The sequence below is a fragment of the Zingiber officinale genome, chromosome 10B (genome assembly GCF_018446385.1).
Source record: "Zingiber officinale cultivar Zhangliang chromosome 10B, Zo_v1.1, whole genome shotgun sequence".
NCBI classification, from domain to species: Eukaryota; Viridiplantae; Streptophyta; class Magnoliopsida; order Zingiberales; family Zingiberaceae; genus Zingiber; species Zingiber officinale.
In genome coordinates, this window is record NC_056005.1 from 3,445,888 (window position 1) to 3,585,223 (window position 139,336).

Genomic DNA, 139,336 nt, shown 5'->3' on the forward strand with positions numbered 1-139,336 from the left:
GCGGCTCTCGATCTTTAACGACGGTGCTCGTCGGCGCGGATGTTTATAGCCGATCGGCGCGGCTCTCGATCTTTAACGACGGTGCTCGTCGGCGCGGATGTTTATAGCCGATCGGCGTGGCTCTCGATCTTTAACGACGGTGCTCGTCGGCGCGGATGTTTATAGCCGATCGGCGCGGCTCTCGATCTTTAACGACGGTGCTCGTCGGCGCGGATGTTTATAGCCGATCGGCGCGGCTCTCGATCTTTAACGACGGTGCTCGTCGGCGCGGATGTTTATAGTCGATCGGCGCGGCTCTACGGTTTAACGTCTGGGCTAGACGGCCGTTAAGGCTAATTTTAACGCTTCCGTTCGGCGGAGCTTTTTGCCATCCTTTTTATCACTTGATTCCTTCCACCCAGCTTGGATAACGTACTCCTGTCCGAACGGCTCAGGGTCTACTTCGTCGAGCCTTTTGGCTCGGATAATATACCTCCGTCCGAATGGTACGGGGCCTTCGATCCTCGAGCGCTTGGCTCGACCCATTTACCTTCGGCCGAGCGGCGCGGGGCCTTCGTTCCTTGTTGACAATGCCTTATATTTGTTCTTTAGACTTTTCATTTCTGCATTTCAAGTATTCAGTCGAAAAATATACACAGGATGATTTACATAGGCACACCTTTCACCCCGCCCGGTAAGGCTGGAGGTGGTTCGCTCCACGGCCTATCTAGCTGCCGACCGTTCTCATCCTCCAAATAATACGCGCCCGAGCGGAGCTTTTCAATGATTTTGAAGGGACCTGCCCACGGAGCTTCAAGCTTGCCGACGTCGCCGACCGGCTTGACTTTCTTCCAGACCAGGTCGCCGACCTGGAATGATCTGGGAATGACGCGCCGGTTGTAGTTTTGCTTCATCCGTTGACGGTAGGCCATCAGCCGAACGGATGCTCTGGCTCGTTCCTCGTCGACCAAATCCAGCTCCATGTTCCTCCGCTCGGCGTTGCCTTCATCATAACATTGGACCCGGACGGACTCGACGCCGACTTCAACCGGAATGACCGCTTCGCCGCCGTACACCAGATGAAAAAGTGTAACGCCCGTTCCTTCCTTAAGAGTTGTTCGGATGGCCCATAAAACGCCCGGCACTTCATCCGGCCAACTTCCTCCCAAGTGGTCGAGCCGAGCGCGCAGAATACGGAGAATTTCCCGATTGGCTACTTTGGCTTGACCGTTGCTTTGGGGGTAAGCCACGGATGTGAAGTGTTGCTCGATGCCGTAGCTTTTGCACCAATCTTCTAGCACCTTCCCTGTGAACTGCCGCCCGTTGTCGGAAACCAGTCGGCGAGGGATACCGAACCTACAGATGATGTGTTGCCATATGAATTTTTTGACCATCTGTTCGGTGATCCTGGCTAGTGGCTCGGCCTCCACCCACTTGGAAAAATAATCGACCGCCACCAGCAAAAATTTCCTCTGCCCGGTCGCCATAGGAAATGGACCCACAATATTCATTCCCCATTGATCAAACGGACACGAAACGGTTGATGTCTTCATCTCCTCTGCCGGTCGGTGGGAGAAGTTGTGAGACTTCTGGCACGAAAGGCACGTAGATACTGTCCGAGTGGCGTCTATTTGCAAGGTCGGCCAAAAGTACCCAGCTAGCAGGATCTTCTTAGCTAGTGATCGTCCGCCCGGATGTCCGCCGCACGATCCTTGATGTACCTCTTGGAGGATGTAAGCCGAGTCTTCCGAGCTCACGCATTTTAATAACGGGCGAGAGAAAGCCTTCTTGTAGAGCTGATCGCCGATGAGTGTGAACCGACCGGCCCTCCTCCTGAGCAGATGGGCTTCATCCCGATCGGCTGGTGTGGCTCCCGAGCGGAGGAACTCTATGATGGGTGCCCTCCAGTCGCTTGGAAATGTGAGGCCTCCCATCCGGTCGACGTGCGCCACCAGCAGTACTTTTTCAATTGGTTGCTGAATGGCGACTGGCGTTATAGAACTTGCTAGTTTGGCCAACTCATCGGCTGCCTGGTTCTCCGTTCGGGGAATCTTCTGAATAAGAACCTCTCGGAAAGTAGCTTTAAGTTTTTCAAAGGCCTCAACGTAGAGTTTAAGCCGAACGCTGTTGATTTCAAAGGTGCCAGAAAGTTGCTGAGCGGCCAACTGTGAATCCGAATAGAGAGTCACCCGACCGGCTCCCACATGCCGTGCTGCCTGCAATCCGGCTATGAGGGCCTCATACTCTGCTTCATTGTTGGTGGCTTTGTTGTCCAGCCGGACGGATAGGTGCATCTTTTTTTCTTGAGGTGAGAGCAGCAATATTCCAATCCCACTTCCGAGTCGAGTGGAAGACCCATTCACATATATTCTCCACATAGCTTCCGGCTCTGGCCTTTGCACTTCCGTCACAAAATCAGCCAAGGACTGCGCTTTGATCGCCGAGCGGGGCTGATATTGGATGTCGAATTCACTTAGTTCTGTCGTCCACTTGATGAGCCGTCCGGACGCTTCTGGATTCAACAGTACTCTTCCTAGTGGACTGTTCGTCCGGACAATGATGGTGTGAGCCAAGAAATATGGTCGGAGGCGCCGAGCGGCTAGAAACAAAGCAAAGGCTAACTTCTTGAGCCCGGTGTAACGAGATTCGGCATTTTTTAAAATGTGGCTCAGAAAATACACCGGCTGTTCCTCGCCGCTGGACCTTACAAGTGCCGAGCCTACAGCATGCTCGGTTGAAGACAGGTAAATATAAAGTGACTCACCCTCGATCGGCTTGGCTAGTATAGGCAGAGAATTAAGATATGTCTTCAATTCTCCGAACGCTCGGTCACATTCTTCATCCCACTAGAACTTAGTAGCTTTGCGCAGGATCTTGAAGAATGGTAGGCTCCGGTCGGCAGTTTTGGAGATGAACCGGGACAATGCGGTTATCCGACCGGTCAAACGCTGCACTTCCCTTGTATTTCTTGGAGGCGGCATGTCTTGTAGAGCTTTCACCTTGCTGGGATTGGCTTCAATTCCCCGCTCGGTCACTATATACCCCAAGAAACGCCCTCCTTTTGCTCCGAACAGGCACTTCTGGGGATTTAGCTTGACTCCATATTTGCGCAGCGTTCGGAAGGTTTCTTCCATGTCCTTGAAGAGATCGGCCGCTCGAGCGGATTTGATAAGAATGTCGTCCACATAGACTTCCAGATTCCGCCCGATCTGCTCCCTGAACACTTTGTTCATCAAGCGTTGATAGGTGGCCCCGGCATTCTTCAATCCGAACGGCATCACATTATAGCAATATGTGCCGTCGGCCGTTACGAAGCTTACTTTTTCTTGATCTTCCCGGGCGAGCGGCACTTGATGATAGCCTTGGTAGGCGTCGAGCATACAAATTAATTCGCAGCCGGCCGTAGAGTCCACCAGCTGATCTATCCGGGGCAGAGGATAAAAGTCCTTGGGGCATGCTTTGTTCAAGTCCCGAAAATCAATGCAGACCCTCCACTTGCCGCCCGGCTTGGAGACTAATACTACGTTAGCCAACCAACTCGGGAACTGTACTTCTCGTATATGGCCAGCCTCCAGAAGCTTCTCGACTTCCGCCCGGATGATAGAGTTCTGCTCGGCACTGAAATATCTTTTTCTCTGCTTTATCGGCCGAGCGTCCGGTCGGACATGCAACTCATGCTGCGCTATGCTCGGCGAAATTCCGGGAAACTCATGTGTCGACCAGACGAATACATCATGATTTCGTCGGAGGCATTGGATCAGCTCCTCCTTTTGCTTCTCCTCCAGATCAGAGGCAATAAAAGTTGTAGCCTCCGATCGGGTCGGGTGAATCTGCACTTCCTCCTTTTCTTCATAAATCAGAGAGGGTGGCTTTTCAGTGATGGCATTTACCTCGATTCGAGGCACCTTCCGAGCGGAGTTGGATTCTGCTCGGACCATCTCGATGTAGCATCGCCGAGCTGCTAACTGGTCTCCCCGTACTTCTCCCACCTTGTCTTCGACGGGGAACTTCATCTTCTGGTGGAAGGTTGAGACGACCGCCCGGAATTCGCTGAGCGCCGGTCGTCCCAAAATGACGTTGTAGGATGAGGGAGAGTCGATCACCACAAAGTTTATTGTCCTGGTCCTCCTGAGCGGCTCCTCTCCCAGCGAGGTAGCCAGCCGGATCTGTCCGACCGGCTGAACTTCGTTGCCCGTAAACCCGTAGAGCGGGGTCGTCATGGGCAGCAGCTCGGCTCGATCAATTTGCAGCTGATCAAACGCCTTCTTAAATATGATGTTGACCGAGCTCCCTGTGTCAACAAACACGCGGTGAATAGTGTAATTGGCTATTACCGCTTTAATGAGCAGAGCATCATCGTGGGGCACTTCAACTCCTTCTAAGTCCCCGGGCCCGAAAGTGATTTCCGGTCCACTTGCCCGCTCTTGGCTGCAACCGACTGCGTGGATCTGGAGCTGCCGGACGCCCGCCTTTCTGGCTCGGTTGGAGTCTCCTCCGGTCGGCCCACCAGCAATAACATTGCTCTCGCCCCGGGAAGTATTGCTCCTATTTTCCTCTTCTCGAGTGGACGGTCGGGACCGTTCTCTGGACGCCCGGCGATTCTCCTGTCTCAGAGATCGGTGCCGATCGGGCGTTTGTTGATGTCGCCTCTCGGTGCGGGTCCGGTCGGCCTCATGGGTCCTTTGTCTCCTGTCGATGGGAGGAGACCGTCATTCGGCATTCCTGGGAACGAGATTAGCCACGAAGGGAAGACTTCGACAATCCCTCGTGTTGTGCGTATCCGTCCGGTGGAAGGAGCAGAACATAGGGGTCCATCTCTTCTTTGGCTTGGGTCGAGCGACAGCTACCTCTTGTACTTGGGACCTCACACGAGGGGAGTGGATTGCTTCGGCCCTTGGTCCTCTCGGCGGTTGATGAGCGGCCAAGGGTCTCCGCTCGGCTGGAGGAGCCCGTTCGGTTGGTGTTTCTTTTTTCCTGGCTGCCTGCGCTTCCTCCACGTTGATATATTCATTGGCCCGGTGTAGCATATGATCATAATCTCGGGGCGGCTTTCGGATGAGCGACCAGAAGAAGTCCCCATCCACAAGGCCTTGCGTGAAGGCATTCATCATCGTCTCCGATGTGGCCGTTGGAATATCCATCGCCACTTGGTTGAATCGCTGGATGTAAGGTCGAAGAGATTCTCTCGGCTCTTGCTTGATGGCGAACAAGCTGACACTTGTCTTCTGATAACGCCGACTGCTGGCGAAGTGGTGGAGGAAGGCCGTTCGGAAGTCCTTGAAGCTAGTGATGGATCCGTCCGGCAACCTCCGAAACCACCGTTGAGCCGATCCCGAGAGAGTGGTAAGAAAGACTCGGCACTTTATTCCATCTGTATATTGATGGAGCGTAGCTGTGTTATCGAACTTACCCAGATGATCATCCGGGTCTGTTGTTCCATTATACTCGCCGATCGTCGGAGGCACGTAGTGCTTGGGCAGGGGGTCTCGCAGAATAGCCTCCGAAAATTGGCGATTGATCCGCTCGGGAGATGAGTCCGCTCGGGGAGCTTTCCCCTTTCGGTCGTCTCGCCTAGGTATTTCGTCCGAAGAAGATCCTCTATCTCTCCGAGCTGGTACGGCTTCAGGGGTGCGAAATAAGGCCCGATGGAATGCGACGGTGGCTTGAGGTGCCTCCGCTCGGCCACCCGACGCCGATGTTGCTTGTTGCTCCGGCCGCTCGGCTGATGCTTTTTGTTTTTGCTCCATAAGTTTGGCGGCCCTCATCTCGACCAGAGCGTCGAGTTCTTCTGTTGAAAGCGCCACCGTGTGTTGTCGTCCAGCCTCGTCCATTGTTCTCGTTCGGATGCAGGTGCGTTCCCACAGACGACGCCAATTTGATCCTGTCCGAACCAGGGGTCAACGAATGCTGGGGATGTGGCGCTCCCTGCTGGATCCTCGAGGGCTCCGGCGAACCTGCACAGAAATCGGGCCGGGGAGATCCCGGCGGCGACCCTCCGACGCTCAAGTCAGGCGAGGAATAGATGAAGAAGGTGGCTGCAGAATGAAGACTCGCGTACCTTCGGTTGAATAAGTGGAGGCCTTATATAGACTTCTGAGGAGGCTGATGCACATACACCGAGGCACACACACGTGTCCTCAGCCCATACCAAGTATGGGCTTGTCAGAGGAGCTTGCCTGACTCCTTACTGCTACAGTACGAGCACGTCTTTGATGGGACAGTGAGCCCATGTCCTAAGATCCTGCGTATCATCTGCTGTCAGAAGATGTTTCTATCCTTGCCTTTTCTTACTCCCCGTCGAGCGTCCGACCGGTCGGCGGTTTCCTCGCGTCCTGCCGGTCGGATGTGATGGTCCGCTCGGGAGCTTCCTGGTCATGCTCTGGACTGTTCGCAGTGTTGATGTTTTATTCCTTCGGCCGAGCAGGCCCTCCGCTCGGCCTTACCTACTGTTCATCATGCGCGTCAGAACCCCGACTCCGGCGGGGTGTATTGCTTCCGCTCGGAAGCTTCAGCCGGTCGTCGCCCTCCTTATCCGCTCGGCCAAGCTTATGGTTGGCCTTTTGCCTTTGGACCTCCTCGCGGCGTTGACTCTGCTAAATGGGGTCCCCCATTCTTACTGCCGGATCAATAGTTGTTGCCCACCGAAAGCGGTCAAGGACCGCGGGCCTTCGAGTAGGAGTCGTCATAGGCTCCGAACGAAGTAAAACATCTGCGTCGTTCTGTGCTTGCTTTACTTTTTCCGCTGCGTTACTTAATTTTACGATTCCGATATTTCGAAAAATGAAATAGCCACGAGCGCTATTCACCCCCCCCCCTCTAGCGCTTTCGATCCATCAATTGGTATCAGAGCGGGGTCATTTTGAATCGGTGCAACCACCATTCAAAATACTTTTCGTGGTATTTTCAGATTTTTCGGAGTTGATTAGAATTTAGCTTCATAGCTAGATTCTAATTTTTTTTTCGAATCGACTTTTCTGCTCGGAGTTGGTGCAGCACCACCAGAGTTCGTGATCCATTTTCTTCCTTCCACACTACTAAGCCAGGACCAAGTCCTAGAACATTTTTTTCAGTTATTTCCATTTTTAGGTTGATCTGAAATGGCCCTTCAAGAAGGCTCCAGTACAACCCGCCCTCCGCTATTCACCAGAGATGACTTCGGGTACTGGAAGGGTCGGATGGAGGCATATCTCCAGACTCACTTTGAAGTCTAGATGATTGTCAAAACCGGACTCCAACTACCAACTGATAATGACGGCAAACCACTACCATACGAGGACTGGGACGCATCTCTGATTAAAAAGGTGGAAGCTAATGCCAAGGCAACCTGCACCCTCCAGTGCGGCCTATCAAAAGAAGAACTCAACCGCGTCGGCCCCTTCAACAGTGCCAAAGAGTTGTGGGAGAAGCTCATTGAACTTCACGAAGGGACATCCGACACCAAAGTAAGTAAAAGAGACTTAATTTTCAATAAATTATTTAACATCAAATTGCAGGAAGGTGAATCAGCTGCCCAACTCCATGCTCGGATTCAAGATCTGCTCAATGGTCTTCATGCAATTGGACAGAAGGTAGACAATCGAGACATCATAAGGTATTCTTTAAATGCTTTTCCAAGGAACTCCTTGTGGGCATCCATGGTAGATGCCTACAAGGTCTCCAAAGACTTGTCTACCATTAAGTTAGATGAACTTTTTGCAGAATTTGAACTTCACGAACAGACTAATGCACGCCCGACCGAGAAAGGGAGGGCTTTGGCTGTAGGAACAGGGGGAACGGGCGAATCAAAAAACAAGCGCAGTCAGAAGAAGAACCAGAATCGGAAGACGATGATGAACTTACAACCGAAATAGTCAACTTGGTAAAGAAGCTCTGCAAAAAGAAGGGCTTCAACAAAAAGGATGTCAGAAAGGCCATCCAGTCTAAAGAAGCCCAACCAAGCTCGAAGGTTAAATTCAAAGTGACCTGCTACGGGTGCAATCAGAAAGGGCACATCAAGGCTAACTGCCCGAACCAGAAGGATCCAAAGAAACCAAAGAGAAAGAAGGCATTGAAGGCAACATGGGACGAGTCTTCCTCCGAGGAATCCGACGACGAAGAACTAGAGCAGACTAACTTTCTTGCATTGACAGCCCGGGACTACACCAATGAATCCGGAAGCGAGGACGAATCGGAAGCCGAGTCCAAGAGAAGTCACGGATCCGCATCCGTTTCCGAAGGGTCAAACCCCTCTGTAAGTCAAAATAGGTTATATTGCATAATCAATTATTTAATGCATAAAGTAGCTAAATCCAAAATTCGAATCAAGTCGCTTCTAAAGGAGGTAACACTCCTTAAAGAGACGACTAATAACGAATCCTTGACTGATCCAGTTCAGACTAGAACCTCAACTCAAGTTCAAAAACTTGAGGAAGAGAATTCCAACCTGAAAAGTCAAGTCAAGGATTTGAAGACAACCGTAGAACGATTTTCCTTGGGATCCAAGAATCTTAACTTGATTCTTGGAACACAAAGGGCAATTTACAATCGAACTGGACTAGGATACAAAACGAAAAATAAATATAGGTCATACCTATCTCTCATACAAAGAACAAATAGAAAAATGGTCCAAGCATGGGTTGCCAAGTCCAACCTGATCAATCAAGTTGGACTTGGACAGTATTGGGTCCCTAAGGATCAAATACATTACCTCAATAGACCTTATCGAGGCTATGATCCAGGGGGAGCTAAAACAATTCAAATTCGAAATTAATTATTATTCAAAATTCAAATTCGAAATTAATTATTAAAATTTAAAATTCAAAATTCAAATTCGAAATTAATTATTATTCAAAATTCAAATTCGAAATTAATTATTAAAATTCAAAATTCAAATTCGAAATTAATTATTAATTATTCAAAATTCAAATTCGAAATTTATTATTAATTATTCAAAATTCAAATTCAAAATTAATTATTAAAATTCATAATTCAAATTCGAAATTAATTATTAAAATTCACAATTCAAATTCGAAATTAATTATTAATTATTCAAAATTCAAATTTAAAATTAATTATTAAAATTCAAAATTCAAATTCGAAATTAATTATTAAAATTCAAAATAAAAATTCGAAATTAATTATTAAACTTAAAATTTAAAATTATTAAAAATTCGAAATTAATTATTAAACTTAAAATTCAAAATTATTAAAATTCGAAATTAATTATTAAACTTAAAATTCAAAATTCAAAATTAATTATTAAAATTCAAAATTCGAAATTAATCATTCAAAATTCAACATTTGAAATCAATTATTAAAATTCAATTTCAAAAATTCGAAATTAATTCAAAAATCCAAAAATCAAAATAGAAGGAGGGTCCAGAATAGCTGGCAACTCCGAAATCTATTTACCCGACTGGGTAACCGAACTTAATCTACCCGAAATGGGTAAACAAGAGTAGATTACCCGACAGGGTAAGTAAGGATAGATTAAAAGGGTTAGATTTAACTTGAAACACAGTACTAGTGAAGTTTTTGGATGATAGTACGTTGGGGAAGCTTGGGCATCGCATGTCTAGGAAGATATGGCTTCGACCTGGTGCATTTGGCCAAGTGGAACTAACCGAAGCTACCCTTAAATGGATCCTAACTAGTTAGACCAAAGGTTCAGTATTAAGTTCAATGGATAGAACTATTTGGAAAACCTCAAAGACATGATTACTTTAATGAGTTCCTTGTAACTCACCATAGCCCAGAAGTTTATCCAAAGAATGCTTACTTGTTGAACCCAAAGCTAAACCTGAATCTAACACAAAGTTAAACCAGACCCTTAAATTGAACCTCAATTCATCTCACAAAAATTATAGGATTCCTTGATTGAAAATTCAGATTGGGTGAGATGACTAATTAATTAAAAACAAACTGATAATTAATTCAAATTCAAATTAATTTCAAAATTACTTCAAAACTTAATTTTAAAATTCTTTTAAAAGTCCTTTAAAAATTATTTTGAAAACCATTTTAAAAATTATTTTAAAAGTCCTTTAAAAATATTATTTAATTAATTTCATAATGTTATTCAATTAATTTAAAAGGGTTTAAAAATCTTTAATTCTCAAAATTATGATTGCAAATGTTAACTCCATCTCACGCTCACTCATATGCTAAACATGCTTGTTTATCTAGAATGAGTGAGATGGAAAGATAGGAAAATTATTTTTTAACCTTTCATGCTTGGACTCCTGAACTCAAAGAATTTATTAAGGCATTTATTAAGGGGAAGTGATTTTAAATTAGTTTTAAAATTAGTTTTTCGTTAAAATAAAATTTTAACTTGACCTCAAAATTAAAAACTATTTTTTACTTATCTTCAAAAATTCAGGTTATTCTTATCTTAACTTTAAAATTGAAATTATTTATGACCTGGCTTTTAAATTATAACTCTTCTAGAATGTTTTCAAAGCTAAGCCTTTATGTAAAACCTCTTTAAGCTAAGTACTTAATCAATTCTTCTTTAACTAAGCTTAGTTAGACTATACTCTAAACTTAGCTATTTGGCAAGAAGTTTTCTCAAGGCAATCATTTTAAGCTGAATATATAGCTAAGTATTTTCAAATTTAGCTAAGTATTTTTTAAAGCTTTTTAAAAAAAAAAAGCTAAGTGTCTCTCAAAGCAATTGTTTTCAAATGCTAAGTTTTGCTGAAAATGCTAAGTATTTTCCAAAGCATTCTCAAAATTTCATCAAAACAATTTTTTTTTAAAAAACTAAGTCTTTTTAAGGTTAAATACTTAACAAAACTATTATCTTCATAAATTTAGCTAAGTCTTTGATAAAAGTATTTTAAATTTACAAATCTTAGCTAAACTGAGTCTTGATCAATTTTTTTTTGCTAAACTCCTTTTTTTTAAAGTGTTTAGTTACTTGTTAAAGACAAAAATAACCTTATCTTAGCTAAAAGTATCTCTCAAACTAAAGGAAATGGAAATAATAACTTTAAGCATGCTTGTACTTAAGGGATCTGATACCTGATCAAAACAAATCTTAACTCATGTTTGGACCTTAGGGCTCTGATACCTTACTAAAATAAAATTGGTAAACTATTAAGCACTAAGGCTAACGCTTCTCCTGTGCCTTCGGTATCTTTGAAATTCAAAAAGTTTTTCAAATTTAAAACTTTCAAGTCTCTTCTATTTAAATTTTTTTTTCTGTTAGAAAATTCACTAAGCTAAAAAGAGCTGAATATATCACAACGAAAAATCTCCTCTAGCAAAATCAATGCTTTGTCTTGAAACGTTAAGTTTTTCAAAACTAGCTTATTTTTTATATATGGCAAAGGGGGAGAGTAGAGAAATTCAAAGGGAAAAATTCAAAGGGAACAAAAATCCAAAGGGGAGGTCAAATTAAGGGGGAGTTTGTAATGCTATTTTTTTCCTTGTACTTATACCTTACTGCATATTATTACTTAACTTTGAATTTCGATTGCCATAATCAAAAAGGAGGAGATTGTTGGTGCGGGAAGCATCCGACGATCGAACCTAAGTTTTGATAATGGCAAAGGATTCAAAGTTAAGGTTTGTGGTGATCTAACATGTTGAATAAGTGTTTCAGGAAAGTCCTAGCTGCGGTTAGGCAAATGGAAAATCCTAAGGGGTGGTAATCTTAGATCCTAGGGGCGGTAACCCTAGGTGAAGGAAAACCCTAAGGGGCGGCAACCTTAGATCCTAGGGGGCGGTAACCCTAAGTGAAGGAAAACCCTAAGGGGCGGCAACCTTAGGTCCTAGGGGGCGGTAACCCTAGGTGAAGGAAAACCCTAAGGGTGCGTTTGGTTCGGGGTTATTCTTGATAACCTTGGTTATCCATCCAAAGTTATCAACAAAAACCTTGTTTGGTTTAGGTATTCGATGATTCCCAAGTAATGTTCCATGCCCGACACGTCAGCAAAAGGGTCATGCAGCCCGGAATCGGAAAACCTCAGAAAACTAAGGTTTTTGTTGATTCCGGGGTTAACGAATTTTTTTTACCAAAAATACCCTCCGATAAGAAAAAACATGAAAAAAAGAGAAAAAATGTAAAAAAAATAAAAAAATGTTTTAAAAAATTTTAAAAAATATATTTTTTTAAAAAAAAAAAATTTAAAAAAAAAAATTTAAAAATAAAAAATAAAAACTTTTAAAATAAAAAATTTAAAAATTTTAAAAAATTTAAAAATTTAAAAATTTTAAAAAATTTAAAAATTTTAAAAAATTTAAAAATTTTAAAAAATTTAAAAATTTTAAAATTTTAAAAAATTTAAAAATTTAAAAATTTAAAAATTTTTAAAAATTTAAAAAAAATTTAAAAATTTAAAAATTTTTTAAAAATTTTAAAAATAAAAATAAAATAAATAAATAAAAATTAAAATGTAAAAAAATAAAAAAAATATAAATATAAATAATATAAAAATATAAAAACATTAAAAAATAAAAAAAACACATAAAAAAGTAAAAAAATATACAAGGAAAAAGAAAAGTAAAAAAACATTAAAAAATAAATAAATAATAATAATAATAATATTATGTATAGTTGGTTTTGTAACTGAGGGTAATACGGTAAAATATTAAACTAGGGTATTCATTAAAACATTCAAACAAATAAGCTTTTGTTGCATTACCTAAGTTGAACCAAACAACATTTGGTTATGTTTTATTCCCTATAACCTTGGTTATGTGATTACCTGGTAATCATATAACTAAGGTTATATATGATGACTTGAACCAAACGCACCCTAAGGGGCGGCAACCTTAGGTCCTAGGGGGTGGCAACCCTAGGTGGAGAAAAACCCTAGAGGGCGGTAACCCTAGGTCCTAGGGGGTGGTAACCCTAGGCAGAAAGTCCAGTTGGTCTGGAGGACCGGACTGGCATCAGGTAATCTCTCCTGAGGGGAGTAGGTGAGGACGCGTTCCCCGTAGAGGGAACAGTAGGCGTCGGGTCGACCTAGGGTTTCCGGTTGGGAATCCGAAGTCAGACTCGGACAGTCCGAAGACTGTCAGTTCTTCTTTACTATATTTTATCAGATTCTAACACTGTCTTGCAGGGTATTTGCTCGGACTAACCTTGTTTTGCAGGAGAGGAACCTGTTGGAAAAAGGTGGTCCGGGCGCCCGGGATGGATCCGGGCGCCCGGAGGTCCAGGCGCCCGGGACCAAGTTTTATCCCTGCCGCGACTTCGCCACGTGGAGCATCCTGGTTGGTTGGCCACGTCACACTCCAGGCGCCCGGAAGGGATTCAGGCGCCCGGAATGTCATATAAAAAGAGGGTCGTGGGAGCAGCTAAACAACAACAAATTCTAAGCTTTCTTCTGTGAAGTGCTGCCAACGAGACGACCTTGAAGTGCTACTACTTGACGTCGACGACCCGAAGCTCGGACTCTTCGATCTTTTGTTGTCAATATCAGTTTACTTATTGCATTAATTGTAATTCAAATTGTAATCTTTCCGATATTATAGTTGTTGCCTACTGAAAGCGGTTAAGGACCGCGGGCTTTCGAGTAGGAGTCGCCATAGGCTCCGAACGAAGTAAAACATCTGCGTCGTTCTGTGCTTGCTTTACTTTTTCCGCTGCGTTACTTAATTTTACGATTCCGATATTTCGAAAAATGAAATAGCCACGAGCGCTATTCACCCCCCCTCTAGCGCTTTCGATCCATCAGGCGGAACATATCCGTTATCCAGAAAACATCCAATCTCCAAGTCACACACAACCATTATCTTGAGATTTCCATGTCTTGCTATTTACCCAGATTACATAATCATCATTTACATCAATATGAAAATTTCTAATCCCTTACAATGACCAATATGTCAAGAGCATATTCCATATTCAATATTCACATTCATTTCTATACATAACAGAAATGGGTCGACCAATGAATAACATCAAAAGATGTTAATTAAATATATTTAATCTTCCTTTTAAGCTAGAATCCATTCATTTCAATCAGTCATTTTCCTAATTTTGTTCTATAGATTGAATCATCTATAGTCATAGGATACATGCTAAAGTAGCAGACTCTAATTAAAACTTCAAGTAAACAGTTAAATAGTCACTAAGGGCAAAAACTGAGATTAACTTATAATCTCAAAGGTCTCACATAGTAGAGAAACAGGGATCCATTCTCCTACTACCCTTCTTGTCGCCATAGCACATGTAGTATGAATCATATGCTACGATGTTATTCTCTTTACTAAAAAGAGCGCATGTTTTTTTTTTCAAATTTTAACATCGTACAAATTTTGATCTAGACATACCTAATGTCTAATCCTGAATTCAACATATGAATTTCAATCTGACTTTCAACAGGTTTAGTAAATGGTGGGTTCATTTTCTTTGATCATTACATAAATGATCTGATTTTGACACAATTATCAAGGTGACCTTAACTTATAGGTATGTCTCTATTCACAGCTACATAAGATGTCTCATAAGTAACAATCTTACCTCTATTTATACTTAACAAATAAGTATGATTGTCCATGTGAGTGGATCAATCTCAACTTGCCAACATGCTCATCGAGACTTTAATCCAAAATGTAACAACTTATACACTGAATAGATCATGACATTTTACAACGTGTTACATTTTACGAAGTCACAAAGACTTCCCATTCTTTGAAATAATTCTTTAGTCAATGGCTTAGTATAAGGATCTGTAAGCATAATATGTGTAAGGATATACTCAACAATTATCATTTTCTTGTCCACAATATCCCTTACAAAATTATACTTAATTCTATATGTTTGCCTTTGCTGTGATTTTGGGATCCTCAGCTTGGTCATTACAGTACACTGTAACAGGACTTCCACTGTCCTCAGCAATCTTCAAATGCTTTAGGAACCTTTTTCAACTAGACAGATTGTTGCACAACTGATGCGCAAGCCACACAGCTTCTAATGTCGACAAGGTTACATAAGCCTACTTCTTGCTATTCCATGAGATGACACTACCATTTAGCAAGAAGGTATAGAGTGATGTGAATTTTCTGTCATCAATGTCTCCTTCCCAATCTGCATTTGTGTAGCCACTCAGGCTCATCTTAGATCCTTGAAAAACAAATACATAATCTGTTATCCTTTTAAGGCATTTAATTATCCTCTTCATCACTTTCCAGTGTCTTGATTCTGAGTTTAACTAGAAACGACTAACTAAGTCAACATCATAGCTTATATCAAGATAAGTACACAACATAGTGTACATTAAACTACCAATAAAACTGACATATGATTTTTTTATTCATTTCAACTATTTCCTTAAGAGTCTTGGGATACATACTTTTGCTTAAAATAGTATCTCTCGCTATAGGCGCCTGTTCGATATTACAATCTAACATATTGAAGTATTGTAGCATCTTAGTGATATAAGCTTCTTGAGACAAACCCAAAAGCTTTTTTGATCGATCTCTAATGATCTTCACTCCTAAGATGTACTCTGCTTCTCCCATATCTATTATGTCAAATTGTGATGAAAGCTAAGATTTGACTTCTATCACACACTTTATGTCACTTTCAGCTATTAGCATATCATCAATATATAATGATAAAATGACAAACTTTCCTTTTTCCTTTCTAAGGTAAACACAATTATTCTCATTGATCATTTCGAAACTATAAGACAAAATGACTTCATTAAATCTCATGTTCCATTGTCTTGACGCTTGCTTTAGCCCATATATAGACTTCCTAAGTCTACATACTCTATTCTCTTAGCCTTCAACAACATAACTTTCTAGATGTACCATATAGATTTATTCGTCAAGATTACCATTAAGGAAAACCATTTTTACATCCATCTGATGTAATTCTATGTCAAATTGTGCTACTATAGCTAGGATGACACATATTGACACAAACTTCACAATTGGGGAGAATGTCTCTTCAAAGTCAATACCCTTCATTTGGGTATATCCTTTTGCAACTAATCGAGCTTTGTATCAATTAATCGCTCCATCTTCTTTCCTCTTTATTTTGAGAATCCACTTATTCTCAGTAGCCCTTCGTCCCAGAGGAAGATCGACTAAATCTCAAACTTGATTCTTTCTCATTGACTCATTTTCTTCATCCATTGCAACTTTCCATTCTTTTCTAACTTAGCATCTCAAAGCTTCCTCAACTGTTCGAGGTTCCTCATCATCAACCGGGAGAATCATCAATGCCTCATTCTCAATATCAAACCTTCTCCAAGGAATAATCTGATGACTACTTTTTCGTAGGTTAGATTGTTGAGAATCTGACTCATTTAGTGGAAAATTACTCCCACTAGGTTGACTAGATTCAGGTATCTCCTGATTTGTTAATAAAAGAATATTATCCTCCTCCTCTATCTCATATAGAGGAATTGTCTTATTAACTTTACCTCGTGTTGGGAACTTAGTTTCAAGAAAAATAACATTTCTTGACTCTATTTTAGAGATGGTTCCAACCCTTAGAAGTCTCAGAATACCTTCATAAATATATACTTCTTACCTCTGGGTCCTAGTTTTCTATGTTCGTGAGTCTTATTATTAACGAAGGTAGCTGACCCCGAAGGTCTCAGATTACTTAAATTCGATTTTCTATCTGTCCAACGTTCATGTGGGGGTAGATGAAACTTACTTTGAAGACACTTTATTAAGTATATTGGTCGTAACTAATAATATATCTTCCCAATAGGAGATTGGCAAATTAGCTTGCATCATCATAGATCTAACCATTTCAAGAAGAGTCATATTTCTTCTTTCAGAACCTCATTTTGCTGTGGAGTTCCAGGGATAGTTAGCTGTCTAATAATCCCTTTCTCATTACATATTGTCTTGAACTGATCAGACAAATATTCACCTCCACGGTCAGTGCGCAAGGTTTTAACCTTACTTTCTAATTGATTCTCAACTTCGTTCAAGTAATGAATAAAGCAATCTAATGTTTCATATTTGTGAGAAATCAAATACATATGACCAAAACGTGTGAAGTCATCAATAAATGTAATGAAATAAGAACTCCCATTTCTAGTCTTCATATTCATTGGACCACAAATATCCAAATGAATTAATTACAATGGTGATTGGGAATCTAGATCCTAAGCTCTGTCCAATGTCCTCATTAGAACTAATCTAACTATACTGGGATTTCTTACCTATGTTTTGTTAATTTAAGCATATTTAATTTAATTTTAAACTTATTGATCAAACTCAGGTCTATTTGATCAAACCAATGTCTATTGGATTAAGTCTAACCCATTAGAACAAATCTAATCTTTTTGATCAAATCTGACACAATAGAACTAATTTGGTCATATTCAATTGATCCGGCGGTTAGAACAGGGGACCCCCATTCTAAGGGGTCAATGCCACGTGGAAGTCAAAGGGCCAGGTGGCCGACCGGAGAAGGATGGGCCGACCTCCCGGTCGGCCGACCAGTGAATAACCGATGGCAAAAGGCGCCCTGACAGAAGTCGGGATTCCGGCGCTCGATTGAACAGTAGCGAAGGGCCGAGCGGAAGGCCGAAGATAAGGTGACATACTGCTAGTAGTCCCCACAACACCTTACCGAGGATCTCCCCAGCTTACCGAGGCATACGAAGAGCCGAACGAGATGTAAGTGCCGTCCGGCCGAGTGTAAAATGATTGCCGGCCGGACGCCCCGTCCAGCCGGCCGGACGGACACCTCGTCATGGGGTAGGGAAAGAAGGACTATTTATATCTTATGACAGCTGTCAAGTCCTATAACTAGGTCATACTCCTAATCTGGCGACGAGGTGTTCTGCTGTCCCATCGAGAGCGTGCTTGGACTGTAGCAGTATGGTGTCAGGTAAGCTCTCTGACAAACACATACCGAGATATGGGCTAAGAACACGTGTTTGCCTCGGTATGTGTGCATGAGCTCTTTCACTGCTCTATATAAAGAGCCTTATACTTCGCCGAAGGTACGCGTTCTACAACTTTGGGAGCCACTTCTTCATTATTCGCTTGCCTGATTTGAGCGTCGGAGGGTCGCCGCCGGGAACCCCGTCCCGGCTCGACTTCTGTGCAGGTTCGCCGGAGCTTCGTACGACCAATCAGAGATTTACGCCAGCGACTTGGAGAGCGCCACGTGCCCAGCGTCCGTTGATTCAGCTTTCGGACAGGATCATCGATCATCCCAACTTACGTAATTAAAAATCATCCCAATTAATTCAATAATAAACTGAATTGGTTAAACCAACAAATGATTTGAACTAGATCTAGGTATCATTGAATCAAACTGGTCTGCTTAAATCAACTAATGATTTAAAAATAGACCTAGATTTGATTGGACAAGTTGGTATAGTTTAATTTTCAATTAATCGAACTTTGATTAATCAATTTTAATTGATTAAATAGTGAGCAATCGGTTCACGCATGATTAACATAATATACTATTCATGCATGAAATATTAATCGATTAAAACAATCGTTTTCAAACAGTGTTGACGGATGAACAGTAATTAATATTGTTCATCTTCGTTTAATTAATTATCTCAATCGATAAAAAAAAACTATTTGAATCGATTACTCCAATCGATTACATAGATTCACTGTACTTCGTTAGTTTAATCGATTGCACAGCTTCTTCTCTTCTCTGTCGCGATCACGACACTCTCTTCTTTTGCTGCGACGAACGTGATTATCGTTACATTCGATTATCAGCTTCCCGACATGGTCGCCGACACTCTCCGACCACGGATGCCGATAGCCAATAACTTCTTGGGGCTCAACAACTACGACAGATCGCAACTCAGTCGCGATCTTGCCTAGCGACAGCGGCAGAGAGATTTTCATTTCGACAAAGAGATTATTTCATGCTTAGGCATCGCTCTGATACCATTGTTGATAGTTCTAAGCATGAAAAATACAGAAATATGAAAACTGTAAACATTTACAGCAATCTCCCATAGATCTGCAATCGATGACAGAATATAATCTTCGGACTTGCTGTCGGAAGAGCGATCATGAACAAATCGAAAAGCTCTTCACGGTTCACAAACCAAATCCCTCTTTCAAGATTAGACAAACCAATCTTGAATGTTCTTCGTGTCCTTTTCAATCTTGTGCATATGGACGAATCTTGCACAGAGACATTTCATATGGGACGAACCCATTCTCTTTGAGTTTGCCCCAAAACTCGCACATTGCAAGTCCCCTCTTCCTTTCTCTTTTGTGCTCATCTCATTTTTTTTCACCTCTCATCAATTGCCTTGGATGCCTATTTTATAGAGGAAGATGAAGAGTTACTTAATCAGACAAAATATAATAAATGAGCTAGTTCCTTGGAGTTTATGGAGTGATGTTCAAGTATTTCAAGATAGAATAATGTTTTAAAGTTATTTTATTTTTAATGATATTTTTGAGTGTAGAAGTAGAATCACTGAAGTATTTTTGGAATTTTTAGGTGCAGAATCGCTGAATCGCTACCGAAGCATTTTGTTTATCAGGGGGTGATTCATAATGTAATTACAATTAGATTATATATGTAGTTTGGTCGTAATTAGTTACGATTTTTTTTTAGGTTTATCTTCCTTTTTAGGTTATAGTTTGAGTTGGGATAGACGGTCGGAGGCCACCTCTTGCTTGGCGTTCGATAGCTCATCCATCCATCCACTGTCGACGGTTTCCGACTACCCATCTCGATCCAAATTATAACCTACATAAAAAGATAAATTTTTAAAAAAATCATAATCAATTACAACTGAATTCACGACCATGATCTAATTATAATTATACTATAGACCATCCTCTAAAAAAAAAAAAAAAAAAAAAAAAAAAATCCAGAGAAGCTTTGGCCATTCATTTCGATGACCAACACTAGCTTATTCATATGACATGTTTTATCGCTGGCTTATTCATGATTAAGAAGGATCATAATTAGGAAATAGTATTTTTATAAAAATAATATATAAACGAATTTTCTTTTTAAAAATCTAGAATAAAATTATTTAGTAGTGAGAATTGATTCCCAAGCTCACTCGAATAGAAACCCAGCTAATTTGGAATAAAAGACGCCATCATATCTTATCCAAGATCAGCCGTAGATTTGCCCCAGCGCGCGCGTAGTGGAGCAGCCTTTCTCCGACGCTGCGCCGTGCATCACAGCAGACGGGGGCTACGACGCCTGAGAGCGCAGCGTCCATGATTTTAGTGGCTGCCATTTTTTTCTTGCCTTAATAGCGGCCAAAAAGATTTGACGTGGACGACCTAGGCCTTGATCTCTCCTCCTTTCTCACTCTATTTTTGTCCGAGGCCCGAGGGTGCGACCTTGGCGTCGGCGGTGGCGTTGTGGGCGATGGCTAAGAGAGCGAACAAGCAGGTAAATCTCTTCTACTGCGCCGAGTGCGAGGAGCTCGCCAGGAAAGTGGCCCATCACTCCGACGCCATCCAGCTCCGGACTATCTCTTGGAGGTAAATCTCCACCTCCTCTTTCTTGGATTCTTTGCACGGAAGATAGACTACTCGGCGAACTGGATCTTGTGGCTTCTGAGTTCAATGATTCGATCTTTATCCTCGTAGTTTGTATTTTTTTTTTCCTTTTTTGAGTGTAAATAGCGGAGCTAGGGTTTTGAATAGGCCTAATCCATTCTTTTTATCCTAAAGTTAGGTTTCGTTCTTCCTCCTTAGCGTTAGAGTTTTGTTGTTGTTGTTGTTGTTGTTGATAACTCCAAGCAAAATGGATTAGAAGGATCTGCTCTTCTGTTGCTATATATCATCGATAAACGTTTTTCATTTTCGTATCCTCTTCCGGAAGTTTGTCTAGGTTTAATGATGCATTGTAACAAAGCATGAGTGTGTCAATCTGTTATACCTTTCTTCTTCAGAAGAAGAATTTAACTTCTCATCCATTGTCGCAACTCGAACTAATAGGACGTATCCATTAACCATATAAGAAACCTAAACCATGTGTGGAAATGCTTAAGCAAAATCTATGGAAGTATTTGACCTATCTAGACATTCTCTGTTGGTTTCAATTTCCACGAAGGTTTGACATCCTCAAGGATCAAAGTCTATGGTATAGAAAATTGTCCCTTGTCAGCAGAGCAAAAGTCCAATAGCATACTCATTGTATTGAGCCCGCCAGTGAGAAAATGGACCCAATTGCAGTTCCATTTACAGGTACATATTGTTGCATCCCGACCAGCAAAGAGAATTGACCAATTATGTTTAATGTAAATTACCTGGTTGAAATGTTCATGGCCTAATTCCTGACTATAGACTTATTATATAATAAGTAGCCCACCAATGATGAAGGACAACAATCACGATCACATGTGAGAGGTCTTAGAACTCGGTAGAAGGCTACTAGTATAAATTCAATAACCAAAAACTTCATCAGGCTGTTGTTTATATGCTAACTATCCTAGAAATAGATGCTTTGCTAACTCAAGGTCATTTCCATGATTATGAAGAGGTTGTTTTGAAGTTGAGATGATTAGCCACTCTTAGTTATCTTTTGCTTTTTCTAAGAGAGTCAGGATTAAACACTCACATGTGAACCATAACCCATTGACATGTATGTTTTATCCATTTTTCTTCTTTTAAAATCCTCAATTATGTTTAAGTGCTACATCTTATAATATAAACTGTGCAATGTAGTGTAGCAACTCTATTCATTGGAAGTTGCGACAAATTTTCCATCTTGAGCTTCAACTGCCTGAGCTTTATTTTCTATACATACAACTAAGTGTTTTGTTCCTGTTCTTAAAAAATGTTAAAAGTTCATCTTGCTCAAATGTAATCTCAATTCAGACAATACTGATTTTTTTTTGTGATATTACTAGAAACTTTGATGATGGATTCCCAAATCTCTTCATCAACAATGCACATGACATTAGAGGACAACATGTTGCTTTCCTAGCCTCTTTCAGCTCGCCAGGAGTCATTTTTGAGCAGATATCTGCAATTTTCGCTTTACCTAAACTATTTATTGCTTCTTTCACCTTGGTATTACCATTCTTTCCAACTGGCTCTTTTGAACGGGTGGAAGAAGAAGGTGATGTTGCTACTGCATTTACAATGGCAAGAATATTATCAATGATTCCAAAATCCAGAGGTGGTCCAACAAGTGTTGTCATCTATGATATACATGCTTTGCAGGTTTGTCAAAGTTGTATCCTACTCATGTGACACTTTTGTAGGAATCTGGCATCATAACTAGTACCTCTGCGCGCTATATTTTTTTCAATATCACCAACAGCATGAACCTAATGTGAATGGAACAAATGGATGCTGTTAGTAGGTGCTCCATGTTTTTATTATAGCATTCATTTCTTAGTTCATGTATTGTTTTCTTTCCTCAGCTGGTTTGATAGGAAAGAAACAAATTTGTACTTGGAGAATGCTTATGTTTCTTGGAAAAAGAAATCAAATCTTAATAGACTTTCTTGGTTGAAGTATTTGCAATTTATGATTTAGCTTCTTTCCATTTATATTCTTGAACAGACATGTTATTTATTCAGTATTTTATATTCTTGAACACTGAATATGATGCATTAAAATAAAGTTTTAAACCTACTGTTCAGAAATCAACATATGTTACTGTTCAGAAATCAACATATGTTCCAGTGTTTGATATTTAAAATACAAGTGATCATGTTCTTCTACACTCTGAGGATATACTAAAACATGTTTTGCTACCTAATTACTTTGTCAAGCATTTGATCACTTCATACATTTCTTGTGTATGCAAGTACTTTTAAAATTGGATGTGTATCGGAGTACTTTTAAAATTGGATTGCATTCTTTTAGCTGGTTGACCTGTTACCCAGCAATGCTGTCTGAAACCTTGATAAACAATTTCTTTTACAGAAACCGAAATAATAATAACCCAAAAAGGGTTACCAAGATGCTTCTGGTTTTATAAATTTCTGTGTTTTAACCGTTTGTATTTATCAGTTCTGCTGCAAAATGACTGGCCTTTTTTGTTTGGTTCCACTTAGGTTTTGACAAATTAGTTGACACTGAAAATTTTGCCGAGAGGTTAACCCTTTCATAGCATTGAGTGATTGTTAACAAATTACTTTAAGCTGCATATGATGTGTAATTTTTTGTTGGAAAATTATTTCTTGTCAAATCTTTCTTATATCATCGCTTTCATTTTTCTCAGGAAAGATTTTACTTCGGTGATGATGTCTTGCCCTGCTTTGAAACTGGTATTCCTTTGTTGTTGCAGCGCCTACACAAACTTCCAGATGCAGAGAATGTATATAACTTTGAAATTTGTTGTTTTACAATTAAAAGATCTAATATAATAATTCTTCTTATATATACCCATAATTGGTCCACTGATTCATCAATAACCTTCATTCACATAGATCACTATAGCATTCCCAGATGATGGTGCATGGAAGAGATTTCACAAGCTATTGTTGCATTTCCCAATGGTTAGTGTTGGTCAGAAACAGTGCTATTGTTAAAATTATTGGCTGTTTTCTAATTGGGAATTCAATTTTGGAATAACAGGTGGTCTGTGCAAAGGTTCGCGAGGGTGACAAAAGAATAGTTCGAATTAAAGAAGGAAACCCTGAAGGCCGGCATGTTGTTATTGTTGATGATTTGGTACAATCTGGTGGGACACTTATTGAATGCCAGGTATTAATAGTGATCCTGCCCATGGATAGATAATGACTTTCAATTCTATATTTCCTGATTGACTGGATCATGTCATCGAGAAAAGAGAATGTTAAGCTTATTATCACACAAAATACTAATACCGCAGGTTTACTATATTACTGTGTTTTTATCTTATTTGGTAAACTAGTATAACTCAGCAGTGACTGGAGTTTGTGCACAAATCAACTCAGAGAAATTATATATGATCACCCTCTTTTGTTATACGGGTTTAGTTTTACTTCATTGTTCTTTGTGTCATATGATTACTAGATCATGTACTATATGCTATTTCTTTCCAAAAGCTGATCTAGTTTTCATGCAATAGTGAAACGATGACCTTATTTGTCATCTGCCACTGTCTAATATCCATGAACTTCGAAGCTCAATTTGGTTTACTGACTAACAGAAGGTCTTGGCTGCACATGGTGCTGGGAAGGTCAGTGCGTATGTCACTCATGGCGTGTTCCCAAACAAATCGTGGGAGCGATTTCTGCACAGTAATGCTACTATGTGCTCATTTTCATTGCTGTATTTTTTGTTCATCCTTAATGATTTCATGGTTCTAATCTACTACTGTTTATCTTTTACAGAGGGATCAGAATACCAATTTGCTCACTTTTGGATAACTGACTCATGCCCACTGACAGTGAAGGCCATTACTGATAAGCCTCCTTTTGAGGTCCTCAGCCTTGCTGGCTCGATTGCTGATGCCCTTCAGATCTAAAGTTCAATCAAAACCCTGCTAGATTGTAGTTGCAGGCTTGTGATCTTCCAAGTGTTCAAATGAACTGACTTTATTTTCATGGAATGATCCTCAATAAATGATTCTCAGATCAGTGGATCTCTGTATACGAATGTTCAAGTTCTGTCACTGTTTGCACTCTTTAGTAGGGTGAAAAAAATGGTTTCGCCAGTTCGTCCGAGTTGATTTGATCTTTTTTTCCCTTCGGATCGACTAATGTTGTTGTTGTTGTTGTTGTTCAGAATTAATTGAGAGAATTTCTGGCTGTTGTGACTTTTATCTGCTAATCTAGAACAAAGTTGCTTGTCTGCGCAGTGTGATAAAATAATAAGCCATCATTTGTTTATATCATGTATTTATATCTTACAATTTGATTAATTTTGAAATAGAAGATACGGTCTCATATTTTGTCACCAAATAAATTATCGAAGTGCGGCAACTTCTGACCTAGCACTCTTGCGTCACTAGAAATTCGATTGTCGCAGGTGCGTTTTGTGTGAGAATTGAATGTTCATTGTTTGGGAAAATAATAAGTCGTCATGTTTTTTATATGAGGTATTCAGATTTTACAGGATTAATCTTGGATAGATAGATTCGGCTTCACAACCGTTCCCCCAAATAAATCCGTCGGCTTGTAGCCTAACAGCTCAGAGCACACTATAGGCGTCCGATAAATGCGCTACTGCCTATTGGACCTCTAAGCATTTCACCGCACTCTATGGGAAAAAAGTAAATAGTATAATACTAGATGATTAAAATTGGTCATGAACTCTTTCCTAATTTTTAAAAATAATATCTAATTTTTAAAAATAATAATTATATTGTTTCCATCTATTTTCACATTTATTTTTTAAAAATTATCTATTTCTATATTAATAATTAATTATATTTTTAAAATAACATATATTATATTGATTAAGCATTTTATATTTATTTTCTAGTCGGTCAGATTCAACATTAAGATTTATCAAAAATTAATAATCATTGAAATCATCATCATCATCATCATCATCATCATCATCATCTTCTTCTTCTTCTTCTTCTCGATGTTTGACCATCTAGTGTACCTTGGGACAAAAAATAATAATCATTAGAGTAATAATAATCATTATGGGAGCAAAATGTGAATCCTATTATCTTAGTAATCCTTCTAGGACGATCCTAGATTTCCTAAAAGGGGTTAAATCACCTGAGGCATTTACTCCTGGTACAGTGACCTTTTACATTAGAGAAATCAGACATCCAATAAAATATTTATATCCATTAAAAATTGACTCTAAAATCTATTAAAATATTTATTCATGTAAATATTAACTACACCAATTTACTATGATTGATAGTAATAATAATAATCATGGTCTTAAGATCATTATATTTTAATGAAAAAATAATAAACAAATTAAACCCACGGCGGTATTAATAATAATAATCATAATTATATTTTTTTTCAATATTTTCTCTTTTTTAAAAAAAACGAACATTTTTTATTTTTTATTTTGCTGAAGTTTATTTATTTTCAATGTTTTACTACATACCATGGGTTCTTATCCAATTTTAATATGTCATTAAATTTATTGTTAACTTAGAAATTCAGTTGAGTTGTTTGATCAATATTTCCCTAATTTAAAAGGTACTTGCATGCTTTCATGATATCTGAAAAGCTTGATATTAATTTTGCAATTTGAATTTAAAGAACAATTTAACTATAAATTGATTTCCTAATTTCCTTTTATTAATATTCTCTTGACAATAATGATATGAATACACATGGACACCGAGGATGTAGATGTAATATAGTCAATTTTTATTTTTAAAAAAAATTAGTCAGGTTGATAAATTGAGAAATACTCGCAACGAACAGTTCATGAGTCCAGTATTTTTTAGTTACGTATCCTATTTAAAAAAAATTCTTATAAATTTATCATAATTGAGGTTCGAACCGTGGATACTTGGATGATAAATATTTTTAGTTAAAAGATCAACTAAATTTGTTACAAAGAACTTTGACTCAGTCATTAAAACACATACCTATTCCACTTTTTATTTTCAAGATCAAAATTTAAATATATTCTCAAGATATATTTTTTTAAAAAAAAAATCAGATAACTGATAGCATATTTTTAGGAGAAAATTAATAACTTTTTATTGGTCGAACATTTTCAAATGAGATGCCCAATAATAATTTTTTATTATTATTTTGTCAAATTAATTACGTGGAATTAACAAGTTTTTTGGATCGCTTGCAAACTGTTGTAGATTCGCGGAGGTGGCCACGTCACGGATAGGGTTCCCATCATCAGATCCTATGCCGTCCTATTAGATCTCAACGGTACGCCTTGACTGCGCGGCCACCAAGTCGCCCCTGCTCTCTATAAATCGTTCTCGCATTGCAACCTTCCAATTACAACGGCAACTTCTTCTCCTCCTAATTCGGCTTTCTCCATCATCTTCCTCTTCTTCATATCCTTTTCCTGATATTTGCTTCCTCTCTTCCTTCCTCAAAGTCATGGAGAATTCTGGGTCATCCTCCAGGAAGAGATCGTCAAACCACATCCGGTTCTTCCCGCAGGAGCAGAAGCGTGGCCGCATCGAGTACCAAGATCACGAGGAACCGAACCTTGACCTGTCACTTCAGGTCAGTTAAGATCTTAAATTTCTTCAGTCATCGCCTTACCTGTTTTTTTTATAGAGTTAAAACGGATACGCTTATCCTTTATATGAATCACTCTGCAACAGCTCGGTTCGTCAAGAACAGTACAAAACCAGAGGGCACAAATTCAAGCGCCGCCAGCAGCGGAGGATAAAATTGCTAAGGTACGACGACCAGTTAATTGATCTTCTCTGCAAATCAATGATTCTTACTCGGGAACTTGACATTCTTCGTGACGAATATAATCCAGTGGGAAGCGGTTCGAGCAGAACTTGAAAGAGCGGAGGACGAGAATCGACTTCTGAAAGAAAAGCTTAGCGAAGCAAACATGGAGAACAAGGCCTTGCAAGATAGGCACTCGGAGCTGTTGCTCGAACACAATCCAGATGAGCAAGGAGGAGCCGTTGTATCGCCTTCATCGTCCGATCGAACCCTCTCTGATCACGACCGGTCCTCTCCCTCCAATCCAGATCGAACCCAGCCGATCATGAAGGACACCCAAGTTTCGCTTCGGATCCGGCCCGAACAAAAGTTGGTACGTATATATATATATATATATATATATATACTCGCGCACGCATTTTGTAGCAATTTCTAAATTAATCCTCCTAACTGATTCATTGAATAGTTTCACGATGGCTGTCATTGGAGAAAATACGGAGAGAAGTTGTCGAAGGGGAACCCTTTTCCTCGGGCTTACTTTCGTTGTTCTTGTTCTCTTAATGTCAAAAGATGCTCTGTTCATAAGAAGGTACGTAGTGGATTCAGACGGTACACATGAAGTAAATCTATATCTTTTTTTTCCTCAAATTAATGAAGGAATTTCTTTCTATATATGTATAGGTTCAACGTTGTGCAGAGGATCCGACGGCATGGACAATAACCTACAAAGGATCGCATAACCACCAACTTCCTCCTGCCGCCCTCGCGACGGCCAACGCCACGTCGGCGGCCATGTCCATGTTGATGTCTGGTTCCTTGTCCTCCGCATCAGTAATCTCCGACAACAGTGTTTTGGCCGGAGCGACGATCTCGGTAGCCGACCCTTTCCCCACAGTCATGGTTGACTACACTCGCCCTCCGCCCGCCTTTGCAAGGATGAGCGAGCTGACCGAGGTCATTTTCACTGATCCCAGAGTCAAGGCTGCGCTCGCTTCCGCGATCACTGCTTCCTTCTCGGTTCCCAAAGGCAAAGGCGACGGCGACAGCCAGGAGAACGGCAAGAAAGAGTGAATTAAGCGACCTATCACCAATAATGCTCGGGGTTGTTTAAATTATGTATTTCGTGAATTGATTAGAGATACTGGAACTCATTTAAAGTCTCTGAACGTTTCTAATCGCCATAAGATGATCGATATCCAGGAAAACATACGTCAAAAAGATCAAGAATCAAATGAAAACTGATTTTCTTTAGTTACTAAATACAATCATCTGCACGTATCAGTTTTTTTCATTACCATTTAAACTGTGCCATGGTTGAATATCCTCTAGAATACTGGCCATATACAAACAAAACCATCCATCAAATTGCTGCACCTTTAATTTCTTAGTCTGATCAACACTCGAGTTTCCAGCACCATTTGATCTGATGGTCCGAAAGTAAGCCTCCATAAGGCCTCCTTTGTCTTCTCATTATCTTGGGCATCTCCAGAATTATATATGTATACTTTCCTAGAAGAAACTATAGTGGTTGAACATAAGACTTCCAGTTGCGTAAGTACTAAGAATCTCATTATGTGCAGACCAGAAATCTGCTCTCAACCCCACTCTCCTCAGTGCCTTGAGTATCCTATTCCGGTTTGCATATCCTGTGATTGTAACTTTCTGAACGCTCGCCTCCACTTCAACCTTCTCAATCCCTGATCAACAATGGCATCGTGATTAATCTCTTGTTACTATCTTAGAAATTCACTACAAGAAAACAGGGGAAATTAAGTAACTATTTACCTTTCACTTTGGACAAACATTTCCTCAATCTCTTCTCATGTAATGCTACCATGTCCACCTTTAGCTCAATAGTCTGTGCCATCGAAACATACATTAGCATGAGTTCTGTGAATAAGAATATGATTCTATATCCTCAAAGTCCTGAAAACTTTAGGAAATCATATCTTACACACTAGTATTAATTACCTCCATACAAACTCCAAGGTTGCAATAAGCAGAGGATGATTCTGTGTGCGAGAAGCAATAGTCACATGAAAACAAAGGGAACCAGTAAAACTATTATGAGATTAGTGTTGGTTATATAGTGTGCAGGCAAAGTTGTTCCCATTGATTCCAGGAGTTCAGCAAGGGAATGAGAGCATCTTTGTTTGTTGCTTTTCTAAAGGAAAGCATAACCTAGGAACAAGGCAACGAGAGGATCGAGGAGGAGGGGATTGTGCCGAGCTCAAGGATCAACGTTTGCTCTGAGGAAAAGAGAGAGGGGGGCGTGGTGGGCATCTGAGATGTGGAGGTGGCCATTGACGAGTCCAAGCTGGCTTTTGGGATCTTTGAGCCACAAACATGGCCAGGAATGTCTGAAATTTGCAGCAGGCAGTGACGGTAAAAAAGAAAGGGAAAGATAAAGCGGCAAAAGGAAAAGAAGAGAGATCATCTCTGGCATGCAATTAGACCACGATGCAAGTTTGGTATTGATTTCGCCTGGAGATTGCTTGAGTTGGACAAGGATGATTGTGCACTAGCACTCCAAGTTGAGAATCAGCTTGATTGATCAAGGCATTTGGAGATCTGAAAAAGAATGGCTTCTCACTGACAAGAAAATCATCATGCTGTCTTCGTTGCTAAAAGGGAATAAAAGATCTGAGAGGGACCAGTAGGATCTCCTTCAGAGCATTCTTGAGCAAGATTCAATCAAATACTGAACATGTCAATGTCGTCTTATATCTACTTTTCTGAGACAGTGATGGGACTCGCGATGAAGTATTCTGCTCTGCGTTATCCTCTATCAATCATTGACAAAGCTAAATGAGAGCAACGTTGTCCTTGTATTTTTGTGGTTCAGTAAACCTCAATTAACAGGAGATTAACAATCGTAATTTCATTTTGACTCCTACGATTTATAATTTTTGTATGTATTTCCCACATTGGACCTTTAAGTTTGTATGTATAAGATTGGGAGCCCTTTGAGATAAATAAAATAATGTTACCAACTAGAGAGGAAATTTGAAAGTACGGGGGGCAAAGTGAGATGGAAAATTGAAATTAATTTTAAGGGCTGATAAAAATGAAATAAGGATGAAATTGCAGGGCAAAAATGTGATACGGATAAATATTTGTGATTGACTCCGGCGCATTTTTACGATGTAGTTTTAGGCTTTACAAATTGCCCTAGATTCCGACTGGAAATCTAAGGATTCCGCCGAGTTGTAGGAGGTGTTCGAGAAGGAAGGTGGAAGATCGAGGTCCCTTAAAAGTCTGGCTTCCGCTGTGGCAACGAGATCAGTACGGCGGGAAGCGCTGATGTCGCTTCGGATAAAGACAGTGGTCGATAAGTTCGTGATGGAGCTGAAGGAGGCGTTGGATGCGGACATTCAAGATCGGATCATGAAGGAGAGGGAGATGCAGAGCTACATCGAGGAGCGGGAGCGCGAGGTGGCTGAGAGGGAGGCCGCTTGGAAAGCCGAGCTCTCCCGAAGAGAGGTAATACAACTTGCTTACTGCCGTTTATGAAACGTCCTGTTATTTTTTTTCTTCGTCTTTTAACCTTTTTTTTGTTATTCTGTAAAAATCCAAGAACTGTTCTTGATAATTCTTGTGTTTACTCTGGTTAACGGTTTAATTGCGATGATGTGATGGCACTGGTATGTATTCACTTTACGAACTGCATCTACGAAGAAAATTGTTCAGTATGTCATCTTCAGGAATACTGATAGCTGAGGAGATCGATGTCCTTGCTGCGTCAATGTATTAAAGCGTTACTTTTTATAATCTTTTATTCGGATTAATATAGTTAGCATACTTGGAATCATAAGATCTAATGGAATAGGAATCATAATTTCACATGATTTTTATGTTAGGAAAGTGAAAAATTGTGGTAGTTGGAATCCAAACATCACCAAACCTCAGGATTTGGAAATCCGTTCTGTTTGATAAATTCCTCAAAGTCATGATACAAAATAATAGTATCATCAGGATATCCATTTTTACCACCAACGTCAAATAATAGTTTTCACTTTACCAAACATAATGATTATGTTATGATTCTCAAGAATTCTTTTCCAAAGGAAATAAGAATTTTTTTGACTCATTTCCAAACAAGCTAATCAACAAATTAAACCAAACAGAGCAGACAATGTGGATTTTATCATCGTATTCAAATTTTTGGCTTAGTTTGATTTTTCATGGAAGATTTCAAGAGAAGTTCCTAGTAGTTTAGAAACAGCTGCTTTTTGTGGATGGCCAATGATTTTGTTTCTTGCCTGAGCAACACTCAATCGGTTCGATTATGCCATATTGAGTATCAACCTCATGACATCTACCATTATAAATGTCACACGCGTTCTAGCAAAAGCAACAAATATAAATTAGGGAATAAAGAGTGGGAGGTCAGACAAGCTAACTGAATACAAGACAACATTAACTGTTGTTTCTGGATTTGCTTAATACTTCAACCATTGACTGTTGTTTAGTGAGGTCAGGTTGGTTACAACTTTCTTTAAGACTTGGTTATTTGGGTGGAGATAAGAAAGGAAGGGAGGGAGAGGGAAAGAGACACAAGATTGCCCATGCATTGTGGATCAGTCGTATACATTTTTGTATTGCAATCCCTCACACTCTTCTCTTGTGATTTTCCATCCAAGTAAACCAAGCTTGAAAGTCACAGGAAGGATTTATATGGAAATGGGAATGGATGGGAGAATGTTTCTTCCTAATTATTAAGGAAGTTTGAATTTTTGGTATTGTGGAAAAAAGGAAGACATATTGTTCTGAATAGTTTCACATGCTGTCAGTGCTCTCTAAAATGCTGTTTCTTTAAGCATATGTGCTTTCTTTGGACTGAACAGTGAAGCACTCAAGTGTTAGATACAGTGAATCTCAACCCTCTTAAGACCTGCAACCTAGCATATCCAGTATATATCTGCGTATTAATAGGCTGAACAAAAATTTGCTATGTTTATGCTTCTAATTTGATTTGATTCAATCAAGCTTCCTATAAGGGAGAGCAAGTGTTGCTTCCTAATTTTTAAGGAAATTGAAAATTTTGGTATTGTGGATAAAAGGAAGATATATTGTTCTAGAATAGTTTCACATCCTATAAGTGCTCTCTATAAATGATGTTTCTTTAAGCATGTATACTTTCTCTGGACTGAATAGTCAAACACTGAGAATGTTAGATACAGTGAATCTCAACCCTCTTAAGAACTGCAACCTATCACATCCAATAGATGTCTGTGTACTAATAGATTAACAAAAATTTGCTATGTTTATGCGTCTAATATAATAGAAGATTGATATATATCCCGTTCATTTGATTCAATCAAGTTAATTTGCCATCCCAATTAAATTGGCTCCATGCTGTGGGATTTTTGTGAAGAATCAAAGTATCAATCATGTGCTTACAAGTTCATCTAAGGCTTATTTTATTTAAGAAAAAAATAACTGCAAGGTCAAAAGGCATCCAACAAGTTGTTGCTATCATGGTCCTCTCATAAAGCTTCTTGTGAAACTCTCACTTGCAGGCAGAGATTGCACGTCAAGAGGCAAGGCTAAAGATAGAGAGGGAGAACCTAGAAAAGGAGAAGAGTGTTCTAATGGGCACAGCATCTCAAGACAACCAAGATGGTGCTCTTGAGATAACTGTTGGTGGGGAGAAGTACAGGTGCCTCAGGTTTTCAAAGGCAAAGAAGTGAAACATCAGCAGCAACTTCGACAGATGCTGAATGATGAGCCATGCCCTTGTTCAATTCCACTATATCAAGTATTAGCCAAGACATTACCGCAAGCAGATGATGTGATCTCAGCTGAATTATACTATGTCCTGTAGCATTCAGATGAATATTCTTGGCATCAATGTTTCAATAAGAATCCAAATTTGCTGCACTTACATTTGTTAAGAGTTGCTGTTAAGATTGTTGTTGAGCGATGGCAACGTTCAACGAAGTATATCACCAAAATTATTTGATTAATTTCAATACTGTAAATGGGGATCTTGTATCGGAGTTTGATTGACAGATAATTGATATAGCCATCCTCAAATGTTCAAGATAATAAAATTAGATGACGGCGACTGTGAAACAAGATGATTCATCGTTTGAGTACTTTGATTAGTAAACAGTGTACTATTAAATTCAACGTTTGAATTTTGCATGTCTTATTGATGGGTTTATTGATGTCGGGGTATTTTGTCAGTGTGATGTCGTCAAGAGGTCAATAACTTAGTCAGGAGAGTATATAGGGTCAATAAAAGATTACTCCTGATTTTTGACTCTTGGTTATCTTGTCAATTTCTAGCTACTCCCGACTCTTAACTCTCACCTATGCTTGGGACCCAACTCGATTCCCGACTCTTGGTTATCCTGGGTTGACGACTTCCAGCTATCGTCGGTGGTCAACTATCTTCTACTCCCAACTCCTAACTTTGAGTTACACCCAGCTATCCTCAGTGGCTAACTCCTAGCTACTCCCGACTCTCAACAACGCTCGGTGCCGGACTCGATTCCCTACTCCCGGCTATCCTTGGTGGTCAATTCTCAACTACTCTCGACTCCGAACTACTCCCAACTTTGGGTTACCCTAGGGTACTATTTACCGAGAGTCTCTCAACTCACGTTTTAGGCTCCCTCAAACTAAACTGAAACAGTCTCAACTATCAAGAATTAGAACAACAAAGTGTTATGTTATTCTTGGAGGATATTAAATCATGCAGTTGTTATCACGAGAATGGTGGAAAACACAGCTATTAACTCCGACATAAATGAGTCGTAATGGACACTTGTTTTGGGGAATGTTGACACGATAAAGAGAAACGAGGAGGACATAGGGAGATGTGTTGGAGAGGGCTGGTCTTATAAAAAATAGTCAATTCTCATAAACAAGGTATGCACACACATACTTTCAAAATCCTAATTTCCAACAACTACTTTTTTCTTCTTAAAAAATTGACTTGAGCATCGGAATGATTTTACCGGCGATTTCTCTAACCATCATTCTAACTTATTTTCCGTGAGTCTTCCTCTTTGTAGAACGGAAGCTACACTACCTTCTTAATCAACAATAATAGCAGCGTATTATTAACGAGTCAAATATCTCTCTTCTCAGGTAGGATAAAATGCTGAACCATTTTTTAGCCTGGGGTAACTGAAGATTAGACCATGGTTTATAAGGTTAAATGAACACTGATGTTTGAAAATAGCTTCAATCTTCCTTTATCATATATACCCAGGAGGTTGGAAGGCAAGTAACGAGGTTTCATTCTTGGATTTAGATCTTCAACGGTAATACTCGTCTCAATTATTTGTGTTAGATTTTTCATCAATTTTAGGTGAGAGGTGATGAACTCTTTAAGATTTAATTAAATCATTTAACGAGAATAAAAGTTAAGAATTTTATTTGTTTGTGGGAAGGTTTTATTATAAGTTCAAATAGCTTATTTGGATTAAAGGGCAAACATTAAAATCAAGATGATGACCCAAATTAATGGAATCGTTTAAAGTGTACTCGAGCTGAACGTCCATCCGCTCGGCAGACATCAGTCTGACTGGACGTGGGTATCGGTCCGACCGGGTGCTCGGCTGAGACTGTTCCTTCACAGTCTTGATGCTTTACGCCTCGGCCGAGCGGACTTCCCGCTCGGCCCGGCGACCCTGTTCACCATGAGCGTCGAAAACCCGACTCCTCGTCGGGTTGTCTTTGATTCCGCCTGGACTCGCTAGGCCGGTAGGCCGATCGGGCAGACCTTAGGTTGACCACTTCGCCCTTTGACCTCCACGTGACGTTGACTCCCCTCAAAGGGGGTCTTCCGTCCTTACCGCCGGATCAATTAACATCAGATCAGTCAAACTCTTGTCCATGCTGTTCATGTTGAAGTTCAACACAAACTGAGAAAATGATAGAGGTAGTGATGACAGGATTAGGTCAACAGTCAAGTCCTGGTCTAACTTGGAACCTAAGCTCTCGAGCCTCTCTATATACCCGATCATCTTGAGTACATGAGGCCCAACTTGGTTTCCTTCCTCCAGCATGGTACAAAATAGTGTTCGAGAGGTTTCATACCTCTCTACTCTCGCACTTTCTTGGAAGAGCTCACGCAAGTGCTGATCAATCTCCCTAGCACTCATGTTCTCATGCTATCTCTGTAACTCGGGAGATATAGAAGACAACATGATACATTGCACATCTAGTGCATCTTCCATATACTGAGAATAATATGACTAATCTTCCTCTGAAGCATTGGGTGTAGGCTCCTTCAGTGGTTCATCTTCAAAGACGTAAATTTTTCTCTCGTGTATTAAGACGATTTTCAATTAACTATACCAATCCAGGTAGTTGGAACCGAGGAGGATATTCTCTTTCTCGATAATACTTCGCAGTGATAAGGTACTTGTGTTTGCCATCTAAAATTTAAAGCAGAGTTTTAGTATTTGTGGAATATATTTAATAAAGGTCTTTTATAACTCCTATTATTTTATTCAAGTCCAACAACCCTCACTGTTAGAATCGGGAATTGATTGGTAACAATTCCTAATAGGACCAAAACCCTGAATCATATAGAATGCACATAGCTGAGTTGTACCTACATGCTACATTCATCAAGTAGGCCTTAACTTGTCAATCACAAATCTATGCGACTTTCGGTATGTTCTTGTTGAGCCTTATATTCTCAACACTTGCCCCTCAAATCAGTTAACCTTAGCTGAGCTAAATAAGTCAACGAATTTGAGTTAAGTCGACTCACTAATATTTATGATAAATTATAGATGTTTTGACACAAGCCTACAGCTGAGTTGTACCGACTTATGTAAAAACTCTAACTATCATCATAGTTATTAGTGGAGGGCTTTTAACAAATCTTGACTTTAATATATTTAAGGGATTTTATAATTATTAAAGTGTCTCACCATAATTAACTTCTTGTGCATTTGCACAATCTCATTATGAGACTTATCTCCACTAATCCTCTTAGTCTTTTAAGACAAATAGGTCTCAGAGATTTTAACATGTTAATCTACTTATGTCACAAGGAATTTATATCTAAATTACAACATGTATTACTTCACATGTTTTTAGATAAAATTAATTTCTATCATGAAATGTTACGGCATATAACTTGAAATAAAGAAATTAAGATTTCTTTGAAATCTATCGAAACACTGATTATATTTCTCAAATAAATTTTGAAGAATCGACTTCGTATTATATGATCCAACCATGAACCTCTCTCTGATACCACTGTTGGGTTCGGAGCGCAGCGGAAGATATATATTGAATCATGGATCTTTCGTGGTACATATAGTTTTACACAAAATAATATAAAAAACATACCTCGAGTCCTTGATAGGTGTGAATAATATCACAGACAGATAAGACAGATAAGAGCCCCACGTGTGACTCCTCTAGTGGTATCCACGCGCACTAGATCACGAACTTGACACGATCTGTTAGGTGCTAGCCTCTTGGATCGACAAAGCCTTGGAAGTACTACAATCTCTTTCGAACGAAGAAGAAGTTGACGAAGGAAACTCGGAGAGAATGAATTCTACGCTTGAATCTTTCCGAGGATGGCTACTTATAACCACCAAGGAATACGAAGAGTTAAGGTCTCAATAAATGCATCATTTGCGATCTTCATTAATTAGGAAGATGAAGAGTTATATACTGCATAAATTCTTCATTTATAACCTTCATTATGATAACTCTTCAAATTCTTCATTAATTATCATTATGATGACTCTTCGAATTCTCCATTAATCATCATGATTATGGCTATTCGAATTCTTTCTTCTTTGTATCAAATAAATCTATATTTGATCTTAATCTCGACTAGCTTTCGATACCATTGTTGATATCTACGTGCTATGCGTGCGACCCTCTAGGTTTTATACACGAAGGCAGTGTAAATTCATACACAGACTAAGGTAACCGTCTAGCAATAGTTTTAGCCACCCAACGCGATAAAATTAATATCAGTCATAAATTGTAAACCACTATGAACCGATTACTGTGTAATTCAATTTCTTCATCTAAGCCTACATTCTAATTAATTCGGTACATTATGCATCATTACCAAATTAATTTTTTTACTTGATTTCCAAGATATAATAGACTCCTCTTGAATGATAAATCATTCCTCCCATGGCCATGGATTTTGAGTCACTAATATCTCTATCACGCGGCCAGGATGTTAACTCCTAATCCAAGAGAGCGATGAATCCTCTATTGACTCAACACTATTCTCTCTATGCTTTGTCATACACCCAACTTCCGTATTAATCACAATCCGATTAAAGACTGCTTTTAACGATGTCAAAGCACATAACTTCACGGATAGAATAAATGAAGGTCTCGAGTCAAAAGATCAGTTACCATCATTAATAAGAGAAATAACCAATGATGCTTAATATGTGGTCTCCTCTTGAGCGGGTCGTGTCCAGTGTACCTCTAAACTCAAGGTACCCCCAAGTACAACTTGGATATTCATCCCTCCGGTCTATCTCGACCTAGTCATACTCATCGTTGATCTAGATATCCATGTCCCCTCTAGATATCTATCCGATTAAGGACTATTTTCATATTAATATACTCATTAATCTGTGGGGCTTTATCATTAATTATATACGCACAGAAAAGTAAATAATTAATGATAAATATTTGCCTTTATTAAATAATTATATACAAAATACATAAGGAGTGTCTTGGCACATAAGTGCACACACTAACATGGTGTTGCCATAATGAGGTCTGGGGTTCGAATCTCGGTAAAGTCGAAGTAAATACCTCCCTTATGTGCTAGTCATTATTCCAAAGGCTAGTAGTCGTCCGTGATTTACCTCCTCCGTGTTGTCCCTGAGACGGGTTGGCGGGGGCACTGGGGGCGAGTGTATTCGCCATTTGCCACAATATTATTATCCTAATCATGAAAACAAACTCATCTATACTTTTGACCCAATAAATTGAGTGTAGTATTTTTTAAAACACAAATTAGGCATTATACAAATAAAAAGTTACCACACTTAATTTATTGGGTAAAAATTATGGATGAGGTCATTTTCATGATTAGGAGAATAATACGAATTCATAGAAACTTGTTTCATTAAATTCTGATATCTTTATGTCCATATTTAAGCCTTCTATTTTTTATTTTATTTTATTTGAATCTGGGATGAATCCTAGATTCGTCCCATATTCTGGGGCAAATCCTAGATTCGTCCCAAAGTCTCTTGATCATGAGAACGACCTCATCCATAAATTTTACCCAATAAATTGAGTGTTATAATTTTTTAAAATAAAAATTAGGTCATATACAAATAAAAAATTATCAAACTCAATTTATTATGTCAAAATTATGGTTGAGGTCGTTTTTATGATCAAGAGAATAATACGAACCCATAGAAACTTATTTCATGAAATTTCTATTTCTCTAGGTCCATATTTAGGCATTCTGATTTTTGTTCAACTCGTAATGTATCCTTAGGCTTAACGAGCAATCACTTAGAGTTTTGCCCAACTCATAATGTATATCCAAAATCCTAAATATGGATATAGAGATATCAAAATTTTATAAAATAAGTTTCTATGGATTTGTATTATTCTCTTGATCATAAAAATGACCTCATCAATTTTGACCCAATCAATTGAGTGTGGTAATTTTTTAACACAAATTAGGTCGAATACAAATAAAAAATTATCACAATCAATTTTTTGTATCAAAATTATGAATGATGTTATTTTTATGATCAGAAGAATAATACAAACACATAGAAACTTGTTTCATGAAATTTCAATATCTCTATGTCCATATTTAGGCCTTCTAATTTTTTAATTTTTTTTTTATTTTATTTGAATCTGGGACGAATCCAGGATTCATCCCAAAATTTGTGACGAATCGAGAATTCATCCCAGACTGGAAAAAGATTTTAAAAAAATTTAAAAAATTAGAAGGCCTAAATAGGGACATAGAGATGTCAGAATTTCCTAAAATAAGTTCCTATGGATTTGTATTATTCTCCTAATCATGAAAATGAACTCATCCATAATTTTGACCTAATAAATTAAGTGTAGTATTTTTTTAACAAAAATTAGGTCTTATACAAATAAAAAATTACCACACTCAATTTATTAGGTAAAAATTATGGATGAGATTGTTTTCATTATCAGGAGAATAATATGAACTCTTAGAAATTTGTTTTATGAAATTATGATATCTCTAGATCCATATTTAGGCCTCCTATTTTTTTAAAAAAAAATTGTTTGAATTTAGGATGAATCCTAGATTTGTCCTAGATTCTGGGACAAATCCTCGATTCATTTCAAAATCTAGGATGAATCTAGGATGAATCCCATATTCAAATAAAATTTAAAAAATTATAAAAATTAGAAGGTCTAAATATGGACCTAGAGATATTAGAATTTCATGAAATAAGTTTCTATGAGTTTGTATTATTCTCTTGATTATGAAAAGCAACCTTGTCTATAGTTTTTATGCAATAAATTGAGTATGATAATTTGTTTAACACAAATTAGGTCATATACAAATTAGGTCTCAATTTCTTGTTATCGGTATAGTTTTTTTTAGTACAGTTTTATTGTAATAATCTCTTGTAATATTTGTGAGCTTATAGTTGTTGCCCAAAGTAAACGCTCAATGAGCGTGAGTCTTGGAGTAGGAGTCGCCACAGAATCCGAACCAAGTAAATCCCTGTGTTGCTTGTGTCTCCGTGTTTTGATTTTCGCTGCGTTTATTCTAAGATTTCTGAAACGAAAAGTGAAAGCCACGAGCGCTATTCACCCCCCCTCTAGCGCTTTTCGATCCAACAATTGGTATTAGAGCGGGGTCACTTCGATTTGTTGCAACCACCAATCAAGTATTTTTTTTGTTGTGATTTTCAGTTTTTCGGAGTCGATCGGAATCGGTATTGTTGCCGCCTTCTAATCTAATTTTTTTTCGTAATCGAATTTTTCCTCGAAGTTGGTGCAACACCACTCGAGTTCGCGTGTTTATTATTTTCAACCCGCACTACTAAATCCAAGACCTAGTCTTGGAATCTTTGTTGTTTTTTTTTTCTGTGTGCGAGATTCATTTTTCAAATGGCCCGTCAAGAAGGCTATAGCACAGTCCGACCATCGCTCTTCTCCGGGGAAGACTTCAGCTACTAGAAGGGTTGAATGAAGTCCTACCTCTAAACTCAGTTTGAGGTATGGATGATCATCAAGACCGGCATCTCGCTCCCACTTGAGGGCGCAGGAAAACCCGTATCATGCGAAAACTGAGACCCTAGCATAATAAAGAAGGTAGAAGCTAATGCAAAAGCAGCGTGTATCCTTTAATGTGACCTTATAAAGAAGGAGCTAAACCACGTCAGCCCGTTCTCGAGCGCCAAAGAATTGTGGGAAAAGCTGATCGAGTTGCACGAGGGCACATCCAACACAAAGGTAACTAAGTGTGACTTATTGTTTAATAAATTATATAGCATTAAAATGCAAGAAGGTGAGATGGCTAGCCAGCTTCATGCCCGTATATAAGATCTACTCAACGAACTCCACGCAATCAGGCAAAAGTGGAGAACCGCGACGTCCTAAGGTAGCCCTAAATGTCTTTCCGAGGAATATCTTGTGGGCATCTATGGTAGATGCTTACAGGGTATCCAAGGATTTATCTTTAATTAAACTTGACGAATTATTTTTTGAATTTGAATTACATGAACAAATTAATACACGTCTGGCCGAGAAGGGTATAACTTTGATTGCAGGTACAAGCAGAACCCGGGAACCTAAAACAAAGCATAGAACCCAATCCGAGTCCAAAGATGAATCAGATTCAGATGACGATGAGATTACTGTCGAGCTCGTAAAGCTCGTACGAAAGATGTACAAAAAGAAAAAGGTGACTCAAACAAACACGAAGGTCAAGACTGGAGTTACATGTTACGACTACAACCAGAAGGGACACTACAAGTCGGATTGTCCAAACCAGAAGTAATGAAGAAGGAAGGTGTTGAAGGCAACTTGATCCGAGTCATCAGATGAATTTGAGTCCGACGAAGAAGAACAAGCAAGCCTCTTTGCTCTACCAGTACAAGCACATATTGCTGAAACTGAGTCTGATTCAGAAACCGAGAACGATTTAGAAACTGAGTCCGAGCGAAGCCATAGATCCGTATCCATTTTCTAAGGGCCTAACCCCGATGTAAGTATTTCTCGGTTGCATAATCTAGTCAATTATCTTATGTGTAAATTATCTAGATCTAACGTTCAGATTAAATCACTTCTAAAGGAGGTAACAACCCTTAAGAAAGTGACTAACTCGAGTCCTTTGATTGAGCCAGTTCAAATTGGAAGCTCAACTCAAGTCCAACAACTTGAGGAAGAAAATTCCAATTTGAAAACTCAAGTTAAAGAACTTAAAGACACATTGGAACGGTTCACGTTGAGTTCCAAGAATCTTAATCTGATTCTTGGAAAACAAAGAGTCGTTTACAATAAATCCGGACTTGGGTTTAAGCGTAAACAAAAATTCAAATCATATCTGTCAATTATAAATAGATCAAATGGAAACATAGTCCAAGCATGGGTCCCCAAATCGAACTTGGTTAATCAAGCTGGACTTGGACTATATTGGGTCCCCAAGGATCAAATCCACTATCTTAATAGACCCTATCGAGGCTACGATCCAGGGGGAGCCAATAAAAGACTATTTTTATCAATAGTGATCCGGTGGGAAGAGCCCGGGACCCCCTAACGAGGGGTCAAGGCCACGTGAAGGTCAAAGGGCCAGGTGGTCCGTCGAAGAAGGGTGAGCCGACCGGACGCATGGAAAAAGGGCAGGCCGATCGGCCTGCCCGTAAACGTTTGATAAGGAAAGATGCCCTGACAGGAGTCAGGGTTCCGACGCTCAATGAAACAGTAAATAATGACCGAGCGGAAGGCCTAGGAGAAGGCAGGACATAATGGGCGCGTCGGCCGGCTGGCGCGGGGAGTTAGGGCCATCCGGACGACGCTCTTCGCGCCGGTCGGCCGGACGGACGTCCTGGCCGGGCGGTGAGTGAAGGATAGGAACATCTTTTGACAGCCGACAAGTCCTATGGCCAGACCATACTCTAAGTCTGACAACAAGGTATTCTGTTGTCCCATCGGAGACATGATTGAACTGTAGCAGTATGGTGTCAGGTAAGCTCTCTGACAGGTACATACCAAGGTATGGGCTGCGGACACGTATGCGCCCCGGGGGACGTGCATTAGTTCTTTCATCGCTCTATATAAAGAGTCTCTTCCTTTGCCGGAGGTAAGCAATTTTTGGACAAACTTGGGAGCTCTTTTTTCCACTACTTACCTGACTTGAGCGTCGGAGGGTCGCCGTCGGGAACCCCTTCCCGGCCCGACTTCTGTGCAGGATAGCCGGAGCTTCGGAGGCCTGCGTCATCGACTAGGAGAGCGCCACGTGCCCAGCGTCCTTTGGTTCGGCGATTTGGACAGGATCAAATAGATAGATTTGTTTGATGCCTGCTTTACTGTTTACATGATACATGCTTAGATTAGGCTAGTTAAGGATCTAGGTATGATTTACATTTGACTAGTTAGACCTAGAAGTTAAAATAAGGAAATTAAATATTCAATTTCTTTGAAAGGTTTTGTCTAGAAGTGGTGGATGATCCCATACCCAAGAAGGCCTAGTGCCTCGCCATAGTCTGGAAGCCGACCTTTGAAATAAATATTTAATTAACTTATTTTAAAACCTGAGTCTAACCCAAATGTAAATCAATCATTAGATGAAATTTAATTGAAGATTAAAGTTAACCATCTCACAAAAATTATTAAGGTTCCCTGATTAATAACTTAGAAAAGGGTGAGATGGACCTATGTTTAAAGTAGTTCCAAATTAATTCAATTAAATTAACTTAATTAAATTTGAAAAATTAATTTCAAAATGTTTAAATCATAATGAAATTATATTTATTTTCAAAAAGTTAATTATTATTAAGGTTCAAATCATAATTAATTTCAAAAGGCAATTAATTTCAATCAAAGTATTATTTTTTTAATTTTCAAATCATAATTAAATTTCAAATTATTAATTATTAATTATTAATCTTAATTAATTTTTAATTCATTTTATCATTAATTTTCAAATTATATTTGATTCAAAATCTTAATGATAATTATTTTTTAAATCATATTTTCAAGTTATAACTTCAAACTGAATTAATTTTTATTATATTTTCAAAATCTTCAAAAGTTTAAATGTTTACTCATTTGAAATTCAAACTTATTTAAAATTTAAATTTATATTCTAATTCTCAATATTTTTTAAATAAAGATAACTCCATCTCACACTCACTCATAAGTTGAACATGTTTGATAACCTAGAATGGGTGAGATGGAAAATTAGAAAAATATAAAATAACTATTAATTACTTGGACTCTAGGACCCTAAGGATTTACTTTGGCATTAATTAAGGGGGAGTGCCAAAAATTTAACACATTAATTTTTTTGTTAAAACATTATTTCAAAAAAGGTGCAAAATAATTCTAAAAGAATTTTCTAAAATGTTTATCAAAATAGTTGTAAAATTAAGCTTTTATCAAAAAAAAAATTTAATACTTCTAACTAGGTTTTTTTAAAAAAATTATGACAGTTTCAAAACTTAAGTTTATCTAAGTTTTCGTTGAAAAGCTAAATATTTTTGCAAGAAAATCTTTGTCAAACCTAAGTGTTTATTAAACTCCCTTTCAGTTAAGTTTTTAACTAAGATTTAGCTAAGTAATTTTCAAAACTAAAAACTAAACTTAGTTAAAGTATTTTCTAAACTTAGCTATTTAGCAAGGTGTTTTCTCAACACAATCATTTTAAAACTAAATTCAAACTTTTTTTCAACAAAGGACTTTCAACTAAGTTTTTTTTTTTAAAAAAAAAGGATAAATCCTTAACTATGTGTGTTTATCAAAATTCTTTTTCAAAAATCTAGGGAAGCTACCCTTTAAGGGGAGCTTAAGGTTAAACATAATTTTTTATTATTAAACAATCTTCTCCCTACATATTTTCTTTTTGATTTATGTCAAAGGGGGAGAGAAAAGTCAAAGTTAAGTAAGAGACGGGGGAGTATAGGATTCTGTTAAGGGGGAGTATAGGAAATTGTTTTTGCATTTCTACTTATGCTTAAAATTCCTTATATTAGTGTTATGTTTTTACTTAACTTTGAACTGTGTTGCCATAATAAAAAAGGAGGAGATTGTTGGTGCGGGAAGCATCCGACGATCGAACCTATGTTTTGATTGTTAGAGTGTATACTAAAAGTCTAGCCTTTTGTAAATATTTTATTTTGAAATAAAGAATCACATTGGTCAAATGTCTATATTTATATGCTAAGTGTAGTTGTTCAATTAATTTATATTGTAGATAACATGGTGTGTGGTGTCATACACAGAAGATCATGTTATCAATTCTTTATAAATTATAAACAGTAGCTCACGACTAAGATGGAAAGGAACAAACCATTGGAATAGTCGTAGTGTAATTTGATATTAGTTTATTTTAACTATAAAATTACACTAGTACACTTAGAGTGTATTGAGCTGGACCATTTAAGGTAAGTTTTTTTTATACTGACTAAATAAAAGAACAAGACCTTTGTTATTATGGAAGTGTGTGCTCTTAATCCTTATATAATAACAAACACATATATCTAGTATTTATTTCTTTGACTTATCAATGGGTGAGATTTAGTTCGATAAATCAAGAGGCCCGATAATTTGGGAAATGATATTATTTATAGTGTGTGTTGTTGATTATAGAAGGAAACTGTGTCCTAGTAATCTATGTTGATAATGTCCCCAAGAGAAGCTCATAAGGATTGTCATGTAAACCCTGCAGGTGGACTTAGTCCGATATGATAATGAAGTTGAGTGGTACTACTCTTGGAGTTAGATATTAATTAAGTGAGTTGTCAGTAACTCATTTAATTAGTGAACATTTTATATCTTAAACACAGGGAGATTAATACACTCATAATAAGAAGGAACCCAAAATATAATTTGAGATTGGTGCGGTAGTTCAATAATAATTCTTTAATGGTATGAATTATTATTGATGAAATTAAGTTGGGTGTTCGGGGCGAACATGGGAAGCTTAATTTCATTAAGAAACCAAAACCAATTTCTCCTCTCGGTCCCTATCGTAGCCTCTTATATATAAAATATTATACTCACCTATACCCACCTTCTTACCCATCCTTATGTGGCTGACCAAGCCAAGCTTGGAGCCCAAGCAAGGGTCGGCCAAGACATGGCTTGTATGTGATGAAGTGTAGCCGACCCTAGCTTGAGTCCAAGCTTAGGTGGCCGACCACAATAAAATTAAAAGGATTTTATTTTAAAATTTTTTTCTTATGTGGATTTCATGGTTTTAAAAGAGAGTTTTAAAATTTAAATCTTTCCTTTTATAGTTTTCTACAACTTTCCTTTTTGGAAATCACCCACATGTTTTAATAGAGAGATTTTGATTTATAAAATTTCCTTTTATAAACAAATATGAAGGGAAAATTAATAGAGAAAATTTTATTTTAAAAATTTCCGGAAACAAATAAGGAAGTTTTAATTTTATGTTTAAAACTTTCCTTGCTTGGATGATTGAGAGGTGGCTGACCACATTAAAGTTGAAAAGGAATTTTTTTATTAAACTTTCTTTTCATTGGCTAAGAGAATAAGGAAGTTTTTATAAAACTTTCCTTGTTTGCCATGACCAAGGAATATAAAAGAAAGGGTAGAGGTGTCTCACCTCATAACTTATGTTCTAGTTTTCCTCTCTTCTATTTCTTTGGTTGGTGGCCGACCCTTCTCATCCTCTTCCTCTCCTCCTTTTCTTCTTTATTGGTGGCCATGGCATCAACTCTCAAGGAGCTTGTTGGTGGCCAGATTTTGCTTGGAGAAGGAGAGAAAGAAGGTTTTGTTTTTAGCATCCCTTGGAGCTTGGTGGTGTGGTCGAACCTCATCTATTCTTGGAATTCTTGTGGTGGTCGAAACTCACAAGAAGAAGAAGGAAGCTGTTAGAGTGTATACTAAAAGCCTAGCTTTTGATATAAATATTTATCTAAAAATAAGAATCACATTGGTCAAATGTCTACATTTATGATAAATGTAGTTGTTCAATTAATTTATATTGTAGATAACATGGTGTGTGGTGTCACACACAGAGGATCATGTTATCAGCACCTTATAAATTATAAACAGTAGCTCACGACCAAGATGGAAAGGAACAAATCATTGGAAGGTCGTAGTGTAATTAGATATTAGTTTATTTTAACTATATAATTACACTAGTACACTTAGAGTGTATTGAGTATAACCATTAGAGGTCGTTTCTTTTTATACTGACTTTATAAAGGAACAAAGACCTTAGTTATTATGGAAGGGTGTGCTCTTAATCCTAATATAATAACAAGCACATATATTTGATATTTATTTATTTAATTTATCAATGGGTGATATTTAGTTCGATAAATCAATAAGCCTGATAAGTTGGGAAATGATATCACTTATAGTGTGTGTTATTGATTATAGAAGGAAACTGTGTCCTAGTGATCTAGGTTGATAATGTCCCTAAGAGGAGCTCATAAGGATTGTCATGTTAAACCCTGCAAGTGGACTTAGTCCGACATGACGATAAGGTTGAGTGGTACTATTCTTGGACTAAGATATTAATTAAGTGAGTTGTCAGTAACTCATTTAATTAGTGGGCATTCGACATCTTAAACACAGGGAGACTAACACACTCATAATAAGAAGGAGCCCAAAATATAATTTGGGATTGGTGCGGTAGTTCAATAATAGTTCTTTAGTGGAATGAATTATTATTGATGGAATTAAGTTGTGTGTTCTGGGCGAACACGGGAAGCTTATTTTCATCGGGAGACCAAAACCAATTCCCCTCTCGGTCCCTATCGTAGCCTCTTGTATATAGAGATTTATACCCCACCTATACCCATCTTTCTACCCACCTAAAGGTGGCCGGCCAAGCTAGCTTGGAGCCCAAGCTAGGGTCGGCCAAAGCTATTGGTGGAGCCAATTATAGGTGGCCGACCAAAGCTTGGGTCCCAAGCTTAGGTGGTCGGCCACTAAAATATTAAAAAGAATTTTTATTAAAATTATTTCTTATGTGGATATCATGTTTTTAAAAGAGAGTTTAAAATTTAAATCTTTCCTTTTATAGCTTTCTACAAAAGATTAAGAAAAGATTTGAAATCTTTCCTTATTTGTAGATTGAAAAGAGATTTTAATTTTGAGAAAACTTTCCTTTTTAACCATGATCATAATTTAAAAGAGAGTTTTAAAATTAAATATTCTCTTTTATTAATTTTTACAAAAGATTAAGAAAAGATTTGATATCTTTCCTTATTTGTAGATTGAAAGGAGATTTTAATTTTTAGAGATAACTTTCCTTTTTGGAAATCATTCACATGTTTAAAAGAAAGATTTTAATTTATAAAATTTCCTTTTTATAATCCACCATGAAGGGAAAAATTATTGGAGAAATTTTTATAAATTTTCGGAAACAAATTAGGAAGTTTTAATTTTTGTTTTAATTAAAACTCTCCTTGTTTTGGGGAAATAAGTGGTCGACCATATAATAATGAAAAGGAAAATTGTTTTTAATTAAATAAATTTTTCCTTTTCATGACAAAAGAATTAAGGAAGTTTTTAATTAAATTTCCTTATTTGCCAAGACCAAGGATTATAAAAGAGGGGGTAGAGGTGCCTTCATGAGGAACGACTCTATTATTTTTCTCCTCTCTTTTTCTCCTTGGGTGTGGCCGGCCCCTCCTCTTTCTCTCTTCTCCATCTTGTGGCCGAACCTCATCTCATCCTTGGAGTCCTTGTGGTGGCCGGATCTTGCTTGGAGAAGAAGGAGAGAAAAGGAGGTGATATTTCTAGCATCCCTTGGAGCTTGGTGGTGGCGGAACCTCTTCATCTTTGGAGGAGCTCTTGGTGGCCGAAACCTAGAAGGAAGAAGAAGGTGCTTGGTGGTTCTCATCTCGGAAGAAGATCGTTGCCCACACAACGTCCGAGGTTAGAAGAGGAATACGGTAGAAGATCAAGAGGTTATTTTTGCTTACAAAGAAAGGTATAACTAGTAATTGTTTTCCGCATCATAATAGTTTTCTTTGTATAGTTATTTTTGGAAATACCAAACACAAGAGGCATATTATTCTAGAGTTTTCAGATTTGTTTCGAGGTTGTGTTTCTTTTCTTTTATTTTTCGAATTTGTGATTCGATTGTTCTTTTTGGTTAACCTAGAGTTATTTAAAGAAATTAAATATTAGCTTTCCTTAAAAGGCTTTGTCTAGGCGGTGGTGGTTGTTCCCATATCCAAGAAGGCCATGTGCCTCGCCATGCAGTCCTAGAAGCCAATTTTGGAAATTAATATTTAATGAAAATAATAACATAGGTGGATTTGAATCAATAATGTTAAGTTCCGCTTGTGATTCAAATCTAAACCATTAATAACAGATAAGTTAAATTTGGAATCAATGATGTTAAGTTCTATCTGCGATTCCTATTTTAACTTCTAAAGAACACAAAAGGTTATTTAATGAAAGGTTCGACACTAGTACAAAATTTTTGTACAGTGGAACCGGTACGATTTTCCTAGGACTAACCAACAGAAGCTTGGGTGGTTCTCGTCTCGGTAGATCGTCGCCCACACGATGCACGAGATAAGAAGAGGAATATGATAGAAGATCAAGAGGTTGTTGCTTACAAAGAAAGGTATAACTAATAATTATTTTCCGCATCATACTAGTTTTCTTTGTATAGTTTTTGAAATACCAAACACAAGAGGCATATGATTCTAGGTTTCGAATTTGTGATTCGAGTTTGTGTTTTTTTTTTGTTTTTCTAATTTGTGATTCGAGTTTGTGTTTTTTTTTTTTTTTCTAATTTGTGATTCGAGTTTGTGTTTTTTTTTTTGCTTTTCTAATTTGTGATTCGAGTTTGTGTTTTTTTTTTTGCTTTTCTAATTTGTGATTCGATTGTTCCTTTTGGTTAAACCTAGGGTTTATATAAGGAAATTAAATATTAGATTTCTTTAAAAGGCTTTGTCTAGGCGGTGGTGGATGATCCCATACCTAAGAAGGTCTAGTACCTCGCCATGCAGTCCTGGAAGCCAATTTTAGAAATTAATATTTAATTGAATTTGTAACATAGGTGGATTTGGATCAATAATGTTAAGCATCGTTTGCGATCCAAGTTTAAACCACTAAGAACAGATAAGTTAAATTTGGAATCAATTGTTGGGGTTGCAAGGTTACAAACATAGTCCCATATTGGAAACACATGGGAAAGATCATGGATTTATAAGAGAAAAGATATCTCCATTGGCTTGAGGCCTTTTGGGGAGAGCCCAAGAGCAAAACCATGAGGGCTTAGGCCCAAAGTGGACAATATCATGTCATTGTGGAGATATCTAAATTCTTTTCGATCCTACAATTGGTATCAGAGCCCGGACTGCCAGAAGGTTTAACCGCCGACTGTGCACAAGAGCTATGGTCTGATTGAGCCATGTGAGTACAATATTGACCTCGAACAAAGAAAGTGGGGGCTCCTATGTTCGGATCAAGAGGACCAGACACCAGATAGGAAGTCCTAGTTGCGACTAGGCAAGGAAGTCCTAGTAGGTCGGGTGGACCGAGGGGCAAGAAGATCTGGTGGGTCGAGGATCGGACGTGGGAAACCTATGGTCCTTTGTTTGAGGGGGGGATTGTTGGGGTTGCAAGGTTGCAAACATAGTCCCATATTGGAAACACATGGGAAAGATCATGGATTTATAAGAGAAAAGATATCTCCATTGGCTTGAGGCCTTTTGGGGAGAGCCCAAGAGCAAAACCATGAGGGCTTAGGCCCAAAGTGGACAATATCATGTCATTGTGGAGATATCTAAATTCTTTTCGATCCTACAATAATGTTAAGTTCCGTTTGCGATTCCTAATTTAATTTCTAAAGAATACAATAGGTTGTTAGTAAAGGTTCAGGACTTGTACAAAATTTTTGTACAAGGGAACCGGTATGATATTCCGCATAGCAACCAACATTGATTATGTCAAAGGGTTCAAAATTAAGTTGTCTTGTTGTCTAATGTATTTGAATGAGATTGCAGGAAAGTCCTAAGTGTACTTACGCAAAAGACCTAACTGCGGTTAGACAGGTGAAAAACCTAGGGGTGGTAACCTTATAGGTCCCGAGGGTGGTAACCCTAGGTGAAGAAAAGTCCTAGCTGCGGTTAGGCAAAGGGAAAACCCTAGGGGGCGGTAATCCTATGCCCTAGAGGGTGGTAACCTTAGGCGGAAAGTCTTAGCAGGTCGAGAGCTTCGGGTAAAATCCTAGGGAGTGGTAACCCTAGGTTGAAATCCTGGTGTCGCGAACCGGGTGGAAGTTTGGGTGAGTCATGGAGCGGACGTCCAGCATGAAGACCGGAAGTTTCGGGCGCTGAGCAAAAGTCCAGTTGATCTGGAGGATCAACTGGCAACAGGTATACTCTCCTAAGTGGAGTAGGTGAGGACGCGCTCCCCGCTGAGGGAACAGTAGGCGTTGGTTCGATCTAGGGTTTCCGGACTAAAATTCAAAGTCAGAACCGGACAGTCCGGAGACTGTCAAACACTTCAGTTATCATGTTTATAATATACTAACTTTGTTTTGTAGGATATCTTGTTGTTTTGTGGACTAGCGTATCTTGCAGAATGTAAAAAGAACTCAAATTTCTAGATGAACAGTGTCCGGGGCGCCTCCATGGAACTTGGAGGTGCCTCGGATGCTTTGGCAGAAGCTGCGCAGAAAGCTAGGTTGAAGGAGCCCTCCTGGAGTGTTGAGGCCCCTCGGACGGACTTGGAGGCGTCCTCAAAGGCATCGGAGGCGCCCTCAAGAGGATAAACAGCGGGCGAAGCGGAGCTTATCCGCACTGCGAATCCGCCGGTGATGGAGGCGCCCTCAAGGGCCTTGAAGGCACCCTCAACGCCTTATATCAGCTAGTCTCGACCAGCAGCTTGAGACAACACATTCTAAGCAATCCTTCAGCTGTGCACTGCTAACGAGACGATCCAGCTAAGCTATAACAAGCCCCTGACGACCTGAAGCTATGAAATTTCAATTTCTTGTTGTCGGTATAGTTTTTTTTAGTACAGTTTTATTGTAATAATCTCTTGTAATATTTGCGAGCTTATAGTTGTTTCCCGGTCCAAACTAAACGCTCAACGAGCGTGGGCCTTAAAGTAGGAGTCGTCACAGGTGTTTGCTTGTGTCTCTGTGTTTTTATTTTCGTTGCGTTTATTCTAAGATTTCCGAAACGAAAAGTGAAAGCCGCGAGCGCTATTCACTCCCCCCTCTAGCGCTTTTCGATCCAACACTGCGTTCCTTCACACGCGTATGTCGTTGTCGAAGATTCGTGCCAACCTGACAACGGCACAGAGGCACGACGACTGGAGGTGGTAGCAACGAGTGGTGAGCACTAACGGCGAGAGCGGGGGAGGAAGATATAATGAAGGATTTTGTGTTTTTTATTTTGCTATTTTAATTAAAATTTTAATAAATTAAATCAATCAACTTCTAACTATAGTTGAGATAAATTAAATAGACTTAATCTAAAACCTAATAAACTTATCTTTAAAAAATTCTAAAATAATAAAAAATAATAAAATATTATCTAAATTTCTTTATTTATATATATCACTATTAATAATAATATTATCTTTATTAAACAAAAGATAATACTATAAAATACTATATTAGATTATATACTAAAATCTTCAAATAAATAAGATTTTATTGAATTATCTAAATTGAACCAAGCAGTATATATCATGTTATGTTACGTTACATTCTCTACAACTAATATTATATGATTACTGATAATCATATAACGATCATTATATATGACAACTAAGATTTTAAGCTGTCAACAGCTTTCTTATATATTATATACAAGGAAGACAAAAGTATTTTTTTTTAAAAAAATCATTTGTATGGATATTTCAGGTCTTTTCTTAGTTCTCCCAGATTAACCGGCCGGCCACTTTGTTTATTGTCACTTAGCTTGAAACTGTCAGGTAGAAATAATCTAGGTTTGATGGTATGGTTGTACTCATGAGGCTGCCGAGAGTATAATGATCTTAGTTTAAAGCGATTCCGATCAAGAAGAAATTACAGTTAAGTCTTCAATTTTAAATTAAACAGTTATTAGAGCGCTGTCTATAACACGGCACACCATAAACTCACCAACCATGATCACTGGAATGCCCTCTTTAAATACCTTTTGTTAAGGGGCAAGGAGCAACTAACACCAAATGGAAAACCACTTAGGTGGCATTTCCTGATCATCATATCAACTCATGAATCATCTCCACTCCTATTTTAAGTTCTAACGCCACTAGTGTTAACATGGGTCTTACACTTTCCCTGAGGATTTGGGGGTGAGCCATTTCATGGTAGTCAGGAAGGAATTTATGTATTCTGGTTTTTTCATTGTCCATATATTGCGTTAATATATTATTGCAATGACATAAATTAAAATATGATCTGATGAGGTGCATAAAAATTTAGAAGGCTATAGTTTGACTTGAGTCCTCAAAAATGTTCAGTTAAAATTTTTTACTTTCAAAATTTTTGAGAGTATAGTATTAAAGTTTTTATTTAAAAGCTTCCTGGCGATACTTACTTTCTAATCCTTTTTGTTAAATAAGCTAAGTACACAAGAAGATCGTTATAGAAACTCTCATAAAAATGTGGATTTAGTACCAAAAAATAAACCTTTAGTTAGATAAGGCTTTCTAATTTGTTTTTTTTTCCTAGTTTATCACTACATTGCATTGTTTCAGTGAAACAAATGAAATTTATTTCAGCACATTTCACAGAAGTGCAAGTACATAGCCTTTTTCATTAAAACAAGTATACAAGAAGGTTCAGGAGTTGCCAATATTAAGTGTGTCCAAAACTACCATCGACAACTATTGTAGTTGTAGTCTTGTTAACCAAGATCATTGGCAGTAGGAATGTTGAAATTGGAACAAACACCATAAACCACTCAATGATACTAATTTCAAGGCAAATCCCAGGCATGAATTGTTAGTCGTGTGAAGACTTCTAAAAGAGGCGATCGATTTGCACATCCATCGTACTAAAATTATCTATTCGACACGGAGATAAGAACTGCAACTCAATAGTCGAGTAGTTGGGGAACATAAAGGATGTTCTAAACCTCGTTAATCTCCCAAATTCATCAATGCGCCAAGAGATCACAGGACAAACCGTACGACACATGGTGTCTAATTATATTGGATGGATACGTCGATCAATCTACGACTCCACTCCCATCTTAAATCGATGCGTCAATCAATCAAAGGCATGGACATGCACGTCCATGCTCTCCTGCTCTCACAGTACGCTCACTCCTGCTCACGTCAATCCCATCATGCGTGCATGCATGCAAACTGGAAGGCCCGGCCCCTATTAGTATCCACGCACGCAAGAAAAACGGCGACGTAGGACGTCGTCCTCACCCTTCCCCAAAACCTCACATCATGAATATATATTTGAATCGCAGTCAATATACATTGTTCCGATTAACTAGATTAACGTACGTGCCCCAACATTAGTTCAGTTCATACATACGGAGAAGAAGTAGGATAACATACAAATTAAGAAGCACGATTGATCAGTAGGAAATCAAGGGTCCAGATTCTCCTGCTGCAGTACTGGGCCCCATGAAGATGCGGTCAGGATGCTCGTGGTTAAGCGCCATGTCATAGAAGCAGTTCGTGTGATCGATCCAGTTTCCATCATCCTCTTGCGGTGGTGGAATGATTATATTCAACTGATGTGATGAGTTGAGGAGGGCACTGTGATCCCGGGAAGGAGAGGACTGAAAGGTCGACATTGGAAGAGGAAACAGAGCGTAATTATTATTAATGGATTCTTCGGTATACCCACAGTCAAAGTTTGGGAGGAAGTTGCTGGGGATTCTCTCATGGAGTGGGGGAAGGGGATTAGGGTTTGGGGAGGTAATGTAGTACTGCAACTGGCTCTTCTTTTGATCTCCTGGTGCTACCTTGTTAAGTATTCTGCAGATCACCCATTCTTCCTGCAAATCACACATATTATATATATATATACAGTGAAAAATTCTGATCGAACAATTATGAATGTACAGAATAAATTAGCCAGTGCCTTGGTGATACGACGGCAGGAGAAGTGGCCGTCGAGACGGTACTCGTGGAGGACCCATTTGGTCTTCTCGCCGCGGGGGGCGCGGCCCTTGTAGAAGACGAGGGTCTTCTTCATGCCGACGAGGGCACCAGTGGCGGTGCTGTGGACCTCCCGGTCCTTGCCGGTGGCTTTCCAGTAGCCGGCACCGGTGGCTCTGTTAGTTCTCAGTCCGGTTGGGTACTTCCTGTCCCTTAAACTGAAGAAGTACCACTCTCTCTCCCCCATCTTCGCCGCTTCTGCTTAATATCATAGATTACGCCATTACAAAACTACCCATTTCAAGTGTGCTACAACAAAAAAACTGAACCTATAGTAGCAAATATATGTACCTGGGAGTTCCCATGGCTCACTTCTATTGAGGTCCACCTCAGCAATTTCAATGGCGCAGTGGCCGCCGCCGTTGAAGACCTTGGAAGCCAAATAGAAGGTGACGAGCTCTTCATCGGTCGGGTGGAATCTGAAGCCCGGAGGCAACCCTTGCTCCGTGACAAGATCCTCTCCGACGACCGACAAATCCCACAACACACCCTCCATCGTCGTATGCATGCGCACAAGATGATGAGTCGATGAGCTCCTTATGCAGAAGGGGAGAAGGCGGTGTTAATATTATAGCCAAGGAATGCACTGAAACCGGGGAGTTTGGCATAGGGGATCAGATCATATGTAGCTAGGTAGGATAGGTTTAGGGCAGAGTAGGGTAGAGCTAGGACAGAGTCGACTTAATTTGAGGGAAGGTGCGTGACTCCATTATATTTCCCTGTAGGGTTGGTACAAAGGAGCACCTGGATGATGGTTTAAAGAGGAAAGCAGGATCATAAGTTCCATGCATGGGGATGGAGGGAGGGTGTGTGGAGTAAATGCATGTAATGTGATACTATAGCTGCTAGCTCTGCGATCTCTGAATGCGTGAGCCGGTGAACAAATGAAATCGGAGGTGAAAGACACAGGACTGTACATGCATGCATGGTTCACTGCAGATAACATGACCTTGCAGTTTGTTTTCTTGAATTAGAAACAGAATTTGTACACAGCTAGCTGTAAAAGCAGGGGTTTAACATGTATCTATATATTTTACTCGTCTTTCTTTGCGAAACTTACTATAACTTAGTTAAACTCTTGATCATAATTCTATTTGAATTTCAAAGTGGGGATTACCACTTTGATCACATCCAATTATTCATAATCCTTTTTTACTTGCGTCTCTTGTTTCTTGTGTCTCTTGCAGTCCTTTGGGGTTTCGAGTATCCTTGCCATTGCAAGGAAAAGCCGTCAACAGTTCTTTTTCACCCTGCACAAAACAATACTACTGCAATTGCCTCTTGCACAGTGTGACTTCCCATAGTAGTGCATTCCTTGTTTTAAATGGATTATTCATGGTCAACCTGCATGTCATGGGCTATCTATCAGTTTTGTTTGTCCACTTGTAAAATAAGATGACCAAAGAACAGCGATCTCACAAAATATTTCGGCTTATTGTGAGTAACCATAAAAGTAATATGAGGTCGATAGTTATGGTAATGTGATGATGAAATTTAAAATAAGATAGTAGTCAAAGTATCTAAATAAATTATCTTTCAGAAATAGGGTTTCTAGCATAAACCCGAGTAATTACAGAGTTGATCAGACTTACGGGTCCAACTCTCCACTCTTCCGATGTAAGATTCTCAGCATAAAGTCGGTTGGGCCCTAGAGTCACTTGGGCATATGAGCTTAGTTTCCCACTTCTCTTGTACAAATCTTTCAATATATAACTGGTCGGGCCCTAGAGCTGTTTGGGCATTCTGGCACCAGAATTCCCTGTAGCCTTATTATTACGGAGGTTACTAGAGGCGGTATAAAAATGGGATCCTCTTCATTGAACAGGTAGCAAATTCATTCGAGGACATTCAAATTCTATTGTTCTACTATTCATCTTTTCCATTTCGCTCTACTATTGTTTTCACTTGAGTGTAGGAGTGTTTGCATCAATGATTCCTCCCTAATTCCCACTCTAATATTTCCATTGACTCTATTTGTGATATGCACAAGTCCACAATTTCTAACTTCAAATCCACAACTCTCAGTTTGAAGTCTTTTCTCTATCAATATTTCTATTACTTTACCTAGTAAGCATACCATTTCTTCTATTTTCGGACAGAATCAAGTTCATTGGAAGAAAATTAAGGATCTCAACGTAGAAAATGCATCATGTGTAATGCAAGTAATTAATTATTTAGGTCTTTAAACAATTAATTAAGCCGGTGACAATCGGTTCAAGATCGATACTCTCCCCTTTCTACTCTTTGCCTGGTGTGTGAAGAGTTCTTTGCCCCCCTCTCAATGCTCAACTTTGTCACTATGTGCCAGCACATAAAAGTCGATTTGACATTAGGTTTTTTCGGGATATATATAAAATGAACGCCGTGATGCATGGCCACTACCAGTCGTACCATCAACAAGTAGAGCCGTAGAGGCGGTGGTGGCCAGGAACCCTACAAAACTAGAGCACAGTATACAGTTATACATATATATCGTAAATTGAAGGATATATGTTATACATATAAATTAAAATTGTATTAATGAAGGGAGTGAGAGAGAAAGTGGGGGAGAAAGGGAAGGAAGCTGTTCCCATCTCGGGAGAAGCGAGATGTGGGCGATTGCACGAGTCGAGATATAACTCTTCCGTGCCCGTACGAAGCTTGCAGCAACCATGCAGCTCCCTCGTGTGCCACAATCAATCCATTCCATCATCATCTGCTCCACGTTGCTGCCTCACTATCTCTCTGTTCATACCCCTCGTACGTATATAAAGCAGCTGTGGTTTTTATTACTCTGTCGAGGAACGAAACAAAAAGCAGAACTTTCTTCCCTTCCAAGGAAAGAAAAATATATATAATATACAAATTAAAGGACGATTATCCCTTATAAGGACTCAAGATCTCGAATAAAAGTCACTAGTATATGCAAAGAGATAAGACAGAGAAAAGGCAAGGCCAATCCAATCAACCAACGCTAGCCTGCATTGGCACGAAGTTTCCAATGGTTAATCTACGCAACCACGTCCAGTTGCATGCATTGCCACTTAATTCCATCAGTTCTTGGAGTGCTCATATGTATGGTCCATCCTCAACGACAAAAGTTCGACTGCAGAACGTCAATTGTATAACTAACTTATACAAAAACGTTGTGTTATTTCCATCTTAAGTATGATTAATATGCCCGCATTCGTATTAATTAATACAAAAGCGTTGCATAAACTAATGGCTGCTGCTGCTGCTGCTGCGATTCCAGCTCCGTATCTCACATTCAATGAGCTTGGAATGCAGATTTTGGGGCGGTTCCTGTTGCCCTCGCTCTCCCTTTCTGCCTCTGCTGCTACCGGCTGCGTCGCGAAACAATTAACATCGAGGTTTGAGCCCTATTAATTGCTCTCGTTTTTAAAATGTCAGAAACTGCAATCTCTTCTCGGGGCACACACCAAATGAAAGGTGGAATAGAATATACTACAACTAAATGCTGATTACCTTGTGATTGGCTCGTACACCTTTTCCTCTCTGCTTCACTTTACCTTCACTCCAAAGTAAACCTTCCACGCTGCCCTTTTAGTTATTCCAATCAGGGAACGGCTGCACATTGAAATAGAAGGCCCAAGAGCTGTACTTGGTTGTCCAGTGGGCTCAGAAGCTAAACAGCCGGCCCATTAAAATTAGGATTTAAGCCGGAGGTATTCGGCCTTGTCACGCATTTCGACAAACAGGAGGGCAGCAGCAGGATATCGATCGAGCGATGGGGAATCGCGGAGCCGGCGGAGACGGAAGCTCACTGAAGAGGGCTCTACTCGTGACCGGAGGTCTTGCGTTGGCGTGGTTGACCGTCGAGACCGCATTCAAGCCCTTCCTCGACCGCCTCCGCGCCTCCATCTCCAGATCAGACCCCGCCCGCGACCCCGACGAGGACGACAACGACGTGGAGGTGGAATCGGAGAAGGGCGAGGCTGCTGCGGAGGAAAAGGATGGGAAGGCCGGTGGGATTCCACCCTCCGATTAGCTGAAGAAACTTAACTGACCGAGAAAAAATATCGTATGCTACATTTCTTTCTTAATCACTACTCAGCGAAACCATCTCGGTATCTACATAAAGATGGCATGAAATTGCAGTTTCTTGCTTTAAATCTGGCGTTATTGGGATTCATGTGGTTTTGTCGAAAGCTAGATCGATTTGCCCTCCGCGCTACTGCCTGCAATGTGTTTGTAGTAATGCTTGTAAGGGTTTTTGCTTCATCGTCGCCTTTGATTTAACAGGCGAACATTTTGTGGCGCTGATGGTTATCTAAACTTGAGCTAGATTTCATAGAATTAACAAAATGTCAAGTTCTATTTAAATATTTACATCAGAACTTGCTACTCTCAATCAGGGCTTTGACAGAGGGCAAGTAGTCGTTTAGATCTGGGGAAGGAATGTTAAGAGTGCAACAAGATCACTGTTAACAACATCAGGTGGTTGAAAGATACAATTGAGAAATGACGTCCCAGCCAAGGAAAATCTTATCTGTGCCAAAGACGATGATCAAGGAATTGCTCCTTGCACGCACACACTAGGATAGCCTAACTATGCTGACCACCGAATGAAAAAAAAAAAAAATATTGTTCATACCTTTTGAATGAAAATCGTAGCAAATTGCCCTTGCCCTTTCCTGAATGTGTTCGGCAAATCAAATTTTCATCTGAATTGCTGTTCTTCTGTCTGCTTTCTCTCTTGTAATTTCAAACTTTAAGGATTACAAACCTGCATCATGAATCACTCCGTCCCTTTTTACTGTTCAGAGGATTATATTTCATTCTTAGAATTGAAAATATGATACGCTGATCATGTTTGTCAATTGTCACTCAAGAACTGGATTGCTGTTCATGTGATTTTGTTCATTACAACAAGCTTCTGTCATGCAGTGAATTTATATATTATATCAAAAAGTTTGGTATAATTTTTTTAAAAAATTTTAATATCTAGATATTAATACTAAAATTTTAAATATTATTATTTAATACATTTCAATATAATATATCAAATATTTAATATTTTTTTTACCCTTACTGGTCAGTGCCGTAAAAGCATTGGTCTGTGATCCGTGTTATCCATGGCGCACAAGGTTTACGGAACAGCGTCACGAGATCCGACGGCCACGAGCTATCGCGTTCTCCATAAAAGGGCAGTGGCGTCATTCTAAAACAATTAAAAGATAATTTGATAGTGTTGGGAAACCACTCATTTGAAAGAGTTGCGTCTAGATCGAACGCATTATAAACCACACAAGAGGAAGGAAAATAAAAAAGAACATACGGGAAAAAGTTGAAAAACATAAACAGAAAAAAACGGAGTTCCTAAAACAGCGCCATGGATGAATAGAGGAGAGAGAGAGAGGTGAAACCCTAGAAATGATTGCGGCGGCGGCGGCGGTGATGGGAGCGAGAGGGTGAGCATGGGATGAGGAGATGGAGAGATCCGGTGATCCGGAGGAGAAGGAGGTCTGGGGGACGCGGGAGGAGCTCCTCCTTGCGTTCGCGGTAGTCCGGCACGGCACGCGCCGTTGGGACTTCGTCGCGACTGAGATCCAGTCCCACGCCTCCGGCTCCCGTTCGCTCACCGCCCAGGGATGCTTCCAGAGGTTCCGCGACCTTCAGAGCCGGTTTGGTGCCGGCGCCGTCGACGGAGGAGTGGACGACGACGGAGGTGACGCCGACGTGCCTTGGCTCGAGGAGCTCCGGAGGCTTCGCGTCGCCGAGCTCCGCCGTGAGGTGGATCAATACGATTTCTCGATCAGGTAATCGATGTGATTACATCTCTCGTCTTTGTATTTTATTTGGCTCCTTTAATTTTACTTTTGTTTTTTCTTGGCCATCGGATGAAGAACAAACGGTCCCAATAATGTGGTTTTAAATTTATATTGTTTTAAATTTTATATATTTTTAGATCTTTGCAATCGAAGGTGAAAAGCCTGCAAGAGGAGCGCGAACGGAGGTTGGCGGAGTCGGAATCTGGCGACGGAAAGCCATCATATGAAGGAAAGGAGGAGGCTCCGCCGGGTTCAAGGCCTGAAAGCCTCGTCGGAGAGCCGTCCTCCTCCGCCGGTGCATCCGGCCCTTCTTTCGAGAGGTCCGACTCAACGGATCCAAAGGAGAAACACAGCAAAGCCGGTCGGAAGCCGCATACGGCTATCGCCAGCGATGGAGAGGACGTCGACGCGACAGATCCTTCCTCGGGTGGCGACGAGAAGGCGGCCGAGGGTTCGTACAACGGGAGCACGGGCAGTCCGGCGGAAGGGCGGACCTTCCTACCGCACGCGACGGGAGAGTTCACCGTCGAGTCGAAGAGCGGGGAAGGGGAGAAGGAGAGCAGCGATATGCAGAGCTCGGCCAGCTTGTCCCGGCGGAGGAAGGCGGTTTCCAGCAGCGGGGTGAAGGAGATGGAGGCCGAGCAAGCGTCGATCATGAGCAAGCATGTGGTCGCGGAATCACAGCCGTTGCTTTCGGTCCTCGCGATGATCCGTTCGGACAAATACGGTTCGATCTTCAACCGTCGATTCGAGAGCCAGGTAGGTTATTTTCAATCTCAACAATTTCTATTTCTGCCGCTATTTATGGGAAATGCTCCTTTTCTCGACGTTTAGTAGTTGATCGCGCGATTAGTCAAAGGATCTGGTAAAAACTCGTGGAGGACCCAAATCCTCGTGACCTCACTTCCATCGTGCCTTTGGGACCGTTGATTGCGAACGAGTAAGATGATTATACTTGGAAAAGCGCGTTGAATTGGGATCGGACGGTGGAGAATGCCTCGTCCCAGGTGATTAGAAGTTTTTACGGGATGAGAAGAACATAGTTTCGATACTTTGGAAGGGCAGAAAGGGTCATTGGTCGATAAATTGAGACAGAAGGAATCACAGCGTTAGTGAATTAATTGAGAGAAAAATAAATAAACAGAAATGGACCTTGTTCAATAATTGTTTATGAAACTAAGAATACGATTAATGCCATACATCAATCCACATTTCGATTTTATCCTTTTTTTTTGTCAAGGATTTCTCCTTTTGCTATTAGTTTCGTCGTATAAGAATTAATAATTTGTATTATTCGTATTTTGCTTGTTGAAAGTGATGGGATGCTTGTCCTTAGTGCAAGTCGGACAAACAGTTGGAAGCGTACTTATTCTATCTTTGTATCCCATTTGCGATGATGTTTAAAACGGAATATGATTTATAGATTTAACCTATAATTATGATAAAAATAGAATTTTCCATTTCTGCCCTTCTAAAGTTCATATTGCGGTGTTGATGTATTAGACCGACGATTTATATTGTTGACTGTGCAGGAAAGTGCAATCTATCGAGACTTGGTGCGCCAACCCATGGACTTGGAGATGGTGCGAGTCAAGCTCGATCGTGCAGGATCCGACAGCCCGTATTCGACGGCGGAGTTCTTCCGGGATCTCTTCCTCCTCTGCACAAACGCCGCCGTTTTCTTCCCCAGAGACTCACCGGAGTCCGTCGCTGCTCTTCACCTCCGCCGCGTAGTGGCCAAGGAGATGGCGGCTGTCTTTCCGGTTCAAAAGGAACTAACGCCGCCGCCAATCCCGCTGCCTCCCAAGCCACCTGTCCCGATGCCCAAGGCTGAGCCGGGCTTCGATGGCGCCTTCGCCGACAAGCCAATCTCCTCTGCGCCGCTGATCATGTGCCGCAAGCCCAGCTCCATTTCCAACAAGTTAGTCTCTGAGGAAGTGAGGGATGAGAAAGAGGAGAAGCCGGGACCTTCGGAGAGCGAGGAGAAGAGCCTCCCCAAGAAGATCACCAAGGATAGGTCCGTGCTTAGTGGGACTATCAAGGGCTTGCGCACCAGCAATCCCCGGGTTGGTAAAGCGCAGGCAGCCGCGGCCGCCAAAAGGCTCAACCTTGCTACCGTTCCTAACCTCAAGTCCAAAATGGTCGAAAACGAGGCGGCCGTCGACGAGCCGCGAAAACCAGACAAGAAGAATGGCGACGGCCGTACAGCTTCTACAAGCTCCGCGGCGAAGAGGCAAAGCGCAGCCGGCTTCTTGAACCGGATGAAACGGAGCCCCAAGGGCAGTTTGATGGACACGTCGAAGAACTCCCCTCCCCCCGGTCCCGTCAGCGACGGAAAGGCTACCGAGCAGAAGAAGGAGGCGAAAGGGAAACAACAGAGCGCCCGTGTTGCGGCGGCTTCCGGCGGAAGCAGATCGGCCAAGAAGGCCGCGGACACGAGCGGTGCTGGTTCAGGAAAAAGGAGCGTGGGGAGGCCGCCGAAAAGGGGGTCGGCGATTGCCCTGCCGCCTGCAAAGAGGGCAAGGGAGGAGTCGGAGCCGCCTTCTATCGCCAGGTCCACGGCGTCGACGTCGAGGAAGCGAGGGCGTAGATGAGAGGTGGGTAACAAGGACTCGTAGTGAAAAAAAAACACTCTAATCTCTAATTTAGTTAGTAAAAGTTGATTTGATTCACATTGTAAGTTGTAATCTTAATTAACAGTTTGGAAGAAACCCAACTTTACATGCCGGCCTTCTCAACCTTGTTTGTAAACATATTGCACTTGTTATTTCTGAAGCTCTTTAATTTTCAGATTTCCTTTTTTTTGGGTCAGAAAAATTTTGTTTTTCCCACTCGAGATCAAGTTGCGTTTGATGTTAGAGGGTGGACCAATCTCCAATGCATTACTTGAAGTTCTTTTGGATTTCTCATGGCCAACATGTTTGGACAAGAAAAATGAAGTTTGTCTCTACTTGAATAGCAACTCCATTTCCCCTTTCACCAAACTAGAGGAGAGCACATTTCAGTGTTCCCCCCATTATTAAAGCAAAAATGCACAAAAAGAAAGCTCTTGTCACACTTTTCCAAGACATCTTCTTATTTGTATGAGATGAATGTAATCATAAAATTTTATTATCTCCTAGAAAATTAATTTTAAAATTTTATCTTCATAATTTAGGTGCAAATGCGTACTGTTTTCCGCTGTGCGCGCAGTGACAGCTTTATGAGCCAGAAAGACGTCGGAACCCTACTTTTTTCCCCCCGTTTTATTACTGTCCCTTTCTCTCTCTGGTTTTCGAGAAGACGATTCCTGTATATCGCCTTCGGAGCCATGGATGGGTTGTAGACGGCGCTGCGACAGTAACAGATGGAGCCGGGCTCTCTCAACCCTTCCGGGGATGCTCTCCATGGCCTCAGCTTTGGGCAGAAGATTTACTTTGAGGATTCTAGCGGAGGGGGAAGTGGGAGCTCCTCCAGGCCACCGCCGGCTCCGGTACAGGCAGCAGCAGCAGCAGCGCCGTCCTCATCTAGGAAAGGTAAGGGGGTGGCGCAGGGAGGGCAGCCGCAGCCGCCAAGGTGCCAGGTGGAGGGATGCAATGCCGATCTGACTGGCCTTAAGACCTACTACTGTAGGCATAAAGTGTGCGGGATGCATTCCAAGGCGCCCAATGCGATTGTTGCTGGGTTGGAGCAGAGGTTCTGTCAGCAGTGTAGCAGGTCATTTTTTGATGATTATTGTTTTTATAGTTTCTCTTTCTGACTTTGCATCTACATAGATGATCTCGATTCACTTGTGCCCTTTTTCTTATGCTTGGTCGTATACAGCGGAGTTAAAATTTGCGTTTTTTTTTTTTTTGGTTGTCTTCGTGCTAGATCTTCGACTAGCAATATTGGTAGACCTCATTTTTTATGTTATCGTATGAGTTATCACTATGATAGTTTTGATTTCTCTTTGGAATTCGTTCTGTTCCTATACGTCCCTTTTGATTGAAGAGTATGAATATATTACTTTATAAGTGGATTTTTCGTGGTTTCGAGTTGTTTTTTTTTAGCAGAAGTTTTAGATGGTTTGGTAGATCTCCAACGATGCAGTGCATACTATCACTGACCCTTGGGTTGATTGCTAGCCTTACACCTGATTGTAATCGCTTTCTTTAGCATCATAGATGACTCTTGAATAGGAAATATCCGTCTACCCATCTGCAAGTTTGCAATTTTAGCTTCCAGGTCAGTTTTTTTTTTAAATGCTTTTGCTTGCTTCAATGCTACTGTAGTTGTTCATTCATAGTATTTTTGCTTTTCCATTACCTGGTTAATCTTCTCAATGAATGCTTATAGAAAATTTTGTGAAGTGTTTGATAGTTATGTTTGTGTTTCATCCTTTGCAACAACGCTTGCATTTTCCATGTTTCTGAATTATGGCCTAAGAGTGGACGTAGACTTATATCTCTTGTACTCTCTCAAACCTATTGTTTTGATACGATGTTTCTGCTCTAACATAGGTTTTCTTGTTGTCTGAGCATGCTCATCCAACACTTCAAACTCATCAGAATGCAGTTGAGAGTTACAAAATTCATAAAGTCAGTTTGTGGTTTTACACATGCGAGCATCACTATGAGGGTTCTAGTATAGTTGTATGTGCAATTAACGTCACATTAGGCTGAAGTCTACCTCCACAAAATCAGTTAACATCTTACTTTGCTCATTCCTATTACTACTACTATCATACCAGATGCAATTTGATGTCTACTATATAAACATCAGTAATCTGTCATGGTAGAGTTACATTTTTAAAAATACATATTATTATATAAATAACTGTGTTATGGAAATATAATCATGAATAATTGTATGTGCAAGATACTACCACATGTTATAGGAAGTAGACTGATACAGAGGAAAGATATTATGTAATCTTGCCTCTGCATGTAGATCTGATCATCACAAGGACCAATTAGACCTAATGAAAACCAAACAGATTGGATCCTCAACATCTCCAGGTCTCCATACTGAGATAACTGCTCCGGCCCAGCTATTGCCCAGCCTAGATTCCCAGGATTATTGAACAGAGAAGTTTGTATGTATTGAAACTGAGTTGCATTGAAAGGAGACATAACTGAAGGCATACGCTTACGAGACCAAATAAGATAATGAATCTTTGATCAATTTTCTTGATTTGTCTCTTCCCTTCTTTCTGCAAGGAGACCTGTTCCCAACACAAGATACATCACCACATATTGCTTGATTAAATCCCAAAATTTTTCCTAACCCTACAATTCACATTGTCATTTTAGATTTATTTGGTTGTCTTTTTTGAATCTAGCTATCACCTAATTTGGATTGTCTAAATTGCCTCCTCCTTGGCTTATGTCATGCTACTACCCCACATTTAAATGCCATTACTCAACCTGATTATATAAATGTGTGTGCAACATGTCTATTGGTTTCCAACTTTCTTTGGTGTAACCCAGAAATTTTCTTGTGTTTTATGTCCTGTTGGCAATAGGGGTGAGCTTCGGTTTATTAATCTAGTGAGGAAAATCTAAACAAACCAAAATATTTCTATTAGAATAAAAATGAATCCAAAATCAATAAAGTTATTTTTTTTAAAAAATAATCCTTTTGAAAATATTAATAAAATTGTTATTATTTAGGGTTAATGTTGATTAGGCAACATTAAAATTAAATAACAATGGCTTCTGGAAGACTGTCTCTGTCTTCGGCCTCACCTACATATTGCTGCCCTGGTTGATGTTTGTCCCTTTATTGCTAGTTTAATCTGAAAATGCTTCCTTGTCCTCACAGGTTTCATCAGTTATCTGAATTTGACCAAGGAAAGCGCAGCTGTCGCAGACGTCTGGCAGGACATAATGAGCGCCGGAGGAAGCCACCTATGCTTCTCCCATCACGCTTGGGCTGCCTTCCTCCAATTGCACACGGTTACCAGCACCTCCTAAGTCGTTTTCATGTTTCCATTTCTTTGTTTATACTGCATTTCCATACCAGTATTTGTTTTTATCTTTGTTTTTTTTTCTGCTGCATTTATGGTGAAACCAGTATGGTCTGTTATATAGAACAATCTAGGAGATCGAGAAGCTTTCTGGTGGATTACAGCTACCCAATTTTCTCAAGCAATGCAAGAGGTGTCTTGCCACCTGCAAGGTCCGGTCTGGTGGTTTCTAATGAATGGAATGAAGGTTTAGATGCTCCACCCATTGCACCTGCTTTGCATGGTACTACACCTCCGTGTTTTCAGGGATCTTCTGCAGGGCCATTTGGCTCTCCAGAGGAATTTCCACCTGGTGAATATGTCATAGAAGTCTCGGACTCTAGCTGTGCTCTCTCTCTTCTGTCAACTCATGCATGGGATAGACACTCTACCAACAATTTTCCTTCAGAATTTCCAGCAAGCAGCAACTTGGATGGTTCGCCAATGTCTCATTCCAGCATCACCAGTGATCGTGGCCTCAACTCCTGGGGCTTCAGAGGTCATAGAGACCGGACTATTGCACATGAGATCCATGATGAAATGCCATTGGCAGGGGCAACTGGAGCTAATGGCTCTCACTTCTCCGGTGAGTTAGAGTTTGCTTTGCATGAAAATGATCAGTGCTCTGACCATGGTTCTGATAGCGCATATGATAATTCAGGCCCGAACATGCATTAGTCTCTTTAGTTTAGAACTGGTCATGGTTTATTTTGATGAAATCTTGGTGATGTAGCTTGTTTGGATGCCTTTGTTTGATGGCTAGCATCATGCATCCAAATCTTCGTGAACCCTGAATTGCTTCATTTCCAAAGATTCATGTTGTGTTACTAGACATTGATATCTATATGTATGAAACCTGTGTTCTATTACACCTAGATTGATCCAGGTTAGGAATTGTGTTCTATTGTTTTTGGTTTGAAACTTCGATTATCCAAGGATTTGTTATGTTCATGATGAATTGATAGATCGCATTCATTAATTGAGAGAAGCCTTGTGAGGTTTGGGCTTCTGACAAATAATAATTGATGCCATAATGCATGTGGTAAAAAAGGTGATTCATTTGTCTCAGGAGGCGTTTGGTTTAGGGTAATAGGAGTGGGGAATGGGAATGGGAATCATTGATTCCCATTGTTAATGTTTGGATTATAGGAATTATCTTATTTTCATCAATCAAAATATTCCCTTATTCCAAAAATACCCTTGACTTAAAACTAAAATTTTCTCCATTAATATCAAATATCAAATATCAAAATATATTTATTTATTTTTTCTTTCATATCACTTATCTCTCCTTATTCTCTCTCATTATATTTTCTCTCTCATCATAGTTTCTCTCTCATCATTTTATCACACACTTATCACATTTTCTCTCTTTTCATTCTTTTTTATCACACTTTCTCTCTCATAATACTTTCTCTTTCATCATTCTTTTTCATCATATTTTTCTCTCACATTCATCTTTCTCTCACATCTAATTTTTTCTCTTATTTTCCTTTAAGGGTAAAAAAAGAAACTTTGATTCTCATTCCGATTCCTATTCCTAGGAAAGAACCAAACGCCCTCTCAGTTTTTCATCAATCCGTTTCTAGGTTAATACAGAGAAAATAAATCATTGATAGGTATTAGCCATTAGTGCAGATGATAAAATATGGAGGGAGGCATGCCACAATGCATGAGCAACTGCAAAAGGTCACTCTGAGTACTTGAGGATGTCTTAGATTTCTATTTTCCAATGAGGTTTGGACGACACCACGACAACGACAAAAAATATATGCTATTATTAGCAAGTACTGTTTTTTCATTTTCAAGAAAAAGGAACAGTTTGTTTACCAGGAATTTGTCTCTGGAAGATCACATAATTGCTTTTGGTTAAATTTATGCCTTTTGAGTTTATAATGTTGTCTTTAAGATTTTTTTGATACTTCAATAAGCAGTAATCATTCATCAAAAAGAGGTTTGATAAATATTTTAGATCAATTCTTGTTGTATATTTATTCATTTAAAATTTTGGAGCTTACTTTTAAGACGCCAACATGTTACATATCTCTTTCGTTAGCAGATGTAACTTAAAATCAGGGCCGTCTCAACCATTTTTGAGGCCCTAGGCAGAAAAAAAATCAAGGTTTAAAATTTCGACCTTTGTCGAGGTTTCGATCCTAGTCCAGAATGATACGATTTTGACACCATATTATGTCGTGTCAATATAATTTCGATATTTTTTAAATATAAAATATATTAATTAAAAAATAAAATATTTAACATAATTATTTAAAAAATAAATAAGATAAAAAATAATCTTTTAAAAAGGAAAAGATATGAAAATAGATAAATAAATACATAAAAATTTGATTATAATTTTTAAATTAAAATAAATAAAATATAAAATTAATTAGATAATTTTATTAAAATTTAATAAAGTCTCTTTAGATTATTTTTATCCTAACTAGGAGTTGATTAAAATAATTAACCTAGTTTAATTAAAAAATATGAAATTCGACACCACTCGTGAGCCCGCACAACTTCGACGCTGTTGCGGGATTGCGCGACCAGCTATGGCCGCGGGCAAAAGGTGAAATTTGTCACCCTAACAACCCAACACAACTGATCTTACATGCATCTGTAAGGATATAAATCGGGAAGCTGCAGTTGGTCACTACGGGAGAGCATTTTTCTTGGTTTTACCGAGATTCGACACCTTACCCATTGTAACAATATCTATCACGTATTAGTCAACTCAACTATGTCCATGGGGTGACATTTATTTTTATTAGTAAAATTTAAAAGGGCAATTTCATATATTGCCGATGATTATTTATACAATTGGAAGTAGTGACCAACTAGGCCACGTAGCAATAATTTTATCTTATGTCAAACCTAAAAAATAAAAAATATTTTATATTAACTAATATAGAAACAAGTAATAAAATTATTGTAATACTATTAATATACATTTTAATTAGAATTTTTTTTAAAAAAATATCAATTATTTTTTACTCCAAGAAAGGAAAGTCTCGACATAGTAGTAAAATTAATGTATGACCTAGAGGAAATAGATTTGAGTACTAGATATAGTCACTACTGTCTTTTTATCACTTTTAATTTTGATAAATTATTAATAAAATTTATTTATTAAAAAATATTTAACTAGTGAATTATTAAAAAAGTGAAAGGAAAATAAAATTTAAGAAAGAAACATGACGATAATGTTAAATATACTTTTAACTTTGAAAAATATTTTTATAAAAAAATATTAATTAATTATAATCAATAAATATTTTTAATTTATTAACAAAATTTAATTTTGATTAATAAATAAAAATTTTAATAGTAAAAAATTTTAAATTACTAATTAAATTTTAATAAAAAATAAAAATAAATTACCAACCAAATCTAATTTTAATAGTAAAAAATTAAAATTATTAATTAAATCTAACACAAGTAAACAAAAATAAAAACGATCGAGATTTAATCTATAAAAAATTTAAAATTTTTTATCAAATATAGTTTAGCTAGTAAAATATTAAAATCATCGATGAACATAAATCTCGACTAAAATTTATTTTAGCTATAATTTTAAATATTTAATATCTAAACGCATATGTTTTTAGATTAATATTCATATTTGATTTATATAGATATATATATAAATTTTATGGGCCCCAATATAATAGGGGCCCTAGGTATAGGCCTTAATGGCCTATACCTTGAGCCGACCCTGCTTAAAATTATTTAAGATTAAAATATATAATACAGGTGTTTTGGTTAAAAAAACATTATAGGTTTTTGAGAGTTTAAGGTGAATATTTGAGCTTTATTTTTATTTTTATTTTTTTTTCAAGTTGACAATAATCATGAAAGCATTTTTGTATAGCCAAAACCTATTATTTATAATAAAACATTTTAGCAAAAATAAAATTATATCAAACATATTCTTAGATGGGATGATGTTTTTGAGTTGAAAATGGAGAGACCAAAATGTCTCAAGAAATCTCATTTTGTCTAGAAACTAATATTAAAAAGGTTTATAGCATTTTCATGTGGGGAAAAAAAAGCGTTTTTAGTTAAATGGTCCAAAATGTCACTTTGACAAGGACGTTATACCACAGGGTGAGTGTGAGTGTGCAAGTAGAGCATTCAAATTTTTGAGTTGAAAGTTTACGTCAATTGATTGAAAATATATAAGAAAAAATTGACCTAAATGATTTATATTAGATTATCAAGTTGTCTTATTCAAACATGATTATTGAGATATTCATGAATCAATTTGTAACTCTGACGGATTTACTTGATTGCCAATGAAAAATTTTAGTGGGATCATCTCTACGTTTGCACTTTCAAATTTATAAATTTATCTTGATAATCAATAAATTTTTTCATGGGATGAAATTGATTATGGATTAGTGAAGGTAGAATAAAGAATAGTTGAGTAATTTCCAAAAACATACTGCACAAACGGTTCCACCTGACACATGCAAATGCAAATATTCTACTAATTTCTGTAATTCAAGGCAGAGAGATAGAAAAAAATAAAATCTGATGCTTGAGATTTTTTCATTATCATTTTCACTTTTACTTTTACTTTCACTTTCACTTTCATCGGTATCTTCAAACCCTTTCATTTATTTCAATGCAAGAGTCGCCAGTTCTGGTGAGTCTCTGAGGGCCCTCATGATTTTGCAGAAAGATTCTCTTACAGTGAGATCCTCAGCGCAAAAAGGCAAAACTGCACTAGTGCACTCCTTGGTAGCTTACCAAAGCAACTGCACGATGACCTACAAAAGTTACCTTTCCAAGACATTTGTACAGAACTCATATCTCAGAAACTATGCCTCCTTTTAACCGATTGAGATTTGAGAATGTCCAATTGTTGATGATGTTGTTGTTCTTGCTCCTTCTCAATCTCTAGTTGTAGTCTGATGCAAGGGGAAAAAAAAAAAGAAAAGACTTTGCTAACTGTACGCTTATGATCTTCCCAGTCTTGCTCCCTCTCTACTTCTGTATCTGTCGTGCTACTTTTGTGTCCTCTCGGATGGTATTATATATGATATATTTTATACTGCAAATAGCTCAACATGGCCATGATGGCTTTACGAGCCAGCAGAAAGACATAAAGACCCACCCTTCCTCCTCTTTACTGCTTTTACACACGCTCTCCCAAGTTTCAAGAAGCCGACTCCCACTTGCTGTGGTCCTCCTCTGGCCTTGAGCCATGGATGAGTTGTAGAGGGAGCTGCAACAGCCAAGAGATGGATTCAAGCTCTCTCAAGCCCTCCGGGGCCTCAAGCAGCTCTGGGGACGCTCTCAGTGGCCTCACGTTTGGGCAAAAGATTTACTTTGAGGATGGTGGCGGTGGAGGTAGCGGGAGCTCCTCCAAGCCACGGCTGGCTCCGGCCAAGGCAATGGCGGCGCTCCCTCCGTCTAGGAAAGGTAAGGCGGCGGCGCAGCCTCAGCCACCAAGGTGCCAGGTGGAGGGGTGCAATGCCGATCTGACCGGGGCTAAGACTTATTACTGTAGGCATAAAGTTTGTGGGATGCATTCCAAGGCTCCCAAGGTGATCGTTGCAGGCTTGGAGCAGAGGTTCTGTCAGCAGTGTAGCAGGTTATGCTTTTGATACTTTTACTTGTTTTTTGATAGGTTTTCGTTTCTGAATCTGCTTCTACATGTTTGGGGGTGAAAGAGAGACGAGAGCCTTTTGTTGGTAATGTGTAGGGAAGTTTGCTTGCTTCTGCTTGAGTGCTGCCTTGTTTAATTAGATCTGGGACTAGTTGTGTTATTGTTAGCTTATGTATCGTTGGGTGGTTAATTTTGATTTCACATTTGAATTTGTATTTCTGTTTCTGTTGTTTTTTAATGTTTCCCTCATAGTTCAAGAATGTGCATATGCTACTTTCTGTAGGATGTTTGTTTATTTTACAGGCTTGTTCTGAAACTTCTTTCTTTCAGCAGAAATTTATTTGTTTTGGGAATGAAGTAAACGATCTTAAACTGATTCTTAATGTAATTGTTCAATTGGAACCCCTTTTCAACTTGAGCAACTAGTAACCTTCTTGATGTATGGTTGAATAGAACCATTGTTTTGAAAGGTATTAGCTTAAACTGGTTACAGGCCTACATAAAAATGCATTTGTTTGTATGCTCTTTACGCTGCCATGCTTTCCATTATTTTTTATCGGTCAATGTTATAAGTTAGTTTCATTATAAATATGTTATTTCTATTACAAAACATGTAACCACAACCTAATCAGGGTGGGGAGTAACTGATAGGGCGAATAGCTTAGACGGGGTTTGAAACCTGGCGAATAGCTTAGACAAGTTTTGGCACCATACTTCTTGGATGTAGGTGGCATGAATGTATCAAAAATACATTGAAGTGGGAAAAGATAGACGATGTCATGAGTGTAATTTGGCTTAGATGAATTAAATATTTGTTCTTAATAACAAAATGTCGTTTAGTAGGATTCCAACTAAACGAAAAAACTGAGACTAATAGTTGGAGAAATCAATCAAAACAACAAGTAATACCTTGGTTGTTGTTGAATATATAGCGTGCCATAATTTAGTATTAGAGAATGACCCTTCTACTAGGTGTGTAGATCAAGGATGAACTAGTGGAAGCAATTCTGCTAGTGAAGAGTGGGAAAGACACTGAAGTTGGAAAAGTGTGACTTGTAATGATTGTAACTTTCCTTAAATGGATTAACTATGTCGGTAATGAGACATCTTTTAGCATAAGTGGTTGGGTTTCTCATAAGAACTCCAAAGTTAAGAGTGCTCGGTGCGGAGCAATACCGAGTAATCACTTTGGAGCCAAATATCATTGTACGTTGAAGAAAATCGTGAGATCAATAATGTTTGGTCAAAGCAATAATAACGATCAAGTTTCCTTGTACACGATGAGTTACTTGTGCACAAACAGACACATTTTTGTACACATTACCTGAATACACTTTCTAAAACCTTGTTTAGAGATGTTTGGTATTTGTAATTCAGTTCATATCCTTAGCAGTATGAAAGGCACACCAAGTTAAGGTTCATTCCTCGATTAAACATTATGATAGAATTTGGTGTGTTTATATGCATTTGACATTGTATCATGACCAGATTATGGTGGTATCAACATACTCAAAGATGATTAGTAGATTCCATAGTCAGAGAAGTTAATAAGTTAGATTTGTAGCTTCCCTGGACTTTTAATAAGTTCTTTTGAAATTTGTATCTTATATTGCTCGCTTAATCCGGAAATCCTTCCTTATTTTGTTGTTGGGATCCATACATAACCACAGGTTTCATCAGCTATCTGAATTTGACCAAGGGAAGCGCAGCTGCCGCAGACGCCTTGCAGGACATAATGAGCGCCGGAGGAAGCCACCTCTTGGGCCTTTTGCGTCGCGCTATAGCCGTCTTGCATCATCTGTGCAGGGTTAGCTGCATCTCGTCAAGCTGCATTTACTTTGCTAGTTATCTTTCTTTGTGCTCCATTGACTGCGATGGCAATGTGGTTTGCTACACAGAACCTGGGAGATTCAGAAGCTTTATGGTGGATTTCAGCTATCCAAGCTTTTCAAGCACTGCGAGGACTGGGCCGACTGGCCTGGTGGCCGCCAACGAGTGGCGCGGAGTCGATGCTCCGCCCCTCGCACCCGCTCTGCATGACACGCATCCATGCTTCCAAGGATCTCATTCTCCTTCAGGCGCGTTCAGCATTCCCATGGAAATTCTGCCTGGCGATTGCCTTACAGGAGTCTCAGACTCCAGCTGTGCTCTCTCTCTTCTGTCAACTCACACATGGAATAGAACCTCCATCAACAATCCTCCTCCAGCAGTGCCTGCAAGCAGCAACTTTGCCGGTTCCCCGGTGTCTCATTCAGTCATCGTCAGCAATCGCCCGGCCAGCTCATGGGGGTTCAGAGGCCAAGGAGATTGGACCACTTCGCACGAGATGCAGCATGAAATGGGATTAGCAGGAGCAACTGGTTCTAGCAATGCTCATTTCTCCAGTCAGCTGGAGTTTGGCTTGCACGAAAACGATCAGTGCCTCGACCATGGTTCCAGCAGGGCGTATGAACAGTCAGGCCCAAGCACGCATTGGTCTCTTTAGAATGTGACCGTGCCATGGCTTGCTTAAATGAACCATGAACCATTAATTGCTTGAAGGCTCGAAATTATGCGTGCAGCCAAACTTCCATGAACCATTAAGTGCTTCATTTCCAAAGTTGGATCTTTATGTTGCTTTAAAGGAGCAGTAATATTGTGCTGATGCTAATTTTGTTTAAAAATTAGCGTTAAAAACTTGGGTGATGATGTTCTCAGTTTGCTAAGTATGTCATTATTATGCTCTGTGTGTGATTCGTAAGCGCTACAGCGTTACCGCATGATGCCCCTCTTTTCCACCAATAAAAGGACCGGTAAGTTATGGGTGTAATTCAAGATTCTGCTGAGTGGGATCCGAATCCAATGAACTTGTTGAACCAGGGGCAAATCGTGTACAATTGGTTGCACCAAATCCAATTAGATCCTACCCACTTACCCTCGTTGATTCGGGTTTCCACCCTACAAATCCAAGCCTCGTCGTCGCCGGCCTTTCCTCTTGTAACCATCTATGACCTAAAAAGGAGGACGAGGACGACGATGACGAAGCGGCGTCAAACTCTAATTCCCAGACCGAAACGGTTTGATCGGTGATCATTTCAAAAAAAAAAAAAAATCAATTTTTATGTATAATCTTCTCTGGACTGGATTGTTGAGCAGGTGATTTGAGTTCCAGGGAAATGATTGATCGAGATAACAAGGGGTGGTTTTGCTAATCCGATAGGAAAGCTTGGGGTTTTCGTTTTTACAGCAGAGCAAATGATTCCTCTTGGTTAGGCGCGTGAGGTGGGAAAATTCATAGGTTTTCACCAGAGAGAAATCTAAAAGGTATTGTTTTGCTTCAATCTTTGCGATTCATTGGAGTGTGATTAAATCGGTGAATCAATGTTTGTTGAGATATTGTTCTCACTGGCTGGGGATTGGGTGGGATCTGGGAGCCTTGAAAAGATAGCTTTTCAACGGAATTCAGATTCTACTCAATGGAAAGAGGGTTTGTGGGGATCATGATGAGTCTTGGATCGACCTGGATTGACCGCTTGGTGATCGTTTTGCTTTGGCTGTCATTTGACATGCATAAGTTTGTTTATCTATTATTCATAATTGTTTGTAAATTGATTTTGAGGGGTTTACAAGGACTCTTATAGATGAACATGTGCTTTTCATTGTTTGTTTATGCAAACCTCTACTCTCTTTTTTTTTTCTTCTCATTTTTGTCGGGATAAATCATGGTCTTTTGTCAAATACACAAAACAAGATTATTATGTTGCCTTCATTTTCCAAGTATTTAAATCTTCTTAGTACTAGTGAGAGAATCAATGACAATTTAGGAGTGGATAAAAAGCAATTTTTTGTCTACAGGTCGCGCATATTATGGATCATCTGGCAATAGTAGCACAGGACTTAGTAGGCGATGCTTCAGATTTTGAAGTGGATGGTGTCCAGTGTGACAATCTCAATGAGAATGATGTTAGCGATGAAGAGATTGAAGCAGAAGAGTTGGCAAGAAGAATGTGGAAAGATAAAATTAAACTAAAGAGAATTAAGGAACGGGAAAAGCTGTTTGCTCAGCGGACAACTTCTGGGGAGTCTAAGCCAAAGCATATATCTAACCAGGCTCTGAGAAAGAAAATGGCGAGAGCGCAAGATGGCATTCTCAAGTACATGTTGAAGTTGATGGAAGTGTGTAATGTCCGTGGATTTGTCTATGGAATCATTCCTGAGAAGGGTAAGCCTGTAAGTGGTGCTTCAGACAACATAAGAGCATGGTGGAAGGAAAAGGTGAAGTTTGATAAGAATGGGCCTGCTGCCATAGCCAAATATCAGGCTGAAAACTTTGCAGCCGCACAGAAATTTGGGGGCAAAAATCATCAAAGTCTGATGGATCTACAAGATGCCACACTGGGATCTCTTCTATCCTCATTGATGCAACATTGTGATCCTCCGCAACGCAAATACCCCTTGGAGAAGGGTGTTCCGCCGCCTTGGTGGCCCTCTGGCAATGAAGACTGGTGGGTAGGTTTGGGCTTATCTGAGGGTCAAGCCCCCCCATACAAAAAGCCACATGATCTGAAGAAAATATGGAAGGCTGGGGTACTAACAGGTGTGATAAAACACATGTCTCCTAATATTGGAAAGATCAAAACACATGTGAGGAAGTCAAAATGCTTGCAGGATAAGATGAGTGCCAAAGAGAGCACCATCTGGTTAGGAGTTCTGGATAAAGAAGAATTGTTGGTCAATCAGCTCAGCAGTGATAACGGTTTGTCAGATGTAACTCAAAATAGTGGCCCTGGAGATCGGAGGGAGGTGACAAACAGTTTTAGTGATGAATTCGATGTTGATAATCTGGAAGATGTTCATGGATTTACTTCATCCAAAGATGATGGAATTGACAATGTAACACATATTTCGAGGGAAGTTAGTCCAACTGAAATGCCTCATCAACTTCATCAAGGCAAGGAGCAAGTTATTGAACGGCCAAAGAGAAAAAGACAAAGCAAAGCTGTTGCAGCTGCTGACAAGAAAATGCTTGTAACTTTGAATGAGCAAAGATCTGGTGATATGGGAAATCACATTCCAAACACGAATAGCACAAACATGATGCCAGTGGCTCATCATGCACAAAATATGCAACTGGAGGCTTGTGTCGATACAAGTTCAATGCATCAAGAGGAAGTTCCCCAAAGCCGATATCTTATTGCAGAGCCTGGGATTTGCAATTTTATGTGCAACCCTCCACGTAATATTTGTGCAGAAAACATGTACATTGGTGGGCAGCCACTCCTGTACCCTGATGTTGGCAATAATGTATCGCGCAATGCTATTTCAATTGATATTGGGCCCAACTGTGAGCAGCAGAAACTAATGTCTGTTAATAGTCAAGGAATGAGGACTGATAGAAACATTAATCCTGTTGAGAATTATTCTTATGAGCATGTGACGGCACCAAATCTCAATCAGCATATGATCAACGGAGGCAGACCTCTATTCCTAGATGAACAGTTGTGCATAAGACCAGATGCTTTTGCTTCACCATTAGATTTTAGTGGGCTCAATAGTCTAAGCCTGATCGATTTTGGAGACATATTGCAGGATGCAGATTTGTGGAAAGACGATGAACTATTGCCGTATTTGGGAACATAAGTACTTTTCTTTATGCAATTTGCCATTTCATAAGCAGTTTTTCCTGATGCATTTTCTCCACCTCTCCAAAAACTTCTTTTACAGGGTAAGCTTGCAACATCTCTTCGCAGTTCTGGGCCTATCCATCTTGTGTGCCTAGGAAGAATAATGTGCACTAGCTGACTATAAATATGGCATTCTATCTTGGTTGGTCCACACCACCTTGATGTTTATATCATCAGTTGTGCCTGTTGTCTAAATTATTATGATACTAATTTTGAATTACTGGAACGCTAGGAGCATTTGAATGTTAGATCTATTCTTTTCCTTCGTATATTTTTGTCCCTGTGATTTTTATTCCTTGTTTTTTGTTTCAAAGTACTAAAATTAAAACCTGTCTTACTCTCCCTCCCAAAATTTCTTGCACAAATAATGCTATGACAATTGCTGTTCAAGAATTGACAAAAAGAAATAGAAAGTTGGAAAACTTATAGTGAACATGTTTCAATTAAGTCTAGTCTTATGAAAAATTATTAGCTCTAAAAATTTAAGATCACGTGTTAATTGCTCTTCGCAATAGTTTGAAGATTCAAGTATCAATGCGAGACATCAGATGGTATTGTTGAAGACGAGCATGAAAACTTGGATAGTAACTTGCCTTTTAGAGTGGTACTTGTTTATAAGCATTTCATTTCTTTATCTTCCTTGATAGGTACAAGGTTCAGATTCAGTTATAACAGCCTGGGAAACAGCAACACAACCAGGCTGGATTTGTCACCTTTCTCAACCTTTGGCATAGACCAGGTAGTTCTCAAGAGAAAATAACGTAGCTGTTAAAGCAGGTGATATGGGGTCTCTTTTGTTGCAGTGCTTCCCTCTTGTTTTTCACGTATTATATTTTAATCCTGGAGCTGCTAAAGCAGGTGTTTTTCATGTAGCTGAACAATGTACAGATCATATTGATCGCCTGCATGACCATCTCAATCAATCATGGCCACATTGGCATGCCAATTTACTGAAATGTATTGAAAGAACTATTCAGGGACATAAGAGATTGATTGAAGTCAGTGCTGAATCAAGTCTTGACCTAGAATATCTTGCTAGAGAAGTGATAATAAATGAAGCATAGGTCTAAGCTGATGGTATTTAGCCGGCGATAATTCGCGCATTGTTGGTTTCAGATGCTTGTTAGTATAGTTTCTGATTGACTTGGTTTCCGACAAGACTTATTTAGGTATGTTTCCCTTCCTTTTTAGTTCATTGTAATCCCAAGTATGCTGAAAATAATCAGAATGTGGTTGGCCCTTTGTTTCAATGCATCTTCATAACTGGCTTCTGCATTGTTTCTTACTAAATAAATTATAGCACTTGACATCTATTATAACTAAATTAGAGTACATATATAACTAAAGTATGATTGTTAACTTTAACTATTATGTCAATATATAACAAAATTAAATATTAATATTTAATTAAATTATGATACCTATTATAAATCACACTTGGGCACAACAATCCAACTATGGCGGCTATGAATCTAAACTATAATATGCATTAGAATCAAATGGTAACTAAGGGTGTAATCGAATTATGTCGAACTGAATAGCAAGGGGTTTGAGCTTAGCTCGGTTTGCTTGGTTTATAATAAAATTAAATAGCTCATATGCACGGCTCGAGCTCGATTTTAAAATAACTTATTTAAAAGTCAAAATGTTTAGTTGAAGCTCGATTTAAAAATAACTTATTTAAAAATTAAACTAGTTTAATTTAAACTCCTTTAATATGTACTAGATATGTTCGTGAATTGAGGAATCAAATATTGTTAAATTTGGTCTCGACCCAATAATATTTTTAAGTTCGATCTCAACTCGTTAATTTAATTGAACAAATTTAATGATTTTTTTTTTAACCAACACTCGATTAGCTCTTGAGGATTAGCTCTGAGCGACTTAACTCGTTTAAGACTGTATTGGTAACCATCTAAAAAATTGAACAACAAAATATATATATATATATATATATATATATATATATATATGGGTTTGATATCTTGTACATTCTTATTTTGCACACTCCTGGGTGGCTTTCACATGTCCAGGCACTTGGATGTGGGCGCGGGCACCTCGACTCATTTTTTTTGAGTCAGAGCGCTCAGATGGGTATTCAGACATGTAAAGAGCGCTTAAAAATATGCAGGATAAAGATATGTATCTATTCTTTGGAATGGTCCGTGACAAGTCAGTCGAGACGTCTGGAAATAATTTAGGTGTCTCAATTCTTTTTTATTTTATTTTTATTTTTTTTATTGATCCAAACACTTTAATTCTTCTTTTCTTTTTTATTTAAAAAATAAAAATCCTTTAAATTTTAAATCAAAACCTTCTAAATACATTTGTTATATTCCATGAGCAATTAAAATTTTTTATCTTGAATACTATAATTCAAGAGGAAACTCTGCCCTTAGAGAGAAAATTTTATTAGCTTAAGTCCATTATAATCCAACCCTTAAATCTTAAAATTTAAATTCTAAAAACATATAATATCCCTATGAATATATGAAATTTTTAATTTTAAATACTATAATTCAAAAGGAAGTTTAATATTAAGTCACACTCATTATAATCCAATTTTTAAATCTTAAAATTTTAAACCTTAAATACATATAATATATCTTAAAATAAAAAAATAAATAAAATCAAAATACTGAAAAAAATCCAGACGCTTGGAGCAGTTTGTACACGGATGGCTGGATCAATTTCAGAAGCGCTGAGTGCCGACGAATCCATAGGATAATATCTACATATATGGAAATTATTGTTACGCACAAGTCAGATTGTATGGAGGTCTCTTTTCACTAGATGCCACTTGTATTAGTCAATGTGTGGTTTTAGAATTTTGTAAAATTGAGAGGAAAAAAAGGCATTGGTTACGTTTTTATATTTTTAAATTTATTAAAGGTGAATAGTCGAACAATTAGACTCCTCTAATTTATTTGGGAGGTCAACTCTAAGCTTTGCGTGGTCAAGGTTGCTTATAAATAGTTTATCTTTATTTCACATTGTTTGATTGCTTGATCAAATGCGCAAAATAACAAATTAAAAATAAAATAAAATTGTGTCAAATAAATTAAGGCCACTTACACATTTTCCAAGTAGTAATAGTTATCCCGGGTAAGAAGTGATAGTTAGGTGCTCCGATAATTAAAGAATTTAAGATTTAAATTTTAGTTATGATATATTATAGAATTTTTTTTTCTAGTGAGAAGATATTGATCATTTGGATGTAGGGGTGTGCATCGGCCGGTTTGGTCCGGTTTTATCCTATTACGATTTTATTTTTTCGATTTCGGTTTTAAAGATTTTTATCCAAAACTAAACTATTTTATTACGGTTCGGTCCGGTTTTTATTGTAATAAGGTCCGATTTATACGGTCGATTATATACGGTTTATACAATGAATTAAAATTGATTTTATGTTACTACAAATGTTAGTTTAGAGACAAAGACAAAGTATCAATTTATTAAAATAATTATAACAATAAATAAATATAAATATATAATTTGATTATGCTATTATATTATAAATGATTAGAAACTAATCTACTTGTATGATCCAATATCCAAAAAATAATGTTTTAAGTATAATACGGTTGGTTCGATTTTTTTGGTTTTTTGGGAGTCAAAATCGTAAACCGAACCGAATAACCGAAATTTAAAAAACTTAAATTGAAACCGGCCGAAACACCGAAAAAACCGAACAAAAAAAAATTGAAAATTTTTGGTTCGATCGGTTTTTCTGGTTTGAACTGAATTATGCCCACCCCTATTTGGATGAGTCTTTATTAGTACTTTCTGACTTATTTTGATGATCGATAAAAATTTTTATAGGAGATTAGTCATGTTATTTTGATGACCGATAAAAAATTTTATAGGAGATCGATCACCTCCCAAATTAATAGATTTGAAATGATACCTAGATTAAAAAATATATACAGTAATAATCAAATGAGAAATACCATCGACTTTTATCTTTGAAAAAAAAAACATAGATGATAGCATGATACAAGATATTAAACTGAAATATAGATAGATTGTCATCCTATTTCATGCAAGCATCACCAACTAAGCAAATAAAATTATCTTTTGAATAATTATAGAGCTGAAATTATATGTCAAACTCATCAATGTTGAATAGTTGAATTGGTCGGGATGTAATTTAGTCTAACAAAGATATATAAAACAATAAATTCTATTTCATAATTTAGACAATTTCAAATGTCCAATTCTTATGGTCTTGGTTTTAAAGGTCTAATGTAAATGGTCAAACTCATGCATGTTAAACTGGTCGGGTATATATATGCAAGGGTATATTGCTCAAATAAAGTTATGATAATTAATTATATTTTATAATTTAGAAAATTTCAATTGGTCACTTATTATTATTTGTTTTTTAAAATCAGTTTGATCATTTTGGTCTCCGATCGATAGCATTTTCCATTTCATTTAAACAAAATTGTAATTTCCCTGAAGTTAATAATGGTGAAAAAAATAATTAAATTTGTCCAGAAATATATTGAAAGGGCAAAATTGTCAGTCATGGGTGAAACCATTCCAGCGGCATTCAGCTCACCGCATGGGAAGCGGTATCCACCACGCCAGGTAGCTTTCAAGCGTCCGACGTCGCTGTTTCTTGCCCCCTTTTGCCGGTTCTGTTATTGCGGTTACCTAACCGGCCCACCTATTCTCCTCCTCCTCGCTTCTTGTCGCACACTGTAAACATTAGAAGGAGCCGTCGTCGCAGTAAAAGTCGAGGAGAAAGAGCAGAAGAGCGTTGGTGGAGGCGTTTGGAGAGCGGAGAGGCGGCGAGTGAGTAGAGTAGAGTGCGAGATCGATTGCGCCATTCATGGCCGGTTTAGATCGGCTATAAGGTCGAGTAGAGCTAGTTCCGATGATGGAAAACGACGGCGGCTCCGGCCATGCTCAGCATCAGCAGCAGCATCAAATCTCCTTAGCCATGCTACATCCTTCTCTTTCTTCCACCGCTCAGATGCAAGCGAGTTTCAATATGTAATCGATGCTCGATCGTGTTGCTGCACATCTAAATCCTCCTCTCCTTTTTTTTTTTTTCCTTCTTGATTAAAATGAATTCCTTTTCATGTTGGTTGGTTAGATAAAAGTAGATGTCAATATTAGAATTAAGTACAAGTTTTCGTGTGAAGGAAATCGAAGTTTATATGCTTTCTTCATTTGCTCTTAATCAATCTCATGTTTTGCTTTTTGGAAAGTTCATTTTAATTTGCTCCGTTATAATACAGGAGGGAAAGCAAGCTAGAGATCGGATCTTATGATCTAGGAGAGTTGGATCAAGCTTTATTCATGTATTTGGATGGTCAGCAGGATAACCAAACATCAGCTCAAGAACACAGACGTGAGTCTTACAAATTGATTTAGTTAATTGTATAGTATGATAGTTAATTATCTGAGATATCCATATCAGACCGGAAGAATTAGAGATTCTTTACTGGAGTTTTCTGGGGCGATGAGAATCATAGTTAGCAGATCATGTTGTACTTTTTTTGACCATATTTTGGCCGATAGGAGTTGAAATCTGACAAAGTAATATTCTGAAATCGAGTCCATGATGAAAACTTGATTTTCTACACTTTTCTTTTTGGAAAAAAAAATCTTAACTTCTTTGTATTTGGTTGTCGACTGTGACTTGTAACCAACTACTATGATTACGTTGAAATTTTTTGTACTGGATGGCCTGGAAAACAAGTACTTTTTCACTCTCTTTTTTCTTATGTTTCGATTTCATTTCTTCCCGGGCAGAGTCAAGCTTGGCCGATGGCTCATTGCGCTCTTGCTTTCTCTCTCTTCTCTGTGAAAATTTTCTTTTTTATGTAATGAGCATGTCTGCGAAATCAAAAGGGTATGCCCTTTAATTCCTTAAGAAGAGTTGTTTAGTCTTCTACTGTGTGGTGGTTTTATGCTGCACCTTCAGGGAATTTAATGCTTGCAGAGGCTCTTGTTTGCAGAGACTCTCGACATTTTTCCTTCTCAGCCCATGCATGTGGAACCGACGATAAAGGTACTGGGACTACCAACCCAAGGGATCTGGATGCTCTTCATCCGTTTTTGTTGCTCTTATTTTATTCTTGGGTGGTTGCTGTGACTTGTACGGGAGTAGCTTATTCATCTACTATCCTTGTAGGATGGAATAAGCTTGACCTCTTCTGCAAACAGTGGTTCTAAGAACTCGGAGAAAGCCATGGAATTCAGCAACGTTAAAAGAGATCCCCCAGAAAAGGATGGCAAAGCACAACTCGTTAAAGTGAACCTCTCTTTCTCCCTTTACACACATACATACCATGTTTTTAATAATTTATCAATCTAATGCTAGTAATTAATTACTTGTACATGGACTGCATGTTTAGAAGGAAGGGAAAAGAAAGGGAATTGAAGGTCCCAAGTCATCAGACCCTAAGGTGAATTTATCTACATTTTTATTTTTCTCAGGAAAAAAAAAATAGAAACTTTGTATGATCTAACAATGTGTTTGATTTATTTGCGGGCAGATACTGAGAAGGCTTGCTCAGAATAGGGAGGCAGCCAGGAAGAGCCGACTTAGGAAGAAGGTGCGTAACAAGGCATTTATATATCTATATATGAAGCAATTAAAAGGATAACTAACTATTCATTTACAGAAGTCTATCTAGTTCATGCAATTTAATATATAATTCTCTATCACTTTTACAGGCTTACATTCAACAACTAGAGACAAGTAGAATTAAGCTCACTCAGCTTGAACATGAGCTTCACAGAACAAGAGCACAGGTAGCAGTTACTCTTGTATACACGAGCCAATAAATTAAAATTACAATGATGGGATCTTTATGGCCGGCGTTTTTCGTGAAAATCTTTTTCACACAGCTATTGGATAGGAGCCGAATGGATCTCTTGGTGCTGTTAGTTGATTAATGGCTCCTTATGATTTTCCTTAAATTTGTTCCGATATATCCAATGCTGTGAAAGATGCGTTGCACCGTAAAGGCTCCTTCATAATTTTCTTCTGCATGAACTACGCAAGCATTTGTGTGAAGTCTATAATTCATATGTAATTAGTTAATGCATGCAGGGTTTATTACTTGGTGGTGGAGGTATTCTTGGGCATCAAGGCAATCCCACCGGTCTTAATGGGTTAATCTCAGGTACTGTGCAATAGTGTCATTAATCATATATGTTATTAATTGAGGTATATATAATTATTAATTAGCCTGCTTTTTATGTAGAAGAGGCCATGTTTGATATGGAGTACACGAAGTGGCTTGAGGAGCACCATCGACTAACATGCGAGCTCCGAGCGGCGGTTCAGGAGCATTTGCAGGAGAACGAGCTGCTGATGTATGTGGAGAGCTGCATGGCGCATTACGATCAGATGCTGCACCTCAAGAACATGGTGATCAAGTCGGACGTCTTCCACCTCATCTCCGGCATGTGGATGACCCCCGCCGAGCGTTGCTTCATGTGGATGGGCGGCTTCCGCCCCTCCGAGCTCATCAAGGTCCTCTTCGTTAATTCTTAGCTTGATGCTTCGGATGAACCTGGCTTAATTAAACACAGAAGTAACTATACTGGCTGGCTAGCTATATCACTTTGATGATCCCTCAACCACTCTGAACTAATTCCAACCTAACAAAAATAAAACACTTGAAATATAATAATATAAAGTTGTTCAAATAGATAGTGGTCATTAATTGTTTAACGAAGCTAGCAAAAGGTACACATAACATTCATTTATTTTTAACTGATGCGATCACCTAGTTAATTGTTTAGGTTATGTACAATTAATTAAATTATTAATCTCTAGCCATTGACTGTTAGTTTATCAATTTTTCGGGTGAACTACTTTACTTGGTGGGGGATCATAATTTCAAGAACATTAGAGCTAGCGAGAGGCTCATTGCAATTCAGCAAGGATATATGTCTTGAAAGGATTACTTTTCTATAAACATTCTTGATTGATTGATTAGTTTTTAGTAACTCTGGAGGTTGATACAGTGACGAATTACACCTAATAATTAATCTCGTGTTCTTTAACATTTACCCTTTTCATATGAAAAATTAACGGCCTAAGAATCAGGAAATTGATGGTTGTAACTTTAGAACTCATATTCGAATGCTTGTTTAGATTCTCTTGAGCCACATCGACCCATTGACGGAGCAGCAGATACTGTCAGTGTGTGGCGTGCAGCAGTCGATGCAGGAGGCAGAGGAAGCATTGAGTCAAGGCCTTGAAGCCCTTAATCAATCTCTCTCGGAAACCATCACCTCCGACGCATTCAACTGCCCTTCCGACATGGCTAATTACATGACCCACATGGCCATCGCCATGAACAAGCTCACCACTTTAGAAGGCTTCGTTCGACAAGTAAGCTAATTGTGATCTACCATTAATATTTTTGTTTACACATTAAGCATCAGATTAATAATGAACACATAATTCAGAAAACTAATCAAGCTAGGGCACTTATTATCAAGGGGTAGGTGGTCAAATAAACCTTAAGCAACCGTTTGTTCCAGCTGATTATCAATGTTAAACAATTTTAGTTTGTTATGCATGGATATTCAAGTTATTAATTATGAACTAGTTTGTTGATCAGATGACACATTAGGAAAATAATACTAGTGAGGTAGTTCACCAACAGCAATTCTTACTATATTATTGTAATTGACCAAAAAGAGGGAAGTTTCATAAACAATTTTGTGGTCCAAAGTAGCCAATTCTGTCAATGCATTAGTCAACAAAATCCAATTACAAGTTTGAACATTCATGATTCTTTCCACAAAGTCAAGATTTTCATGTTTGTAACTTAATTAGTCAAGCACATGATCTTACTAAGAAATAGATCCTCAATAGCTGATTAGCCATTAAACCTTGGCATGATCAGTGAATGTTTTGTGCAGGCAGATAGCTTGAGGCAGCAGACACTTCACCGGCTTCACCAAATCTTGACGACGAGGCAGATGGCCCGATGCTTGTTAGCCATGGCTGAATATTTTCATCGGCTTCGTGCACTCAGCTCACTTTGGCTTGCTCGACCGAGGAACGGCTAATTACAATGGATCATGATTAGCATGCATCGGCCAGCTGATTAAAAGGTTTAACCTTAGCTAGCAAGCTAGTTGTTTGTCCAAGACCGCAGTTAATGTATTCTATGGTCACGAACGAGCAAGAAAAGAAGAGAGAGCAAATGCACTGCCCATTTGAATCCTATTCAGAGGGATGTATAGATGTACGATCACTGAATGAAGTTATACACTGGGGAAAATGTTTCACACCCTCTTAACCTCTACAGTCTTGTCTCTAATATACTTGGAAGATCATGGTATGCCCCTTCCAAATTTTGATGCTTGCTCTTTTATTGCTTTCCCAATTAAAGATAGGGTAGGTTGCCTATCAATGGCATAGTCAGGATCTTCAACTGTCCTGGACTAAATAACTAGAGGCGGTTTGACTCACCACTGATTGTATTATTGTTGGAGAATACAAGAAGTCAGTTACTTATGCTGGAGAACAATGCGATTGGTAGTCATCAACATTTGGAGGGCCGCACTATGCTCAATATATTAACTCTAAACCCTAAAATTGCTAGCCTGCACTGGGCGTATTAACCTAAAAATAGTTGGGTTGCATTGGGTTGGAGCACAATGCAACCTAGCACTGGCTACACCAGTGTTGCCTATGTTGGAGCACCTTCTAGTATATCTTGGCAATCTCGTTCTTGCAAATAGACAGTAATGATGTGTGTAAATTATGTCTATTTTTAAACATCATTTAGCATATATCTTGTTATATTTTATGAACATGATTTACATTCATATATCATATTCTATGTGATTTTGTTAATTTTACTCTTTTAATTTAGAGAACTACTCTTCACTTGTTTTCATTAATAAGACATGTTTTTGAAGCAAAAATGGAGCATAAATCTCTTAGAACTAAAGTTGGAGCAAGGTGCACGCTATGATCGTGTACCATGACATGGGTGTGCTCCTACGGCTAAGAAAGATGGAAAATGGAACGGAAAAAGGCTCAACATGAACTAACCATACCTCATCATCGAGTCTCATCCGAACACACGAAGCATATAAGAAGAAAAAGGCTTTCGAAAGACTTTCAAAAGGGAATTATTTATAAAGAAACAAACTTTGACTGTGTCCCGTGACATGGCCGTGTTCCTCAGATGAAATCAAGATCAAAATAATACTAAAACAGAGTCAAAATCCTTCCATATAGCCAGACCATGCTAAAAAGTATGATCGTGTGAGATAGCATATCCAAAACTAATCACGGCACGATCGTGTTGAATTCTGGATTACATTGTGGATCAAAAATAAAATAGCTATAACTTTTGATTCGGTTGGAGTTATGGGCCGTGCGATCTATCAAAATTTAGATAATTTCAAGATTTACAACTTTACTTTAGGTTCCAACCCAAGAAAATTGTATCTAAGGAGTGAAAAATTAGTTTTGGCAAAGCCCCACAAATGGGGTAGATCTAGAAAGTTTGGGGGAGGTGGAAAGTTTGGGGGATGAATAAAAGGATCAGGCAAATCTTTGCTTGACTCATTTTGGACCAAGAGGCTCCACCCCCTTCCTTGGGAGAGAGTTTTCTCCTTTAGGGGAAATCTTAGAGCAGCTATCTTCATCCATCTCGGCAATCTATTTACCTATGGAGCGAGGATTTCATCCGAGAAAACTAGCAATGTATTGATAAACATTCTCTCCTCTTTATTTCATGTATTGAGTTGTAGATTGCTATTCTTCTTTGTCTATTGGGTGTATTTTCTTTGCTGTGGAGTAGATTCTTTGAATTTTAGGATACAGGTAATAACTATGATGTAATGTTAATGTATGAACTATGTAATTAGTCATTTCCTTATTTTATGATATATTTATGTTTTGTTCTTATTTGATTAAATGTGTGTGCATGTGAATGTGATGGATTGTAGTAGATTAGTCACCTTATAGAGGAGAAGCTCTAAATTTATGACCATAGGACCCTGTGAAAGAGGATATCCCTTTAAGCGAACTTTCTAGAGCGATCCTCTTTAAAGGAGGTCAATTCACTTTAAGGGGATTAATAATTAAGGTTAATGAGATTTCTCAAATTTAATGTTAGAAAGCGACTTATGTAATTTAGATGGTATGGACAAGGAGCCCTCATGTGACAGAGGGTATCCGTTTAACCAAACTTTCTAGTGTTACCCCTTTACTTAATAACATTGAAATTGGTGTAAACGTGCTAATTAGAGTTTAATAGGGTTTTCCCAATTTAATATTAGGAAGTGACTTATGTAATTTATATCGAATGACGGGGGGCCCTCATGTGACAAGGGGGTATCCCTTTAATTGAACTTTCTAGCATTAGCCCTTTACTTAATAGCATTGAAATTGGGTAAGCACTCCAGTGTAACCTTTAAAGGTTCATATAGGTAATTTGAATGGAATCCCTATAAGTGCATAAACATGGCGGTAAGGCGGTGAACAATACATATGACAATAACTAGCATCATAGCAAAACCGAAGTCCTAGAATCGTTTGCTCCAATTTTAACTTCTCCCTTCGACCACTTGCTTTTTCTTAACCTCCTCTGCTCTAGGCTCTCTCTCAAACCTTCTCCTCTTGCTCTCTCAACTCTCTCTCTTTCTCTCTTGTTCTCGTGACCACACACAAACTCGACTTTCTATATAACTTCCTTTACGAACTCAGCTAATGCTTAACCAATAGTCCTTGTGAATTAATATTTTATTACTTGACGATATAATCATGCACTTGCGGTTAAACAACACGTAACATGTAAGAAAATCTATTAAATTTTTTTCCTTATTTGGATAATCTTATATGTGACTACTTTTCACTCAATTGTCTGCTTATAATGAGCCAATGTATTACTCATTGCCCAACAAAGACAATGTGTTAATGTAGTGAAAAGAGTATCAACAACTAAGTAAGGATTATTGTAGTGAAACAATAATGATTGCATGTCACATTCTAAATCGTGTTCCTCCTAATCTATCTTACTTACAAGTTTGGGGATGTCGAGCTATTGTTAGACTTCCTAAACTAAAAGTGAGGAAGTTAGGAGAGAAGGACATTGAGTGCATCTTCTTGGGTTATACTGAGCATAATAAGGCGTATAAGTTCCTTGTTATCAAACCCAATAATTCTATTTGTGTTAATGTCCTAAACTAAAAGTGAGGAAGTTAGGAGAGAAGGACATTGAGTGCATCTTCTTGGGTTATACTGAGCATAATAAGGCGTATAAGTTCCTTGTTATCGAACCCAATAATTCTATTTGTGTTAATGTCATATTCGAATTACGTGATGCTATATTTTATGAGATTGGGTTTTCTACTATACCTAAAGTCTTAAATTCTAAAATTTCTCATGATTTACTACTGTACACAAATAGTTAGTAATGAAGTAATTGTTCATGCAAATATTAATGTTGATAATCCTGAATTAAGGAGAAGTAAAAGGACTCTAAAAAATAAATCCTTTGAATTTGACTTCGTTATGCATCGTTTGGAGGGAATTAGGATTTCAAATGTGAAAGAAATAATCATATATGATTCATCAAATGTGAAAAAGATAACCATATATGATTCAATGGAATCTAATCCCAAAATATATGAAGAAGTAATGAAGTATAGGGATGTTGCATTCTAGAAAGATGCAATTAATGTTGAGATGGAGTCTTATGAGCAATAAAATGTAGAAATTGGTTGATCTTCAACATGATTCAAAACCAATCAGTTATAAATGCATCTTTAAAAAGAAGATGAAAGTTGATGAAACTATAGACAAGTTTAATTCAATGTTAGTAGCAAAGGATTTTAAACAAAAGGAAGACCTAAACTATTTTGATACTTATGCATTCTATTTGGTGGAGCTCTACAGTCTTATGTGTCTCATAGGATAGAAAGTCATTTTGAGTTGTCAATCAAAGTCAAGATACGGTAGATGATGTCTATGGAGGGTCAAATTCATCATAAAAGGAATTCAAGTTGAGTCTAGTAAGCCAATACATTCATTCCGGAGATGCAAAGATAAACAAGGGCAAGTCAGTTACCATAGCCTCTATGTCGGCTCAAACCCTGATACTTTCCTTAGCTTAGATCTGAGTCCTAGCATTATCCCTCAATCTCAATTTCAACTATTAACTCTTTCTTAGTCTCAGTGACAGATTTCCTCTTACTCTTGATGATAGACTTCATCTCAATCTCGACAACAGAATCCCTCTTAGTTCTCGTTGCCATCACTAACATCATCTCTATCTGAGCCCCATTTGTAGATACCCTCTCTCTGCCTTGGCTCCTGACATCATCTCAATTTTGGTCTCAGATATTGACTTTGTCTATTCTCAAGATCATTGCACATCAACCTCACCTTTTCCACCCTCAAGATAGGCTTACACTCTAAGCGGGCTCGCTAATAGTAATTATGAATATTTCAGGATGTGTGATATCTTGAGAATAGGAGAACGATTATGAAGTTGTATTTTAGATGCTCTTCTACGAACATGTGGTGCTGGATGAGCAAAGTGACAACTAACGACTATTAGATCTAGGTCTCTCATCGTCCCCCATAATGATAATATTTCAGTTGACATGGAGATGCTTTTTGGACAACCATATACGAAGGTAATGATGAAGGATTCCCCAATTTCTAAAAATCTTAGATCAGGTTTTACCCTTCGTCTCCATATTCTTCTTCTCACATATCACCTAAAACAAACCCTAACTTATCATTAAAGTGGTCCTGGGATCTGTTCCATAGCCAATCTAACTCTTTTTTGAGTGCATTTTAGACTCTTTCATCTCATCGACGGTCTTTAGAAAAAGCGTGCATCGACAAGTTCGTTGACTAGTGACTTAACCATCCATGATATTTGGTGGGGATAAAATGGTGCTATTTGTGGTAAATCTGAGCCAAGATGCTATAATAATTAACACTAGATGAACTAGTGATAGCTGCGACTTCATTGAAGAGAAAAATTACAAGAAGGCATGAAAGGTCCAAGGATGAGACGTTTGTTCCTTATAGGGAGCATTCATTCCTCAACTGGTACACAAAAAAGAGGAAGTTCAAATCATGCTTGGCCAGTCAAACTGTGTTACTCCAATGATAATTGACTTGTCACCTGAACTAAAGAGAAACTAATTATCTATCTAACACGAAACAATGATGTCTTCGCTTAGTTACCTCATGAAGTCACTGCGTGGCATCCACCATGATAGAGCATCATCTCAACCTCCTTCCGAAATCTTGACCTATTGGGCAAAAGAAGCGACACTTCGCCCCTACTCAAGACAAGGTGATTCGTGACGAGATCACTAAGCTTCTAGAGACTAGACATAGCATCGAAGTCTAGTTCCGCTCTTAGCTAGCAAATGTGGTCTTGGTATCCAAGCTAGGAGGCAAATGACTGGTCTGCATTGACTTTCAGGACATCAACAAAGCTTATCACAAGGACAGCTACCTGCTTTCTCGGATTGATCAATTAGTGGACTCTACCTTAGGTTGCAAGCCCATTTGCATGTTAGATGCATATTAGGTATACTATCATATCTTTTGGCCATGGAGGATCAAGAAATGGTTAGATTCATCACCTTAGATGGGAATTTCTGTAGATGACACTTACCAAAGACTGATGGATCAAGTCTTCAAGCACCAAATTAGTTGCAACATGAAGGTTTATATAGATGACATAGTAATAAAATTGATCAGGGTTGAAAATTTAATTAGCAACATTGGAGAGACATGCAATACCTTGCGAAGGTACAACCTCAAGTTGAATCCTGCCAAGTGCTTGTTTGGCATAAAGAGTGGTCATTTCCTCAGATATATAGTACATCGAGCGAGAGATAGAAGTCAATCCTGAGAAAGTTCAAACTTTATAGAACATAGCATCACCATGGCATCACCAAGAAATACTAATTAAGGAGGTACAAAGGTTGGTTGGTTGAATCACCTCATTGTCATGTTTCATTTCTAAATCAATTATGAAAAGTCTCCCATTCTTCAAAATACTACACAAGATACTCTGTTCTCATGGGATGAGAAGTACAAAGAAGCTTTCATAGATTTGATAAATCTGTCCATCATATCTAAGCCTGTAGCAGGAGAATCCCTAAGGTTGTACTTGTTAGCTTCTAAAGGAGCCTTGGGTTCAGTCTTAGTGCGACAAGAAGGTAATATTCAATAACTTGTATAATTTTCAAGTCATCTGTTGAAAGACTCCGAGACTCGATAAATGACACTTGAAAAGCTAGCCCTAATGTTAGTGTTGATATCTCGTCGACTTTGGCCTTACTTCCTCTCGCACCCTATCATAGTACTCACTAATAGTATCCTAGGACGGGTGTTAACTAATACAGGAGCTTTTGGATGTCTAATCAAATGAACCCTACTGAGTCACACACCGACTTGATTGCGGATCCTACTACTTAGACGATCCCCAAGGAAAAGAGTTCAAGTGACCTTGGCATGCCATGCATTTAAGGCCTTATCTGATCTAATTTTGAGTACCATCATTCTGTGTTTTTCCTCTCTATAATTCATCCTTAAAAATATTCCCGCTCTATCAGGTAAAATGACAATTTTTTTCTCACATAATAGCCTTATAATGGACCCAAAATTCCTAAATCCCTGCCAACAATCGAAAAATTCAAAAGCTCTCTTAACCCCAACTGCTAATGGCTCATCATTATGACAAAATCAATATTTCAACAAACTCAGAGGTTCAGTATCTTAGCAGGCTTAGAATCTCAGTGTCTCAATAGATTCAGGGGTTCAGTATTCTAATAGTCTCAACATTCTAATTGTCTCAGAAATTCAAAATGTTAGGACCGTTGGCCGGCTAGAATGGGGATTGAATAGCCATGCACAATTAAAAGAGACGAACCATTATCGAACTTAAAAGAACACTTGCATAAAACAATTAAATGAACAGAAAAAATCGAGGCTCAGAGTTTTTACTTGGTTACAACCAGGGAGGTTGTTAATCCAAGAAAATGAATCACACTACTTTCTCCTTCTGGTGGAGAAGCCTCTTTACAGTAATTTACGCACAAAATTGAAGAAGCTAAAGAAAAAGGAAAACGTGTACAAGTGTTGCTAAGTAATTCTTGTTGTTGTCTAGCTTCTGGATCAAGGCTATATTTATAACCTTGGTCGGGGCGCCTGGAAGCGTTCCAGGCACCTGGAAGCGTTCCAGGCATCTGGAGTGGGACAGAATTCTATCCCTGATGTAACGGTCAACACCCACGTCGAAGTAGATAAAAATGAGGTTTCGAGCACCCGGACCCTAAAAGTCAATAGGGTTGACTTTTTCTGGTCCAGGCCCTCTGCTTCGATGCTGCTCGCCTTGGTCCGAGTTTTCCGTTTCGGCTCCGCTCACTTGGGTGATTTCGGCCATCCGGAATAGGGCTCACCCAAACCTAATTTCTGGCCTTCTCGAGCAACCTTCCGTTCCGGCTTCTTGTCCCTTGGAAACGTCGCCCGATTTCTTCTTGTTTGCCCGCGTACTCTTCGCAATGGTCAACATCCATGTCGAAGTGGATACAAATGAGGTTCCGGGTGCCCGGGCCCTAAAAGTCAATAGGGTTGACTTTTTTCGATTCGAGCATTTTGCTCCGGTGATGTTCGCTTCGGTCAGGGTCTTCCGCTCTGGCTCCACTCACTTGGGTGATTTTGGCCATCCGGAATAGGTCTCACCCGAACCCAACTTCCGATCTTCTTGAGAAACCTTTCGCTCCGGCTTCTCGTCCTTCAGAAACGTTGTGCGCCTCCTCATCCGCCCGCGTACTCTTCTGCAGCACCTCGTGTCTCAGACGCATCGAGCCCGTCATCTCTCTCTCGTGCCGTCCTTCTTGCTAATTGAAAAAGTATGGAGAAAGTCTGACCATTTTAATTGTAAGACAGTTATATTACCTTTTGATTCTAGTATTAAACTGTATTCTAATACGGGAAGGAAAGTTAACCAACTAGAATATGACAGGATTATCAGTTCCCTAATATATACAATGATATCGACTAGACCTGATATTGCATTTGCAGTTGGAAAATTGAGTAGGTATACCATTTGCATTGGAATGCAATTTATCGAGTATTGAAGTACTTAAGACGCACTATGGATTATGGTATATATTATCCTGGATATCCTCAAGTATTAAAAGGATATACAGATGCTAATTGGATATCTAATTTAGATGATTATGCATCTATAAGTGGTTGGATATTCAGAATTGGTGGAGAAGTCATATCTTGGGGTTCCAAAAAATCAAATTTGTTGATTCCACAATGGAAGCAAGTTTATAGCTCTTGCTTCATGTGCTAAGGAAGCTGAATGCATGGTTGAGAAACCTATTAATGGAAGTTCCTTTGTGACCTAAACCTATGCCTCCAATTGTTATACATTGTGACAACGAGGCTACACTATCAAGGGCTTAAAGCAATATTTACAATGGAAAGTCGAGATATATTGGATTAAGACATAGTTCAGTTAAACAATTAATATTTGAATATGTTATAACTATAGATTATGTGAAGTCAAGTATTAACTTGGTTGACCCTTTGACAAAAGGACTTACAAGGGATTTAGTTTTGAGAATGTCAAAAGAGATGAGACTAAAGTCAACTTACCGATCATCAATAGTAGAAACTTGACTCAACTTTGGATGATTTCCAAATCTTGGGTTCAATGAGCAAAGTATAATATATGGATGGTTGAAGCACTTAATTTGTTCCAAGGGAAGTGCTTGGTTCACATCATGGAATGGTTAGAAAAAGCTTTTAATCTTTGAATATAAAGGGCAATCCTTTGGAATTCTTAGTTATGTGGATATTCTTTATAACATCCAACTATGTGAAAATAGGAGATGGTGTTGTCTCTAGTGTGGTATGATTAACTACATAAATATTCATGAAAACCCAAGATAGTAAGATACAAGGCCAATCCACATGTTGCCAATATGAATTCCAAGGATAAGAAAAGTCTATGTATGAGATCGCTTTGGTTAATCGAATAAGGTCGTTAGTTCAAAGCTGGTCTACCAGTCACCTTGGTTAGCATTTGAGAGGTCTTCACTATATAAAGGTTTAAATCCATTAGATACCTTTATTTATGCATAAGGCTTGTTGTTTGATAATTGAAAATTTTCAAAAATTCATTTTTATGAAATGGTGGAGGATTGTTGGCGACTTCAATAAAATGGAAAAGAATGGAAGGAATAAGGAACCACAACGGTTGTGTCTGTTCAATTGTGTCCCTTCATGTATTGATGTCTTTTGACGTTTGAACGAAATGTTGCAATCCAAAAGATATGTTTTATCATAGAGAATGATTTGAACACTATAAAACTCTATTCTGCATAGATACTCCATCATCTTCATAACAAAAATCTTTCATCTCAAAATTACTTACTTTTCAAAGTGTTATTTGTATATTATTATGCTAACAATATACAAACATTCAATTGCCGAGTTTGAATAAATCAAAGGTATTAGGGGTTGTTTTCAAACATGCACTTCGGAAACAACATTATTAAGGAATCCATTATATCATGGAGGAATATTTGTTTGGTCCAAGTGTATCACTGTGATGGGATCAAATAATTTCTTAAGCGAATGCCTTGGATTCATTCTCTAATTTATTCAAGGATTTACGGAGTTTCTCGACGGCTGCAATTCCCTGACAAGAGTAGAATTATAAAAGCAAAATCCTACAACAATCGACAGCAGCAACAATAGTAACCTAACGAAAGCATAATCAACTAGTTTTCCCACCAACAGTACGGTCGTACCATTTAAGGACCACTTGTGTCACTAAATGGATTTATTTTACATTCAACATTGGGACTAAGTTGGAACATCAGTAATACTGGTTCAAATTAAACAGTCTTAGAAACTGTTCTTGTCACTTTGATCATTATGTATAGGATGGCTCCTTATCTAGAATTTCTAATAACTGAATCAGCAAACGGTTTAACAGTCAGAGTACTGACTTCTCTTTTGCAACTGATATTCAAATTATTCTGGGATAAGTGCAATTTGTTATCTTTTGTAACTTCAATAGTTTATATGTCCGCCTACATTTTTGGCAAGGGAATTCAGTCTTCTTAGTTACACTCACATATGCTTTCTTGTTTAAAGATTGTTGAGTCATCAGTATATGCATCAATGTATGTATTCTAAATGGGGATGGTTAACAAAGTTTTTTTTTTTTTTTTCTATTGCTCTATATATTTTGTATCTGCATCATTTTAGTTCATGTTGCTCATAAGCTACGTATCTTTCTTGTGCTAAGCACTATTATGGTTCCAATTGTATCAATAGAGACACTTAACCCCTCAACCTCTCCCTTTGTCTTACATTGTTCTCTAGTTTGCTTCACTGATTTCGTCCTGTTGTACCTGCTAGTGTGTTAAGTGGCCTACCCTCTTTATCTGTCTGTCTGGCTGTGCCCACTAAAGTGGAATTACAAAATGCATTTGGAAAGGGTTATTGCTCTTGTAGATGTTCAAAACTTCTTCTGCTAGCACTTGGCATGCACATTCTGAAGTCTCCATTTCCCCACAAGATATGCAAATTGGCCTGATCAAATGATGTTAAAACCAACAATGGTGGCATCCAGAGAAGAGCCCAAGAAGACACAAACAAGATCTACTGAAAAGTAACCTTGTCTCTTAATAGGCATCCGATACGCAAAAGGAACCTTATCGCAGTTGCATATATTAGAAGAATGGAGGCAGCGGCAGGTTTGAACTGGTGGATTACGACTGCAGAACGGGATACTCCTTTGTAAGGTAGTCAATACTAAACATCTACCTATTTGGATGCCTATCCACATCACAGTTCTTGTCGTATCTCCCTTGCAAGCATGATGAATGATGATGATTTTCAGCTCTTAATTGGATCCCATTATCTAAAATTTAACTAGTCAGATCTGTTAACTAGTTAGATCTGTTCCAACATGTCTCGTAAAGTAGAGGGCCCCTACTGTCTTGGGAAAGCCAAGAACCTAAATAACTTTTTTCCCCTTGTTCATAGGAATTTGTCTAACAAAACATCTGCATGTGAATGTTCCAACAACTTTCGATGGTCTATATATGTACTTATGTACCCTGGTACTAGATAAATTGTCTAATAAAAACACTTACTGGTTAGTTTTTCCAGAAACAAGTAATGAACAGAAGTAACAGTAGGGATGAGTGTACATTGGTTAGTTTATTTTCCAAGTTCTTATGAAATTGTACTGTGCTTTCTTTGAAGGAAAAGAATTTGATCCAATATCACTGCTAAACAGTATGCACTGCTCGATCTAAATGGTTGATGTAGTTGGATGACATTTCCTTCGGTTTGCCGTTGGCATTGACCAAGAAACATGATGCAAAAGAGTCGGCGGTAGACCTCTTACACCCACTCTTTCCAGCTCCTTCCACTCATTTGATTTTCTTTCTCAACAAATGGACCTGTGCTTTTGCACAGCAGAAGTGCTCCCTTGAGCTATGTGACAATGGGACCAGGGCAAATCACTTTGTTGGGTGTTGTTGGATCCATTTCTCCTTAAATTTTCACTTTCTCCTTCCACCTTGTGGCCATTTGCCTTTCGCCTATGATTTTAGTGGACCTGGTAATAATTCTGACAATGGGACCAAGGATTAACAGTAACAAGCATGAAATGAAACATAAAAAATTCCATTCGACGTAGTCTACTAAATCCAGATTCTAGGGTACAGTGGATTGGCTTCTCGAGCATGAGATGGATAGCTTCTCTTATAAAAACTTAAAAAACGAGGAATGAAGTTTCTTTTTCAGCTCATGCACCCACTAATCTATTATGCAATGAACAAAACATGAGACAACTAGTACAACTGTGGGCACGCAGTCAACTTTTTGTTAGATTATAGCGTCTCTCAACTTGTGAACTTAGCTGAATGTAAGTCGGACTTTTTTACTAACTCAAATGGTTGGCTCTATAAAATTCTCAATCTTTTCATTTGTTCTTAGACAGATCATCTCGTTTCAACTCTCAAGTAACATTATTCAGGGACCTCAAAAAAGACACCAAAAATTTGGCTTTTTTAGTCAAATCATTTCTTGTCATAATGGTTGCTTTGGGTGGTTCTTGCTAGCATACTTACACGCAAGTATAGTTAACTACAGGCAAGAAGAAATGGGTCTAACATTCTATCTGTTTACCAATAGATAATATGTTTACCTGTAATGCATTTTCAGGAGAAAGAAATGCCAAAAAGGAACACAAAATTAGTCATCTATCAGCATTAGGGATCGAAATTCCACAAACTCAGCTGGACAAATATTGAGAGGGTATTCTAGGGCACTTACTTACCTATAACAAAGTAAGTAGAATGGTCCATCTGATTATGGTTTCGTGCTTTGCAACCATAGATTACACTGACTAGCAAATATCTTAATATATCAGCTTCAGCAACTTAAAAGTTGGAGGTCCAGATTCCAAATTATGAAAAGAATGGACATTCTAAATGTCATCATTACATAGCTAACACTCTGTTTGCATCATCGACCATGACTAATAAATTCCTCCAAATCTACTAATTCGCTGTCTTCATTGTTTAATGTATGTACTTATTGCCACCACCAACCCAATTTGCACAATCAACTGGAACGTGGCGTGTCTTCTTTCCTGGTAGGCTCTGATCTGGTGCATTAATACTCTGTTTGACAATTTCAATATCGGTTTGTTTACTGATGTTTATCGCCAGACAAGATTGATAGGTCAAAGCAGGAAGAAGGAAAAAGTGAATAAGAACAACACTAGCAATGGAGGTAAAGCTGTGAAAGTGAATTGGTTTTATGGCAGGTGGGCATGCTCTTCCTTCGCTTCTTCCTTCAGTGCTCATTCATTTTTATATGAGCATTAAAGAAAAAGCGAAGGAGGTTCTTTTACCTCTGAATGCATATTTATGCACTTCTCCACTTCTCTCTCCTTCTTCGGTTTTTGCACCTTTTCCTCCATCTCCCTCCCAAGAATTCTCCTTTTGGCATGCCAATTTCGCTGCTGCCTCCGCACAACCCATTCACCGGCCTTAATCCCACCCATGGCCTGAAATATCCTTAGCGTCATGGACCTGCAGAGTGGTAGTGGTGGTGGTGGCTGCTCCGCCGAGGCGCATGGGATCCGCAGACAGGACATCCAGGAGGCGATTCTCAAAGCAGCAGAGCTGAGGGCTCTCCATGCAGCTCTGCTTCGAAGGGGCTCCGGCGGCAGCCCCGCTGTGGCCATGTTGGCTGCTGGCGGTTCCCCTTTAGTACCCCATGGGGCCGCCAAGTTGTCAGTGCAGGAAGACTATCCTGTCTTCGCGCCGGTGAGTTCTGCAGCTGCCTGTTTCCATTAAAAAGTTTCCTTTGTTTCTTCTTTCCTTTTGCTTGTCATGTCCATCGCACTGCAAAGCAAGATGGGTTCTTGATCTGTGTTTCCAGATGTAAGTTTCGTTCATGCTGCTCAATAAATTTTTCAGTTCATTATTTTCTGCAACTTGATGCTTACTTGATGATTTCATTCTTGATGGATGGATTTTGATGCTACACTGCTACGATTCTTCTTGATCCCAGGGCCTTTTTTTGTTTGTCAGCACCTCAGGCAGTTAGGGTTCCTCTGATTCTTAGGGTTTCTGTCTGATTCTTCTTCAGTGTTGCTTTGATATATAAATGTGTCATAGTCTCTTCCATAGTAATCTAATGTGCATGTGAAGCATCTTATTATACAACCAATGCTTATTTGATGGTTACCCAATTTGTAAGCAAACTGTTCAGTTAGTCATGTGAGATTGACGCCATTTAGGGCAAAGAAGCAGGCAGGAAGTCAACTGTTAGGAGATGAAACCATAACAAAGAAAGTGATCATAGATGATAAGGAAATGATTGAATTGCTTAAACAATTGCTTAAACACAAGTTGTTGTTGTTGTTGTTTTGAAGAGTTACGAAGAGGATTCCCTCGCCGGATACAACTGTCTTCGTCCGGAGAATAGGAGCTTATCGCAAACATGGAATGCCATCAATGGCTTGGAAGGAGAAGGAAAAAGTAATGAAGCAGTTTCCTTTGATAATGAAAGCGCGAATAATGAACCACAGATTCCCTCTATAGTTGAGCGACTATCAAACAGAGCCTCAAGCATCAACCGCATGCTCCAGCTTCAAATTGTTCCAGAATCCAACAGTGTAAAGTCCTTGAGTGAAAGAACAAGTTCAGGTGAGTGTAGATTTACTACAATGCATAACACAAGCAGGCAGGAAGCTGTTTCATTGGAGATGAATATGGAACGAAGGAACCTCAAGAACACAAAAGGAACAGTGGCATCAAGCAAACCAGAACAATCTGTCAAAATGCAACTTAAACACAGAGGTCCAGTTCTTTCCTGGTTATTCCCAAAATCAAGAAAGAAAACTAAGCCAGACGATATGTCCCAACTTCCCAAAGTCCTTGAAATGTCACCAAAAACAGTGGAATCAGAGAATATGTCCCAACTTCTGAAAGAATGGGGAGCTCTTTCACTTGAATCACTCAAGAAGGAGCTCCTGGAGGCCAATGAAAATAAGGATGCTGCACTGACAGAAGTTTCAGAGATGAGATTCGCATTGGGTGAGCTTCAACAGAAGCTGGTCAACTTAGAAGCATACTGTGAAGAGCTGAAGAAGGCCTTAAAGCAGGCTACGCATGCAAAGAGCTCCTCCCAGGTTCAGGACAAGCCCAACTTGTCGAAGAGAATGAAGTCCATTGGTGGCAAAAAGGAGAATACGATGCCTGTTAGTGAAGAGGTAATGGTGGAGGGTTTCTTGCAGATCGTATCAGAAGCAAGGCTTTCTGTGAAGCAGTTTTGCAAGACACTCGTTCAGCAGATTGAAGAAAGGGAAGAAGATTTGTCAGACAAAATAAATTTGCTCCTGCAACCTTATCAGATGATGTTGAATAGCAAGTATTCCAAAGGAGTAATTTATCACTTGGAAGCGCTTATGAATCAATGTCTATATCAGGATTTCGAGAACTGCGTGTTCCGTGAGAATGGATCTCCAAGATTTCTTGATCCTGAACGAGAGTGCCGGGAGAACTTCTCATCTTTTGTTTCCCTTCGGAATTTGAGCTGGAATGAGGTTTTGCAAAAGGGGACCAAGTTTTATAGTGAAGACTTCAGCAAGTTCTGCGATCAAAAAATGAGCAGCCTTGTTACCTTGCTGAATTGGTCGAGTCCATGGCCTGAAGAGATCCTCCAGTGTTTCTTCGTCGCTGCCAAATGCATTTGGATGCTCCATTTGCTAGCATTTTCCTTCAGCCCACCTCTGACTATCCTGAGAGTCGATGAAAATTTCAACTTCGATCCCATCTACATGGAAGATATTCCCTTAGAGAGACACAGAGCACAAAACCCTGCTCGGGTAAAGATCATGGCAATGCCAGGTTTTTATGTTCAAGATAGGGTGCTCAAGTGCAGGGTTCTTTGCAGGCATGGTTCTTTACCATAGTTATTTATGTTGTAGATTTATTTCTTTTAGCCGCAATCTAATGTGATCGACAACCATGTTCCATTGTAGCATTTCGTGTTTCTCTTTTGTCAGACAATTTCTAAGCTCCACATCGACCAATGGTGGAAAAAATAGCATATGAAAATTAAAATAGCATATTAAACTTTTATTTCTCTTTATTTAGTATTTGGAGCTGACTTGAAACAAAGTCAACCCGACAAATATGTGGACGCGTTTATGGTTGAAATCCAAATGTTTTCAAAGCGGGAGACCCGTCCCTAAGGCTGCAAATGAATTGGATGGTTATGAATAAGTATAATGCTCGATTTGAGAAGAGATTATTTTATTCAATATATATAAGATCGATTAATTAATTAAATAAGTTTAAATATTGATCTTGTCTGAAAGTGAGGAAGATGGTATGTTGACTAGACGATTCTATTGTTGATTATGAGAAAACTCCCAGCAAGAGGAACTTAGTGCAGCAAACGATCTTGTGTGACAAAAATAAGAACGGAGAGAAAAAAAATTGTTATTAATCGATCTCTGATGTGTACTTCGGTGCTTAAGTCAAGCAAGAAGAAAATGAAAAATTAGACTGATGAGTAATGAATTCTGATGACAAAATTTACTTGTGTTTACATATTAATATAAAAGATATCTGATCATTTAATTAATATGAGTAATATTTGATCCAAATCTAAGTCATTGTCATTCTTAATATATTCTATTAAAATCAATTGATGAACTTATAAAGCTTTATATCTCATATTGTATTGATTTTAGATTATATTGATTTTTAAAGATGGTGAGGAGTTTAAGAAGAGAGGCGAAAGTGGCAAGAAATTCAGAATAGGAAAGTAAATAAAAAGTCAGATTTGATGGAAAAGATGGAATGAGAAACCAGATAAATTAACGATTGTTTTGGATCAATTTCTAACTTTACGTGCACCTTTTCGACAAGGCCCGAACTCGAAATAAGCAAAACATGTAAGATAGAATAAATTATTTTTTTATATTTATGGCTTTATTTTCAATCAATGGGAAAGACACGTCAAACGATCAACCGGATAATTTATTTTATCGGATTCGATTAATAAAACATTTGTAGAAGTAAATATAGTACTCGAGAAATTTGGAAAAAAAATTAAATGCTTAAATCACAACAATCAATGGGTATATTTTCACGATTCGTACATATATTAAATCATTGAATTCGGATACAATTTGACATCTTTGAGATTTTTTGCTTCGCCGAAGGAAATCTAGAACAATTTTCCAGGATATATCTTAGATCCTGGCGATCTTGGCTGCCCGGACGACGGGGTTCGCTCGGGCGATCGCGTCCCTGGCAGCCGCCTTGTAGTCGAAGCTGCAGTCGTGGCGGTCGGAATACCGGTGCTCGCCGCAGAACAGCTCCCCGCACCGGCACCGGAACCCCGTCAGCCCCACCCTCCTCGAGCACACCAAGCACCGCTTCACCTCCTTCGTCGGCGGCGGCGGCATCGCTGGCGCCGCCACGGTCTCGTTCTTCTCCTCCGGCGCCGGCAAGGGAGACAGGATCGGAGGGGTGGATCCGGCGGAGCAGGAACTGGGCAGGGGGGAGGCTGAGGCAAGGAAGCAGGAGCGGCACATGTTGCCGGTGGCGGGGTTGCCGGGGAACCCGCAGTGGTTGACGCAGAGCACGCCGGCTTCGCGGGCGGCTTGGAGCTCCGTCTCCTCCTCCACCCGCTGAGCCACCGTCCCCCTCCTCTTCTTCTCTGCCATCGCGATTCGAATTTGGGGGCGATGAAATTGAGAAGAATCGGACCGGGCCGCAGATTTATAGAGGTCGATCACAGGGACGCGTAGGTTACTTCTCCGTGAAACAATTTCCACATACCAAAATTACCCTCCGTGTGACAAACAACCAGGAAAAAGTCAAGCTGCGTGTAGAAAATGGCAAGGACATTTTCGAGAACTCATATATTCAGCCGAGGTCAATGGGTTGGGACGCCTGGTCATAACCACGAGGGATTCAATGCATCTGATGGCATCGTTTCGACACGGTGAGTCGGCTCACTGCTTACGTCACCGCTTTTGGAGCGCGTGTCAACCATCAATCCTGTTCTTCCTTGGCGACTCGTTCAAACCCCGTCGATAGAAAAAAAAAAAATTAAATTCAAGAACAAACGATGAATTAATGCGATTTCCTTTTCACTGTACGAAGTCTCCATTCCAGAAATCAGACTAAACAAACCATGATAATAACAGGGGGAAAACAAAGGGAAAATATATATTATGATCAATCCTTTCACTCGACGCCGGGCAGTTCGCCGTCGCCGGTGAGTATCGGAGGCAGGGCGATCGGCTGGAGTGATTGCAAGGACCGGACGACCTCGATGATTGTCGGTCGCTTCTCCGGCAAAACGGAGGTGCATCGAAGAGCAAGATCCAGCACTTCCAGCATGTCTTGCTGCGCTGAGCTTGAGATCTTGGGATCTAGAACTTCAAGGGCTCCGTTTGTCATGTTCACCTTTCTTCTCACTAGCTTGACGATGTCGAGAGACTCCCGGGACTCCGGTTGCTCCGCCGGTCTTCCAGTGATGAGCTCCAGTAAGACGACCCCGAAACTGTACACATCCATTTGTTCTGTTGGCTTCTTGATGCATCCATATTCTGCAAGCAGGTAACCAACGACCAAGTTGTAAACAGAACGTGCCATGCGAAGCAGACAATGAAAAATTCTTCAGGCATCTAAAATAGTAGAAATTCATCTACTGTTTCAGACAATAACGCTACGAATTCAAACAATCAAACAATGTAAGTGATCAAAAACGAAATGGGATATTCCTTGCATCTTATGGTTTACCTGGAGGGAAATAGCAATAGCCTCCCAGCTCAGAAGCTACAGATGATTTGTATGCTGCCTCCCCAATTACACGAGCAAGGCCAAAGTCAGCTATCTTCGGTTCGAAATCATCACCAAGGAGAATGTTATTAGATTTCATGTCAAGATGAAGTATCTGCGAGACATAATCATTGTGAAGGTAGAGTAAGCCTTGAGCAGAACCAACAGCAACTTTGAGGCGAAATCGCCAATCCATGGAGAAGCCTGGTTTTCGGAGAGCATCTCCCAAGCTACCTTTCTGCTGATATTCGAAAATGAGAAGGATGGTGCCTCTTGAGTAACAAAAGCCTAACAACTTGGTGACATTTCGATGCCTAGCCTTCGCCAAAGTTTTTATCTCAGCCTTCACGGTTCTGAAAGACAAATTACCGGAGTTCAGTAACCTCTTGACGGCGACGAATTCTCCATCTGGTGCCGGGATGGCATACACTTTACCGAACGCTCCTTCGCCGATAGAATTTCTCTCAACTAAAGCCATCAGTAACTCGTCTTCTGTAATCTTAAGAGGATAAAAGAACACTGATTTCCATTTACCTGAACCAGGCCGACTTTGAGATAACCTATATACAGCAAGAAGGCCTGAGGCTATTAACATGAGACCAACGATGATAGATATCACAATTACAGTCCATATCAGTCCATTGTTCTTGGAGTTCTGTTTTTCTGGTCTCACAGTGCACGGATTCAACAACCCAGGTCCACACAAGTCTGGATTTCCCTGTAGAAAGGAAGCTGGAAGACCAGAAACAAGAGAAGCTGGAACACTTCCTGAAAGCTGGTTGAAAGAAACATTGAACAGTGCAAGCTTCAAATTTTGAAGCTCGGGTGGGATTTCACCGGTAATCTTGTTGTTCGAAATGTCAAGGTATGTCAGTACCGGTAAGTGGCCAAGTGAAGGTGGTATGCCTCCGCTCAGACTGTTGCCTGCCAAGGATAAAGAAACCAACTTCCTGCAATTCCTGGGCTCTGGAATCGGTCCCGTGAGAGAATTGTGGGACATATTTACGATACTCAATACAGGAGAATCAAAGATATTATCAGGGAGATTACCAGAGAAGCGATTAAGTGAAGCTGAAAACTTGTACATAGTGCGAATTGATCCAAGGCCTCTTGCGATTACACCTGTGAAGTTGTTGTTATCAATCTGAACTTGCTCCAGTTGAGAAGGAACACCAACCTCATCCGGTATCTCACCGGTGAACAGGTTGTTCTCAGCTCTGAGTAACTTTAACTGGGGCATTGACCATAAACCAGATGGAAGTTCACCGGAAAACTTATTATCCTGCACTTGAAGCCTCTCAAGGCTGGAACATTTCTCAATGATTTTAGGTATTGAACCCGTGAAAGAGTTCTCATGAAGACTTAACTCTAGAAGAACTTTTCCATAGCAGACATCAATAGGAAAGGAACCAGAAAGCATGTTCTGTGAGAAGTCTACAGAAGCTAACTTCAGAAAGCCTAACCCAAGCCCCAAAGGGATAATCCCAGTCAAATTATTCTGGGAAAGATCTAAAATCTCGAGTTCATGGAGATCAAGCAAGGACTCAGGAATAGTACCATAAAGACCAGATCTTTGCATCAACAGCCATCTTAATTTAGAAACTCTCCCGATTTCTTGAGGTAGTTGAGATATTAAAGACGGATTGCGAGACAAATCAAGGAGGACTAGCTCACTCAAATTCTTCAAAACATGGGGATGGATGATACCTGAGAAAAAGTTACTTCCGAAGTTGAGAACTTGGAGCCTCACTAACGACCCCAAGCTAAGTGGTATCTGCCCTTCAATGTGGTTCCTGCTGAGATCAAGAGTAACCAAGCTTGACAATAGACCTATCTGTTCAGGAAGTGTCCCCCAGAGGAGATTGTTGCTTAGGTTGAGAATGACTAGCCTAGAGCACTCGGTGAGTTGGAGAGTAATGGCCTGATTGAAGTTATTGCTGGCAAGGTTAAGGGTCGAAAGCTCAGGTAGTTGGCAGATGGAAGGAGAGATGTAACCGGAGAGGTTGCGGTTGTTAAGATCTATGGAGGTAACCAGAGAAGTGGTCTTGGAGCAAGTAATACCAGTCCAGTTACAATAGTTTGTGAAGTTCGGGGACCAGTCGGACAGAACCAAGGCAGGGTCCTCCACGGAGGCTTTGAAGGTGAGAAGCAGGTCTGATTCAGAGGAAGAAGAGAGGATGGTGCCGAAGGAGGAGAGTAACAGAGACAAGAAGAGAGGGAGGTGAGCCGAGGAGGAAGGCATGCTGAGCGATGGAAGCTGCCCGCTCCGGTGTTCCTTGTTCCTACTCTTCCACAGTGACGGATTATATGAGTTGGTAATGGCAGTGTCATTATTACAGTTAAAGCAAAGGGCCCTTTTTCAATTGAATTTTGACAGATACGCCTCTGCTATGCTCTGTGCAGCGCTCCTGCACCACCGTAGACAGTGTTAGATTTAGTCCTTTAGCATTAAAGATTTACCCAGATCATGCATAGAGAATGCGTCCTCCTAATAACATCCACGGTTGATTCTGCAAGCAAATTAACCTCCCCAATTTACCATCCGCTTCACAATCTTAAACTGCTTCTATCTACTTGAGTAACTTGGTTGGTTGCATGTGGGCTTCATTCAACTGCAGCAGCGGCAAGTATACTGCAGAGCCACATGAGGAAATAATATATAGATAACATGCTTATTAAGATATCCAAATAATTGATAACATACCCGTGAACAGAGATGACATGACAGAAATCTTCCTGCCACGGTAGGGGAAGAAGACAAGCGAGTCCATTCATTTCTCGGCGCTGGCTTCATCTTCTCAACGCCTTACTGCCATTAGACGGCTGCGATGAAGTTAACCGTTCCCATGCAGGCTGTTGAATTCGACGGTGGACGTACACTGAAACATATATTAATGGCCAAGACCAAAAAGGGTCACTGCGGAGCCCTTTTGAATGGCCGTACCGGGAGGCTCTGTTTTTTAAGATAAACCAATTGATAAGTCAATGCACATGAGATGTTTGGGCTCAAAGCAACCCGTGAGTTACAACTGCGGTAAAAGTCTTCTTTTCTGTTGTTCTTGCTGCCTTGAGCTCTTCCGTCTTCAGAGTGGACCCACTGATACAGTCCTCCATTGACATTATTATCGTGCTTTTAATCTGCAGTGGATGTTCTCTGGTGACCATATCCAGCCATTCGATTTGAGCAAAAGAAGTGAGCTTTTTCTTTGAACGTACAATGAAATAACATCGGTCTTGACTCATGATCACAGTGCAGCAAAGCAGAGTCCACTTGAACATGCTTGCATCTGGGAGTACATTTGACAAGAGAACAGGTCAAAATCTTTTGGACTCGAGCACCAGAGTCCACTAACAAAAAGGAGGAGGCAAGTTCCTGAACATTAACCAAAGGAATCAACTCAATTCCAGGCAGGAAAATTCAAGAAGAAAGAATGCGCATTTCTACTTATCCTTTGCAATTCACTTTATGAATCAGAGGCCGATTGATCAAATAGGTTTAAAAAAATGTCAGCATTAAGGCTTGCTCTGTAGCATTAGAAACCAAAAGATAAAGGAGGCAACTCTACTTATCCTATGCAATTTCACTTTATCAATCAGATTCAATCTCCACTGCTCCTCTTTTGCATCAAAAAAATTGGACGCAACTAATTGTTAATGGATTTGGCATACCTTCTCCTGTTAGGATCTAATTGTTAATGGATTTGGATTGATGTGGTCAGGTATCCCATGATATATACCTGTGAAGTGATGCCCAGTGCCAACTTGAGGACCTTGTACGAGGCAAGGCAGAACTGCCTCAGTTCTGACCTAATAAATTCTTGAGCACGAGAATTGCAGCAATATAATGGCAATTGTCCAGGAACACTAGTTGGAGTTTTCATGCAAGTGTAACAAAAAAGCAAACTTACAACTGAAAAGGATGATGACCAAACTGCAACTGATTTGATTGCTATGGGAAAGCAGTTTTGAGGCTCCTCCACCTTTGCCAGAGCAAAAGATTGGTACGGATGAGATGATTGCAGTTAGATCTTCTTCCCTTGTTCTACTTATAACACACAATCCTGTCGAACACAGAATATAATGGTCTAAAGGGGATCAGATCAAATAACTTTAGATTTTTCTTCTACGACTTGTGAATCAAATAAATCTAAAGGACAATAGATCTCACCTTTTTGTTTTGTTTTCCCCTTCGCGTTTTCCCCTTGTGGATCGAAGCTGGGCAAGACATCAGCAACATGTTGAAGAGGAAGAGGATTCGGCCTCTAATACTTGCGTTTCATCTCGATAACCTCCTTCCCGTTGATGATGAACCTCTGGGTAAAATAGTGATCACCTTCCCGGCGCAGGCAGCGATCGCCGCGAGTGGCTTGCAACTGATGCCTATCTCAGTCCCTTCGGCCGCTCTGAATGGGAGCGGTAGATGCGGCTCGCTCGCTCCGCCTCAGTCAGGCCATGGGGGCACGATCTCCATGAACCGCCTGGGCGGCGATCAATCGCGGCGGGTAGAGGAGAGAGTCCAGAAGGGGTCGTCACTTTTGGGTAGTGAACTGGGCCCGTTAAATCGAATTAGGCCATGGGCCTTGATCGATTGCGATGGTCGCATCCACACACCATCCAATCCAAAGATTCCAAACAATAGCAATATAATGAATCGATGTGACAAACTAAGCGAGAAATAAAGATTCCTTTTTTCATCCCATTTAAAAATGATTCACATTCGTCTCACGATCAAATCAATCCCAGCAACGCACACAACACGGAAGGAAAGAATTAACATGGAACCATGAACAATAAGCGCAGTCATTCTCTCATCAAGAGCCGGAGGTTGAGGTCACTGCAGGTAGAAGGCGAAGAAGGATAGGAAGGAGGCGCCGATGGCGGCTCCGACGGCGGGGCTGACTGCGAAGGAGGCGCTGGCGGGGCCGGGGGCGGGCGCTTCGGCTGCGAGAGCGGTTGTGGCGGCGGCTGCGACGATGAGAGCGGCGCAGGCGATCTTCCTCATCTCCATTGACTGGTGCGGCGGCGAGCTAGGATCTCGAAGCAAGAGAGGAGAGGAGAAAGATGGGATTTTGGGGAGGGATTTGGCTTCTCCTTTGCTCTTGCAGCTTCAGACCTGAAGAGGGAGGGGAGAGGGGGGAGGGGATTTATAGGAGTGAGGAATCGAGGAAAACGCCATTGTTGGGAGTTGTTTGCGAGGGAGAGGAAGGGCGAAGCGGACTTTGAGGGATGGCGAAGCGATGGGTGGAAGCCACGTTCAGTTGTGCAAAATGCCAAGTTTGGCTGAGAAAGCGAAGGAGGCAAAAAAAAAAAAAACAGGGGAATTTGATGGATTTCCGCTGTTTGCTTGAAGGTTTCTTTCAAACTCGTGTCCTTCTCTGATTCTGCCAGATGTATCGAATAAAATTTTCCATGTTTTTTTTTTCGCCGACCGAGGAAAACCGTTCTACATGTCTTGTTAATTTAATATCGTTTTTTTGTCGAACGGTCAAAATGTCCCACACCGCAGTTGATAACCGTTTGGAGGATTGAATCGCTTCATCGTAGTCCCTGCGCATTAGTAATTTCATATCGTGCTGGCGAAAGATGACGGTGCTACGTAAGAAGATGAGGTAGAATACATTACCATAAAATAGTTTCACACCTAACATCTCTGTAATCTATTTCTGATCAATAAAAAAATAAATAAATTATGGATGATCAGGCCCAACTCAAGGATCATTAAAATCTATACCTATGATCCCAATTTTATTTGGTTCATTGATTAATTAATTAAAGATATTAAAAAAATTAAATTAATATCATTAATATTAATTAATCATGAAGGTCTTGCTAATTCATTAATTAATGACCCTTATCAGTTAATATTCTATTTCTTATTTATATCTTATATATTTATCTATATTTCCTCATTAATTACTATCATAATTTTAGATGAGATTCTATTCTGTCTTAAATATAATTTATTTTTAAATTGACATATTTCTATATTTTTTTATTATTATTCTGATTCCCATCTTATTTTACAATTATCAACATTAGTTTTATAAAATTTAATAAATTCTTTTCTCCTCAATATTTCTTAAAAATCCTAATTATTCTTTCATCAATGCATTGTGCCTTTTTATTTTCTCATCAATGATTCTATATATTTCTTCTTTCTCACCAATAATACTTAATAATTTTTCTTCATTTTTTCTTTTTCTTCCTTGATAATAATATGAATTAGAGATTTTTTTTATTCATAAAATACAAAGTAAAATACTTTAACAAAAATAAATTTTTTAAAATTAAAATTAATAAAGTTTTACTTACATTCTAACTTAAAAAATTAAATAATTTAATAATTTTATTAATAAAAAATAAAATTATTATCAAAATACCTGCCAGAAAACTCAATTTTATATCAAAAATTAGTTTTTTAAAATAATATTTAATCCTTTTTAAAAACTAATTTTAAAAAATATTTTTTAAAAAAATTATTATTTTCGATCCCAAATCTAAATGAAAATTATTAAGGAAAATTTAAAAATATAAAGAACTTTGTTTTTTAATTTTTTACCTAGGGCCTCAAGGAATCTTGAGACGATCCTACAGGTGACTATTAACTATTAGTATAGATAGTCAAAATATGAGGAAAGGCATGCGCTGAGTTTCAACCCTAAGACTTCACGTGAAAACAGCTCATACCTCAACTACCGCATTGGCTCATCCCAGCACCTCTACCAATCCGTCCCAAAGTCAACACGAAAAAAGTAAATCACGGATAACTACTAGTCCTTGGAATAGTGACTAGTACATGAGAGAGACATTTACCTCAGTTATATGAAAATTCAAATCCCAGATCTTAAGTTGGCTTCGTTAGCTACTGATCATTCGAAGAGGACATAAGAAGAGGAGGTAGTGTGTTCTCGTATCACCTAGTAATTTCATATCATGTGGCAACGTGATTCGCTCACTCCAACATCACTGTCAATTCGTCCTTAGGTCAATATGAAGAAGGTAAATCACGGGGGGTTATTAAAAAAGTGATAATCCCAATTAGTCTCATTAACTATCTTTATGGGCGACCGATCCGACCCCATGGAAGTTTCCCACTAATCATCAGGGTAAATCGGGAAGCATACACGGCAGCCAGCCCAGGATCCTTTGGTTGCGCCCTACAAATATATCATAGCTAGGGTTCAAACTGCGGGTGCCTGAGTGATAATTTGAATGTCCTACCGCGGCAACATAGTCCCGGGAACAAAATTAATAATCTCAGTTAGCCTCATTGACTATCTTTGGAGTGATTGGTCCGACCCCACGGAAGTTTCCTACCGACTGCCAAGATAAATCGGGAAGCACATGCTCGGGCACGTCAAGTTTCAACCCTAAAATTTCATGTGGTAATACCCTATACCTCAACCATTGCATTGTCCCGTCTCTGTCCTAGCGCCCCTGTCAATCCATCCTAGAGCTAAAACGGAAGAGGTAAAACATGAATGACTACTAATCCTTGAAATAGTGACTGATACATAAGGGATGTATTTACCTCGGCTATATCGAAATTCAAATCATAGATTTTAAGTTGGTACCACCTAGTAATTTCATATCGTGTGACAAGGTGATTCGCTCACCTCTAACATTCCCATCAAACGAAGGTCAAAAAGCAGATAAATCACGGATAATTACTAACCATTAGTATAGATGGTAAAGGTATGAGAGAAGGTATACTAGGGCGTGCCATTTACCTCGGTTTTATCAAGATTCGAACCTCAGACCTCATGATGACAACATCTCATGCGCTAACCACTAGATCCATCCGAAGGGACATAATATATGTTACTTTATATCGATATATAAAACTGGGCTACAATTTATATCAATATAAAACTTAATTTATTGTATGTTTTGTTTTTTATTTATTATATTTTGGAGAACAACCAAATTTTCTCATAAAATTGTATTGACAATCTCCGCAAGATTAAGGCTCAGTAAATAAGTCCAACAATGGCTATGCTACTTGGTACGTTGCACTACGGATTTAATTCTACATGAAACTTTGACAAGAGTTTGAAGTAAAGACACGACGCAGCGGTTAAGATATAGCAAGCTAAAAACAAATGTCAGTATTCAATCCACTAAAAAATAATAATAATAATAATAATAATAATAATAATAATAATTTTGGGACGAATTCTGGATTCCAGAATCAATTTTTTTTAAATAAAAAAGAAAAAATAATCGAAAGCCTTAAATATAAACCTAGAGACATCAGAATATCATGATACAAGTTTTTATGTGTTCGTATCATTCTTCTGATCGTAAAAATATCCTCATCCATAATTTTGACCGAATATATTGAGTGTAGCGATTTTTTTAACCTTGAATTAGGTTGTAAATCGGGGTAAAAACTCACGACACTAAATATATTAGGTTAAAATAATGGATGAAGATATTTTTAAGATCACTAAAAAATTTGGAATCCATAGAAACATGTTTCATGAAATTCCGACATATCAATTTTTAGGGTTCCGAATTATTTTTTTATTTTTTTTTTAAATTGTTTAAATCTGGGACGAATCCAGGAATTCGTCCCCAAATCTGGTTAAAAAAATTTAAAAGACACTACTACAATTTGAGGGTAAGGCATCACTTTAGAAGCAACACTTTTATAAACTGTTACAACAGGAGAAATTTTCTTAAAAATTTGCAACACTTTAAATAAGTGTTGCCTATATAAGAAAATGCAACACTTATTGTATAAATACAACACTTTTTATAAGTGTTGCAATAATTATAAGAATATGAAACACTTTTATATTATATATGTAACATTTTTTAAAGTGTTGCCCATTTCTTTAATTAGGCACTTAGGGTAAATTTTTTTGACATTTTTTTATATATAAACTTAGGTGATGATTTACGTTAGGTTTTAATCTTCCGATCATTTTCTCCTCCCAAACTCATTGTCATGGATTAGGATCGAGCCGGATCGAATTTGGTTTGATTTAGAGGTCAAATGGAGGAGATCAAGTTGAATCAATATGGACTGTTGATCCTCATCTAGAGAGATCTTGTTCCTTCATTCAGATCTAAGTGATCCAGCCCTTCATTCTGATTTAAAGTGATATGAACCGTTGATCGAGATCAAAGCATCCAAGAGTTCATCTAAGAAGTGGAGCTCCAATTCAAATTTGATCCAAAACTCTACTCTTTAAACCTAATCCTCAAGCCCAATCCAAAAGCCCACTCTTCGAGCCCAATTTTAAAAACCCAATTTTCCTTCTTTTATTGGAACCGGATCTTAATCAAACTCCTCACCTCCTTAACCCAAACCCGGAAACCCGTTAAGAAACCTCTTCCTCACACACAGCAAAGTGTTTCGCCCCCATTCTCCTCGTGTTTCTTCTAGTCGCGATTTCCAGCGCCGGCTAGGGCACAGCAGTTCTTCCCTTTTCTTCTCTCCGGTCGGCGGTACCTCTTCTGCCGCCAGGCGGTCCTCTACACCCAAGTTCCTCTTCTCGCGATCTTCCTCAATCCGACAATGGACAACAGCATCTCCGGTGGACCTCTGTGAGCAGCGACGGCACAGTGAGCCAAGAATTAGGGTATCCTTGACGGTGGAGCGTTCTCCTCCGGCGAGGCATCCCTTTCCATCCCTTCCTCAGTGGATGTTCTTCTCGCAGATGGCGTTGTGAAAGAGGAAGATTCCAAGGAGGAAGTCAGCCGATTCATCTTCATCTTCTCCGGTGGATGCTGCGGTGTTCTCCTGTGGACGATGTTCCGAAAGCAGAAGTCTCCTCCACCTCAGTGGTGCATCCAACTCTGGCAGAAGCTCATCATCTTCAAGCTCAGCCTCTGTTCTTCAATTCCGGTAAAACTTACTAAAGCAAATCCAAGGCTGATGCTGCGGTGAACTCCCATGGACGGCGTTCCGAAGGCAGGAATTCCAGCAACCTCAGTCTCAGTGGTGTATGCAATTCCGGCAGAGCAAATTCTCTTTTGATTTCTGTTTAGTTTCTGTTGATGCTGCAATTTATTTCCTATTCCATCTAAACTATCAACTTTGTGCCATCAGGAGCTATAGATCAGAGATTCAGTAGTTGTGTTACAGTTCACCGGGGCTGGCGTTCCAAATCCGGGTCTCCGTGTGACGGTGGAGGTTGTCGATTGGTGTATGATCGCGGAAGAGGGTTTGGTTAGCTTAGTTGATTTACTTATTTGTTGATTGTGTTATTTTCTTATTGATGTTTGATTGTTGTTATTGCACTTTGATTAGTTTTGTTATGCATGATAGTTTGTTTGTTATTGCACTCAGTTAGTTTCATTTATGCATGAATGTTGATCTTGTGTCATAGGGTGACAATGTGGTACAAGTTTAACTTTTATGCATAATTAGGTTTTGGTTAATCGTTGTTAAGGTTGTTTAGTTTAATTGCTTTTGTTTAACTGTTGCTTTATTTATGCATGTTTGAGTCTTTGATAGATAATCTTGGGTTGTGTTTCATCTTATGTTAATTTACATTGTTGTAAAGGCAATTATCTTTCCTTATGAAATGCTGGAAACTCATTTCATGGCAATTCATGAATTACCAAGTCACTTACCTTTTCTTGCAAAACTCTGGTGTATTTTATATCTCCGGAAATTGAAAGTAACCATTTTCTTGCAAAACTACCTCCAGAAATTGCAAGAAAATATTTTCCCTAAATCACTTACCTTTTTTTCTTATAGGGCATAATTTGTTTGAAGCCATGATGCTTTTTTTCTTCCTGCATTAGTAAATTGATGAGTGATATACTTTATTATCTTATTCTATCTTAGCCACCATGCCCATCGACTAATGTATTATCTTTGGTTCATGACGTTCTTATTGTTGAATTGGTCTTGTCATTGTTGCAAGTTGCAACACATGAAATCTTCTATTGCAATTTGCAGAGATTTGTCAAGAAATGCAGCAAAAAAAAGATTCTTCCATGGTTTGTTTGTCAGGTTACGTTTTGTCATGGTTCTCTCGTTTTGTTGCTTAATCTTCTATGTTTTTTGAGACAAGCAAAGAGTTTGTGTTGTGATTCCACTGTTGAAACTTTAGTAGCATAGGCATACTCCTCCCCTGCTCGTGCTTGCAAATTTATATGGATTTGGTAATAATTAAATTGGCAGTACTTTTGGAGATTGCTACTTTTGCATAAGGATAATAAATTTCTAATAATTTGTAGGAATGGTAACCTCAAAATTTGGAAAGTGACATGCCTTGACAACTTTTGAAGTACTGAAAGAACTTTTTTTTCTTGGTTGAGCTTCATTTAAGTTCTCCCTTTCCTTGTTCAGTTAAAAGCTTTTCCTCTTCTTATAATCTTAAGTTGTTGATTTTTTTTTTTTAAATTGTTGATAGACTGTTATTGGTTTTAGTATGTGCAATACTAATGTCCAATTTAATATTGAAACTGCACAGGTATGTTTATCTTTATTGGCATAATTGAATTGTTTCTTTATATGTTCTTTATGTTGTGTAGCGCGTTTTACTGATTAATGTGTGTTGTTTTTTGTTTTCATGACTAGCAGGACATCATTATGTCTTTTTTGGTGGGCACGTTCAATGCATGGACAAATGACTTTTGGGAGATTAATGAAGTCGACCACACATTACCCTCTGTTGGCTTTTTGTAAATAAATATATATAGTTGCCTTTTTTGGGGGAATTCATGAAGCTAGGTATTAATTGTTGGATATTGGGGCCTTAAATGGACCAAAATGATTTAGAGGAAGGAAGTCATCAATTGTTGAAAGTCGTAAGTGACTTCAAAATTGAAATCTACGATTCGCGTAGATAGATTTAGACTATTAATTTGCTCAAAACCGATTAAAGGTGAATGAGAAATTAATGTTTAAAGTCAGCCCAAAATAACATTTATTATTCATTAATAAAGTGCATGGGAGAATAGTCCCACATCGGAAATTCTCGATGTGTATTCTCTACTTATTAATGAAGATGTGTTAATGGAGTTAACACAAAAATAAAAGGACAGGTTACCCCTTAGCTAGGGGCGAGCAGGTGCTCGCACCTGTGAGCCCGCCACCCGCCACGTGCGCATGTGCGTAATGGGCGCTTTGTAGGCGCACTTTGCACTTAGACCGATGGCCGATGACAATAGGCGGGATCTGAGGGTCACAACTCCTCAGATCTGATGGATGAGATTGAAGTGGACTTGGTGAAGGGTTACAACCCTTCAGAATGGATGATCTAGATCGATCCAGCCCAAGGAACACATCCACTCACCCAAAGGGCAATCAACCTCTTCTTTCAGTATAAATAGAACCCTCCAGATGATGGAAAATTCACTCAATCCTCTCTTCTCTTCCTCAAGCATTCATCTCATCTTGTGCATTCAAGAGTCCAAGAAGTCTACTAGAAGGTTCGCCGGTCTCAGAAGTCGGAGTGCTACGATTCCGAGACGTTCGTCGTCGTTGTATCTTGGGAACGAATTGCAACAATCCGTTAAGCACTATAGCGGAGCAATATCGTTTACGGAGATAGTGTCGAACACTAGCCTCGACGATCAGTTTGCATACTCCAGAAGCTACCCGGGGTTCAACAGTCGTAAACGATATTTCCTGCAAACTGATATGGCTAACAACGATATTCCGACGGCCGTTCCGACCGCCATTCCGACAACCATTCCGCACGGAGAAAAGCCAGAGAAATTCACCGAAACCGACTTCAAAAGATGGCAGCAGAAGATGCTGTTTTATCTAAAAACGCTAAACCTTGTACGGTTTTTGCACGAAGACACGCCAGCCGCTACGGAAGGTAGTAAGGCTGCTAGCGATGCGTGGTCTCACGGAGATTTTCTGTGCCGCAATTATATACTCAACGCCTTGGACAACACGTTATATAACGTATATTGTTCTCTGGAGACGGCAAAATCTTTATGGGAATCCCTTGAGAAGAAATACAAGACCGAAAATGCTGGATTGAAGAAATTCATCGTCGGTCGATTTTTGGATTTCAAGATGGTGGACTCAAAAAGCGTCTCATCTCAAGTCCAAGATATGCAATTAATACTGCATGATCTGGACGCCGAAGACATGAAACTGAACGAGACATTCGCAGTTGCTGCAGTAATTGAGAAGCTCCCTCCGTCATGGAAGGATTTCAAGAATTACCTAAAGCACAAGCAAAAGGAGATAGGGCTGCAAGACCTGATCCTGAGGCTACGAATAGAGGAGGATAATCGAAAATTATCCGACTCCAGAGGAACCAAACGGACTATAGACGAAATGTCCAACCTGGTTGAGCCGAACGCCAAAAAACCGAAGCAGTTCAAAAAGAAGGCTCAAGCAAAGAAGTTCAAAGGCTCCTGCTACAACTGTGGAAAGGCAGGACACCTATCCAAGGATTGCAGACGCCCAAAGAAGCCAACCAAGGGGCCAAAGGATGTTGCGAATCATGTCGCAACCTCTCTTGAGGACTTGGATCTCACTGCGGTTGTATTTGAAGCCAACTTGGTGGATACCAACCCGAAGCAGTGGTTCATTGATACTGGAGCAACTCGTCATATCTGTTCCGATAAAGCGATGTTCTCCAAGTATACTCCAATAAATGACAAGAAGCTCTATATGGGTAATTCCACAACGTCGCCAATTGTTGGACTCGGAAAGGTTGTTCTGAAGATGACGTCCGGAAAGGAGCTAACACTCATTGATGTACTCCATGTTCCCGACATCAGTAAGAACCTAGTTTCTGGAGCGGCATTGGTCAAGGCCGGATTTAGGCTAGTGTTCCAGTCAGACAACTTTGTACTTACGAAGAATGATGTCTTTGTAGGAAAGGGATACCTAGAAAAGGGTCTATTCAAAATGGTTGTAATGCCTGTACTCTGAAATTTTGATGGTAATAAAATAAATGCTTCCAGCTATGTTGTTGAGTGTTTTAATTTATGGCATGATCGACTCGGACATGTGAATAATAATACTCTCAAACGTCTCGTCAAATTAAATTTATTACCAAACGTCAATGTTGACGGAACACACAAATGTGAGTGTGCGTGGAAGCGAAAATGACGAAACTACCTTTTCATTCGGTGGAAAGGACAACAACTCCTCTAGAGTTAATACATAATGATCTATGTGACTTGAAATTTGTGCAAACTAGAGGAGGTAAAAAATATTTTATTACTTTTATCGATGACTGCACAAAGTTCTGTTATGTCTTTCTTTTAAGAAGTAAAGACGAAGCCCTAGAGGCGTTCAGAACCTATAAAACAGAAGTTGAAAACTAACTTGACAAACGAATTAAAATAATTCGAAGCGATAGAGGTGGAGAATATGGTGCACCGTTTGATGAATTTTGTACAGAATCTGGCATTATCCATCAAACAACGGCGCCTTACTCACCTCAATCAAACGGTGTTGCCGAACGTAAAAATCGGACACTAAAAGAAATGATGAATGCCTTGTTGATAAATTCAGGCTTACCTCAAAACTTGTGGGGGGAAGCAATATTATCGGCAAATCACATTCTTAACAGAATCCCTCATAAGAAAAATAATAAAACTCCATATGAACTATGGAAAGGCCGCGAGCCATCGTACAAATACCTAAAAGTGTGGGGGTGCTTGGCAAAGGTCGAAGTACCTAAACCAAAGAAAGTAAAGATCGGACCTAAAACGTTCGATGCAATATTTGTCGGATATGCCCATAATAGTAGTGCATATCGTTTCCTAGTTCACAAATCAGACATTCCTGATATACATGTGGGAACAACCATAGAATCTCGGAATGCGATATTCTTTGAAAACGTATTTCCAAATAAAAAGGGAAACGTTGAAAGTGATAACAACGGAAGTTCAAACAAAAATGACGTTACCGAACTTAGCTGTTATAAAAGGACTATTGACGATCAAAGTGAAGAGCCACGTCGTAGCAAACGGGCTAGAGTTGAGAAATCGTTCGGGCCAGATTTCATGACTTTCATGTCAGAAATGGAACCAAGAACATTAAGTGAAGCTCTCTCTAGACCCGATGCTCCAATGTGGAAAGAAGCTGTCAATAGTGAAATTGAGTCTATCTTGAATAATGATACTTGGGAATTAGTAGACCTTCCTTCTGGTAATAAACCATTAGGTTGTAAGTGGATACTAAAACGTAAGTATAAAGCTGATGGATCAATTGACAAGTATAAGGCCAGACTTGTAGCCAAGGGGTACAAGCAAGAGGAAGGTCTTAATTACTTCGATACATACTCACCGGTGACAAGGATTACGTCCATACGAGTGCTAATAGCCATTGCAGCACTGTATGACCTTGAAATACATCAAATGGATGTTAAGACTGCGTTCTTAAATGGTGAGTTGGAAGAAGAAATTTATATGGAGCAACCCGAAGGGTTCATGGCTCCTGGAAATGATAAAAAGGTGTGTCGACTTGTTAAGTCGTTGTACGAACTTAAGCAAGCGCCTAAACAATGGCACGAAAAATTTGACAAAGTAATGCTGTCAAACGAATTCAGAATAAATGAATGTGACAAATGCATTTATGTCAAAAACACACCTGAAGGCTATGTAATTGTCTGTCTATACGTAGACGACATGCTAATAATGGGCAGTAATCATGATGTAATCATGACTACAAAGAAAATGTTGACCAGAAATTTTGATATGAAAGATATGGGTCAAGCAGATGTTATATTGGGAATTAAAATTCTCAAGACATCAGAAGGGATAGTTTTAACACAATCCCATTATGTAGAATCTGTATTGAAAAAATTCAATGTGTACGATCTCTCTACAGTGAAAACACCTATGGATCTAAGTCAACACTTAGCGAAAAACCATGGTGAGACCATATCGCAGTTGGAATATTCTCGGATAATAGCCAGTTTGATGTATCTCACAAACTGCACACGTCCGGATATTGCCTGTACGGTCAACAAACTGAGTCGTTTTACGAGTAATCCAAACGACACTCATTGGAAAGCATTGATGCGAGTTCTCAGATATTTGAAATATACTATGAACTATGGATTACATTATGGAAAATATCCCGCTGTGTTGGAAGGATATTGTGATGCTAATTGGATATCAGATACAAAAGACTCCAAATCCACTAGTGGATATGTATTCATGATCGGTGGGGGAGCAGTATCTTGGAAATCCACTAAGCAGACTTGCATTGCTCGGTCAACTATGGAATCCGAGTTTATAGCACTAGACAAAGCAGCTGAGGAAGCTGAATGGCTGCGAAATTTCTTGGAAGATATTCCGAGCTGGATGAAACCTGTGCCTGCCGTACTAATCCACTGTGATAGTCAATCGGCAATTGGAAGGGCACAGAGTAATATGTATAATGGGAAGTCACGACATATACGTCGTAGACATAATACCATTAGGCAGTTGATCTCGAATGGAGTGATTGCAATCGACTATGTTAAGTCCAAAGATAATTTGGCAGATCCTCTAACGAAGGGGTTGAGTCGAGATCAAGTATACTGCTCATCAAGAGGAATGAGATTAAAAATCTACAACTAAAAATGACTGTAGCGGTAACCCAACCTTGTTGACTGGAGATCCTAAAATCTTGGTTCAATGGGACAACAAAGTTACAGAAGTTGTGTTATAGCACATGAGATATTTTATCTCTATCCCAATCCTAGGATGAATTTGTGCTGCCCTACCTCATGTAGTGAGGTTAAGCTTATGCTTTTAGTGACTTCTATACCTGATAAGGTGGAGTATGGTAAGATACTCTTGATAGAAGTGTCACCTATGTGAGTGTGAAGACAGGCCGCTTCAATGAAACACTCATGAATCCAAGATGGTATCCATGGCCGAAACGGAACCAACCATGAGAACCTAAAGTAGGTGAGATAGATCTCTGTGTGGGTGTTATTGTCTCCGTATACACCAACAGCTGAGCAGTTCAAGACATCACGTTCACTGCGCAGTCTAGTATACTCGATAGCATTTCACTACGGAAGGTTCAAAGCCACAAGCTACTTCTCCCGATGCAGTGACTTATCGATTGGACTCTTGTAAAATGTCAGCATGCATACACGCATTGCATTAATTTCCATTCATGTGGGGGATTGTTGGATATTGGGGCCTTAAATGGACCAAAATGATTTAGAGGAAAGAAGCCATCAATTATTGAAAGTCGTAATTGACTTCAAAATTGAAATATACGATTCGCGTAGATAGATTTAGACTATTAATTTGCTCAAAACCGATTAAGGGTGAATGAAAAATTAATGTTTAAAGTCAGCCCAAAATAACATTTATTATTTATTAATAAAGTGCATGGGAGAATAGTCCCACATCGGAACTTCTCGATGTGTATTCTCTACTTATTAATGAAGATGTGTTAATGGAGTTAACACAAAAATAAAAGGACAGGTTACCCCTTAGCTAGGGGCGAGCAGGTGCTCGCACCTGTGAGCCCGCCACCCGCCACGTGCGCAATGAGCGCTTTGCAGGCGCACTTTGCACCCTCGTGGGCAAAGGGAGATAACTGGACAGTTGACTTAGGGAATGGATGGCTACCGTTGATCAACGTTGATCAAATAGGTATGATGAATCGCTTGTGATGCGATCTAGAGCGTTGGATCGCAAAGAGTAACGATCTGACGGCCTGGGATGAGACTTGATCTGAAGCATTGAATCAATTGATCCAGATCCGATGGCCGATGACAATAGGCGGGATCTGAGGGTCACAACTCCTCAGATCTGATGGATGAGATTGAAGTGGGCTTGGTGAAGGGTTACAACCCTTTAGAATGGATGATCTAGATCGATCCAGCCCAAGGAACACATCCACTCACCCAAAGGACAATCAACTTCTTCTTTCAGTATAAATAGAACCCTCCAGATGATGGAAAATTCACTCAATTCACTCAATCCTCTCTTCTCTTCCTCAAGCATTCATCTCATCTTGTGCATTCAAGAGTCTAAGAAGTCTACTAGAAGGTTCACTGGTCTCGGAAGTCGGAGTGCTACGATTTCGAGACGTTCGTCGTCGTTGTATCTTGGGAACGAATTGCAACAATCCGTTAAGCACCGTAGCGGAGCAATATCGTTTACGGAGATAGTGTCGAACACTAGCCTCGACGATCAGTTTGCATACTCCAGAAGCTACCCGGGGTTCAACATTAATTGATGACTTATGTTTATTTTTAGATGTTAGTTGTTGGGGTTTTGTAAAATTTTTAATCAGAATATAGTGTGATATAATTTTTTCAATATAATGGTTATATTTTGTACAAATGTGTTTGATTGGATAGTAAAATTGTAATATCAATAATATATTGGTAAAAAAATAAGTGTTACTGTTAACGGGTAAAAGTGCTACATTTTAAAAATAAATCATAAATCTAGTGTTGCATATGTATCAATAAGTGATGTGTATAAGAGGTGAAAAATTTAATAAAAAGTGATGCATTTAATGAAGAAAGTGTTGTATTATTGGGTTAAAACAATTGTAAAAAGTGTTGCTATTAATAGAAAAAAGTGTTGCAATTGCCTAAGAGTAACAAAAAAAAAAGTGTTGTCGCTGGAAAAAAAAGTGTTGCATATAGACAAGCATTGCCTTTGGTATATATCACAATAATTTAAGAAAGTGTTGCATAAAATGACAAAAGCGTTACATTATATCTAACATGACAGGACATGATAAGATAGAATGAAAAACGTTACCTTAGGTATAATGCAACATTTATATGGTCAAAAATAACACTTTAGTGGTGATGTCTTAGCCTCAATTTGTAGTAGCTAGATAAAAGAAAATCATTTAGGAGGGCCTAAAAGTTGACTTAGGGATGTCGAAATTTCATGAAATAAATTTTTATGGATTTGTAGTTTTATCCTCATCATAAAAATATCTTAATCCCGATTTTTAGCCAAATATATTTAGTTTCGTGATTTTTTTAACCCAAATTAGGTTATATTCATGTTAAAAAAATCACAAAACTAAACATCTTTGGTTAAAAATCAAGATTAGAATTTTTTTTATGATCACTAGAAAATTAGGAATTCATAGGAACTTTTTTCATGAAATTCCGACATCCCTAGGTGAATTTTTAGGCCCTCCGAATGTTTTTTTAAAAAATTTTTAAATCTGTGACGAATTTCTGGATTCGTCCCAAAATCTGGGATGAATCCAGGAATTCATCCCAGATTTTAAAAAATTTAAAAAAAGAAGAAGAAAAATCATTCGGAGGGCCGAAAAATTGACCTAGAGATGTCAAAAATTCATGAAATAAGTTTCTATGGATTCCTAATTTTATTCTCATCGTAAAAATATCCTAATCCCTATTTTTAACCTAATATATTTAGTTTAGTGATTTTTTAACCCCAAATTAGGTTATATTCGTGTTAAAAAAATCACGAAACTAAATATGTTTGGTTAAAAATCAGGATTAGGATATTTTTATGATCACTAGAAAATTAGGAATCCATAGAAACTTGTTTCATGAAATTCCGACATTCCTAGGCTAATTTTTAGGCCCTCCGAATGTTTTTTATTTTTTATTTTAATTTTTTTTAATCTGGGACAAATCGGATTCGTCCCAGATTTGGGGGTGAATTCCTGGATTCGTCCCAGATTTTGGGGCAAATCCAGAAATTCATCCCAGATTTAAAAATTTTAAAAAAATTAAAAAACATTTGAAGGGACTAAAAAATGACTTAGGGATGTCGGAATTTCATGAAACAAGTTTCTATTGATTCCTAATTTTCTAATGATCAAAAAAATATCCTAATTCTGATTTTTAACCTAATATATTTAGTTTAGTGATTTTTTAACCCTAAATTAGGTCATATTCATGTTTAAAAAAATCACAAAACTAAATATCTTTGGTTAAAAATCAAGATTGTGATATTTTTTTGATCACTAGAAAATTAGGAATCTAAAGAAACTTGTTTCATGAAATTCTAACATCCCTAGGTCAATTTTTAGACCCTCCGAATGTTTTTTTATTTTTATTTTTTAAATCTAGGACGAATTTCTGGATTCGTCCCAAAATCTAGAACGAATCCAAGAATTCGTCCCCAAATCTGGGACGAATCCAAGATTCGTCCCAGATTTAAAAAAATTAAAATAAAATGAAAAATCATTTGGAGGACCTAAAAATTGACCTAGAGATGTAGGAAATTTATGAAATAAGTTTCTATGGATTCCTTATTTTATCCTCACTATAACAATATCCTAATTTTGATTTTTAACCTAATATATTTAGTTTAGTGATTTTTTAACCCCAAATTAGGTCATTTCATGTTAAAAAAATCACAAAACTAAATATGTTTGGTTAAAAATGGGATTAGAATATTTTTATGATCACTAGAAAATTAAAAATCTATAAAAACTTGTTTCATGAAATTCCAACATCCCTAGGTCAATTTTTTGTGTCTCCGAATGTTTTTTTTTTAATTTTTTTTTAAATCCGGGATGAATTTCTGGATACGTTCCAAAATCTGGGACAAATCCAGGAATTCGTCCCCAAATCTGGGACGAATCCAAGATTCGTCCTAGATTTAAAAAAAAAATTAAAAGAAAAATCATTTGAAGGGTCTAAAATTTGACCTAGAGATATCGGAAATTCATGAAATAAGTTTCTATGGATTCCTAATTTTATCCTCATCATAAAAATATCCTAATTCCAATTTTTAACCTAATATATTTAGTTTTGTGATTTTTTAACCCCAAATTAGGTCATATTCGTGTTAAAAAAATAACGAAACTAAATATGTTTGGTTAAAAATCAAGATTAGGATATTTTTATGATCACTAGAAAATTAGAAATCCGTAAAAACTTGTTTTATGAAATTTTGACATCCCTATGTCAATTTTTTATGCATCTAAATGTGACCTAATTCATGTTTAAAAAATCACTACACTCTATATATTAGGTTAAAATTCAGGATTACGATATTTTTATGATGACGAGAAAAATACGAACGCATAGAAATTTTTTTCATAAATTTTGATATCTCTATTTCCATATTTAGTGAAACATAGATAGTTTACTATTAATTAATTGTGCTAACATTCAACGCATGTTTGAATGTGCCTAAAATTAAAATATATACCTACTGATGTCAGAATTTCATGAAACAAGAGTTTATGAGTGTCGTATCATTCTCTTGATCGTAAAAAATATCCGTATTCATAATTTTGACCAAATATATTAAGTGTAGTGATATTTTTAACCTTCAATTAGGTGTAATTAGGGTTAAAAATCACGACACTAAATATATTTGGTTAAAAACCTAGATTAGGATATTTTTATAATCACTAGAAAATTAGGAATCCATAGAAACTTATTTCATAAATTTCCGACATCTCTAGGTCAATTTTTAGGCTCTCCGAATGATTTTTTTAAAATTTTTTAAATCTGGAACGAATCTTGGATTCATCCCAGATTTGGGGATGAATTTTTGGATTTGTCCCAGATTTTGAGACGAATCCATAAATTCATCCTAGATTTAAAAAAATTAAATAAAAAAATAAAAAACATTCGAAGGGCCTAAAAATTGACCTAGGGATGTCGGAATTTCATGAAATAAGTTTTTATGGATTTCTAATTTTATTAATCATAAAAATATTCTAATCCCAATTTTTAACCTAATATATTTAGTTTAGTGATTTTTTAACCCCAAATTAGGTCATATTCGTGTTAAAAAATCACAAAACTAAAAATATCTTTGGTTAAAAATCAGGATTAGAATATTTTTATGATCATTAGAAAATTAGGAACCCATAGAAACTTATTTCATGAAATTCCGACATCCTTAGGTCAATTTTTAGGCCCTCCGAATGTTTTTTTTTATTTTTTTATTTAATTTTTTAAAATCTAGGATGAATTTCTGGATTCGTCCCAAAATCTGGGACGAATTCAAAAATTCGTCCCCAAATCTAGGATGAATCCAAGAATTCGTCCCAGATTTAAAAAATTTTAAAAAAATCATTTGGAGGACCTAAAAATTGACCTAGAGATGTCTATGAAATAAGTTTCTATGGATTCTTGATTTTATTCTCATCATAAAAATATCCTAATCCCGATTTTTAACCTAATATATTTAGTTTAGTGATTTTTTAACCCCAAATTAGGTCATATTCGTGTTAAAAAAATCACGAAACTAAATATGTTTGATCCACAGATTCGTCCCAGATTTTGGGACGAAATTTGGAACAAAAATTATTTTGTTGCAAATTAAATTCGATTTTCGTTGCCAAATTTGTCGTAAATTTTGCAACAAAAAAATATTCGTTGCAAAAGTTTCAGAATTTGGCAACGAAAATATAATTCATTGCAAAATTTTGTAGTCAAATTAGGGACAAACTTGGCAACAAAAAAAATAATTCGTCACCTTATTCGTCCCCAAATTAGTTGCTAAATTTGCAACAAAACATATATTTGTTTCAAAATGGTTTACAATTTGGCGACAAATTTGGGGCCGAAAATATTTTTCGTCACCAATTTCGTCCCAAAATTTGTTGTCAAATTTGCAACGAAAAATTTTTCGTTCCAAAAGTTGCCAACAAGATTTTTGGGATGAAAATTTTTTCATCCCAGAATTCGTCCCAAAATATTTTGCAACGAAAGATTTTTATAAGTTCGTCTCAAAATTTGTCCCGGAATGCAATATTATTAGTCTCACTATTATTGGTAGTGAAAAAATTTAGGTTAAGTAAACGTGGACTGAAATATCCATAGTAGAAAAAGTACTTCACAATTGAAGTATCGATTCAGCATTGTATAGTCTTTCGGGGACAGTGAAAGTCTCAAAGGTTCGCTACCACTGATTTATTATAATACTTCCGTGATTTACCCTATGGAACTTTTATCAAATTGAATCAGTCGTGTCTCAAGATTAGTTAAATCGTAAAAATTGAACACATGTTCCAAACAATAATAACAATAAAATAAATAAATAAATGAACTTTTGAAATTGAACATTATTTATTCATCCTTTTAGTTGTGTTATCATTGTCTCAATATTGTTCGTCTCAAATCTAATTCTAAGGATATTCATACCAATTTTAATTTCTTATCCAAAAGGTATAATTTAAGATAAAAAAAAATTATTTTATTAAATTTCGATATCCATTTTTTATTATATAATATATCAATTTTTCTATTTTTTCTCTTTCCTCTATAATATTAGGGAATGAAATTCATTTTTTAAATTTAGATACTTGTCATAAATGTTAAATTTAGAAAATGAATAAGATAATTGAAAAAGTTTTTTTAATTATCCTATTTAAAATTAAAAATAAAATTTTTAAATAAGATAACTGATATAGATATCCTAATATTATAACGAAAGAAGGTAAAACCATCCAACTACTCATGAATTCATGACAATGATCGAGTTCATTCAACTGCTCATGAATTAAATGACAAAGATCCAGTTCATTCTCACTAGAATATGCAGTCATAGTTTATTATATTATATATTCTAACGAAAATTATGAAAATATCATTTTAATCATTATAGATAATTTAAAATATATATATATATATATCTTGGATGACATCATGTGATACGATTAAAATTGATTTTTTTTATTTCCCTCTCTTATCTATATCTATATGTAATTTTTTTTTTTCTCTCGTACATATAAAGTGATGCTGTTTTAAAAAAACAACACCAACACGGTACTATTTTTTTTTTCAAAACATTTCAAAATAGCACCAACATGATGTTGTTTTGAAAAAAAACAACAACGTGGTGCTATTTTTGAACGGTGAAAAAAATAGCACCGTGGGTGCTTTTTTCAAAACAACAAAAAACATCGCGAGGTGAAAAAAACAGCATCGTGCAGTGTCATTTTTTTCAAAATAACAACACGTTTGTGCTATTTTGAAAAAAAAACAACACTTTACAGGCAGAAGAGAAACTTGTATATAGGAGAGAGAAGATAATTACATGCAAAAGAGAGAGGGGAATAAAAAAAAGTTTTAGCTATGTTAGGTGATTCACATAGGATGCGGCCCACGGTTGTACAAAACATATATATATAAAAGCTGACTAATCAAGAAATGATCATTTTAGTTTAAGGGCATCCACAATGATTGAGAATATTTCTCCCAAATATTTGTGGTTTCCACTTCCACATCACTTTTCAAATATTGTACTATTCAAATATTTCAAATCTCATAATGAAATTTCTCACCATCCAAATATTTATAGATTTCACCCATCAAATATCTAACTCTTAAATGTCTTCACCTTCACAATCAAATATCTTATAAATTAAATATTTAATCAATGTTCCAAAAAAACAAATAAACGTTGATTTTATTTTATAGCGTTTATTTTTTATTTATTTTTTTAATGTTTCTGATTTTTATGCCAATGCTTGTTTTTTCAAACGTTGGATTTTGTTTATTTTTTAGTTTTTTTAAACGTTCGTTTGTTTTTTTTTTCCAATTTAATTAAATTAAAAAAATGGATAGCCCACTATTTTAATAGACCCCACAAGAGGAAATCATAGGGCACAACTTTATACCCGATAATTTCCAATTACTTCTCAAATATCCCTCACAATAAGAGAAATTTGAAAGAAGGGATATTTAAAAAAATATCTCCTTCAAATATTTTTTATTGGAGATGCTCTAACATTAATTTTCTCTAGATCACCCGAATAAATTCAAAAATATTAACAGATGACCTAACAGTCTAATATCTCAAGGTTATCGTGAAAAAAAATATCTAGTATGTTATAGTATTGAATTAATTTGTGAACGCTCGAGAGACTGTATGCATGCGTGCCTTGCTGATGCATGCCTGATGCGGGAAAAAAAAAAAATCCAATATTGGAAGATGTTCGGGGTGCGATAACCCTCAAATAGCAGTGGACTTCAGGTGTTTTTTCAGAGTTTTCTTCACGAGGTAATAAATCTTGTTTCTAGTGAAAAAAAAAAGCGGAGATAGTAGGATTTTTAGATGCCGATTGAAGATTTCTTTTCTGTTTTTTCACCTAAGTTTTAAATATAAATTTGGTTCGAAAGGGCGTTTATAAAAAATAAATACTTGAAACACGTTGTATGTCATGTGTAAAAACAAAATGTTTCTCTCGTCATTCTGTTCCCAAGTTAACATGAAAAAAGATAAATCAACATGAGAAAAGACCTGTTCAAACACATTAAATTTCAATTCCAAACTTCTATATGACAGCACCCCATATATGCTTTAAAAAAAAGAAAAGAAAAAGTAAACACCCACCTATTCAAAATCCCAGTTAGATTTGTAAAAAAAATTTCCTTCAAATAAAAAATATTTTTTATAACCAACGGATATGGACAAACCGTCGCGTGCATTTCCTGATTTATCTAGTGACCAACATAAAACTTCCATAGAACTATACCGATCATCTCAAAGATAATCAAAACACCCCATATATGCCAACATCTACTATTAGTGATTATCATTAATTTATTAGATGGATAATTAACGTGGTAATTATGCCATATATTCTAAGAAATTTAAGCACAATGACACCAACAATTAAAGGTGAACGGAAATAAAATATTAGGCATGAACATGTTGGAAGCAACCAAACATATTTTTATGTATTAGATTAAGTGTATGCCATGTAGCAATGCTTAGTTGGTAAACGGCAAGCAATCTAACAAAGGTCCTGTGCACTGAAAAAGTACACAAGAATTACAAATAATCATGTATAATCGGAGATTATAAAGCATATAATTATCACTACATGACATGAAAATACATCCCAGCCACAAGCTTTTTATAGCAGCGCAGAGGTGAAGTAATTCTCACATCTAAATTCTTTTTCAGAGTGTGCTGATTGTTGCGAAACAAGGCATATAGCAGCACATCATAAATCATCCAGGAATAGCTATTGCTCAAAATAGGTAACAAATGGGGTGCCACTGGATTTGAACATGAACTCATGGACAAACCCTACTCCGTGACTAAACACGAAGGATGCACAATGGGGCTAAATATCTTCATCACTTGTTCCTTCTTCATCCATGTGCATAAGAAAGAAACTCATTGCTAATAAATCGCCAAGATCATCATCATTAGCTAGATCCTCCAATTCCTCATCAAGATCTAACATGGAAGCAAGGTTAGCTAACTCATAGTTTGCGACAAGTCGGTCCACTTCCTCCACTAGTTGTCTAGACCTGTATGGACGAGGCCTATCTCTGTTAGATCTATCAGGATTCCGCCTACTTGCATTTGGTCGAATAGTATGCTGAAAAAGTGAATACCTATAAGCCCAATTTAATCATAGTTGGAAAAAAAATCAGAATACATAATCATTCAACAATTTGCTTGCCACTAAATAAATTTCTGGTCTTGCGTAAGGAACATAAAAGAAATGCAAGATATAAAGTAAATGATGATGAATCTTCATGTTAATATGTTCCAACATAGAAAAAAATCTCATCAGTGCACCTGATTAACTAATCTAACATCTGACATGCAATGGAAATATATGTAAGAGTAGCTACATAGAATTTTCAGTTGTTCGTATGTAAGTAGGAATGACACTCCTAATGTTAAATTAGAATTTATCAGCAACAATTAGTAGTTATGCAAGAATTTTCAGTTTGCTAATAGAAATGGTATTGCAGCAAGAGCCAAAAATACCATGTGTTCAAATATAAATGTATTAGGCCGATCCATTCCTTAACTGGAGAAGTGGTCAGCCAATCAAATTTAAAAAATGATACCAAAAAGTAAAATGTTAGAAATAAAAACAACTCTGAATGTGGTATTTAATATCTTAGTTTGGTTTAACAAATCAAAACTCAAGCATAAAAGACAGATTGTTGTCCTCAAACCCATGGTGGTATATGAACCAAAGTCACCAAACCAACTCAAACACTGACACTGACATCCAAAGCTACAAAACATCACAACGGGAGCAAGATGCAGGATAAGGACAGGATGAACATCACAACAGTATTGTGCATAAAAGCTTAGGCTGATCAACTTTACATTGAGTATCCGTAGACAACATATATTGAGTTTTGCATCATGTTTTAAAAAAATTATGTGTTTACCCTGAAAATTTTAGATTCTAAAAGGTCTTTAAACAATAAGAATTCATAGTTTTGCATGTACAGATTTGCAATTTTGAAAAAAAAAATGTATACCTAAGACATGATCCAACAACTTAGAAAACTCTCAATAAGTCATTAATCATCATTCTGCAGACTTGATTGCACATTGCTTTCCATCTTTGTTTACTAAACATAGAATTCACAAGTTTACTAAGCTTTCTGTTGTAAAATGTGTTGACCTTTTTTTGTATGCAATGAATTGCAAACATGGGATCACAGAAAAAACACCAAGAAGTTCCACGCTTTGTTGGGAACAAATAATTTTGAAGATAACAAAAGCAATCCATTGAACACTAATGTGAGAGAAAATATAATCAAGGGTTATTACCTTGTAGAAGCAGATAGCTCCAAAGGGGCAAGTTCCATTTCCAAAATCAAAATATTTGCAGTCAATTGACCTGCCAAAGGAAGAGCATAAATATACGACAGTTTCCACAGTTAGGCTAATCAGACTCATTTGTGGTTGTATAATGAGATTTGCAAAGGAAATGTAACTAACAATGGTACAAAAACAATGGAGAAATTTTAAAAGAAATTAATTAAGCAGAAGTAAGAATAATAAAGCTCCTTCTAAGGCAAAGTTCTATTGCTATTTTTTCCAAAAATAAAATGGAAACTAATGATGTAGACAGCAACTTTCAACAGAGTTAGAAAAAAGTATAGTCAAGAGGTTAAAGGGCAAGTAACCTAACAAGGAACTCAAGGTTGATTTGCATAAAACAAGGCCTGCTTATTTTTAGGAACTTGGGAAACACTGGACAAAATTCCAAATTGACTCCTACAAATTAACTTCAAGGTCACGGACAAAAATATTAAGCAAACGAGAAAACTCCCATAACTTTGTTAAGCTCAAGCACTTGGCTAATGCTCTTAAACTCAATTTAAACCTAACCCACTCATCTAACCCTATAGCCCACAACTATAATATGGAACTAAACAAGGGTGCCGTAGAATACAGAGTAACTGTTAGTAGTTCAGATCTATAACTAGAGTAGAGTAGGTTTTGTTGACAATAATTGGGAATATTCCAAAATTATCTTTTATCAATGATATGGCAAGGTAGATTTTGAGGTTATGAGTCTATGAACTAACTTTAACTAGAAAATTTTGCTACGGATGTTTCCACATAAGAATAGAATATTAAGCTAAGATGAATTTCAGAAACATGTTCTTCTATCATTCACTTACTTTTAAAATCCTATGCAGTGAAAACAAGGGAACTTACAGGACTATTAAGAAAAGAAAAACGGAACTCCAGCATAAAAGCTTGAAAATTATGATATTCATGAACAAAAAATGCCCAACCAATGCAAATAAGAATGAAATTGAACATGCATGCAGATAAATCAAATTGGCATACTTGAGTTTCCTTTTGTAGTTATCAATAATCTCTTGTTTTTCTTCACTTGTGGAGAACCATGTTGTGCTGGGAATGACAAAATATGAATGCTGCCTGCAAACAGGGCAGGCTCTTAATGCAGTATTCAAATCAATGCCAGAAGACGGAGAGTTACTACGCCAATTCCGAATGCATTCAATGCAGAATGGATGGTCACACTCTGGTAATATTCCAAACTTCCGCTGAGTAATTGTGGGTTTAGAGAGTACCCGTTCTAAGCAAATACTGCATTCTATTTCCTTACTGTACTTCAAAGTTTCAAGAACCTCCTTGTTTCTCTGGCAAGACTCTATGTGTTTGTCTCTTTCTTCTTGTCGAAATGGATGCAAGCAATGTTTACCACAAATAGAACACAACTCTCCATGAATACGATGACAATTTTCACCATGAGGACAACTACCAACATGGTTAAAGGAACAGAGTGGTAGATCAGATGGCCTGCTATGAGCAGAAACATGGATATCCACATTAGAACTAATCGCCTGGTTTTGCGCACCTTCGTGAGGTGTATGAGATTGGCTCGAAGTTGCCAAAACAGTTGGAATAGTAAAAGCTTGACTGGTGTCTCGATTCCTTAAATCTCTTGATGGAAAAGCATCTTGAGAAGAACTTGATTCTATTTGAGAGCAAGATTCTGAGGATACTGCTACAGAAGTTTCATGTCCAGAAACTATGACATGGTTATATCTACAACTAGGGCCATAGTTGCAGAGCCCCTTTTGATAAAAGGTACATACCTGCAATCACAAACACAGAGAAAAGGATTATATCATTGCACTAAACACCTTACGACCAGAAATTAGACGGAAAACATAGGAATAAACTATTGCGATAACTTACTTTGTTAGGTTGATGCCTCCAGTCATGTGAAAAATTGCAACTCTCTCCCTTCAAGCATGTTCCACGTGCAAAGTACTTGCAAAAAACCCTGTGTTCAAGAAAGAACAAAAATACACCATTTGTATTTACAACAGTGCTGAGGTGTTAGTAAGCAAACTTATGACATGATGCTTCTTACATATAGAAAGAAACATAATTAACTAGGATATAATAATCACAATACACCAATAATAAAGAGCATCTGTCAAGCATATGTTACAATCGCAGCATCCACTGATTGTCTACCCTAATTCTTCAAAGCTTAAAAATAGACATGGAAAACCACAACACCACATGCCTGAGAAATAGCTACAGTTAACCAACAATGTGAAAATCAAGTACAAATCACTATGGAGGATTAAAATGAAACACTAGTTCCAAATTCTATATTGAACTTCACAGCCCACTATGACTAGTAGAAGGTTCCTTCCTGCAACTGGCTAGGATTCCCATAATGTAACCCCCAATCAGCAATATTGCAAATGGTTAAACATTAATATACATATAAATAAAGAAATCTAAGTTCCCTAGTTATTGACACTATGAGATCAACTAAAATCTAACATAAAACTGCTACGTTTTAAAATTGGTAATTTTCTATAGCCTTACACTTAGACTATGTCAACTATCACTCTGCTTTAGAACTTTATAAGTAGAAGCTAATCATGCTTTATGAATCAGAAAAATTGGAAGACTTCCAGGGTCAAAAATTGACAAGTATTCAACCCATTTACTTATGTTAAATGGTAATAATAATTCCAATGAGTATGCTGAAACAATGTTGTGATAGCTTGCCAATATGAGTAGGAAAATTTTCATACTGGCGTCAGTTGGTGTCTGATAAACTAGACCAAATGATGGTTGGACATTGATGTAAATGGATGCTCAGAGGTAGGAGCATGCCAGTATCGTGCACCTTTGTTGGTATTGACAATAGCTCCCTTGTATAGCTGAACGCTGGCTAGATGACTAGTTATGATGTCCACCAAACAACAAACTTTAATCTTTACGAGAGGAGCCCCCTATCCCATCAAGTCATAGCTAATCCCGAAGTAACCAATTGACTAACATATTATAACAATGGATCAATCCAAAAGAGGCTTGCAGGAAGGAACTCAATATTGTAGCAAACTCCCTGATTCAGACATAATCTTAACTCCTTTCACCAACTTAAAACATCAAAATAGTAAAAGGCTCCTGCTTTATGCCGGTGCCATTCCTGGATTTCTCTCCTAGTAAAGGGTGGAGAAAGAGTCCCGTGTCAGGTTTATCCCAAACCTAGAAGTTATTTAATCCCACAAAGATGCAGACCTTAACAAAGTTTGACTCGACAACCTTCTGATTCCCATCTCCATTATCATCCTCCTTTCCTACTTATGGTTTGAAATATGCTGTGCCTCTTAACGGTTAAATTCCTGCAATAACTATTAGATTGCAACTTGTAGAAAATACACAATGCCCATCGTATAATAAGGAAAATCAACTTAGTAGGCTTAGTTTTTCACAAGAAACTACAATATCAATCAAATTGGGAGCATCGAACGATTTCACCTGGAAAAGCTCCTATCCCACAAAGACGAACATTTCATGCAAAAAAAAAAAAATGTATGGTCCACATATCATGCCACGAACATTCGGGACACCAAACCAAACACCCTAGAAATTTCAAGAAAGCTAGCAACATCATCTGATCACCCTCCAAAATCAAAGCAAATAGCCAGATACCTAACCCTAAATATTCTACAAAGAACAAAAACATGATTGTATTCTTTTCTCAGCGAGGCGCAGACCCATCTAATCCAAGGGGAAAAAAAAGTAGAACACTTCGAAGACGCATCAAAGAACAAAAAAGAGAAAATGATGAAGAAAGGTTGACAGCCACAATATTTCGATTGAATACGATCATAGGCGCGAAAGGGAAACGGCATCACCTTCTCGGCATCGCTGGAAGAGCAGAGAACGCGATCGGAATTGAGAAAGTATGAAGTGGGAGATGGTTTACTAAATTTACTTATTAGGGTTCGAGGCGATCCAGGAAATTACCCTCCTCTTTAATAATAATTACGAAACTATCGGCAGACCGCAACGGTTGTCAGTCCATCGTGTAATTAATGTCTCAGCCAAGGGTAAATAGACTGGTGAGGTGGTCGGCTTAAAAGACCTGGGATTATGGTGTACCAACGATGATCTGGGTAGAAGAAATACCACGCTAATGGACGTGGTCCCCGGTTGTGTTTGTGCGGAAGATAAGTTGGGTATGTTTTGGGGTTCCTGTGTTGGAGAGAAGACAGAGGCGAGCGGAAGGGATTGACTCATTGACTGCAAGGACTTGTATTTTAGGAAAGGCTTAATTTTGCCTTTCCATCCTGTGAACGGATAAAACAGACTGTATAAATATTTAAAATGGTTTTATATAAAAATGATGCCTTAAAAACATGAACTGATTACTGATATTAGACACGGAATTCCAACTTCCCAACAAAGAAAAGCAATTGCAGGAAAATCTCTGTTCTTCGCTGAGACATCGATTGATTATGGTTGCTTGTTTGTCTTGAAAACAAATGCTCCTGCTTTCATCAAACAAAAAAAAAAAATTAGACATCTGGAAATCAAGCAAGCTACGTAATTAAATCAGTGAAGGATGGAGAAGAGAAGCCGCCTTCACCTAGCGTCGGCATCAGCAACGACAAAGCCACAACGCCGGCGATCTTCAACGCCGCGCCCGCCTTGATCATGTCTTCGATCCTGATGCGCCCCGTCGCGAACCCCACCACGTTCGGCGGTGTGCTTGTCGGCAGCAGGAACGAGAACTGAGCCCCGATGGCCCCCGGCACCATCAGCAGCAGAGGGTGCACCCTCATGGTCTTAGCCAGCTCCACCAGTAGCGGGAGCACCAGCGTGGTGGTGGCGTTGTTGGACGTGAACTCCGTGATGGCAGCGCTGATCAGGCACGCCACCGGCGTGATGGCCAAGTAGGGAGCGCCTTTCAGGAAGTCAAGGCCGGCTGAGAGGACGTCGGTAAGGCCGCTGGTCCTCACGCCGCTGGCGATCGCGAACCCGGCGCCGAGGAGGAGGATGATGTTCCATGGAAGCTTCTTGCACTTGCTCCAGTCCATCAGCATTTCTCCCTGGTTCTTTTTGCTCGGAATTATGAACAAGAAGGTTGCCATCAGCACCTGTTGTTGAACTATTGTTGTTAATTAAACGCTCTCAATTTCAAACTTTCTCAATAAACTAGGCTTCTTACGCTGACAGTGCCATCCCCAACATGGCCATGGAAGAGGGAGCCCCATCCTGGAACATCATTGGTTATTCTCCTTGTCATCCATAACACAACAAGCAACTGCAGAAAAACATAGTCAGAGAAATTTAATTTCACTCTTTTTAATCAACTAATTAATCTAATCAGAACATACGCCGAATATTAGCAGAATCATCCTCTCAGCAAAAGCCATAGGACCTAACAATTCAAGCTCCCTCCTCAGATGATTCCTGTCCAGGTAAGCCGACAGTTCCTTGTCTGAATTCTTGGAGCAGTAGAGGAAACAGAGGATGCTCAACAAGACGAAGAACATAAACAGAGCCAGCGGGAATCCGAAGAAGAGCCATGTGCTGAAGCTGATCTGCTCTGCCTCAGGGAAGTAGCTCTCCCACATTCCGGCCAAGATGAGGTTTACTCCCGTGCCGGTCAAGGTTGCCATTCCTCCGATGGTAGCAGAGTAGACGACCCCGAGTACCACCGCTTTGCTGAACTGCTTCACCTCCGGGCACGCTTCGTCGCCGTCGGGTAACCGCTGCAGTACTCCAGTGGCCACCGGCATCATCATCAAGGCCGCGGCGGTGTTGTGCATCCACATGCTCATGAAGACAGTGGTGCCGCAGATGCCCAGTAGAAGCAGCTTCGTGTTGAGAGGATCGCCACAGAACAACGAAGTAACATTTAGAGCAACTCGACGGTGGATGTTGTAATGCTCGACGGCCAGAACAATTATGAAGCTTCCGAGCACGAGGGCGATGATGTCGTCCATGTAAAACTTCGCCACCTCGTCGGCAGAAGAAATTCCGAAGATGGGGAAGAGGAAGAGCGGTGCCATGGAGGTGACGGCCATCGGGACGGCCTCTGTCATCCACCACAGGAACACCCACGAGAGCACCGCGAGCATGTTCCGGCACAACGGCCGGCCACCGACATCAACGAAGAAGAAGATTAGCATGCATGATACAGGGCCGGAGACTATGCTGAGGCTCTTCAACGTGAGAACCGAACGGAAACGGTGGTGAAAGCTCGGTGGAGATTGATGGAGAGGAAGAAGTGGAGTCTTCTGCTCATCCACCACCGGAAAGCTCGAGGATTTCAGAGACGATCCAGCCATCGGAAGAAACCCAATTGCGGAAGATTAAAATTAAAGGAATCGGATGTGTTCAATATATAGTTCTCCACCGGATAGATTAACCTAAAGCCTGCCAGATGGTGAGAACTCTATAGTAAGTGAATGCATTTTTAATAAATTTACCAGGATGACGATAATATTAGGATACAAATAAATATTTTCTAATAATTAAAAAATAAATAAATATTTTCTATTAATAATTATTCTATAACAGAAACTTCCTCTATTTACACAAATTTATTGATATGGATGATGAGTCACCAATCCTTGTAGTGATTTCATTATGTACACGCCATGTCAAGAGGTCAAGAAGATATGTATGAATTGTTACTTGATAGATTGGGATTCAATTATTGCTAAGATGATGTCAGTTCATTTGTGACCGGTAATTTTACTTGTTTGAATGAAATTTGTCTAGTTAGAAAAATGCTCTGACCAAAAAATGCATACTAATTTACGGAATACTTTACAAGTAATACATTAGCATGAATAGGAGTTTGAATTTTGAAACCCAACAACAAAGCAAGAATAATTATCATAATATCATGCAAAAAGAATAGCTAGCCTCAGAGAAGCATCAAAATGTAACAAAACTCAGGCAAGGATAGCAGCAGAGAGGATTGTTGCTAACGAGGTGAAGATTGAAGCCATCAGTTGCAGTGCACTTGAAGGTTGCGTAGGAGGAGATGCCGTGACAGCCGAGGGGGCCGGCGCATGCCTTGGGGACACGGGAGGAAGAGGCGGCTCCACCACATCTGA

At 38.5% G+C, this 139,336-nt stretch overlaps 17 protein-coding genes across 31 annotated transcripts in view; 10 read left to right on the forward strand and 7 right to left on the reverse strand.

The window, feature by feature from the left end:
• The first annotated feature begins 20,006 nt into the window (after positions 1-20,006).
• On the forward strand, positions 20,007-24,636 carry LOC122029741 (ribose-phosphate pyrophosphokinase 4-like). Its single transcript, XM_042588857.1, has 7 exons — positions 20,007-20,382; positions 21,756-22,071; positions 23,081-23,176; positions 23,289-23,357; positions 23,437-23,565; positions 23,993-24,083; positions 24,177-24,636. The coding sequence occupies exons 1-7, from the start codon at positions 20,267-20,269 to the stop codon at positions 24,308-24,310; spliced, it is 951 nt and encodes a 316-aa protein (XP_042444791.1). The 5' UTR covers positions 20,007-20,266; the 3' UTR covers positions 24,311-24,636.
• Positions 24,637-26,737: 2,101 nt separating this feature from the next.
• Positions 26,738-28,352, forward strand: LOC122028738 (WRKY transcription factor 6-like). Its single transcript, XM_042587601.1, has 5 exons — positions 26,738-26,963; positions 27,065-27,142; positions 27,229-27,513; positions 27,607-27,729; positions 27,822-28,352. The coding sequence occupies exons 1-5, from the start codon at positions 26,835-26,837 to the stop codon at positions 28,209-28,211; spliced, it is 1,005 nt and encodes a 334-aa protein (XP_042443535.1). The 5' UTR covers positions 26,738-26,834; the 3' UTR covers positions 28,212-28,352.
• A 91-nt stretch (positions 28,353-28,443) lies between these two features.
• On the reverse strand, positions 28,444-29,872 carry LOC122028739 (heavy metal-associated isoprenylated plant protein 28-like). Its single transcript, XM_042587602.1, has 3 exons — positions 29,112-29,872; positions 28,926-28,998; positions 28,444-28,837 (listed from the first exon to the last, which is right to left on the reverse strand). Exons 1-3 carry the CDS (start codon positions 29,115-29,117, stop codon positions 28,650-28,652), a joined length of 267 nt encoding a protein of 88 aa, XP_042443536.1. The 5' UTR covers positions 29,118-29,872; the 3' UTR covers positions 28,444-28,649.
• A 355-nt stretch (positions 29,873-30,227) lies between these two features.
• Positions 30,228-33,124, forward strand: LOC122030612. The gene is made up of 2 exons (XM_042589826.1): positions 30,228-30,623; positions 32,663-33,124. Exons 1-2 carry the CDS (start codon positions 30,444-30,446, stop codon positions 32,831-32,833), a joined length of 351 nt encoding a protein of 116 aa, XP_042445760.1. The 5' UTR covers positions 30,228-30,443; the 3' UTR covers positions 32,834-33,124.
• A 20,622-nt stretch (positions 33,125-53,746) lies between these two features.
• Positions 53,747-54,956, reverse strand: LOC122030281 (protein CUP-SHAPED COTYLEDON 3-like). Its single transcript, XM_042589457.1, has 3 exons — positions 54,711-54,956; positions 54,343-54,617; positions 53,747-54,256 (listed from the first exon to the last, which is right to left on the reverse strand). Exons 1-3 carry the CDS (start codon positions 54,925-54,927, stop codon positions 53,831-53,833), a joined length of 918 nt encoding a protein of 305 aa, XP_042445391.1. The 5' UTR covers positions 54,928-54,956; the 3' UTR covers positions 53,747-53,830.
• A 3,125-nt stretch (positions 54,957-58,081) lies between these two features.
• Positions 58,082-58,586, forward strand: LOC122029699 (outer envelope membrane protein 7-like). Its single transcript, XM_042588797.1, has one exon. The coding sequence runs from the start codon at positions 58,147-58,149 to the stop codon at positions 58,405-58,407; it is 261 nt and encodes an 86-aa protein (XP_042444731.1). The 5' UTR covers positions 58,082-58,146; the 3' UTR covers positions 58,408-58,586.
• Positions 58,587-59,667: 1,081 nt separating this feature from the next.
• On the forward strand, positions 59,668-63,482 carry LOC122028858. 2 transcript variants are annotated; one of them, XM_042587790.1, is made up of 4 exons: positions 59,668-60,178; positions 60,328-60,949; positions 61,723-62,787; positions 63,348-63,482. In XM_042587790.1, exons 1-3 carry the CDS (start codon positions 59,850-59,852, stop codon positions 62,782-62,784), a joined length of 2,013 nt encoding a protein of 670 aa, XP_042443724.1. In that variant the 5' UTR covers positions 59,668-59,849; the 3' UTR covers positions 62,785-62,787; positions 63,348-63,482. The 2 variants fall into 2 exon arrangements, with proteins under 2 accessions (XP_042443724.1, XP_042443723.1); XM_042587789.1 differs by lacking the exon at positions 63,348-63,482 and having other exon boundaries at positions 61,723-62,917.
• An 11-nt stretch (positions 63,483-63,493) lies between these two features.
• LOC122028859 (squamosa promoter-binding-like protein 14) lies at positions 63,494-67,049 on the forward strand. 2 transcript variants are annotated; one of them, XM_042587793.1, is made up of 3 exons: positions 63,494-63,886; positions 65,975-66,108; positions 66,244-67,049. In XM_042587793.1, exons 1-3 carry the CDS (start codon positions 63,537-63,539, stop codon positions 66,834-66,836), a joined length of 1,077 nt encoding a protein of 358 aa, XP_042443727.1. In that variant the 5' UTR covers positions 63,494-63,536; the 3' UTR covers positions 66,837-67,049. The 2 variants fall into 2 exon arrangements, with proteins under 2 accessions (XP_042443727.1, XP_042443725.1); XM_042587791.1 differs by having other exon boundaries at positions 65,975-67,049.
• Positions 67,050-71,271: 4,222 nt separating this feature from the next.
• On the forward strand, positions 71,272-74,472 carry LOC122028844 (squamosa promoter-binding-like protein 14). Its single transcript, XM_042587769.1, has 3 exons — positions 71,272-71,757; positions 73,443-73,579; positions 73,671-74,472. The coding sequence occupies exons 1-3, from the start codon at positions 71,372-71,374 to the stop codon at positions 74,255-74,257; spliced, it is 1,110 nt and encodes a 369-aa protein (XP_042443703.1). The 5' UTR covers positions 71,272-71,371; the 3' UTR covers positions 74,258-74,472.
• A 178-nt stretch (positions 74,473-74,650) lies between these two features.
• Positions 74,651-78,697, forward strand: LOC122028843 (ETHYLENE INSENSITIVE 3-like 3 protein). Of its 3 annotated transcripts, XR_006124975.1 has the most exons (6): positions 74,651-74,828; positions 74,908-75,075; positions 75,607-77,391; positions 77,476-77,577; positions 78,083-78,212; positions 78,294-78,697. XR_006124975.1 is itself a non-coding variant. In XM_042587768.1 (4 exons), exon 3 carries the CDS (start codon positions 75,619-75,621, stop codon positions 77,389-77,391), a length of 1,773 nt encoding a protein of 590 aa, XP_042443702.1. In that variant the 5' UTR covers positions 74,651-74,828; positions 74,908-75,075; positions 75,607-75,618; the 3' UTR covers positions 77,476-78,053. The 3 variants fall into 3 exon arrangements, 2 of the variants coding, with proteins under 2 accessions (XP_042443702.1, XP_042443701.1); XM_042587768.1 differs by lacking the exons at positions 78,083-78,212; positions 78,294-78,697 and having other exon boundaries at positions 77,476-78,053; XM_042587767.1 differs by lacking the exons at positions 77,476-77,577; positions 78,083-78,212; positions 78,294-78,697 and having other exon boundaries at positions 75,607-77,449.
• Positions 78,698-82,144: 3,447 nt separating this feature from the next.
• On the forward strand, positions 82,145-87,138 carry LOC122028530 (bZIP transcription factor TGA10-like). Of its 5 annotated transcripts, none has more exons than XM_042587373.1 (11): positions 82,145-82,436; positions 82,685-82,797; positions 83,392-83,460; positions 83,584-83,703; positions 83,807-83,857; positions 83,948-84,007; positions 84,129-84,206; positions 84,508-84,580; positions 84,662-84,933; positions 85,561-85,800; positions 86,337-87,138. In XM_042587373.1, exons 2-11 carry the CDS (start codon positions 82,756-82,758, stop codon positions 86,484-86,486), a joined length of 1,155 nt encoding a protein of 384 aa, XP_042443307.1. In that variant the 5' UTR covers positions 82,145-82,436; positions 82,685-82,755; the 3' UTR covers positions 86,487-87,138. The 5 variants fall into 5 exon arrangements, with proteins under 5 accessions (XP_042443307.1, XP_042443306.1, XP_042443305.1 ...); XM_042587372.1 differs by having other exon boundaries at positions 83,408-83,460; positions 84,665-84,933; positions 86,337-87,136; XM_042587371.1 differs by having other exon boundaries at positions 83,408-83,460; positions 83,810-83,857; positions 86,337-87,135.
• A 12,115-nt stretch (positions 87,139-99,253) lies between these two features.
• LOC122030300 (IRK-interacting protein-like) lies at positions 99,254-102,057 on the forward strand. Its single transcript, XM_042589480.1, has 2 exons — positions 99,254-99,788; positions 100,400-102,057. The coding sequence occupies exons 1-2, from the start codon at positions 99,546-99,548 to the stop codon at positions 101,939-101,941; spliced, it is 1,785 nt and encodes a 594-aa protein (XP_042445414.1). The 5' UTR covers positions 99,254-99,545; the 3' UTR covers positions 101,942-102,057.
• Positions 102,058-103,096: 1,039 nt separating this feature from the next.
• On the reverse strand, positions 103,097-103,749 carry LOC122029686 (zinc finger A20 and AN1 domain-containing stress-associated protein 11-like). The gene has a single exon (XM_042588776.1). The coding sequence runs from the start codon at positions 103,706-103,708 to the stop codon at positions 103,232-103,234; it is 477 nt and encodes a 158-aa protein (XP_042444710.1). The 5' UTR covers positions 103,709-103,749; the 3' UTR covers positions 103,097-103,231.
• Positions 103,750-104,101: 352 nt separating this feature from the next.
• LOC122030246 (probably inactive leucine-rich repeat receptor-like protein kinase At5g06940) lies at positions 104,102-110,193 on the reverse strand. 7 transcript variants are annotated; one of them, XM_042589429.1, is made up of 6 exons: positions 109,000-109,370; positions 108,740-108,892; positions 108,048-108,118; positions 107,536-107,969; positions 104,793-107,463; positions 104,102-104,599 (listed from the first exon to the last, which is right to left on the reverse strand). In XM_042589429.1, exons 5-6 carry the CDS (start codon positions 107,071-107,073, stop codon positions 104,235-104,237), a joined length of 2,646 nt encoding a protein of 881 aa, XP_042445363.1. In that variant the 5' UTR covers positions 107,074-107,463; positions 107,536-107,969; positions 108,048-108,118; positions 108,740-108,892; positions 109,000-109,370; the 3' UTR covers positions 104,102-104,234. The 7 variants fall into 7 exon arrangements, 6 of the variants coding, with proteins under 6 accessions (XP_042445363.1, XP_042445361.1, XP_042445358.1 ...); XM_042589427.1 differs by adding an exon at positions 108,569-108,648 and having other exon boundaries at positions 107,536-108,204; XM_042589424.1 differs by having other exon boundaries at positions 107,536-108,204.
• A 20,580-nt stretch (positions 110,194-130,773) lies between these two features.
• On the reverse strand, positions 130,774-136,128 carry LOC122030386 (E3 ubiquitin-protein ligase makorin-like). Its single transcript, XM_042589592.1, has 5 exons — positions 136,118-136,128; positions 134,148-134,235; positions 133,269-134,044; positions 132,237-132,306; positions 130,774-131,034 (listed from the first exon to the last, which is right to left on the reverse strand). The coding sequence occupies exons 1-5, from the start codon at positions 136,126-136,128 to the stop codon at positions 130,774-130,776; spliced, it is 1,206 nt and encodes a 401-aa protein (XP_042445526.1).
• The window catches only part of LOC122030099 (tonoplast dicarboxylate transporter-like), a 6,023-nt gene continuing 7 nt past the window's right edge, over positions 133,321-139,336 (reverse strand). The window contains exons 1-6 of the mRNA XM_042589256.1: positions 139,209-139,336; positions 137,603-138,647; positions 137,434-137,529; positions 136,852-137,362; positions 134,148-136,753; positions 133,321-134,044 (exon numbers count right to left, since the gene is read on the reverse strand). The exon at positions 139,209-139,336 is cut by the window's right edge and continues 7 nt beyond it. Of these exons, the coding sequence (XP_042445190.1) occupies positions 136,719-136,753; positions 136,852-137,362; positions 137,434-137,529; positions 137,603-138,559 (1,599 nt within the window). The 5' untranslated portion in view covers positions 138,560-138,647; positions 139,209-139,336 and the 3' untranslated portion in view covers positions 133,321-134,044; positions 134,148-136,718. The remainder of the gene's footprint in view (positions 134,045-134,147; positions 136,754-136,851; positions 137,363-137,433; positions 137,530-137,602; positions 138,648-139,208) is intronic.
• Positions 139,010-139,336, reverse strand: part of LOC122030098 (glycerophosphodiester phosphodiesterase GDPDL4-like) — a 4,427-nt gene continuing 4,100 nt past the window's right edge. Inside the window, exon 9 of the mRNA XM_042589255.1 lies at positions 139,010-139,336. This exon is cut by the window's right edge and continues 131 nt beyond it. Coding sequence (XP_042445189.1) covers positions 139,172-139,336 — 165 coding nt within the window. The 3' untranslated portion in view covers positions 139,010-139,171.

Bases quoted from the DNA above. Each gene is read 5' to 3' on its own strand.
- LOC122030386 (XM_042589592.1), bottom strand. The intron at 134,045-134,147 runs GTAAGTTATCGC...TTGTGATTGCAG, and splicing joins GGAGGCATCAACCTAACAAA to GTATGTACCTTTTATCAAAA. The intron at 132,307-133,268 runs GTATGCCAATTT...TTCCTTTGGCAG, and splicing joins AACTACAAAAGGAAACTCAA to GTCAATTGACTGCAAATATT.
- LOC122030300 (XM_042589480.1), top strand. From the start codon at position 99,546: ATGGACCTGCAGAGTGGTAGTGGTGGTGGTGGCTGCTCCGCCGAGGCG. The intron at 99,789-100,399 runs GTGAGTTCTGCA...GTTGTTTTGAAG, and splicing joins ACTATCCTGTCTTCGCGCCG to AGTTACGAAGAGGATTCCCT.
- LOC122029699 (XM_042588797.1), top strand. From the start codon at position 58,147: ATGGGGAATCGCGGAGCCGGCGGAGACGGAAGCTCACTGAAGAGGGCT.
- LOC122028530 (XM_042587370.1), top strand. From the start codon at position 82,318: ATGATGGAAAACGACGGCGGCTCCGGCCATGCTCAGCATCAGCAGCAG. The intron at 83,858-83,947 runs GTGAATTTATCT...ATTTGCGGGCAG, and splicing joins CCAAGTCATCAGACCCTAAG to ATACTGAGAAGGCTTGCTCA. The intron at 85,801-86,336 runs GTAAGCTAATTG...TGTTTTGTGCAG, and splicing joins TAGAAGGCTTCGTTCGACAA to GCAGATAGCTTGAGGCAGCA.
- LOC122028858 (XM_042587790.1), top strand. From the start codon at position 59,850: ATGGAGAGATCCGGTGATCCGGAGGAGAAGGAGGTCTGGGGGACGCGG. The intron at 60,179-60,327 runs GTAATCGATGTG...ATATATTTTTAG, and splicing joins CAATACGATTTCTCGATCAG to ATCTTTGCAATCGAAGGTGA. The intron at 60,950-61,722 runs GTAGGTTATTTT...TTGACTGTGCAG, and splicing joins ACCGTCGATTCGAGAGCCAG to GAAAGTGCAATCTATCGAGA.
- LOC122028844 (XM_042587769.1), top strand. From the start codon at position 71,372: ATGAGTTGTAGAGGGAGCTGCAACAGCCAAGAGATGGATTCAAGCTCT. The intron at 71,758-73,442 runs GTTATGCTTTTG...ACATAACCACAG, and splicing joins TTCTGTCAGCAGTGTAGCAG to GTTTCATCAGCTATCTGAAT. The intron at 73,580-73,670 runs GTTAGCTGCATC...TTTGCTACACAG, and splicing joins TCTTGCATCATCTGTGCAGG to AACCTGGGAGATTCAGAAGC.
- LOC122028739 (XM_042587602.1), bottom strand. The intron at 28,838-28,925 runs GTAAATAGTTAC...ATTGTTGATCAG, and splicing joins ATGTTTGTCCAAAGTGAAAG to GGATTGAGAAGGTTGAAGTG.
- LOC122030612 (XM_042589826.1), top strand. From the start codon at position 30,444: ATGTCGCTTCGGATAAAGACAGTGGTCGATAAGTTCGTGATGGAGCTG. The intron at 30,624-32,662 runs GTAATACAACTT...TCTCACTTGCAG, and splicing joins CCGAGCTCTCCCGAAGAGAG to GCAGAGATTGCACGTCAAGA.
- LOC122030246 (XM_042589429.1), bottom strand. From the start codon at position 107,073: ATGCCTTCCTCCTCGGCTCACCTCCCTCTCTTCTTGTCTCTGTTACTC. The intron at 104,600-104,792 runs GTAAACCATAAG...ACCTGCTTGCAG, and splicing joins CTATTGCTATTTCCCTCCAG to AATATGGATGCATCAAGAAG.
- LOC122028843 (XM_042587768.1), top strand. From the start codon at position 75,619: ATGGATCATCTGGCAATAGTAGCACAGGACTTAGTAGGCGATGCTTCA.
- LOC122028859 (XM_042587791.1), top strand. From the start codon at position 63,537: ATGGAGCCGGGCTCTCTCAACCCTTCCGGGGATGCTCTCCATGGCCTC. The intron at 63,887-65,974 runs GTCATTTTTTGA...TTGTCCTCACAG, and splicing joins TTCTGTCAGCAGTGTAGCAG to GTTTCATCAGTTATCTGAAT.
- LOC122030281 (XM_042589457.1), bottom strand. From the start codon at position 54,927: ATGCATACGACGATGGAGGGTGTGTTGTGGGATTTGTCGGTCGTCGGA. The intron at 54,618-54,710 runs GTACATATATTT...GATATTAAGCAG, and splicing joins TGAGCCATGGGAACTCCCAG to AAGCGGCGAAGATGGGGGAG. The intron at 54,257-54,342 runs GCACTGGCTAAT...TGTGATTTGCAG, and splicing joins CCTGCCGTCGTATCACCAAG to GAAGAATGGGTGATCTGCAG.
- LOC122028738 (XM_042587601.1), top strand. From the start codon at position 26,835: ATGGAGAATTCTGGGTCATCCTCCAGGAAGAGATCGTCAAACCACATC. The intron at 27,143-27,228 runs GTACGACGACCA...AATATAATCCAG, and splicing joins CGGAGGATAAAATTGCTAAG to TGGGAAGCGGTTCGAGCAGA. The intron at 27,514-27,606 runs GTACGTATATAT...TTCATTGAATAG, and splicing joins TCCGGCCCGAACAAAAGTTG to TTTCACGATGGCTGTCATTG.
- LOC122029741 (XM_042588857.1), top strand. From the start codon at position 20,267: ATGGCTAAGAGAGCGAACAAGCAGGTAAATCTCTTCTACTGCGCCGAG. The intron at 23,177-23,288 runs GTATATAACTTT...TCATTCACATAG, and splicing joins AACTTCCAGATGCAGAGAAT to ATCACTATAGCATTCCCAGA. The intron at 24,084-24,176 runs GTAATGCTACTA...TATCTTTTACAG, and splicing joins GTGGGAGCGATTTCTGCACA to AGGGATCAGAATACCAATTT.
- LOC122029686 (XM_042588776.1), bottom strand. From the start codon at position 103,708: ATGGCAGAGAAGAAGAGGAGGGGGACGGTGGCTCAGCGGGTGGAGGAG.